Source organism: Melanostigma gelatinosum (assembly GCF_949748355.1).
Source record: "Melanostigma gelatinosum genome assembly, chromosome: 2".
Classification (NCBI taxonomy): Eukaryota; Metazoa; Chordata; class Actinopteri; order Perciformes; family Zoarcidae; genus Melanostigma; species Melanostigma gelatinosum.
This window is the reverse complement of record NC_136635.1, coordinates 21,061,042-21,167,682: the sequence shown is the minus strand read 5'-3', so window position 1 is coordinate 21,167,682 and position 106,641 is coordinate 21,061,042. Positions and strand designations below refer to the sequence as shown.

At 43.6% G+C, this 106,641-nt stretch overlaps 2 protein-coding genes across 2 annotated transcripts; both read right to left on the bottom strand.

The window, feature by feature from the left end:
• Positions 1 to 7,286: 7,286 nt before the first annotated feature.
• LOC306793791 (ATP-binding cassette sub-family C member 12-like) lies at positions 7,287 to 67,215 on the bottom strand (the record flags this gene model as incomplete). The annotated part of the gene is made up of 31 exons (XM_079291560.1): positions 7,287 to 7,469; positions 7,551 to 7,715; positions 8,294 to 8,407; positions 16,869 to 16,947; positions 17,070 to 17,229; positions 17,693 to 17,882; positions 18,094 to 18,183; positions 18,288 to 18,477; positions 19,539 to 19,676; positions 19,846 to 20,072; positions 32,716 to 32,898; positions 33,463 to 33,566; positions 33,669 to 33,761; positions 34,126 to 34,176; positions 35,493 to 35,583; positions 36,527 to 36,661; positions 37,033 to 37,236; positions 37,957 to 38,029; positions 38,604 to 38,728; positions 38,961 to 39,032; positions 39,121 to 39,354; positions 40,710 to 40,817; positions 40,949 to 41,097; positions 42,005 to 42,152; positions 42,838 to 43,011; positions 44,564 to 44,800; positions 45,204 to 45,351; positions 45,603 to 45,749; positions 45,877 to 46,028; positions 46,401 to 46,457; positions 66,643 to 67,215. The coding sequence occupies 31 exons, from the start codon at positions 67,213 to 67,215 to the stop codon at positions 7,377 to 7,379; spliced, it is 4,704 nt and encodes a 1,567-aa protein (XP_079147686.1). The 3' UTR covers positions 7,287 to 7,376.
• An 8,130-nt stretch (positions 67,216 to 75,345) lies between these two features.
• LOC306793782 (ATP-binding cassette sub-family C member 12-like) lies at positions 75,346 to 102,423 on the bottom strand (the record flags this gene model as incomplete). The annotated part of the gene is made up of 29 exons (XM_079291548.1): positions 75,346 to 75,580; positions 75,662 to 75,826; positions 76,405 to 76,518; positions 81,723 to 81,801; positions 81,924 to 82,083; positions 84,379 to 84,568; positions 85,303 to 85,392; positions 85,497 to 85,686; positions 89,786 to 89,923; positions 90,154 to 90,380; positions 91,107 to 91,289; positions 91,831 to 91,934; positions 92,047 to 92,139; positions 92,827 to 92,917; positions 93,206 to 93,340; positions 93,689 to 93,892; positions 94,500 to 94,572; positions 94,867 to 94,991; positions 95,224 to 95,295; positions 95,384 to 95,617; positions 96,085 to 96,192; positions 96,324 to 96,472; positions 97,374 to 97,521; positions 98,207 to 98,380; positions 100,531 to 100,767; positions 101,171 to 101,318; positions 101,569 to 101,715; positions 101,843 to 101,994; positions 102,373 to 102,423. The coding sequence occupies 29 exons, from the start codon at positions 102,421 to 102,423 to the stop codon at positions 75,488 to 75,490; spliced, it is 4,074 nt and encodes a 1,357-aa protein (XP_079147674.1). The 3' UTR covers positions 75,346 to 75,487.
• Positions 102,424 to 106,641: the final 4,218 nt, after the last annotated feature.

Sequence of the window (106,641 nt, the reverse complement as noted above, 5' to 3'; positions counted from 1 at the left end):
AATACAGACTGGGCCAAAATTTAAAACTGAACAAAGCCGTGGGCCAAGGTTGAACAAATTAACCTTTTAATAGGGACCCAAACAAGTTTTGCATTGAATATTGAACAAGCAAGGCTTATATAACTTTATAGTGACATGCAAAATCGAGTTTCAAATAATAATAATAATAATAATAATTAAAAAATATCAATGGCATATCAAATAAAATTTAAATAAAAATTGAATGCCTCTTTTCTATTTGCAACCTTCTGAGGTAAATATCAAAATTAACTTTTTCCACAGGCTAATAATACATTTGAAAATAAAATAACAATAATGAATGAATCAAACATTCAAGCCTTGAAGTAGCAAGAGAAAGTGCATGAATAAAACGTTAATTATTGCTCAGTTTGCTACACTGATTTGCTTTAACACTAAATATGGAACAAGCAACGCTTATATAACTTAATAGTGCAAAATCAACTTTCAAAAAACAAACGAAAAAACATCAATGGTATATTAAATAAAATTTAAATAAAAAATGGAATGCCTCTTTTCTATTTGCAGCCTTCTGATGTAAATATCAACATTAACGTTTTACACAGGCTAATACATTTGAAAACAAAATAACAATGAATAAATCAACCATTCAGGCCTTTTTACTGCTCAGTTTGCGACACACTGATCTAATCTGATGTGCCCAAGCCAGATACCTGGCATCTTTTCTTGGATACTAGTTCATTAATGTCGGGGTTCAGGCTTTGAGCTGAGGCAACCTTCATTATCGAACGAAGGTGTTCATCAGTCAGACGTATCCTGTGAGACGTTTTCGTCATCTTCATTGAGGAGAAAAGTTGCTCACATAGATAAGTGCTGCCGAACATGGAGAGCAATTGAGCAGCTTGGGTGCGGAGCTGAGGCATTGTGTCAGGGATGAATTGTGGAAACTGTGCGGCGCCAACAGCATCATACTTTGACTTCAGCGTGTCATCACACTGGAGTTCAATCAGCTCCATTTGGAGGTTAGTTGGTGCTTTTTCCACATCAACTGCGAAGGGATTACTAAGCAGTTCAAATCTACATTTCTGACCATCAAAGTCGCCAAATCGCCGGATAAACTCAGCGCCGAGTACACTGAGTTTTTCAGAAAACTGTGCGCACACGGCGGTAGAGATCTGCGTTTTTATGGTTTGGCAGCAGGGGAAATGGCCAAGGTTTCCTTGCAGCAGCTGATTCTCCCACAGGCAGAGTTTAGTTTTAAAAGCTCTCACTGACCAGTACATATCTGTGATGATGCGGCCCCGCCCCTGTAGCTGCAGGTTCAGCGCATCAAGATGGCTTGAGATGTCACACAGAAAGGCCAGCTCACACAGAAACTTTTGCTCCCAGAGCTCTGCTGTGTCCTTCCCTTTGCTTTGCAGAAACTGACATATTTCTTCACGCAGCTCGAAAAATCTGTTCAGTACTTTTCCGCGGCTTAACCATCTCACCTCTGTGTGATACGGTACGTCTGTGTGTTCCGAACCAAACTCGTCCAGAAAAGACTTAAACTGGCGGTGATTCAGACCTTTGGCTCTTATAAAGTTAACAACGTGTGTTACTGTGGTCATAACATGTTCCATCTTTAGGGCTTTAGCACACAGTGACTCTTGATGTATCCCAGTGAGCACTAACCCGGATTTCAACGTTGATTTCTGGTTTAAAAAGCGTTGATATGGGGTCTGAACGTCTAAGACGTATTTTAACCGTCTTTTGAACCGGCTAAATTACGGTTACAATATCAACGTGTCACAAAACACCAATTTGTTTTAAAATATTGATGGTTTGTTCAGTTGTAGGTTGAAAGAGACGCGATTTTGGTTACTTTAAACGTATTTCTCCAAAATCATATTCCGCTGTCCGTTCATATGTGGTCTACACGAAGACGTTATTTCAACGCATTCAATGTCTCATATAAAACGTCGTAAATATGGAACTATAGACTGTGTGCTGTCAACAAGAAGCTCACAGGACATCATAATGAGAGCAGAGCACATCATGTCTGCATATGTTCACTAAAATCCAACTCAGTGTTTACTGCTGGAATACGCATGCGCACGGACTCTGCATTGTTCTAAATTAGAGGCTGGAAACACGACAAGGTTTGAGCAAGCTAGCTCTTACTGAGTAATGAGGAAGTGAACGAGCAGACGGAATAAACGAGGATAAACGAGGAATAAACGAGGCTTCACGCTAACGACGTACTCTGTAAGTACTTGAACTACTTTATTCCAGTATTGCAAACCGAAATATTATTACCATACCATTAATATCATGTTATGATCATCATGCGGGCGAGGCTGCTAGCTTGTTAGCATGTAGCGTTAGCAGTTTACGAACAGTAAACAGCAGACATGTGTGTTAGTTAATGTACTGTACTAACGTTAATAGATCATGGTCAAAACATTGTTGTTTGGGTTATGGCAATATATAAACAATATTGTGTAATATCCAGGTCAGCATTGTTCCGTTGAAGACACGTCTATGGTCTCCGGTGTAGAGACGTTCAAAACTGGTCTAAGTCAATATGTTTTTCTAATACTTGTTTTATTTACAGATGTCCAGCTTGAAAATATGGCAGATCTCCTGAAACAGGCTCCTGTGTGGCTTTGAAAACGACATTTAAAGAAGGAAAAGGAGATTATGTTTTTATATAAAGAACATTGTTATATTTATATTGTGCTTTAATAAATACAAATGAACTGTTGCTGTGTCACTTGGACCGACTTACAGTGACCTCACAACTCCGCAATATAAGCTTACAAGTATAGCGCATATTATTTAACATTGAATGAATATATTTTTTATTTACACATGCCCCTAATTACAAGATTGAAGTCATGATACGAATGAAAGAAAACATCTTTAAAATATCAGCTTAACCAGCTTCATTAATGAGTTGTTGCTGGTGGACCAGCTTCATTAATGAGTTGTTGCTGGTGGACCAGCTTCATTAATGAGTTGTTGCTGGTGAACCAGCTTCATTGGTTTACCAGCACCGAACCAGCATAGACCAGCATAGAAAGTATGCTGGTCTATGCTGGTTTTTTTAGCAGTTACAGCAGTTTTTTAGAAGGTTTTTTTAAGTTATTAATGAACTACATGAGCTGTATAGCTTACCCTTCAGGAGCAATATCTGATCCTTGAAGAATTCCTCCTCCAGTAAATCTTCTTAATATCGTAATGGCCTACGTTACCGTCACAATCCTTGATATTGGAAGAGCGTACAATCTCCTTACATCATTCATATAAAAATAATTTATATTTTATGTTTTGGCATCTCAAACCATGAAAATGTCAGGCGGTGCACCTGTCCTAGCAGATGAACAGACTAAGAAAACTATTAAAAAATGTATTGAAATGATAATAAATTCTAAATGAAATACTATGGCATGCTTTTATTGTTGTATCGATTCAAATGAACCAAATTTTTACAAATACCAATAGTTTTAAGCTGTTGCGATAATTTAAAAATGTTTGTCCAGCAATTTGAATGTTCTCAAATGTCAGGGTGGCACAGCTGTAAAGATGGGACTTTTATGATCAAATTAAAGTGGAAAACAGGAAACAGGTTATTGTATCATCAAGAGGACCTCAACTGACCTTTATAGCAGAGTGAAATGTTTTTATATCTCTTTTGAATATTGATAAAAACAGCTACTTTCAACTTATAGGTAGAGTGGTTCACTTTCCATGTCAGGGCGGTACAACCAATGTAAAACTAGAAAAATGTTATTTTATCATAAATGTCTTTATTCTATTTGAAATGTATATGTATGAAGTTGTTAGCAAGAACAAAAGTTAATGCTAGTGCCCTAGTAGATGCCTGTTTAATTTGAAATCAGTTGCAAATGTCAGGTGGTGCAACTGCAGAGAATGTTACTCTGATGTTATATTTAAAGCTCTAACATTATTATTTTTTTAAATTCTAAAGTTTAACAGTGTTAAGTTAATGATGTTATACACTTTCAAACTATTTTTTATGGTATTAATGAATATTGTTTAACAATTAATTAAGGATGCCACGCGGAAGCGACTGTGATTTTGCCTATTCCAGTTATGTGCTAAACATGATTACTATGAAATATATACTTTATATATTTATTTTACTTAAAAAGAGTTGTAAAAGGAGTTGACTAAAAGCATGTTTTATTTGAAAAAAAAATGCAAATTTTCTGCATTTTTCCTGTGATTACTAATATTGTCAGGTGGCACAACTGATAAATGTCATGGTGGTGCGACCAGGTAAAATGTTAATTTAAAGCAATAAATAACAGGTTAAAGTGAATTTTTTTTTTGCTTGATATGATGTGAAGAACTATTGTATTGAATGTATTCATTTTTCATCAAGAATTGTGATTTGAATTCACTATTTTGTTATTTATTTTTTCTCTCTTTACAGCATTAATAAAAGAGAGAAAATATAAATAACAAAATAGTGAATTCAAATCACAATTAATTTACTGTCTGAGCCACTTAAAACCACTAAATATACACTTGATTTATAACTATAATATTCTATTTATAACAATTTAGTTAGTTAACTAGCTGTTTGGCAACTAAATGCTTGGATCACAGTATATAGTGTGACATAAAATCAGAACACAATATATAACAATGTTCTTTATAAAGAACATTGTTTATATTTACATTGTGCTGAATAAATACGAATTAACTGTTGCCTGTGTCACTTGGTCTTTTGTCCTGTAAGTGGAAACCGATGATGTGTTACTATGACTTAAGTATTTAGTTGCTAAATATTGATCTGAGAGCATTCAGACGTTGAAAACACGTTTAAAATACTGTGACGTTGAAAACACGTTTAAAGTGGTTCAAAAGTGAAAGTTTTTTCGCCGACTATTTATAGACGTTGATTAAACATTCACGGTTAGACCAGATTTCAACGGGATGTGCAATACTGGCTTTCAACTGATAAATGTGGATGTGGTTTCTTAGTAAGACTAAAATGCTGATATATTATTATTAGCACAATGTAGAGGACGAAACATTTTAGTATTGCAAATCCGGTTGAAATCTGGTCTAAGCGTGAACATTCAATCAACGTCTATAAATAGTCGGCGAAAAAAGGGATGTGTGCTCTCCCAACTGCACTTCTCCCTCTACACCAGGGGTGTCCAAACTTTTTTCAAAGAGGGCCAGATTTGATAATGTGAAATAGATGGATAGATAGATAGATATAGATATCTATAGATAGATAGATATAGATAGATAGATAGATATAGATATCTATAGATAGATATATATAGATATCTATATATATATAGATATATATATATATATATAGATAGATATAGATAGATAGATATAGATATCTATAGATATATATATCTATATATATCTATAGATATATATAGATATATCTATAGATATATATATCTATAGATATCTATAGATATATATAGATATATATATAGATCTATAGATATATATCTATCTATAGATATCTATAGATATATATATAGATATATATATATATCTATAGATATAGATATATATAGATATATATATCTATAGATATCTATAGATATCTATATATATATATATATCTATAGATATCTATAGATATCTATATATATATCTATAGATATCTATAGATATATATAGATATATATATATCTATAGATAGATATAGATATATATAGATATATATATATCTATAGATAGATATAGATATATATATATATCTATAGATAGATATAGATATATATAGATATATATAGATAGATATATATATATATATCTATAGATGCACCAGCTGGAGCTGGTGGATGGGGTCAAGACTGTCCCATTGTCTTTCAAAGTGATAGTAAGACATGTTCAGCTCATTTGCCAGGCGGAGGTCATTCATGGACATACATTCATACGTACATACAGATGTCTATTTACTGTATGTACCGTGTGTAGGATGTATATTGACAGTGACAGGTGATATGTACATTAAAAAAAAACTAATTCTGCATTAAAATTGTAAAAATCGAATCTATAATGGTAGCATTACATATGTTGGTGTTAGAGGGATATTGAGTGTATGACTGATGTTAGTGTTCATCAGAGGTAATGCCTGCAGGAAGAAACTGTTTTCGAGTCTGGCTGTTTTAGCGTACAGTGATCTGCAGCGCCACCCACAGAGGAGAAGCTGTAACAGGTTGTGTCCAGGGTGTGAAGGCAGTGATGTTTCCTGCCCATTTCCTGACTCTGGAGGTGTATAACTCTTGAACAGAGGGCCGGCTGGCATCAATGATTTTCTCTGCAGTCCTCAGCTGTGCGTTTTCGTCTGTTCCTGTCTTGCTCGGTTGTTGATCCAAAGGTCTCTCAAGGCTACCAAACGGAAGAAGTAAAACGAAGCAGCGTGTCTTCTCATTAGAGTCTAAAAGCAACGAGGCAATAACTGTTGTTGCTCGTAGCTCTGAACAGCTGTTGTGCTACGCAGCAACTGACCAAGCCAGTTAGACTCGTAAGTGGAACATTGTAGGTGTGTGGAAACAAACGAGGAGTCGAGTATTCCCTTTGGCTGCACCATGTGGCCGTTTATTTCCATCCATACAAACATTTCACACATTCACTTCCTGTCACCCTTTAACCCCCTCTGTCACCAGGGTTACGCCCCTTTCCTTAAAGGGGCCCCGTGAATTCGGTCGTCCCCTACAACATGACAATATTTATGTTAAATGTGTTGGCGGCGCAAAGCTACGGAAAAATCCGAATATAAGCCGCACCGGTGTATAAGCCGCAGTCTCAAAGCGTGGGGGAAAAAGTAGCGGCTTATAGTCCGGAAAGTACGGTTGTTCAAATTGGGCCAAAAAAGCTTTCCAGTCAGACCTACCGGAGTATTTGGGTTTTCACCGTTGAGACTGGGTGCCGGGCGCCACCATTGTTATTTACGTTCTACCGAAAAACGGCGGGAACGTTGATGACGGAATCATACTGGCATATCTCCAAATTCTTGTTGTGTTTGTCCATCAGTGCCACTGTGCTATTGCATAGTGCATATTCACCCAGCAGATTGAAACTTCACACAGAAGCTTTGCAAAGTGGCAACAAACAAAGTCAAAGAAAATCAATAAATAATATCTTTTAAATATATATTCAAACCTCTCCTATAAAAACATTGTCCATGCATTTGCTTCAGCAGACAGTGGAGATAATTACATCCATATTTACACAGTGTGTAAGGTGAAATACAAAAATTGTGTCTTTCTCCATGAATGTTGGACTCAGTCACACCGGATAAAACCAGACTGGTCCAGATTACATGTGACAGGACTGATGAAAGTGGGAAATGAATATTATTATGTTACAGTTTTTAGTGTGTCGTGGTACCACAGGGCCTCTGTGGTTCAGGTGTTCACAGTGTTAGCAGCTGCTAGGAGTGAGGAGAACAGAGAGTCTGGTCTTTGCTTCAGCACATCTGGATGGTCAAACTCAGCCACCTGTCAGACAAATCGCTGACTGTTAGTCTAGGATTGGAAGCACATGAACTTTATCTTTATCTTTTTTTTAATCTCTCAAACCTTTCCGTTGTCCATGACCAGAATACGATCTGCATGCATCACAGTGTTGATACGATGGGCGATGGTGAGCATGGTGCAGTCCTGAAAGGCTTCTTTGATGGTGGTCTGGATCAAGGCGTCTGTCTCTGCATCGATGGATGCTGTTGCCTCATCCAAAAGAATGATCTGTTGGAGCAGGGGAAGGACCCAAACGCAGTCACAGATCGCTTCAAGATCAGAATATCAATACAGACTCAAATAATTAGTAAATATACAAATACATTCTGCCTGTAGAAAAATACAGAACGCGGTTCATTAAACAGGCTACAGAGAGGAAACACTGCTGCTCTGGCAGTTATGATAGCTGCGTGTCTTAATTATGCCTCTAGTCCAAGAGGGTTGTTGGAGTTTGATTTATCATAATAGCACCATCAACTATATCCATTTGTTTCAATATATCTAAATGTTTGAAACTCATTATGTGACATCTGCATATTGAGAACTAGTGTGAATATAGTGTGGTCTGAATAGGTCAACATACATAAAAAAACAACATAGGTTTGCCTTCGCACAGTGATCCTGTGCAGACACAAACTCCATCAGACGTCTCTACAGCTGTTAAAGCCCACTGACAGCTGATCAGCTAATCAGGACGAAATCATGACATATATGTGGCAGTAGTAATCCAGTGGCTGTTCAGCGGCTGAAAAGTTGGGAAGTGTGTAAATAGCAAGAAAACAGAAGACAGAAATTCATGGACAAACCTTGGAGTTGCGTAGTAGTGCTCTAGCCATACATATGAGTTGTCTCTCTCCTACAGAGAAGTTCTCTCCATTCTCCAGCACTGTTGCCTGTAGTTTCCCCTCCAGTCTGGAGATCTAAGGAAACAAAACAATACTCATAGAACCACTTATAAGTCTGCTACTACCACCTCTAAGAGTAACCTATACTGACGATGATCAAATAATGATATAAAAACCCCAAGTTTGTAAAATAGTCAAAGCTACCAACTGAAACATAAAATTGCTACTTACACTTTACTGCATTGGCAATAATAATCTAATGGTATTGTGTAAAACTCACAGGGTATATTTTTCTACTCTGTGTACTTTTACTTTTACACATTAAGTACACAAAGCTCATAACACTTCAGTACTTAAACTCAAGTAAGGTCTTTCTGTTTGCTGCTGCCTTTAATTGAACCACATTCAATTAATATATTAATCCATTTCCTGCATTTCTGCATTTTACTGCTGAATTTAATTTCTTACACTGTTTCTTGAATTGTTTTTAAATCGAAAGTTACGAATGTAACTACGGTTCTATGAATCCTGGATGACCGCCAGAGGCAGTGCTTCACACTGGATATCTTCCGTCTCGCGCATGCGCAGGTCGAATATTTATATTAACAAAGTCACGTGTGACCTCGGATGACCCCCGTCGTCTATAAGTTCCGGTGTCATCCTTAGCTCAGTCCTATGGAATCTTCTCGCGAATTCACGGGATTCCGAGTGACCAAGAACTCTGGCGGTCATCCAGGATTCATAGAACCGTGGTTACATTCGTAACTTTCGTTCTATTTCATCCTTACTGACCGCCAGAGGCAGTGCTTCACACTGGATGACTTATACCAAAAGAGTCACGAGGAAGCACAGTAACTACCTCTTATAGCTCCGGCAGAGAAAATTGGCCAAAGAACCCTCCCCAGTGGGTGAGGGTTGGCAACGTTAACTCTGTAGTGTTTGGTGAATGTGCTCGGTGATGCCCATGAGGCCGCCGCACATATATCCCCCACGGGCACACCACTCAGGCTTGCCCTCGGTGTGGAGACACTCTTGGTAGTGACCCTTCACCCCGGACGGCCGAGCGCAGCCGCTCGCCTTGTATGTATAGGCAATGGCCTCCACTATCCAGTGGGACAGGTGCTGTTTTTTTAGTTTTTTTTTTAAAAGGAGCACAGCCCTTCTTAGGCTCACCATAACTGACTATGCAGGCGGTGGCTTCCACATAAGCTCTGATGGCCCACACTGGGCACAGCAGCCTTGACCTCTCCTCTCCCAATGGGGAGGGGGGGGGGGTCAACTTTGCCAGCTGGATAGGCCGGTTTATATGTGAACGTATCCACACCCTTGGGAGAAACACTGCATTAGGCCAGAAAGTGACACCCAAGCCATCTGAGTTCCACCTCAGACATGATTCTTCCACTGATAGGGCATGCAGCTCGCCCCCACATTGAGGTGAATTGACGGCAAGGAGAAAACAGTCTTGCCGATAGCCATCTCGGCTCCGCCTGTGCCAGGGGTTCAAAAGGAGACAAGCATAAGGTGTCCAGTACCAAGGGTAGGTCCCATGCCGGGGAGACCGGCCCTTATCCAGGAGGGACTGTAGAAACTCAGTACAGCAGGCACGGGGCGCTGTACTGGGACCTTGTTCTGAGCTGCCCACCAGTCGGAGAACAGCTTCCACCCGTTTCTTGTACTGCAGGCAGGTAGACCGCGCACTGGCATTCAGAATAGTCAGTCAGACTGGTTCTATGCAGCCACTCAGCATCCGGTCGGGCCCTCCCGTGACCCATAGTTGAAGGCGGCAGGGATTGGAATGCCAAATCCGACCCTCTAGTTGAGACAGGAGATCCCTCCTGTCGGGGAAGAACTCTGACAAGCTTATAGCAAAATCAGAGGGAATGGTGGAAAGGCATAAAGAAGATCCTCTGGCCACGTGTGAGCCAGGGCATCTTGACCCAGAGGGCTGGTCCTCTCCGTCAGGGAGACCCAGTGGGGGCAGTGGGTCGACACGTTCTGGATGCAGCCGCCACTCTCACGGTGGAGGCTTGTGACGGAACAGGAAAACCACAACCTGGTTCCGTTCTCCTGGTGGGTGCATTGCACACAGGCTGGTCAGGCGAGGGGCCTCCCAAGTCAGAAGGCCACGGTGATCCCCGTAGCAACTTCTGCAGATCTGGTGCCCCATTGATAGTTCATGGGAAATCACAGCAGAGGTGCTGTCCACCGGACAAGCACATGCTTTCCCTTCAAACATGGAAGGAAGTGCTCGAGCGCTAGCTCTAGAGCCTGGACCTGCGGTCTTTCAGCAGACAACTGCCCCCAGGCTGTCCTGTTCTGTCACACTGCACCCCGCCTTGAGAGGCAGGTATCTGTTGTGACAATCTCCTGGTGGAATGGGACACTGTTCGCCAGATATGCACTCCCTCCATGGGGATAGTGAATAGGCACTGTTTCGATAATATTACTGCCCTGTATCTGTGCCACTTGGCATCCAAGTGAAGGCTGTTCAGCCATCCGCAAACCCAAGGGAACGACAGTTGAGGCAGCTGTCAGTTTACCCAATAGTCGGTTGTTGGCCACATGCTGGGGCGACAGACAGGCCCTCATAGGGCCACACTAATGAAGGTTATGCTCTGAGAAGGGCTCAGGTAGCTCCTCTCCATGTTCACCTTGAGGCCCACCGGCCCACGTGAGAGAAGGCGAGCAGTGTCCTGTGGCGCCCGAAGCCGGGATGGCGCCTAGGTCAGCCAGTCGTCTAAGTACGGCAGTATGTTCACGCCCTGCGATTGCAGGGGCAAAGGACAGCAGTAAAACACTGTGAACACCCATGGGGAGATGGGAGAGTCCGAATGGAAGCACCCAGGACTGAAAGTTGTGGTGATGCACCATGGGAACATGGGAATAGGCGTCGATAGACGTGAACCACTCTCCCTTGGAAATCCGCTGCTGGGAGAAAGAACCCCGACAGCCGGCCTGGAGACATCTCCTGGCACCCCTGCCGGGGGGACGGGGACGTAAGTAGGGTTGTATAGGTAGCGGTCCGGCCTCTCAGCAGGACGCCGAGGCCTGTTGCGGCTACTAGGGTAAGCTGGAGGCTGAGAAAACGGCCTTGTGGGGCCAAAGTGGGACCCCTAGGTCTGGGGGTGCAGGCATGTCCCTGCAAAGACCAGAGAACTGCTGCCTGGTCTGGCTAGCTCTAATGCTGCGTTCACACCGGTCGCGTTGATTTTTTGACGCGCGTCGAGATTACATACAAAGTCTATGCACAGACGCGATGAGACTGGCGCGCCTCGATTTTGCGATCCCGCGGCGCGTTGGACGCGTTATTGCAGTGCGGTGGACGCGGTGGACGCGTTGGACGCCGCAAAATCGCCAACGCGCGAGTTGAAATTTTTCAACTTCAGCGACATAATCGGGTGACGCTGTGGCGCGATAGCCTATCAGCGTTGAGTTGCTGCCCCCGTCATCAGTGCCGTAGCTCCTGCCGGTGCTGAATCGCAGACAACAATGGAGGACAAATTAATAGTGGCGGTTTGTGGCTTCCCCGAGCTCTACGATACGTCGTCATATCACTACCGCGACCGAACTATGAAAGATATGGCATGGAGGAAAGTAGGTGAGGACGTCGGACAACCTGGTAAGTTATTATGTCTTTGTTACTTGATTCTAGCTATCGGTTGTAATTTACTAACTAGCTATATGAACCATGTTAGCATGAAAGCTAGCCCAACCACCGGCTTTCACACTAAATACGTTATGCGTTCCTTGTCAGATGAGATTTGCCGACGGAAGTGGAAGACTCTCAGGGACACCTATTTGAGAAAGAGGAGAGAGGAGACAGAGAGAAAGAGTGGCTCAGGAGCAGGGCCATCAAAGAAGTGGAAGTACTCTGCGGTTATGTCTTTCCTCAACCCCTTCGTGACTCCCAGGAAGAGTAGCGGTAACATGGGGAGGGTCGAGGGAGACAGTACCGCAGAGTACTTCACAGATGCAGGACCAGACCAGGACGACATGTCAGAGGCAGCAGCAGGGCCATCTGAGATTGACAGGAGAGGTTTGTTGAAGTGAAGACACAAAAGCACAGCATAGTTAAGTCATACAGAAAATATTACTACAGCTGAAGTAGTAACGACAGGCCAAAGCAGTGCAAGAGGTTTGTTTTTTTCATTTGGCAAAGCCTGGGTCTGTATAGTCTTCATACTTATTAAAAAAAATGTTTCATGAGCAAAAATAAGTTATAATAAAGGAGCTTTGAACCCTGGGCTCCGGATCTTAAACCACTATACTGTCATAGCTTTGAAGGCAAATTACTATTTAATTAAAGCAGCACTTTTGAGTAATAAAATTGTTTTATTGTTCATGTTCAAAGATGAAACAGGTTGGTCATCAGAGGACGGTGAGGAAGAACCTCAAGGTGCTGCTGCTCCTCCTCCTCCTGCTGCTCCTCCCGCTCCTGCTCCACCCATGGGTATGTACATCACAAAAGTTGGATTGCATTTTTTTGTATGAATACAATTTATGCATTCATGGTATGTTTTTCACAATTACAAATATTTACTTTACAAGCTATTGTAGTGATGGGATGCAATAGTTTCACGAAATATGTTGTTTCCATGTCATACAGGAAAAAGAAGGGCCCCAAAAAGGCCAACAGGGATCGAGAAGCAGCAGGAGATAGAGGAGCGCCTTCTGCAGGCATTGGAGAGAGACACCCCTGCTCCACCAGCTCCACCAGCTCCACAATCTGAGGATGAACTCTTCATGAGGAGCCTGGTTCCTTCCCTGGAAAGATTGCCACGCCAGCAAAAGGAATACATAAAATTGCAATTTCACAAAATACTTTATGATGCCAGCACTGTGGTGCTGAATTTGGAACATTTGGAACAGTTGGATTAGACATCTGGGGGACAATCTTTCCAGGGAACGAACCAGGAATTTAAAAAAAAACAATTAGTTTGTATTTTGTAAAAATTAGTTTGTTTTTTGTATATGTTTTTTGTATACGTTTTCTATACATTTGCAATAAATAAATGCACTTCATTTCATGTTACTTTGTCCATGTTCTTTATTGTAGTTTTACAAGAAATAAAGAAAGGATACAACTTTTATATATATAGATAGATATAGATATATATATATAGATATATATATATATATATAGATATAGATATATAGATATAGATATATAGATATAGATATATATGTGTATATCAGTGGAAAGGCCTCGTCAGCAACAAAGACGTGCGGCTGAAGTCCTTGGTGGTCAGCTCCTGGTAGTGGCAGGTCAGCAGGCAGTTGGAGGGTGCCAGATTTAAGAGCTTGACCAAAAGCTGAGTTGGCCAGACTCCCACCATCGCTGGTTCTTCCGTAGCCTCCGACATCAATCAGCCGGATACAACATTTCGCATCCACAACTGCCAGGAGAACTAATGAGAATGTTCCCTTGTAGTTGTAGAACTGAGATCCGGAATTAGCAGGGGCTTTGAGGACAACATGCTTTCCATCGAGTGCTCCACAGCAGAGAGGGAAATTCCACCGCTCCTCAAACTGCACAGCAATTGATCTCCACTCCTCTGTGGTGGGCACAGCCATGAACTCCTCCACAAGGCAGTCCCAAATAGCTGTGGCAACATCTGGGACAATACCGGCGACAGTGGAGACCCCGACACGGAAGCTGTTTGCGATGGTCCTAAAGGAGTCACCAGTAGCAAGATATCTGCAGCACAGAAGAACATTCAATTTAACAGAGTTATTGAACATACTGTAGCTGCTAATATAAGTCGTTTTTTATTGATATGACTGCACAGCTGCTGTCATGAATAATAAACATCTTAAATGCTGGTGATTTTCGTAAGATTACGTTATTTTGAGTATTGTCGGACTTCGGATCCATCATGGATCCAAACTCCATTCAGAAAAACTATGTTAAAGTGGCTTCCTTGCCCTGTTGTGGACCGACAAAGCCTGAACTTATTTCATTCTTTCATTAATTCATTTTATGGAACTGCCACTCACCGGAGACAGACGGACAGGCGCTCCGCAGCTGAGATGGAACGCCTGTAGTAGGTGTCCAGTCGACAAATCCTGGGACCGACCCGAGCCAACAGGTCATCAAACTGGCTAATGGTTAGCCGCATGTAGCGCTGGAAGCGGTAGTCATCCAGACGTAGTTCCTGGAGAAGTCTGTGAAATTCACCGAGCTGTGTTCGTCTACGGATGCTGTTATGGACCCAGAGACGACTGCGTTTGGCATTCCGACGTTTGAGGGACTTCCACAACACGTACAGAGCAGCAATTGTCCTTATTCCTGTCATGGTTGACGGCGGAAAACAATGGCGGCCAGATGGAGGCTTCCAGGACGATAAACCACGCCCCCTCTCCGGCGCTACGAGATTTTGCGGCGACCGGTGTGAACACAACCGGCGGCGCGTTGGACGCTTTTTTGCAGTGCGTTGGACGCTTTTTTGCAGTGCGTCAAAAAATCAACGCGACCGGTGTGAACGCAGCATAACAGTCCGCTGAAGCGCCTGTATAGCAGCTGACTCGAACAGCTCACCAGGTTCCACTGGGACAGTACGGAGGGTCCTCCTACATGTCTCAGATAGGGGTGACTGCGCCAGCCAAACCTGGCAGCGAGTCTGAACCAGGGTGGACATCATACATCCACGTTCCCTCGATATGAGCGCAAACGCCTGCAATGAAGCATCACTGAGCAGAAGCGTCGAAGTAGCCCGCTGCAGAGAATCTGCGAGGGAAAGCATGAGGTGGGAGAGGGAGTTGTCGATACGGTGCACAGCGCTGCTGTGTCATAAGCCCTGGATAGCAAGTCATCTTTGACCCAACATTGGGTCGAGGGCACCTGGCATCGGGCCTCAGAGTCTCCTCAGGGGAAACTGATGGACGCAATAGTCATCTAACTGGCTGGCATACGTGCAAGGCCAGATTTGCCGCCTCCTGCATGGTCTGATGTAAGGCGGGAGAGAGCCCTGGTGTCTCCAGCATGCATGCAACTCCCTCAGATATTCCTCGGAGAGAGGAACAGAAAAGGTGGTGAGGGCGAGAAGGCGCCTGAAGAAGGCACTCACAGGTGGATGTTCCAGCTGCTGTGTATGCCAGGCGTGCAAGCGTTTCCCACTGAGTTAACCTGAGCGGGGACGCTCTGTTAACTGTGACAGCCGTAAGGCTACAAAGTTTATGGCTACAGCCCCAGTATCAGCTTTGTTTAGCTAGTTTCCCACTGAGTTAACCTGAGCGGGGACGCTCTGTTAACTGTGACAGCCGTAAGGATACAAAGTTGATGGACACAGCCCCAGTATCAGCTCTGTTTAGCCATCTTCCCACTGAGTTAACCTGAGCGGGGACGCTCTGTTAACTGTGACGGCCATAAGGTTTACAAAGTTGATGGACGCAGTCCCAGCTAGCATCTCACCAAGTTAGCCTGAGTGAAGACACTGCTAACTGCAAATTACGTCAGATGTAAAGATTAAATCTCAATGGACACAACGCCAATGCCGATCTAGTGTCTCACCAAGTTTGCCTGAGCAGGAACACTCTGCTAACTGTGATAGCCGTAACACTGTGAAGGGCGGGCCGACAGCGTAATTCTACGCTCTCGTTAGCGCGCCACTCGATTAACTAGAGCGGAAGCGCTCTGCCAACCGTGGAACAAACAACTGTTATAGAAAACAATGTTAATCGATCTTACCGATTGCTGTCATCACGACTTAGCTGGCCCTTATCAGACTGGTGACGACCGATGATAGGGGCGTCCACCAGTCCGGGGCTCGATGTCCGAACGGCGAACACACCGTTCCCTCCGAAGAGGGACAGCTCGTCGCAGCCTTTGGAGGGCGAGAGAACCGCAACTCCGACCGGTGGTCACAAGGCTACAGCGACGAGCTCTAATATGTCTTGATCGTAGACACATCCTTGTGTATGCTACCATGGTAGCTAACCTGCGTCGCGAGAAGATGAAAAAGGACTGAGCTCAGGATGACACCGGAACTTATAGACGACGGGGGTCATCCGAGGTCACACCTGACTTTGTTGATATAAATATTCGACCTGCGCATGCGCGAGACGGAAGATATCCAGTGTGAAGCATTGCCTCTGGCGGTCAGTAAGGATGAAATAGAACTCCTTTTCTTTTGCCTTATGTTTTGATGATTTTAATGTGTTTTAATGTGTTTTATGTGAAGCACTTTGAATTACCTTGTTGTTGAAATGTGCTATACAAATAAACTTGCCTTGCCTTGCCTTACATACAGTGACTTTACTTGTGAGTATTTTCAGTGTGGTATTGCTACTTTTACTAAAGTAAAGAATGTAATACTTCTTCCACCAATGCTATGGTTCATAATACATTGGAAAATAAGGGTTCAATAACATCAATACACCACTAAGACAGCTACTATCTGGTCAGATAACATTTCACTTCAAGATATGTGAAAAGAAATCGCTGCACGCTAGCTAAAAAGATTGAGTCTGGATAATTGATTAGACTCTCTAATGAAACTGTTAATGTACTGTGCTTCATATTGTCCAGCGAACATACCGAGTCCTTAATGTAGGTCTTCTCCAGCGCCGCCCAGATCTCCTCATCATTGAAGTTATTGAAGGGGTCTAAGTTGTACCTGGAGGAAAGGACATGCACTATCACAGTTGGCGAGCCAGAGACTAACCCACCACAGTGGGAGCAGTGTGTACCTGAGTGTAAACATAAAGCTCTATGGAGTTAGGGGTTAGCTTAGGTTACCTGACCGTTCCAATGAATAGCACAGGATCCTGGGGAATGATGGACAATTTGCTGCGCAGATCCTGCAGACCAATGGCTGTAATGTCCACGCCATCTATCAGGATGGTCCCTGATGCTGGCTCCACCAGCCTGAACAGAGCCACGCCTAGAGAGGACTTCCCTACAGAAACAAAGGACAGTAACCCTAATGGTTCACAGAGGCAGGTCCCCTTAGCACCCTACAGCCATGTCTCTACAAGTCAACACTCTCATCCAAGTAAGTTCTTTCATTTACACATTTAAATCCAAAAAGATGCTGTTAAACTGGGCGATCAACATTTGCATTGCAGAAGATATATTATGATCAATATAGACTATAGGCTTTGTGATTTATTGTAATGCATATACCGGTATGTTGCTTATTACGGTATATGATATGACGTATTGAAATAAGTAAAATTGTGTGCGTATTTAGGACTGTTCAAGATTCAACTCTGATAATTCGTGATAGTTACCTTCAATCAATCAAATCATTTTAATATGTCTGAGTCATCGTGACAGTTTCTGAATTGCCCATTTACACCAAACTCAACCTGCATGAAAAACAAAGTTATGAGTAAAAACTGCTGGAGTCAAGGTCTTACCAGAGCCTGTCCTTCCCACAATGCCCAGCTTCTCTCCAGCTCGGATGAAGAAATCGAGTCCGTTCAGGACAATAGGTGTATTTTCTCGGTACCTCATCTTATAGTCCTGGAAGGTGATGGTTCCGCTCTTCGGCCAATCCTCTGGGACTTGGGCCTCCTTTATTTGCCTGGGGGCCTCAGACGTACAACCCTGTACACAATAAACAACAACTACTTTGAGGGAGGGGAAAGGTAGTGTGTCAGAGAAAAATGTAACTATTAGCTTTAGAAACTGTTGTCCTTGAGTCGTTTAATGGACAGTAAAAGACCAGTAAAAAATGGTTGGATTGTTGGTAGTTGTCACGCAGCCTGTGTACATGTGTATCATTATTTTTCAGAGGCAGAGATGTTTAGAGTCTGACCGTGATGTATTCCTGCAGCCGCTCCACTGAGTTGAATCTAGCCTCGACCGCCGTCGCCATCCTCACTGTATACTGAAGGATGCCTGTCAGCTGGACAACACACCAACATCTTTAAATACACACGTTGCAGTTGCTTTCACTGTATCTTTACAAAAATAAACGAAAGGTTCATTAATTTTCTGTTCCAAACTCACCTGTAAGGTGTAGGACAAGGCCAAGCCTTTCAAAGACGGACTGATGAAGTCATTACTGCTGAGCACAACGAACAGAGACACCAACCAGGTCATGGTTGAAGCCATGGAGTCCAGGCAGAAGGAGAGCCAACGTGCTCCAGAGTGAAACAATAAATAGTGGTTGGAGTTGATGTCATTCAGTGACTTGAACCTGCAATGTGATAAAGAACATGCAGGTTTGTGAACATACATACTGTACCGCCTCACCCAAATGATCCGTAATGCAGCATTTAAAACGCAGACCAGGTTTAGAGACACTGACTGAAACATCACCTGCTACTTTTGCACTGCATCTAACGATAAAGCAAGGAAACTCTATGAGTGAGTGTCCTTTGCTTATCTCTAGAACTGTTGATTTGATCTACTTCAAACTTGGCAGTTGTATTGCTGGGGACCCAAGGGAATGCAGTGTGAAATGTGGTGCGATTTGATCAGTTGGTGGCACTACAACAAACTTTGCATTTTGGCCCGAAACGTCAGAGCTGTAAGTGACGAAATTCCCAACATTTTGTTTGTTGTTCTGTCAAAGATTTAATGATATTTTTTTCACTTCACTGAAAGCCAACAATTGTCACAGCTCTGCCCCTTCTCGCCTGTCTCTTTATTTCTCACCCACCTCACTCTACTATCAGCTCATTCAGTGCACCTGTCAGCCTCCCTCATTCACCTGCCTCTGTTCACTAATCAAGCACTCCCTCCTCATCAGTACAACTACCCTCCCCTGCCTCTCAGTCACTCCTTGCCAGATCATTGCCATGTCTACCCTCCCGTTTGGCTCGTCCTTTTCCCGGTTTCCCTGTCTGCCTGCCCTGTTTCATCCTGCTGGAATTCCCCCCTCGTCTCGTCCGTGGATTCCCTGTTGTGTTCCTGGAAGTTTCCTGTTCTGATTTCATTATTCATTAAATACCTGCTTCACTCTACTTCTGGTCTTGTCTGCATTTGAGTCCTCCACCACACCCCGTGTCAACAATTACCTCTTAGGGTAACTTTAAATCAGGTTATAATGCATTATATTAGTTATTACAATACATTACTCTAACTCTAATGTATTAGAACTATGGGAATTATAATACCCTGATTTTAAAAATGTGCGTCATGATCAATTGTCTGCCATTTTAAACTGTGTCCATATTGTCACCCCGACAACGCTGCAAACAGCAATATAAGGAGCCACACAGTTGAGAGTCATGTCGAGGAACGTTGCTATCTTACAGTTGTATGTGTCTGTCTCTTATGTTGTAGGCATGGATGGTGCTGAGGCCGTGCAGGGTAGAGGTGGTGAGAGAGATGCAGGGAGAACGACTGACGTTCTCCATCCTCTTCATCTGTCGGATACTCCTCTGGAAGATACTGCAGATGAATCACAACTGATATATTTAGTTTGCCTTTGAAGAACTCTTGTACTGAACCTGCTTTTAAGACGTGCAACAATTTAAATGATTGTGAATTGCTACAATCCTATTTTACAAAAGTACCCATACAAATAATTTTTTTCATGTTTAAACTGGTATCAACTCACAAGAGAATGAGGCCGAACAAAGCTCCCATGAAAACCACAGCTGCCAGCATCGGAGGGAAGACTGCCGAGATGGTGATGATGGTGAAGGTGACCAGCAGAGTAAATTCAAAGAAAGTGTCCATGTGGAAGGGAAGCACCGTGTCCACCTCCTCTTGGTCTTTGGAGAAGCGGTTGAGAATGCGTCCTGTTGGCGTCGTGTCAAAGAAACTCATGGGACTGGAGAAAATCTGAGAAAGGAAAACAAAACAAAAGTCATCATAAACGTATATTTATAGGGAGTAGTTCATTTGAGGGTGATGAGGGGGGATGGCATTCCCTTTGTTCATAGAATGACCAAAATGCATCCCCCTTGTTAAGCTCCCATCCCTCCTCTCCATCCCCTAGTAGCAGAGTGAGGGCAGGGCCAGAGGGGTTGTTTAATTGTTGGAATGCTGTTAAGCTCTTTTATCAGAGCTTTTGAAAATGGAGTGGAGGAGAAGACAACTAATTGGAGTGACTGTTTGCACTTTCTCGAAGAATACACCAGGGGGCAGCCAAGAGACTTGGTGTGCAGTTGCCAACATCTACCTTCAGATCAGGGATACCACAGAGCCAAAAGTCTTCTCGCAGAGCACTTTGGAAACGAATACAAAATTGCATCTACGTATATGGAAAAGCTTCTCAGCTGGACGCCTGTTAAAAGTGAAGATCTTAAAGCATTGCAATAATTTTCCCTGTTTCTTCGAGGATGCTCAAATCTAACAGAGCAAATTATGCATATGAAGGAACTGGACCTACCATCTAATATGAGGAGCATCATCTTGAAACTTCCTTATAAGTTAAGGGAACGGTGGAGAAATGTTGCTTGTGATCTGCAAGAGCGAAGTGGCCGGAGAGCACTGTTTGAGGATCTTGTTGCTTTCATTGAAAAACAAGTCAGAATTGCCTCAGATCCACTTTTTGGCAACATTCAGTCACTCACAACCTACCAACTTGAAGGTCCCCAACGTTAGTTACTTGAAGCAAAGGAAAAAAGGAAGCAGCTTTGCCACCAACGTTACTGCAGTGAAAGAAGGAGTCATCACTCAGTACACAGGAAACAAGAACAAATCTTCCTCTCTTCACAACTGTCTGTTTTGTAAACAAAGTTGTCACTCGTTGGATAAATGCTGTTAGATCCTGGGGTACTTCTGGCCCGATACGGGGCTACTTACTGACTCAGCTCTCTATTAAAAGATTGTCGAGCTGGTGTTCTTGCGAGGGAACTCGCCTGGCTCCGCTAACTGCCGTTACTCCCGACGTCTACCCTGCTTCCTCCGGTCTGAGCGCGCTCGGCCGAGAGACCAGTCCTGGCCCCGGGCCCTCCCACCAGTCGCGTCGGTTATGGCAGCTTCCCTCTTATGGATCCGTGCTCTTGGTAAATGCCAGGTTAGGTTTTAACGGCTAGGATTACTTCTTTCTAAAACCGTAAGGGGTTGTTAAGTGGATTCGGTCTCTAGGATAACCTTTCAGAACTCAGTTGTTAAGACATACAATGGCTTTAACTTTTTACTGCCACGAGGAACTTTTTACTACTTGAGCAAATAAATGCACTTGAGAAATTTACTTTAAATGCAGATTAGATATTTATTGCAGGTTATATTTAGTTAGTTTGCAAGGGTTAAGCTACAGCTCACATAAAAAGTTACTACACTTGATTCGTTACTTTAATTTTCTTCTTCGATTACACTCATTAGTTTTAGATGCCGAGACGGCTCGGTTGGAGCTGGATGTTCAATGGTGCGATGAAAAGGTTCTTTTGGAGTTGTTAGGAGCGAAGGTCCGGCCGGACCCTCAGTCCTCCTGCTCTCGCAGCGAAGTCCGTTCAACAGTCCTCAAAACTCAGTACAAAGTCTTTCTAGGGCTGCTGCGTCTTCTCCGTTGTCCAGTTGTTAAGAATCGAGCAGTGGGGAGAGGAAATCTCCGTCTTTAAATCTTATTGTCCACGAACAGCGGTCTTCTTTCCGTGAACAGAGACGAAGTCCTCAATACATCAGTTGCGATCGTCCGTATCTCCTCATCGGCGCACTTGGACGGCGCCCGTGTCGAAATCCCAGTGTGTTGCCTGCAAACGTCTTCTTTTATCCATCATTTGGGCTCTGTCGGCCCCCCCCTGTTCAATACATGATCTCATCTCCCCACCCACTGGAGAGGGCGTTGGGTCCTGAACATGTCCGGACAAGTCCAGGCTTCATCCTGTATTATGCCTCTATGACTCATCTTTTGCGACAGTCTTTTCCTAACCCCACCCATAACATCTGTTACTACTTTTTGCCAACTCATCCTGACCAAACACTTCTATCGCAGCTCCGGTCACACAGAACATTTGTTAATCAGTTTTTACATTTGTTAAATCACTCTATGCATTAAACATTTGTTACATATTGATTACATATCCTGACTCTCCCTTGAATGTGCCAGCATGTTACCGAGGCAGCTCTGTGGGCTCAACTCTTCTTGACAATGCTCACAGTTTAAAGTGAAAGGACATCGTGATAAAATTAACTTTATCAAAGAACAGGGTATTTGTTTTGGTTGCCTGAAAGTAGGCCACACAAGCAAAGACTGCAGGAGTCTCTTGGATTGCAATGTGTGTCACCAAAAGCACCTTGGAGTCCTTCACATAGAGTGGCAAGACAAAAGAACAACCTTTCAACAAGCCCAACAGTCTGTGAGCCCTCCAAGTGTCTCAACCACCATGTCTCAAACCTGCGGCCATATTGGGGCTGGTTATGAAGATAATTCCATCTTTTCTATTGTCTCAGTCAAAGTCAAGAGCCAGAGAGGTAACAAAACGGTGCAGACATATGCCTTCTTGGATCCAGGGAGTTCCGGCACATTCTGTACAGAGGACTTGGCAAGAAAACTGAACTTGAAGGGTAAAAGGACTAGTATTCTGCTGAGAACAATGAATCAAAAGAAGATCGTAAATGCACATATTCTGTCAGGCCTTGAAGTGTCTGGTATGAGCACAAACTATTTCATTGAGTTACCTGATGTTTTAACTCAAAGGAGCATGCCTGTTTCTGCACTCAACGTCCCACGAGAGGAGGGTCTTGATCAATGGTCTTACCTCAAGGATGTTAAGCTCCACGACATTGACGCAGGTGTTGAGCTACTAATTGGAACTGATGCTCCAAAAGTGATGGTGTCACGGGAGTTCACAGATAGGACCCAAAAGCAAGACCACAGGAGACAGAAGTGAATGTTCAACAGGTTTTATTTATAGACAGGTGGGTGCAGGTGTGGAGCCCGTGGTCCGACACCCGAGTGGCAGATCGACGGTGTGAGTCCCGTGGCTCGACACCGGAGGCCTGGCAGCTTGACGGCGATTGTAGTCCGTTTAACCCCAGGCGGGTAGAGCGACAGATCGACGGTGTGAGTCCCGTGGCTCGACACTGGAGGGCTGGTGAGTTGACGGCGTGAAGTCCCGTGGCTCGATACTGGAGTCGACAGAGTGTAATCCGTAGACCACAACGAGAGCAGAGCGGCGGAGCGCATCCACAAACACAAGGAGGGCAGAGCGGCGGAGTGTAATCCACAGACACAAGGAGGGCAGAGCGGCAGAGTGTAATCCACCGACACAAGGAGGGCAGAGGATGCCACGGGGTTTCAGCCGGTTAAAGACGGTACGACCTGACACTCCCAGACTGCAGGGCCAGAGCTTATATAGTGGCAGGATACTCATTAAGGGGCCCTGAGTCTGGTGTGTCAGGCTGCAGGAGGTGATCAGCTTGAGTGTCCTCAGCCGTGCACGATTAAGGGTGCGGCCCTGGGAGGTGTCGGGTCAGACAGGGATCCTGGATCCTGACAGATGGAGCCTTGGGAGCTGATAAACAGCCAGGATGAAGGGCCTTATGCGGTCAGAACCAGAGTTGGTTGGGTCATTAATGGTCCACTTCGCGGCGGGAGCAGTAGGAGTAAGAGTGGCTGCCCTGCTGTAACAGCCAACTGAATCTCTGTGGAACATCTGCAAGGAATGCTGGTTAAACAGTATAACCATGACTTTAATGAGAGATCATCAGAGGAGCAGATTGAAATGTCCAGAGAAGACATCAAGTTCATGAATGTTATGAGCAGCACAACAGTCCTTAAGTATATCTCCAGTGAAACCAGACGATTCTACACTTTTGTGGCAAACAGACCCTCTTTCATCAGAGAAGCAGCAGATGTAGATCAGTGGAGATATGTGGGTTCCAAGGATAATCCAGCAGATGACGCATCAAGAGGAATGAGAGCTGAGGATTTCCTGAAAGGCAGGAGATGGATAAGTGGACCTGAGTTTCTCTATCAGTCAAAGAAGGAGTGGCTTAAACTTGATGGGAATCTTGATGTGATTTCTGCAGATGACCCAGAGGTCAAAAGGGACTTAATGGTAAATGCTATCATCAAGGATTTTAAAAATGCCACCAACCACCTGATCTACTATTTTTCATCTTTGACTAGACTAAAAACATCTGTGGCTTGGTTTCTGAAGGTCAAGGAACGTCTCTTGTTGTTGGGACAGAAGAGAAAGGAGTTTTGTGCTTCTGCAGGCCTCAGAAAGGACGATCTGAAGAATCAGGAGCATGAAGTGGAAAGAAAAGTTCAAAGCTTTAAAGCCTCACTCAAAGGACAAAGAATAACACCTGAAGATCTTGCTAAGGCAGAGCAGTCAATCATTCAATATGTACAACGACACAAGTTCAAAGCTGAAATTCCCTTAAGGAACGGATTCCAGACGTAACACAAGACACCACACAGGGCGGGTGGAGGGGGTCCGGAGGAGGGATGTCCCCACAGCTACAAGGCCGACTAGGGTGGGCGGCGGGGGTCCGGAGGAGGGGTGACAGGATCTGACCCGCCACGGGGCCGCCGAAGAGCGTCGGCCACCGGTGCTCCGGCGGACGGCCGGGAGGGCAGAAGGGCTCCGGACACGGGTGCTCCGGCGGACGGCCGGGCGGGCGGAAGGGCTCCGGACACGGGTGCTCCGGCGGACGGCCGGGCGGGCGGAAGGGCTCCGGACACGGGTGCTCCGGCGGACGGCCGGGCGGGCGGAAGGGCTCCGGACACGGGTGCTCCGGCGGACGGCCGGGCGGGCGGAAGGGCTCTGGAGAATAGGATGCTGGTGCCGCAGTGGCAGGTACTGGAGGTCTCTGCTGCTCCGCGACGGCAGCGGGCACTGGAGGTCGCTGCTGCTCAGAGACGGCAGCGGGCACTGGAGGTCGCTGCTGCTCAGAGACGGCAGCGGGCACTGGAGGTCGCTGCCGCTCAGAGACGGCAACTGGAGGTCGTTGCGCCTCTGGGACGGCGGCCGGGTGTGGGAGAGGCTGCGGCACGGAGGCGGCGACAGGAACTGGAGCGGACTGCGCCGCTGAGGCGGCAGGAACTGGAGCGGGCTGCGGCGCTGAGGCGGCAGGAACTGAAGCGGGCTGCGGCGTAGAGGCGGCAGCGGCAGGAACTGGCGTAGAGGTGGCAGCGGCAGGAACTGGAGCTGGCGCTGCGGCGGCAGGAACTGGAGCGGGCTGCGGCGTAGAGGCGGCAGCAACTGGAGCTGGCGCTGCGGCGGCAGGAACTGGCGTAGAGGCGGCCGCGGCAGGAACTGGAGCTGGCGCTGCGGCGGGAACTGGGACTGCGGCGGCAGGAACTGGAGCTGCGGCGGCAGGAACTGGAGCTGCGGCGGTAGGAACTGGAGCTGCGGCGGCAAGAACTGGCGCTGCGGCGGCAGGAACTGGAGCTGGCCCTGCGGCGGCAGGAACTGGAGCTGCGGCGGCAGGAACTGGAGCTGCGGCGGCAGGAACTGGAGCTGCGGCGGCAGGAACTGGAGCTGGCCCTGCGGCGGCAGGAACTGGAGCTGCGGCGGCAGGAACTGGAGCTGCGGCGGCAGGAACTGGCGCTGGCCCTGCGGCGGCAGGAACTGGAGCTGCGGCGGCAGGAACTGGAGCTGCGGCGGCAGGAACTGGAGCTGCGGCGGCAGGAACTGGAGCTGCGGCGGCAGGAACTGGCGCTGGCCCTGCGGCGGCAGGAACTGGAGCTGGCCCTGCGGCGGCAGGACCAGAGAGCGGCTCTGGCTCCGCGGCCGCGAGGTCCGGGGATAGCTGCGGCTCCGAGACCACAGCTGGGACTGGAGGTCGCTGCTGCTCCGGGACGGCAGCGGCAGGACCTGGAGGTCGCTGCTGCTCCGGGACGGCAGCGGCGGGACCTGGAGGTCGCTGCTGCTCCGGGACGACAGCGGCGGGAACTGGAGGTTGCTGCTGCTCCGGGACGACAGCGGCGGGAACTGGAGGTCGCTGCTGCTCCGGGATGACAGCGGCGGGAACTGGAGGTCGCTGCTGCTCCGGGACGGCAGCGGCGGGAACTGGCGGTCGCTGCTCTGGGACGGCAGCGGCGGGAGCTGGAGGTCGCTGCTGATCTGGGACGGCAGCGGCGGGAACTGGAGGTCGCTGCTGCTCCGGGATGACAGCGGCGGGAACTGGAGGTCGCTGCTGCTCCGGGACGGCAGCGGCGGGAACTGGCGGTCGCTGCTCTGGGACGGCAGCGGCGGGAACTGGCGGTCGCTGCTCTGGGACGGCAGCGGCGGGAGCTGGAGGTCGCTGCTGATCTGGGACGGCAGCGGCGGGAACTGGAGGTCGCTGCTGCTCTGGGACGGCAGCCGCGGGAGCTGGAGGTCGCTGCTGCACTGCGACGGCAGCGGCGGGACCTGGAGGTTGCTGCTGCTCCGGGACGGCAGCGGCGGGAACTGGAGGTCGCTGCTGCACTGCGACTGCGGCGGCCGGGACTGGAGGTCGCCACGGTATGGAGACAGCGGCGGCCGGGACTGGAGGTCGCCGCGGTACGGAGACGGCGGCGGCCGGGACTGGCGAAAGCTGTGCCGCAGAGGCGGTAGGAACCGGAGCTAGCTGCGGCGAAGAGGTGACAGGAACAGGAGCCGGCTGCAATGCAGTCTGACTACGGGGAGCCGGAGTCGACCGGGCCACTGAGTGTTCCGCTACCCTTGCATGGCTCAGTCTCCGGCTGAGAAGGCGCTTGACCATATACTCAGAGTTCCCCAGAGGGTCAAAAACTCTCATCAGAGCAGTCACAAAGTCCACATACCCCACAGTATTAGGCTGGTCGCTGCTCACTGTGTACATGGCCCAGTCCAAAGCCCTTCCCCGCAGTAAGCAGACCACGTAAGACACCTTGGACCTGTCTGAGGCGAAAGTCAGGGGCTGTCGGTCAAACACCCGTTGGCATAGCAACAGGAAGCCTTGACACTTCCCCAGTGTTCTATCATAGGGACTCGGAGCCGGCACGGGGGATTCCCAGACCGGCGGAGCGAGGACAGGCGGGAATAGTGCGGGTGCTGGAACTGGTGGAGACTTGACTGTCCGGGCTAGTTCCGGACAGTCAATGCATCAATGTTAAAAGAGGAAGAAGTCTTCTGAAGAGATATGGAGTGCTTTTCACCTGTCTAACCAGTCGTGCTGTGCATTTGGAAGTGGCATATACACTAGACACAGACTCCTGTATAAATGCAGTACGAAGGTTCATCTGTAGACGAGGTGCAGTCTCCACTATCAGGTCGGATAATAGCACAAACTTTGTTGGAGCCAACCGGGAGCTGAAGGAAAGTCTGGCTGTTCTGAATCATGACAAAATTCAAAGGGCTTTGGTCCAGGATGGCATAAAATGGAACTTTAACACCCCAGCAGCTTCCCATCAAGGCGGCATCTGGGAGCGCCTGATTCGTTCAGTGAAAGGTGTTCTCACCTCAGTTCTGCAACAGCAAATTCTGGACGATGAAGGGCTCCAGACTATTTTCTGTGAGGTTGAAGCAATTCTAAATGACAGACCCATCACAAAAGTCTCAGATGACCCAGATGACCTTGAAGCTCTCACACCAAACCACATTCTAATGTTAAAGGGCAAACCAATCATGCCACCAGGACTATTCATTCAAAGTGATCTATACATCAAGAAAAGGTGGAAGCAAGTACAGTACATGGCTGAACTCTTCTGGAAAAGATGGATCTCTAAGTACCTGCCTATGATGCAAGAGAGACAAAAGTGGACAAGGCCAAGAAGAAGCCTCACTACTGGAGACATTGTCCTTGTTGCGGACTCCACAGCTCCAAGAGGATCTTGGATGATGGGAAAGTTTTGGAGGCAAGACCAGATACAAAGGGGCTGGTGCGGTCTGTGCGACTTCAAACCAGGACCAGCATTCTGGAGAGGCCGGTGACGAAGCTCTGTCTGCTTTTGGAAGTGGCAGACTAAACATCATGGACTGATGTTTTCTCTACCTCTATTTTCTCTCTCTAATCTTTCTTTTTTGTTGTAGCTGTCAAGAAGAAGAGTAACTTTAGGTCATGTTTATTGTAGGAATAGCTCGTTTGAGAATAATAATTGTGATATTATGCACAATTAGGGGCCGGAATGTTGGAGCTATTTATTTGATATTGTATTTTGTTATTTCATTTATAAGTAGTATTGTTTAATTATTGTAGATGTTTCATATGTTAAAATTTATTTTTCTCTTTAATAGTAATTTGTTTAGTTCTATTATGTTTTGGGTAATTACTGTGGGCACCTGTTGCTATTTAAACGAGGAGAAAGGTAGGACCAGCATGCACCGGGGTGGGCGTATAGTTTTTACCAGCTGCACAGCAGCATTGCACTGCACAGGACAGGAGAGACAGCACGACAGGAGTTTTGTGAATTAGTTTGTTTGCTTGTTTTATTTGCTCTATTTAATAAATACACAAAAATGGAATCCTGCTTGGACATTTTACTCTCTTCTGGCTGCGTAAAGATACCGACCACGGTGCATCAGTGGCGTTTGATTATTATTTGTTTAAGTTTGATTTAGCCGACAAATGGCCACTACAGCTACCATCAATGTTATTACTACCACTACTGCTATTAATACCACGACTACTATTACTTATACGACAACTGCCACTACTACTGCTATTCATGCTACTAAAAGTAGTAATACTACTACAGCTATTAGTACGACTGCTACTAGTACTACTACTGTTACTTATTCTACTGCCATTACTATTCCTACTACTACTACTACTGTTATATTAAATACTACGACCAATACTACAGCTATTACTATGACTACTGATACTACGTCTTCTACTACTTCTTCTAATTACTAATACTTCTACTACTAATTATACTTCTACTACAACTACAAATATCACTACTGCTACTATTAGTACTTATTCTAATGCTACTAATACTTATACTAATAATTGTCAGGATCCAGGATCCCTGTCTGACCTGTTCGGTGTTACCTCTGTTTCCCCTGATCTCCTCTCCTCATGTGTTCTGTCATTCCCCCATTTGTTATTGTGTGCCATGTGCTCTCTGTTTGTCCTCTGCCTCCAGCCGCCTCCCATGGCCACACCCTTGAGTGTGCACAGCTGAGGACACTCCAGCCGATCACCTCCTGCTGCCTGACACACCAGACTCAGGGCCCACTAATGAGTCTCCTGTCACTACATAAGCTCTGGCCCTGCAGTCTGGGGTTGTCAGGTCGTACCGTCTTTCACCCGCGTCAACCCCGTGGCGTCCTCTGCCCTCCTTGTGTGTACGGATTACACTCCGCCGCTCTGCCCTCCTTGTGTGACACGGACTACTCTCGCCGTCAAGCTGCCAGCCCTCCGGTGTCGAGCCACGGGCCTCACACCGTCGCCCTGCCACTCTGGTGTCGGACCACGGGCTCCACACCTTCACACATTCGAAATAAAACCTGTTCATAGTAACTTCTGTCTCCTGTGGTCTTGCGTTTGGGTCCTACCTGCGAACTCCCACATAACAGAACGACCTGACCATAATGGACCCAGCAACCACAGGAGCAGCTACACTGTACGGCCCTAACAGCCTGCTGGAGGAGGTGAGAAGTGTCACTGCTGAAATTTCTCGGATTGGCTGTTTCGTGCAGGAACTAGCCCGGACAGTCAGGTCTCCACCAGTTCCAGCACTATTCCCTCCAGTCCTTGCTCCGCCGGTCTGGGAATCCCCTGTGCCGGCTCCAATTCCATATGACGGAACACTGGGGAAGTGCCAGGGCTTCCTGTTGCTTTGCCGACGAGTGTTTGACCGTCGGCCTCAGACGTTTGCCTCGGACGGGTCCAAGGTCGCCTACGTGGTTTGATTACTGCGGGGAAGGGCTTTGGACTGGGCTGCAAGAACATTAAGTTTTGATCGGCCTAATACTGTGGGTTATGTGGACTTTGTGGCGGCTCTGATGAGAGTTTTTGACCCTCTGGGGAACTCGGATTATATGGCCAAGCACCTTCTCAGCCGGAGAGGGAGCCAAGCAAGTGTAGCGGAACACTCGGTGGCCCGGTCGACTCCGGCTCCCCGTATTCGGATGGCATTGCAGCCAGCTCCTGTTCCTGCCACCTCTTCGCCGCAGCCAGCTCCGGTTCCTACCGCCTCTGCGGCACAGCTTTCCCCAGTCCCAGCCGCCGCCGTCTCCGTACCGCAGCGACCTCCAGTCCCGGCCGCTGCCGTCGCAGTGCAGCAGCGACCTCCAGTCCCGGCCGCTGCCATCCCAGAGCAGCAGCGACCTCCAGTCCCGGCCGCTGCCATCTCCGTACCGCGGCGACCTCTAGTCCCGGCCGCCGCCGTCTCCGTACCGCGGCGACCTCCCGTCCCGGCCGCTGCCGTCCCAGAGCAGCAGCGACCTCCAGTTCCCGCAGCTGCCGTCTCAGAGCAGCAGCGACCTCCAGTTCCCGCCGCTGCCGTCCCAGAGCAGCAGCGACCTCCAGTTCCCGCCGCTGCCGTCCCGGAGCAGCAGCGACCTCCAGGTCCCGCCGCTGCCGTCCCGGAGCAGCTGCGACCTCCAGGTCCCGCCGCTGCCGTCCCGGAGCAGCTGCGACCTCCAGGTCCCACCGCTGCCGTCCCGGAGCAGCAGCGACCTCCAGGTCCCGCCGCTGCCGTCCCGGAGCAGCAGCGACCTCCAGTCCCGGCTGTCGTCTCTGAGCCGCAGCTATCCCCGGACCTCGCGGTCTCAGAGCCAGAGCCGCTCCCAGTCCCGGCCGCTGCCGCCTCTACGCCAGCTCCAGTTCCTGCCGCTGCCGCCTCTACGCCGCAGCCCGCTCCAGTTCCTGCACCTCAGCGCCGCAGCCAGCTCCAGTTCCTGCCGCCTCAGCGCCGCAGCCAGCTCCAGTTCCTGCCGCCTCAGCGCCAGCTCCAGTTCCTGCCGCCGCAGCCCGCTCCAGTTCCTGCCGCCGCAGCCCGCTCCAGTTCCTGCCGCCGCAGCCCGCTCCAGTTCCTGCCGCCGCAGTGCCCGCTGCCGTCTCTGAGCAGCAGCGACCTCCCGTGCCCGCTGCCGTTGCGGGGCAGCAGAGACCTCCCGTGCCCGCTGCCGTCGCGGGGCAGCAGAGACCTCCAGTACCTGCCACTGCTGCACCAGCATCCTATTCTCCAGAGCCCTTCCGCCCGCCCGGCCGTCCGCCGGAGCACCCGTGTCCGGAGCCCTTCCACCCGCCCGGCCGTCCGCCGGAGCACCCGTGTCCGGAGCCCTTCCGCCCGCCCGGCCGGCCGCCGGAGCACCTGTGGCCGAGGCTCTTCTGCAGCCCCGTGGCCGGTCAGCACCAGTCAACCCTCCTCCGGACCCCCTCCGCCCACCCTGGCCGGCCTTCTAGCTGTGGGGCCATCCATCCTCCGGACCCCCTCCGGCCGCCCTTTTTTGTGTCTGGTTGTACGTCTGGAATCCGTACCTTAAGGGGGGGGTACTGTCAGGATCCAGGATCCCTGTCTGACCTGTTCGGTGTTACCTCTGTTTCCCCTGATCTCCTCTCCTCATGTGTTCTGTCATTCCCCCATTTGTTATTGTGTGCCATGTGCTCTCTGTTTGTCCTCTGCCTCCATCCGCCTCCCATGGCCACACCCTTGAGTGTGCACAGCTGAGGACACTCCAGCCGATCACCTCCTGCTGCCTGACACACCAGACTCAGGGCCCACTAATGAGTCTCCTGTCACTACATAAGCTCTGACCCTGCAGTCTGGGGTTGTCAGGTCGTACCGTCTTTCACCCGCGTCAACCCCGTGGCGTCCTCTGCCCTCCTTGTGTGTACGGATTACACTCCGCCGCTCTGCCCTCCTTGTGTGACACTGACTACTCTCGCCGTCAAGCTGCCAGCCCTCCGGTGTCGAGCCACGGGCCTCACACCGTCGCTCTGCCACTCTGGTGTCGGACCACGGGCTCCACACCTTCACACATTCGAAATAAAACCTGTTCATAGTAACTTCTGTCTCCTGTGGTCTTGCGTTTGGGTCCTACCTGCGAACTCCCACATAACAATAATACTTCTACTACAACTTCTACTACTACAAATATCACCACTGATGACATTTTTTAAGCCACAGAAACCATTAGAATATCAAAATGTTCAGCTCTTTCAGGAGAGGTGTGATATGACTTTTCATAGTTGGAATCTTTAAACTTTTAGAATTATTAAGCTTTTTGCAATTTTTTAAAAATTGGATATCTATTTTCAGCAATGTTTTTGCAATTCATTTCAAATTTCAGCATTCCAATGCATTTTCAGCAGGAAATGCATTTTCTAGTTGAATATGTTAGTCTAGTCTGTCTCACTAATTGATATGACTGAGGTTTTGGGAAAGTCAGGGAATGAATCCGTGGCTCCGACCATGGCTATGAAATATGTATCCATCGTGAAGATGTAGACGCATTTATAATTGTGACTTTTTCTCTAGGTCCCTCCCTTCTGTCTGTAATACCTTGTCCTTACATTATATTTTCAGTAAAATTCTTTTTTTTTTTTTAAACGATCGTATATTAAATTCAGTAAACATGGTTATGTTTGATGGTATATAGATGGCTGGGGGTCAGCCATCCAACAGTACCTTCTTGAACATGGTGTTGTGGAGGTTGGTGGCCGCATTCAAGGTCACCCAAGTGTAGGAGAAGCATTTGATGATGGCAAGTGTCACCATGACGACCACCATCACGCCATAAATCATTTGGTAGAAGCTCAGGTGAGGGTTTTGTGAGATGTCTCCTTGGTTTGAGGTTGTGTTATTGGATGACTTAAAAAAACAGAAAATATATGATTTTAGTGGAAACCAGGTCCAGAGAGACAATTTATCAACGCAACATGTTTTTTTGAATATTTTTCATACTATTGTGAATACAATCGTCAACAATTGGTGCAGACTTGTGGAAATAACACATATTGTATCACATATTTAGCACAGTTTACTACAGTTATACAGTTAAGTTCTATCTGTTCAACATAAGCACACCACCTCTATCACTGCCAATATAGACAAAACCAGTTTGGTTCAGCCGTAAACACAGACAGTGAAGTTATGTGAGGTAAAAGAATTTGCAGAGCACATGCAGCAATACCAACATCTGTGCACATCTGACCAACGATGAGAAAAAAGTGTGTGGCTGTTGGAAGGTTGGGTAAAACAGACACTCTTTGAAGAGAGCTATTCACAACCCTCAGACTTTCCATAAAACATGCCCATTGGAGCATGAAAAAGTCTTTCCAGCTGTGGGAAGTCACACACTTACTGAAAACACATTGAAATGAAACCAGGGGTGTGTGTATGTATGTATGTGAGGGAGAGAGAGATGGTTCTCACCCCATCACCCTGCCCCAGCCAGAAGCTGAGCCACCAGTTGCTGAAGGCTGTGGATCCAATCATCAGGACCAAGTTCAGGATGGTAAGGAAGCTTACTGTGTAGCCTGCAGCACAGTCACATCAAACATCATCCCATGTGTGAATTGTGTATCATTGCATATAATCACGACAATGCATTTGTGTGGGTTTGCTGTCAGTGTTCAAACCTCCAGCTGCCTTGCAGTATTGCTGGTAGACTCTCCAAGAGACGGCACCTTCTGTGGCGGACTCTTGACTGACAAGCTGATCATCGACGGGTGCTTAAGAAGAAGAAAAGTGAAAACCATTGTAGAAAGGGGAGCAATAATTGTTGAAATGCGGGAATAACGGTGCACATATTCTTTCCTGGAAGGCATTCGTAATGTTGCGCTCGTTTGTTGTGAACAGAAAAAGTGAGAGGAAAAAGTGAAAAACTAAGAAAGAGATCTTGAGAGAGATGCTGTTCAACCATCCAGCCAGCACTTCTGGCCACTTGACGCACGGACCCTTTGTCTTTAATGTGTCTTTAATGTTCCCACATTAAAATGGAACCAAATGAGTCTGACATCCCTGCAGAGACTGGATGTGTTAGATCTGAACTTCACCGACATCAGAGTTAAAATTTAATAAGTTTTCCAGACTCACATCTTTGGTTAGTTGTCATTCCATCGTCCTTTTCATCCGACATGTCAAATGCTGAAAGAGAACACAGATGTGGAAGGGAGACATCAATAAAATGACAGAAGAAATATCTGTCATCTTTATGCTGTAGACCGTAATAAGGACACACATGCCCAAATAAATCAATGATAGTATATTAACAGTCAGGATTGTAGATGTGTTGCCCTGTCTTCTATTGTTTTACAAAGTACATTGTGTCACGGCTCCGCTGTGACCTCAGCTCGTGTCGATGTGTGTGTGTGTGCGTGTGTGTGTGTATGGCATGGGCGCGGCTTCAATCATCTGGCACCTGGGCTCATCTCCACACCTGCCAACAATCAGACCATCATCACAGACAACTCAAATACCCCAGCTTCCTTCAGTCTCATCGCCAGATTGTTTCTTCAGCTCAGTGGTAGCTACAGCCTCGCTGAGGTTTACCTCGTCTCACCAGTTAGTTTGCGTTGTTTTCCCGATTTGCAACTAACTTGTGTTTTTCTTGTGCTCCAAGATTCCTGTGCCACGTCGCCGCCCAGTTGCCGCCACTCACACCGCCTCACCTTCCTACCTGCATGCTCCACGAACAAACTAAATAAAACCTTGTATTTCACCTACCCTGTTGTCCCGGTGTCTGCGCATGGGTCCAGAACAACTGACCGTAACAGAACAATCTGGCCGCCATGGACCCAGCGGACCCAAACTTCCTCCGACAGACGCTAGCCTCACAGGGCAATCTGATCGGCCTGCACGAGACACTTCTCCGGGAAGTAGTAGAGACTCTACGCACCCTTTCCCCCAGTGTGTCTCAACTCAGCGGCAAAATGGATCAAGTCACCTCTCTGCCTCCTCTGCCCCGGGCGCTTCCGCTGCTCCCACGGGGATCCACCTGCGCCATCCACAGCCCCCCCGGCATCCGCCACTCTAGCTCCGCGTGCCCGTGAGCCGTACATCCCGACACCAGAACGTTACGCCGGAGACCTGGGAGCAGGTGGGCGGTTCCTCACATTGTCCTTTATTTTGTCGACCAAGGTCCCCTTGTTACCTCGATGGACAGCTGACTACCTTTTACCTCCTCCTTGTTATGTATTGACACGAATGGCACTTTAGTCCAAAGATAATTGTGCCAAAAGTAAAGCAGAATTGTATAGAATATCCCCCTTTGACTGCTTCTGCTCTCTAAATTGCTTTCAGGCAATAATGTGCCACACTCCCAGTGTGTCTTTGTACTAAACTCTATAATAATCTCCAGCCTTGTTTTCGTTAATTATTAAATGATGTATTGCGGCATCTAAAATCATCCCATTACTGTTTTAGATGATTACACAAACAGTCATGTTTTCTTGATTCCATACCTGGGTTCACTAACCCACTGTCGGTGCTTTCTCTTAGCTCAATGTCCCTCAGCTGGGCAGCGTCTTGGGGAGACACTTCCTCATTCGGAGTCTGAATGACAAAGCAAAAACGCAGTGATACTGCGGAGTGTGGACAAGTTGACGACAACTCACTTTCACCCTGAAGTAAATGATGAATCGTTAACTTGTGGCCTAGTACAAGACATGTTTCTGCCTCCTATAAACCTCTGACACATTTGGTTTACAGCTTACGTGCGTCGGTTTATTGTTTTTAAGCTAAAAACCAATGAAGAACCGGTGAAAGGTGTAAGCAATTTGAGCATAGAACTGTGTTTAGTAGCTATAATAAAAGTGTTCAATGATTCATATTTAAGAATTCATAATTAATCATAAGGGTGTTGGAAATGCATAATTAAGATAAGCATAAAGTGTTTTAGGATTAGTAGCTAGAAGTAGAATTTGAGACATGAAGCTTTTGCCAAAGTTGCAGAAGTTTAACGTTTATACTGAAGGATTATCATAGAAGGGATTAAACCGTAACCGACGGTCATTGAATGTGTTAGTAAACTCAGGGACAGAAAGGCAGACAGGTGAATACACTCCTGGAAGTTAGCCAATAGGAATTGGGATAAACGGAAGAGGAGGCGTTTCGAACGGATGTGGGTGGTTTAATTTCAAGTCTTTTTCTCTCTCACGTGATGGCTCTCAGAGGACGGACGGGGTTTATACCTGAGGAGCTGAGTTGAGTTTTTTGCAAACGGGGTTTTATTGATTTAATATTTCATGAAATAGTGTACTTCACTGTAAATACTGTACTTGCATCAGTGGATTAAATTCCTTTTAATTGTAAACCAGTTTTGGTAGATTTATTGTTGCAGCGTGTCGACTGCTCAAAGCAGCCGGACACGTGCTCTGGCCTCCTCGCTGTGGAACAGACTCAAACTTCCACAAAGGTTTTGCAGCTATTAAAACATGGAGATAAGACACAAAGGTTATCGTACATTAGAGTATTGTACTGTAGATTTCTTTTTTACCTCGGGCTCTTCCAAGTGGTAGTTGCTGATGAGCTGAGCAAAGCGTGCATTGGCTTTCATTAGGTCCTGGTGGTTTCCAGCCTCCTGCACCTCGCCGTCATCCAAAAGCATAATGTCATCACAGAACTCCAGATACTGACAGACACAAGTGAGGACAACCATGTCAACAAACTATCTCAGCTCTGTGGCCGGAGTTCTACCTAACGTAGTCTAAACAGCACGTCTTTACATATATGACACTTGGCAGACGCTCTTATCTTGTGGTTATGGTGACGCTCACAATTCACGATAAAAAAACCTAATGGCTGCAATCAGAAGCCACCTACTGGTGTTTGATTTACTTACTTAAATTGTTACTTGTTACTTTGGGGGTTACACAATAGGATGGATCTTCAAATCATTTTTTATGTGTTTTAAACAAGTATGTAAATTTAATTGAGAAATGTAATTCTTAATTTTAAGCTATTTAGGATTCACTATCTGCTAAAGAACAATGCTGTGTCTACCTGGAGCTGGTGTGTAATCAGTATGATGGATTTTCCATGGAGCTCTTTCTTAATGCATTCCTCAAAGATGTGTTTCCCCACATGGGCATCGACAGCAGATAGTGGATCGTCAAGGAGGAAGATGTCCTTATTGGAGTAGACCGCTCTGGCCAGACTGATCCTCTGCTTCTGCCCCCCTGACAGATTCAGCCCTCGCTCTCCGATCTGCCAACAAAACAGCAGGAAGCTGATAAGATCACTGACAACACGTCACGATATGGTACATTACAAAATCTGCTTTTCCCTTTTACTAACTTACAACAATATAGAAGAAATAAAACGAATAACAGCTTAAGAATAAGTAAGAAACATCCGTCAGACTTGGAACTGATCCCAAATTGTGTCGCAAATTTGGATATGCTAAACTCAAACCTAAATAAATAGGTCTAGTATTCAACTTGTAATTATTTAGTTCTGACTCAGACTTGAACATACCATTCATTTGCGTCATGTAATACATTCTTGTAAAATGACTGTACTTTGCACACTAGATGAATTTTCGGTGAACATCTAGTTTTAGTGTCAGTTTCATGAATGAATTGCTATCGGAGACAGTCAAAAAACACATAATTGGCAGAGTTTGAGGTATATTTTTTTGATATTTAAATGCTGTACAAAGCAATTCGAAATAAAATGATGTTACTAACAAAAATACAAGATTAAAATGGGCTTTAAAACAGTTCAAAGAAAGAAAAGCGAACTGGATTATTGATTGTACCAACTAATGTTTACCTTATTCCATCTTTTGTTAATGCTAATGTCCGCAAGGGGTTTCCTACCCCTCATCAGAGAGTGTTAAAAGTTCCACTCAGCTTGTAAGAAATCATTCAAAAGCAAAACAAACATTCAGCTCGGGGAGTTTTGAGTACAGCAGAAGGCCCTCACCTCAGTTTGATCATCATATGGGAGGATATCCAGGTCAGCTCTGAGACTGCAGACATCCACAACTCTGTTGTATCTGTGGAGGAAGACAATGAGTTACCTTAATGTCAAGAGACAGCGACGTATAGTGTATTCAACTGAGCCATTTTAAAGATAAGATTTGAATATTTTGGAAAGACATGTTTTTAAATACGTCAGTCGGGTCTGCTGCATGTTGACTTTCACTCCAGTATGTACTTCATACAAGATTATGATTACAGCACAACTATGGGCCTAACCACCGTCATAAATGCCAGCTGAATGACGTCACACAGCAAATTACTTGACACATCTTTGGCTGCATGGAGTGGTTTCCAAATAACAATCCTGTCAGATAACAGAGATGACCTCTTGTTTGACTACCTTGCCAGATGCGAAGTGACAGTGATAAGAGGAACTTTCTCCATTCATTACATTTGTCACGTGAGATAACCTCAAAAGACAATACCTATTCATGCCTTGTTGTAATGGTCTGTGTAACTGCAATGATGAGGAACATTGGTTAAATATTAACATCATAAACGGTATCCAGTTCACGATACCTCCTTTTGTTTCCATATTCAAAAGCTCTGTGGTTACTTATAATGTTTGTGGGTTAACTGATTATATACTTGGACTGGTCAAGAGGTTCCCCCATCAGGATGTTTTCTTGAACAGTCCCATGAAATATCCAGGCCTGCTGGGAAACGTAGGCAAACGTCCCATCAGCGGTGAGGGAGCCCTGCTGAAGGTGCATCTAAAATATAAAAGTGAGCAGACCACCATGAGGAAACCTGTTCGTTACATGGCATCAGTTAGATCTGGTTTATCAAAATGTAAATAAGGAGCATCATTTTTACATAACTGTGTGACAGAGTGGTCATAAAATAGTGAAAATCAACAGTATTGAAATATCAAACATTATGTCAGGAACTTGCAGGGATTGTAAAAGAGAATAAAGAACAAAAAAGACAAAAGGAGGAGCCAACCTGTTCCAAAATGCTGGAAATCAGTGACGTCTTTCCACTCCCCACGTTTCCACAGATTCCAAGCAGGTTGCCCTTCAGAAGATAACACAGAGAGAGTTTGGGTTTAACCTTTAACCCTCTCTAGATCACCTTATTTATTCTCACCAGTCGTAAAACACACCTTAGGCAGTGTGAAGGAGATGTTTCTGAGGGTTGGCAAGGTTTCAGACTTCCCATTCTGGCACGTGTCCTCCACTTTGTGTCCCTTCTCCACATTAACTGAGATGATGGGTGGAGAGTCTGGCTGGTTGGCTGGTTTGTTCCAGGAAAGTGTCGCATTTTTCATCACGACGGCTGAATCACTGTCTTTTCTCTGGATCAGGTAGGGCTCTGGATTCTGGATCACCAATATTTTCTGAAATAGCCGAAAATTGCTTTGATAAGCTTCTTTTTTTTTAACTGTAAAGATGAGATTTTAAGTGTGAACTTGTTCCACAACAGCAACAAACACAATGAAAGCTGGCAATGAAGTTGTAGCAAAGAAGATAGCTCCAATAACAATGACAATGGAAAAACAATGTGGTAACAATACAAATTTTCATATTTTAGAGATTAAAGAGATTAAAGGCATTAAAGGCAAGTGTGAGGCTAACAGAATGACAACAGAAGCAATAAAGCCAAATTTGCACTGCAGGTTGTGTTATGGGAAAATATGTCATCGTCTTATGCTTTAGGATTGAAGAATGTAAGTCTTTAAAAGTGCAGGCACAAAACCTATTTGAGTAGATGATTCTATCAGTTTTGCATCCAGGTGTCTTGTTATTTGTTATCTGTTATCTTGTTATCTGTTTTCCTGTGCATTGTTTCTGTCTTCAAAGACGGGGACACCCACAGGGGTCATGATTGCGGTATTTCCCTTGATGGGCATCAGCTGAAGGGCATGACCCTCTTTAGGTATTTATGATGTGTGATGATTCACAGGCTTATTCCGTCTCTGCATACTGTGACTTAACTTTTTAACCAGGTCACAGTGACATCAAAGGACGCATCTGACTGGGTGTCTCCATGAATATTGTGGGGCAAACTGATAACAAAGGGATTTGTAAACAGGCCGTAAAAGCGCCTTCAGGGTATCGTAAAGACAGGACACTATGCTTCAAAGAAAAACATCTGCTTTGACTGGTTTCCTTCTTCTGTTTATTCTTGTTTGCGAACCGAAATAACAGCATGCTGGTTGGGTATAAATGTCCATGCATTTAACTATGTTGTCAGAGCACCTCAAACAGATGACGGTGATGTATCTGTGAGACTGTGCTCTCTTTGCTTGCAAGACATGCATTTGACTGTGTTATTCAGGGCACCTCCTGCAGATGACGTGATGTGTCTGTGGGACAGTGTTCTCTTTGCTTGCAAGCAAATAAATTGACTATTACAACTTTGATCGTTCATCCAGACTCTGTTTCATTTGACATTGATTTGATAACACTTTGACACTCTTCTCCCGACTATTCATAGAAATATTCCACAACAGTTGGCGTACATGTTAAAACTCCATACAAGCTATTATTTATGTTTGAAATTAATAAAGATAAAATAAGAACCATATCGTTAGTCTGCAGATTATGAGCTCATCATTATTTATTATCACTAGAAGGTACAACCTTGCAGTTGGTATGGCTGGATGATATCACAACAAGATGACTTTATGTAAGATCAGAGTAATAATGAATGCCGTTGCCAGCTGAGCAGCACAAAAACAGAGGAGTTTACCCTCAGTCGTTTTAGTGAAACAGCAGCCTCAGCCAGGACCTTTGCACACAGGGGCATAGTAGACATGCAGAACCTCAAGCAGTTGAAGATGGCGATGGTGGTGAAGGCCTGTTCATAAAGAAGAAGTACGCTCACACTATACAACACTGACTCTTTTTTATCAGTACACCTCAACCATGTAAATCACACAGTGGGCATGATGGCAAGGGTTGTTGTACTGCATGTGCTGCAGTACTCACATCAGTTGTGTTGAGCTTCAAGCTCAACGAAGTGTGTACAATGAAGGTGAGAATGGTGGCCAGGGTGGGGATGATGCTGGCGATGCTGGTATTGGCGTTCTGGACGTAACTGACCTTCTGCAGTTCTTTCTTCTCATTTTTCCGGAAGCCTAAGAGAGACAGTGTCACATGTTTAGGGAACAGTTTCAGTTTTAACTTTACTTCTACTTCTGTTTCTGACACCAAAAGAGCATGGACTGGTGGAGGCAAGAGAACATGGGAGCTCAACCCTAGATTTTAGTTTTGCATATATAAGCAGCTCGTTCTATATAAGTTGAAGGTGGAGAGTACCGGTATGTGGCAGCCTTATTTCAGCCTGTAGTGCCTCTGGCAGCATGGCTATGTGAATTGTTATCAAAAACTAAAACAAAACAAGATCCAGATTGCTGTAAAAGGTGCACATAATTTCCCTTGAACTTTGACGTTTTGCTCCATGGAAAGTAGCACATGCGACTTTCAAGATTGGGTTTGTGTTCATACAAAGGGACTGTATAAATGATAACCATTAAATTTGTTCTTCAAGGAATGTCTGTTTAGCTAGTTTCCTGTTTTATTTAGAATGTCCCTGCCTCCTGTGTCTTGAGTTCACTTCACTACCTGCATTTGTATGTGTTCCCGCCTGTGTGATTGTCTGCCCCGCCCCTGATTGAATCCTCCTGTGTCTCATCATCTGCACCTCCACAGTGTCTCAGTGTCAGTTCGTCTGTTGTGCTACCTGCTCTGCTCCTTGTTTTGATCTACAATGATTCCTGGGATGATCCCTGCTCTTCTCTGCTGTGTTCCCTGTAAAGTAGTTTTGTTTTCTTAGACTTTTTGTGACACATTGTTTGACTCCCCAGCTCTGCAAGTTTAGTTTTGAACATTTTCTTAACAATTAAAGTCACCGTTATTCATCCCTTTGTTCACCGTGTCTCTCTGTCTTTGGGTCAATCCCCTGCTACCATTTTTGCCTTAAACCCTGACAAGAAAGGTTAAAAACATGTTTGACTGGACAACAAAGTCTGTCTAACTTCATACCTGTGATCGTCTTTTCAAAGGAATCTTCCCAGGCGTACATCTTGATGAGCTTGATGCTGTTGAGAATCTCATTCATTGTGCGAACACGGCTGTCTGTTATCAATATGGTTTTCCATTTGAATTTGTTGATGAGATTAGCCAGGCCAAGCTGAAAGCAGAAAAAACAATATTAATCTTTATGTTGTGGGAGAAAAATGTATTTGTGTCTTGAAATATATTTGTGTAAATTCAATCATATCCATAATTTAAAATGTATCCATGTATATTCACAGAGACTTAGGGTATAAAGTAATGTACAATGCTATTGTGAAGTTAGTTGGCTCCGGACTGCTCGATTTACTTGTATACTTTGTGATGCAAATACATCTGCGTGAACTGAAGAAAATTCAATCTCTCTTGTGTTCTGTGGGTGTTCGTTGCTGAGTTCCTAATAGTGAGATCCTGTGGTGTCTCACCACAAGTCAGATAGATAACAGTTACTGAGTTAGGTGTTGAGTTTTAACATAAGTCAAAGAAGCTGAGCATCATCATCGACGACGAAATAAAACCCACAACAGTGTCAATTGAAAACAAGCCGCAAAGAGGAAAATAAAGATATGTTAGTGTGGTGCACGTTGATGGCTGAATTAGTTGGAATGAATTAATTGGAAAGATTTAATTATTTGCCAACAACTAGATAATTAAAATGCATTTCTGTTTATAACCTTTGATTATTGCAGTACCTCTTTTTAGCTCTGATTGTGATGTGGCTCAATTAAATCTGAATCCATTTATTTTACACTGCTCATGAAAATATGTCTCATATCTGTTTGTGCGATTTCCAACATACAGACCTGTACTGGGATGAAGATGAGGTAGGTGCAGACTCCAGTCAGTGCGGTGTAGCCCAGAATGTAGCAGGCATAGACAATACACACAATAAAGAGCACTGGCATGGACAGCACGAAGCTCCCACACAATACTGCTTCAAATAATTTGTGGCCATCGTTGGTCAAAACACCAATCATCTGGATGGGAGAGGAGGAGAGACTGGAATCTACATTTGCCAAGATTGCTTTGCCAAGGCAAGTTGCATGAACTAATGGTGAGAACAAGTGAATTCCACAGGATGTTTATGACAAAGAAGTGTGGCCTTGTAAAACAGGATCAAAAACAAAGTTGTGCAGGAAACAAGAACAAATATAGCCACAAGAGGCCATTCCAGGGGACTGGGTATTTGGCTTCACAAAGTTGAGCTAAGTCAATTCAACTGGTTTAATCTAGTTTAAGAAAGACAAAGTGAAACCAATCACACACTTGTTTCATCATGACCATCATGATGCAGCCTTTCAGAATTTCACTCTAAAAGCCCCTCCAGCCATATTTGGTTTTTACACACAGCCATGTTTCAACAGCTTAATCACAAATATCCAGCAAGTTTGGTGATGTTTGGACAAGCTGTCATTGATTTATGGCCACATTTAACCTAATGCACATGTTAAGAATTAGTCCGACCCCTATTAAGTTATTTTGAAATAGTTTCACACACGTGGCTTAACATTGTCATGAAACACATCCTAGGAGTTTTGTATTGATTGGATGAAAAGTTTCTGATTTATAGTCCAATTTGGTCTGTGTCCCGCTCATCTATTATATTGGAAGTGTTAACTAGTGGTCAATTCGACTGAAACTTTCAGGGTATGTTTCAGCTACTCTTGTAGATACACCCTGCAAGATGATTGGTCAAACAATTGTTGAGTTAGGTATATTAATGTGCTGAGGCAGGACCCCTGGAAGTTCATTGGTCAATATCTTGAAAACTTTATAATATATCAACAAGGTTTTGATAATTTTGTTTAACTTGGTCCAATAAGTATCCACAGAAGATTTGGTAGCAATCAGATCTACATTTAAGGAGGAGATGATAAAAATGTATGTTTCAAAAATTCCAAATGAAGAAAAATGTAGTGGGCGAACTTTCAAATGTGTCAAATTTCAAGTCAATCTGACTGGGTGGTGAAAGGTTGTGGCCTTCCCAAAATGTTTTTTTTTTGTGTGTGGGTACATTCTAGTGCCATCCTTTGGCCGATTGAAGTCAGATTTCTTGCAAGCACATGCACATCATGTCCAGTTATTGGGCCAAGTTTCTATTTCTTGCTATTTCGAGCTCACACGGAATCCCTTTGGAGCAAAAACCCTAAAAATGCAATAATAACTGACAAAAAGAAATGTATGTATAAATATATATATTGAAGAAGGGCATTATGCAGTTGTCACCTGTAACTCTAACTAGATGTGCACTTGATGTATGTCCACATTAAAAATAACCACACCATAAACATTTTATTCCTGCCTTCACTTCAGCTGCTGAGGAAGACTGCTACCGTTCTTTGACCTGGACTGACCCCAGTTTACATGTTAAACTCCACAAATCTAAAACATCATATTATGTTATATTGAAAATATATTTTCTTTCCACTACTTTCTACAGTTCACCAAGAGTAAGAAGATCTCTCAAACGATGGGCAAAGATATTTTGGTGTATGAGATCTCTTTCCTAGAGAAATGCAGGAACCCTACCTCTCCCATTGAAATGCCGCTGTGAACCCTCAGAGAGATGACTTTCTGAAAGGCCACTGAAGAGAAGGCTCCCTTCAGTCTGACTGCAGTGCGCAGGTTCAACGCCCACAACAAGGATATCAGGAAGGCTTTGGAGAACTCAGTGGCGAACAAAGCGAAGGACAGCCCAACACCGTAGGATACTGTGGACTTCTCTGGGTCCTCATTATATTTCAGGATCTCATAGACCAGAACAGCCTGAGAGGACAGAGAAGTTTGTAACACACAAAAGAGCAGTAAATATTAAACAACCTTTACATTTGTGTCATAAAACCTTTGTGATGTCACCCATAAAGCCTTAAGTTGCATTTCTTGACCATTTTACTGCAAAATGAGAACTTTTACTTTTCAGACTTTAAGTAAATGTAGCTGATATCTGTATATTTTAACTAAGTAAAGTTTTGAATGCAGTTCTTTTACTTGTAGTGGAGTATTTTACAGTGTTGTACTTGCACTTTTACTTAAAAAAAGATCTGAATTCTTCAAGCACATTTACAGTGAATGTGATATTAGGAAAAACATCAGAAAAGACTCCTGGATCTGGTATCCAATAGAGGAAGCACTGGTACTGGTATAGATATTCAGCTTCAAATGTAATTACCGGGCCCAGAAACGCTGCCACCATGGCAAGGACACCAACAGCGACTGAGAGAATCAGCCTGGTTCTTTGAAAGCGAAGGATTACACGGACCAGAGAGGCCTTCTCCAGGCCCACCTTTGCCACCTCTTCCTCCCAAAGTCTGTGGAGTCTGTGCACAACACACCATATTAGCCTTATTCAATTATTACTCAAGTAAAACATTGACACACACACATGACCTCATAATTAATAAATTTCCCAGCATTTTCATGAGTCATTTTCCAGATAAGAATTTCAGCAGCTAGACTTGTCATGTCTATAAATATCTATAAATCTATAAATATACTGTCCTGTATTTCATTGCATGAAATGATAATAGAGAAATATGAGTGCGCCCACGAATCAACAAGAGTGTCAAACCTTTCTCCGCTGGTGTCGGCTACATCCAAAGGAGACAGGTTGAGAGAGCTCATGTCCAGCTTATTCTTGAACAAGGCCCACATCATGGGGATCATCCATACAAAGGTTGCAAAGGACAGGAAACCTGCATTGTCCAGAGGGTGAGACCTAGACATGGAAACATCACCCAATATGCAATGGGGGCCAGTACAGTATCTGTCTGCTGACATGTCACCGTACATTTATTTAGAAAATGGAATATAACAGCATCAAAACAAGACAAATGACAACTGACTGAGATGAGGACCAGCGGAAGGGTTTGAGGGTCTGAAGGCTCTGGCTGTATCTTCCAAACAGGGTAGGGTAGGATTTTTCTCTGTTGTCCAAATCAGTATGTTCTGAACTGGAGGCCAGAAATCCAGTTCTCTGTCGGAAAACATCTTCCTGCTGAAGAGTCATAAACACAAAGAGACAGAGTGAAAGAATCAGACAGAAAGACAGAGTGGGACAGAGTAAGAGATGGTGAGGAGAAGGAGAGACAGAGACACAGAGAGAGAAACAGAGACACAGAGAAAGAGACAGAGAGAGACAGACAGAAAGAGACACATAGAGAGAGACACAGAGAGAGAGCGAGAGCCTTTTGTCAATATTCAAAATAAAAGACTAAAGAGAGCCTCAAAAAGTGGATCAAACAAGTTTGCATTGAAAACACAGGATGCAGGAGAAACAATAGAAGAGGAAAAGATCTCAGGCAGTGAAAGCCACATGTGAAGAGGCCGGAAGTGTACTGGTGGAAGCTGTTGTTTGTTCTAAACTTACAAAAGAGACTCCTCGACTGTCGTTCTTCTCCAGAGAAAGGTCTTTCTTCATTTTGTCCTGTACCGAGGGAAAAAAACATGCAGCGTCACTATTTCACTCGCCAACAAGAGGTTTTAAGTGTGAATATTGCTTTAAGCCTACTAACCAAATACTTTTAACAGCATCAACAGGGAGGGTGTAACCATTTCTCATTCTGCTGTGTAACAGTGTGACGATATTACGGCTGTTGTGTGTTTGAAGCTTACTCATTTCAACACAATCATCAGCAGTCATAAGAAATGCTGTCATTCAGGATGCTTTATGTATTATGTTGTGGAAGATTTCTATGTTAATCGGAAGAGAGTTTTTGTTCACAAATCAATAATAAAGTCTTCAGAAGATTCAATGTTGTGTTTTTCCATTTATTCTCTTGCAAGTAGACTGTGTGAATGCTTCAAAATTTGTAACACACAAGCCCCTTTATTTATACAGCAACAAGTTATTTCTCAAAAGTGCAGCACCCACGAGGGCTTGTCTGCTGCATCCAGCTGACTTTTCACAGCTTCGATACATTCAAGGTAACATGATGTGTTTCAACCACAAGTTCTGATTACTGCTTAGTCTGCACTTTCTTTACTCGATGTAAGGAACAAGTTGTTCTTGCCACTTTGCAAGTAGTTTTGTTACTTTTCCAGTAGCCATTTTCCTTAATAGATGACACGCACGTTTTCGAGTTCACTGCGAGTTCAGATCGAGGACACAAAGTTCAAATGCATATTTTTACCATTACAATTATAACTATGATGACAAGTCACAAGACATTACAACTGTGATCAAAATACTTTATTGGTCAAATATCACAAATGTACCCGCATTGCATGAAAGGTTATAAAATCCAATCAAAAACAAAAAGTAAGATTGTAATGATTTCGATAAGGCTCAGGCAGAGGCATGCAGAATATCAAACTTGTAAATATACATTTGTATACATTTTATATGTATAGCACCAATATTGTGTTCATACATTGTCCTTATATTTAAACTTTGAACTATTTCATTTCTCAGATTCTCATTTTCACTTGCGTGACTTGAAATTTCAATTTCATTCATGCCTCGTACATAACATCTGAAAATACAATGTGTTAATGAATTACAGCAGCGGTTCCCAAACTTTTTAGGCCGCGCACCCCCTTCTACATCCCGACCGGGTTCGCGCACAAAAAAAAAAAAAAAAAAGCAACAGAGCCTTTTAAGCCGACCGGGTTCGTGCACCCCCCCCCCTTTAATAAAAAATAAAAAAAAGCAACAGAGCCTTTTAAGCCTTTATAGCCGCATAAGAATCGGACCAATGAGAGAACAGTTTGCTCGCGCGTGGCATTTGTTTACAAGATGTAGTCCGCTGTTAAATGTTGCAGTGTGAACACAAACCGAACAAAGGAGCAAGTGCAACATTGTATCATATTAATCCCTGAATCAGAACAAAGGAAACGAACTGAAGGTGTGAAAACGCCCTGAAACACTGCAACAAAGTTTCAATAACTTTCAGTTACACAAGGCGTCACTTTTAAAGAGCAATACGGATGCGAGGACACACGCACAGGCTCAGAGGCATCACATTTAATTTACAATTAATGACCGACTAATGTAGCCAGGATGTCTTCGGACAAAGCATCGATGCGGCGCGGCACAGTGTTGTTGGACACAGGGATCATGTCCAACTTTTTTGCTTCTTTCCCCCCAATCATACATTCCACCATCGCTTTGGCAGCTGGCAAGCACACGTCTTCGGCGATTGTGTGCGGTAGCCCCTTTCTTGCTATTCTGTAACCAGATATGAAGCCCGTAGTGCGTCATTTATAGACCCAACATGAATGAGACTGCAGTTGTTTTGGCTGTTTTGTAACTCCTCCAATTTCGATATAAACTATGTAAGGGGCTTTTGACTTGCACTGGCATGCTTGGTGTTCAGGTGGCAACGTAAATAAGAGGGCCTCATACAGCTGTTAGCCAGAACCTCACTGCACACCACGCACTGTGGCTTTGGGGAATCTGCGTTGCCAATCCAAGTGAAGCCCAGACACAGATACTTTTCATAATTTTCCCTCTTTTTTTTCCCAGTCTGATGCTCACCCTCGTTTCCTCTTTTTTCACCTTGACTCCGCGATGGGCCGATGTGCTCCCGATTTGTCTGTGCTATCCCTTCCTCCTTTTCGGTCTCCTCCGTCTCATCTTCCTCTGACTCGATTTCTTCTCCCGGTCTCTCCCCAACGCACCTCTCCGTTCCCCTCGCCTCCGATTCCTCTCTCTCTCTCTCTGTCCCTCTCCTCTTTTATGACTGATAGCTTCAGATGTCCCACCTGACAGTTTCCCCGATTTCAGCCAGTTTAGCATATTTAAATGAATGTTGCTGAATGCATGAAGTTCGCTGTTAGCTGACGTTAGCTGCACAAGCTAGGCTCGCTAGTGTGTACGACTGGCGGCAGGTGCAAGACTGCCGGAAGGAGCTCAAGTGCATTTATTAAATTGTACGTTTTTAATTTTAAATCTTACAAAGGGAATTTTTATAATTCATGTTTTTATTTTGTGAAATCAGACCGCCATTACACTTTTCCTCTCGCGTACCCCCTAGAGGCAGCTCGCGCACCCCCAGGGGTGCGCGCACCACACTTTGGGAATCCCTGAGCTAAGGTAATGTTAGACTTTTAGTTTCAACACTCCTTAGCTTGTTGAAACCGTTATGAGTTAATTTCGCATGTATTTCGTTTTCTAACGGTAACTTGACCGTCAGTTAATTGCCTTTGTTAGTCTGCTAGTTGGCTGAAGCTAACGCTAGTTAGCTAGCTAACGTTAATTCGTTAGCCTAGATAGCGCGCGAAAATATATTTAATGTTAATTTAGCTACGCTGCTATGCTTCTGCCTGTGAAATCTGTTTTGGCTAACGGAGATGTGAGTGAGTGGGCGAGCGAGGGAGAGGGAGTGGCTGCCGTCAGACAGAGCTGTGCTGATCCGCGCAGAGCTCAGTGAGCTGTAAAAACTGAAGGAAGCTGTATACTATGAGCCACATTTTGTGATTATATAAATTATGTGGACCTTAAAGCAATTCCTGAATGTTGTGTAAATACACATTATTGATTGTAGTGACACAAACGATCTTAAATGTATGATTTTTAACCAGCTGTGGAGGATGAAGGAGGACACTGTTTGAATAAGATTGTTTCTCAAGGAGAGCACAGGACATGTAACTTATACAGCAGACACTTGTGTTCCAGCAGGTAAAAATAATGGATTTAATGTTGGTTGACCTTAAAATGTTGGTGCTTGTATAGTCTATGATTTGTCAGTTTGAAGGCAAATAAACATGTTGATGTGCTGTAGTACAAACAAGTGCAAAGAGATCGCTGTCGACAATTTTTGATAATAGTATACTTTTATCACACAGTCACTCATGAATAATGTGAACATATGTAGTCGTTGTGATGGTAAAGAACTCATTCAAGGATGTTCAGCATTAAGCAAGGCAAGAATGTTAATACCGAAACATGGACATGAGCCATGGCAACACATACCGACTTCGAACATGATTTTGGTCCAATAATGTTTCTCTCTGCCATAGATAATGAAGTAGATGGGCCTACACTTCTCCAGATGACTAAAAGAAAGTGAGCGAATCATTCCAAAAATGAAAGACCAAGTGAAGTTCCTGTCTGCTTTAGCGCAGCTGAAAGTGTGAGTTACGTTATACAGTGGAGCCATGTCATTTCAGTTAAAATTCTAAAGATTTACTTGTCTTGTTTTTGGTAGTTTTTTTACTTGTTGGCTTAAATTAAAATCAGATTTTCCTCCCCTTTAGCGGTGAAAGTGAAGCCCCTGTGAGTCAGAGAGCCCGAGCAGCCCAACCAATGATCAACTGCCAAGTCCGGTTTCCTCCAACAGTCTTCACGGCACTGACCAACAAGGATGCAGCTCTGTTTGACCATTTGAGCCAAGACACAATGTCAGTTTGTGCCATAATAGAAGATGGCGACAGACACCAACACGTGTGATGCGTTACATCATGTAAGCCAGGGGTGTCCAAACTACGGCCCGCGGGCCAAGTACGGGCCGCGGTCCATTTTTAATTGGCCCGCAGCAACTTCTAAAAATATAATGTAATATGGCCCACACTTGAAACTTGCGCTTGACTGTATTGTACTTCTTAGTTTCACCACTAGGTGGAGATACTGTGTTGAACAAGGCAGCTTTTTCACAAAATAAGAGCAATCAAAGAAACTTTTAGCCCCGGATGATGACACGTCCTACACTGGTGCCGAGTGAGAACAGAAAGTTAAATGGCAGTTAGCTCAATAAGAGTATTTTTTTCCGTGCAAACAAAACACAAGAAAAAGTCACAATAGCAGCCACGAGGTAGCTCAACTCATTGCCACGGGAAACCTTTCTCAGATGGTGACTTCATAAAACAGTGCCTCACTAAAGTCGCAAGTGCCCGGAATAAATGCAGGAATTCAACAACGTTAGCGTGTCCAGAAACACAGTTGTGCGGCGAATCGAAGACTTGTCAGCTAACCTAAACCATCAAGTGTCAGATAAAGCAAGTGCTTTTGCTTTTTACTCCATTGCATATGATGAGAGCACAGATGCCACAGACACCGCACAGCTGTTAATTTGTTTGCGGCGAGTTGACGATCATTTCTGCATTAGGAGCTGCTTGATTTTAGGAGTCTAAAGAGCACAACAACAGGTAAGGACATGTTTGAAGCTGTGTCAGATGCAATTGACAAGATGGGACAAGCTGTGTGGAGTTATAACAGATAGGGCTCCAGCTATGAAAGGCGAGCGCAAGAGAGCGGAGGTGAGGCTGTTAAAATGCAGCGTATCACCCACCAAGAAGCCCTCTGTGCTCAGACAGTCCAGCGTGGCGATGTGATGAACACGGTTGTGAAAACTGTCAACATAATTCGAGCACAAGGGCACTCTACGCAACTTCAATGTTGCGCACTTCCCCACGCAGTCCGAAGTCAAATGTGCTTTTCCAAAGGCCAACCTTTCTGCTAAAAGGGGGAAATACGTGTCCGTGATAACGTCTCTCATGACAGAACTCAGTCAGTGCTTACGTGGCGGCTGGTCAATAGAGGGCGATAGGGCGCCGCCCCACCTTGAGCCACAACAAATAAAATGAATAATAATAACAATAATAAACGATACAAATTGTCAATATTTGTGTTTTTGAAATATGGAATCACCCAGTAATATGTGTAAAATATGATATCTGCGGTAAATATATGCTTTTCCTGCATGTCCTCTCTGCGTGTGCACGTCTCAGCAGCGCTGGAGAAACTGCCCAAAAGAGCAGTGAAGCAGTTTAGCCAATTGCTGATTAAAGATATAAATGTATGACATACAATTTAGCCAATCAGCGCCCTCAAATAGATTCAGCTTGGGGCAGAATCGATTCGGGGAGTTGACGATCATTTGGGGTTCTGCCCCAAGCTGCGCGTTCCCGTCCGGACGAGTCTCTACAGGCGGGCGCGAGCTCCAGCGCGAGCACTACTCCTCCAAGACCCGTTTGAGAGGAGAACTTTGAGGAGAAACTGCAGTGCTGATATCAGATCAGCCTGACCTCACAATCAGACAGCAGACTAGCAGGAAAGGGAAGCAGTACATGCGAAGCTACCAGCTGTAAATAAGATGTCCTGACGTGTTTGTCAAAGTGTTATTTTCTGCTTTTTTCATGTTGGAATAAATGTTAAATATTTAACTGCAAAGTAGCAATACGTGTTTGATACCTTAATTTATTTAGCATTAAATCATACTGGGATGTTTGCTGAAATTGATTGGATGTGGCACAGCCCTACCTAGAACATGTTCCACCAGCTGCCATGGCTTTCAATATTTTTCTCTCATTGAGAGAGACATCGAGCTGTTCTCAACTCCCTTCTATTTGAATAATGAGTCTGTTAACATACGTGAGCAAACATCTCTGTTAAATCTGAGCAAAAGCACATTGAGAACCAAATTTGATTGATTTTGCTCACTTTAACACACTAGGGGTGAGGCGATCGGACCTGAGTGGCCCAGCCCTTGGTATATTTTTCTGTATGTGGCCCTCAGTGAAAAAAGTTTGGACACCCCTGATGTAAGCAAACCATATACCTATCAACTGTCATGTCCATTGTTCTCAGACTTTTTGTTGAACAGGCCAAAACACTGGCATCTAAAGGTGTGTCCTGAAGACAAAATGGAAACTGTATAAATAGTAAAGTTGTTGGACTATGTTGTTGTGTAGATTCAAAGGCAAGACCAACCATGCAACACAGTTTAATGGGTACTTTGGTTGTGTTTTCTGTTTACATCCTGGTACTCTTGTAGAGAAAACAGTGAAGTATACTGTGACTGCCACTGAATATCCTGACAGAGAAGCAAAAAAAGTGCTGGCAGATATGGAGCAGGCAGTAGCACAAAACAAAAGTGTCAGAGGAGTGAAAGGTCCATCACCACTCATCAACATGCCTTATTTTGATATAGTGTGGGGCTTTGTTCCAGACTACATGCATGCTGTGTTACTTGGTGTCATCAGACAACTCACAGAGCTTCTTCTAAACAACAGTGAGCAACCCTACTACATTGGGAATGGCACCACTATGAGGGTGCTAGAAAACAGAATGAAGGACATAAAGCCACCACACCTGATAACTCGACTACCCAGACCTCTTGCAGAGCTCAGGCACTGGAAAGCCTCAGAGTGGCGAACATGGCTCCTGTTTTACAGCTTGCCTGTCCTGAATGGTGTACTTCAGCCATGCTATCTGAAGCACCTAGGCCTTCTGGTGTCGGCAGTATATCTTCTTTTGAAAGAGAATGAAAGAGAATGTCACCTTCCAAGACATAAACAAAGCAGATCACTAAGTCTGTAGCTCTACAGATTGTGAACAAATTCCTGTTGCACAGAGCAGTACCTCTCTTAACCTCCAGGCATGTAGTAAGGGAGCAAGTCAAGGAGTTCTGTTTGGAGATGACAAATGACAGAAGAGTAAAAGTTTCACAAAATGTCAAGACACAACTGTTCTAGACAACGGGAGAGTGACAGAGACCACTACTGATGAGAAGAGTGCCTTTGTGTCTGCACAAAAACAAGCACCAGATGAATTGGTAGTGCACAAGAGAATGGTGCATAAAGGACTGGTGTATACCGGCAAAAGCTATACCCTCAGTAAGAGACGCAGGGACTGTTTTGCAAAGCTCAGCGATGGTGTTTATGGGGAAATTCAGAATATCATATCCCTTCAGAAGGAGGTACAGAAATTGCTGTATTGTTCAACAAGCTTTATACACATACCTCCTTTCCTTTATCACAAGGTTATGGGTTTGTGTCACATATCCGACTCGTTAGTGGAGGACATTTTTCTCCAGTGTGTCTGATTCCAGTTGACAGGTTAGAGCAGAAATGCATGATGTTAAAAATAAGTGATCAGATGTACATTTGTGACTTTTCAAATTCACATGAGAGAGATGAGTCTGACTAGACTGAATCAAATATGGTAATTCTAGCTTGCATTCATTTTGAGTTGGCTGATTAGACTTTATCTCAGGTAGAGTTTAGGCTTAGCTATGCTGGGATGTACAGATGTGGAGAAATGTGTTTGTACCTGCGCTGTCCTTGTTGTACTGTACTGTACTGTGTATCATTTGACAGCCAGATAAACGCCATCCAAACATCAAAACTCTGAAGACTGTCTGCTTCTTGAAGGGTGAAACTAAAAACATAATCAATTCTCTGCTTTCTTTAACATGTATAGATGCACGCAATGTAGATACATGAACTCAATCTCTAACATGAATTAAGGTTTTACAGGCTTTATGTATTAATTGTGATTTTAACTTTAAACATAACATCAAACTTTTAATATGTATTCAGTCATCTGTTTGTTTATCTATTTGTAACTTTCATGAACTCTCACTGGCCTAAGAACAGTGCGGTCATTAGCAACAGTAATTCAGCAAACTTCTATCATAAACTTCAGAAAACGTAATATTGTCCAAAAATAATGCAGTGTTATATATGGGTATATTTTACGCAGTTATGGATAAGAACAAAACAAGACAATACATACCCATGATGCCACCATGAGGCATATGATGTGTACAGATAGCGCTGGATTAATCTGATACTAAAAATATAACCTCTCAGTGCCATGCTTCCATACTTTCTAATTACTGATCACTACTGACATCCTCTAATTCTTAAAGTGACCACAGCAAACTACAGGAACCCCTTTAGAAAACAGACAAGATTTCTAATGCACTAACTTAACTGTAACAGAACAGTACCGTTCCACAAAAAAATAACAATTCACAATTTCTCTAAAATGACTTGAAAATCAACCAGAATCCATTATTGTTTCTTCCATAAATTTTCAAAATCAGACTTTGCTTTTGATTTTTTATTCGTTTGACTATATTAAATAATGAAGGAAAATGGCAATGACGAAATTGATGATTTGTACAACATGAGTAGAATATTGCCACGATCACCATATTATTTTTATACCATAATAATAGTAACATTTTTGTGAGCTATATGACATGGCATGTGTTGAGAATAAAACTCATGTTGAGGAGAAAACTCAGGTGAACAGACTTAGGTCGAGGCGTTTAGCTCAATTCAAGCAATAAGGTTCAAGCAATAAGGCTTATTTGTAACAGAAGTATTATGTCCAGCAGTTAAATGTGCACGGACCCTAGGAAAAGTTCACTCTGTAGGAGCGAATGAGTTGTTGCTGGTGGACCAGCTTCATTAATGAGTTGTTGCTGGTGGACCAGCTTCATTAATGAGTTGTTACTGGTGGACCAGCTTCATTAATGAGTTGTTGCTGGTGGACCAGCTTCATTAATGAGTTGTTGCTGGTGGACCAGCTTCATTAATGAGTTGTTGCTGGTGGACCAGCTTCATTAATGAGTTGTTGCTGGTGAACCAGCTTCATTGGTTTACCAGCACCGAACCAGCATAAACCAGCATAGACCAGCATAGAAAGTATGCTGGTCTATGCTGGTTTTTTTAGCAGTTACAGCAGTTTTTTAGAAGGTTTTTTTAAGTTATTAATGAACTACATGAGCTGTATAGCTTACCCTTCAGGAGCAATATCTGAGCCTTGATGAATTCCTCCTGCCCGCGCACCCAGTAAATCTTCTTAATATCGTAATGGTTACCGTCACAATCCTTGATGTTGACAGAGGGTATAATCTCCTTACAGCCGTTGTCGATATATTTGACATAGGCAAACATCCTGAAGCCGTGTTTGTTTTAGTCTGTTTAGTAGGCTACGTCCGTAAAACGGTAAAATGCCAAAAAACTACAGTTGCAAAAATGCAAAGAACTACATATACATATCAGTATTACTAGCTTGTACCGTGTACAGCATTTTACGGTTAGCAAACCGTTTAGAGCAGGGGTGTCAAACTCAAATACAGACTGGGCCAAAATTTAAAACTGAACAAAGCCGTGGGCCAAGGTTGAACAAATTAACCTTTTAATAGGGACCCAAACAAGTTTTGCATTGAATATTGAACAAGCAAGGCTTATATAACTTTATAGTGACATGCAAAATCGAGTTTCAAATAATAATAATAATAATAATTAAAAAATATCAATGGCATATCAAATACAATTTTAATAAAAATTGAATGCCTCTTTTCTATTTGCAACCTTCTGAGGTAAATATCAAAATTAACTTTTTCCACAGGCTAATAATACATTTGAAAATAAAATAACAATAATGAATGAATCAAACATTCAAGCCTTGAAGTAGCAAGAGAAAGTGCATGAATAAAACGTTAATTATTGCTCAGTTTGCTACACTGATTTGCTTTAACACTAAATATGGAACAAGCAACGCTTATATAACTTAATAGTGCAAAATCAACTTTCAAAAAACAAACGAAAAAACATCAATGGTATATTAAATAAAATTTAAATGAAAAATGGAATGCCTCTTTTCTATTTGCAGCCTTCTGAGGTAAATATCAACATTAACTTTTTACACAGGCTAATACATTTGAAAACGAAATAACAATGAATAAATCAACCATTCAGGCCTTTTTACTGCTCAGTTTGCGACACACTGATCTAATCTGATGTGCCCAAGCCAGATACCTGGCATCTTTTCTTGGATACTAGTTCATTAATGTCGGGGTTCAGGCTTTGAGCTGAGGCAACCTTCATTATCGAACGAAGGTGTTCATCAGTCAGACGTATCCTGTGAGACGTTTTCGTCATCTTCATTGAGGAGAAAAGTTGCTCACATAGATAAGTGCTGCCGAACATGGAGAGCAATTGAGCAGCTTGGGTGCGGAGCTGAGGCATTGTGTCAGGGATGAATTGTGGAAACTGTGCGGCGCCAACAGCATCATACTTTGACTTCAGCGTGTCATCACACTGGAGTTCAATCAGCTCCATTTGGAGGTTAGTTGGTGCTTTTTCCACATCAACTGCGAAGGGATTACTACGCAGTTCAAATCTACATTTCTGACCATCAAAGTCGCCAAATCGCCGGATAAACTCAGCGCCGAGTACACTGAGTTTTTCAGCAAACTGTGCGCACACGGCAGTAGAGATCTGCGTTTTTATGGTTTGGCAGCAGGGGAAATGGCCAAGGTTTCCTTGCAGCAGCTGATTCTCCCACAGGCAGAGTTTAGTTTTAAAAGCTCTCACTGACCAGTACATATCTGTGATGATGCGGCCCCGCCCCTGTAGCTGCAGGTTCAGCGCATCAAGATGGCTTGAGATGTCACACAGAAAGGCCAGCTCACACAGAAACGTTTGCTCCCAGAGCTCTGCTGTGTCCTTCCCTTTGCTTTGCAGAAACTGACATATTTCTTCACGCAGCTCGAAAAATCTGTTCAGTACTTTTCCGCGGCTTAACCATCTCACCTCTGTGTGATACGGCACGTCTGTGTGTTCCGAACCAAACTCGTCCAGAAAAGACTTAAACTGGCGGTGATTCAGACCTTTGGCTCTTATAAAGTTAACAATGTGTGTTACTGTGGTCATAACATGTTCCATCTTTAGGGCTTTAGCACACAGTGACTCTTGATGTATCCCAGTGAGCACTAACCCGGATTTCAACGTTGATTTCTGGTTTAAAAAGCGTTGATATGGGGTCTGAACGTCTAAGACGTATTGTAACCGTCTTTTGAACCGGCTAAATTACGGTTACAATATCAACGTGTCACAAAACACCAATTTGTTTTAAAATATTGATGGTTTGTTCAGTTGTAGGTTGAAAGAGACGCGATTTTGGTTACTTTAAACGTATTTCTCCAAAATCATATTCCGCTGTCCGTTCATATGTGGTCTACACGAAGACGTTATTTCAACGCATTCAATGTCTCATATAAAACGTAGCAAATATGGAACTATAGACTGTGTGCTGTCAACAAGAAGCTCACAGGACATCATAATGAGAGCAGAGCACATCATGTCTGCATATGTTCACTAAAATGCAACTCAGTGTTTACTGCTGGAATACGCATGCGCACGGACTCTGCATTGTTCTAAATTAGAGGCTGGAAACACGACAAGGTTTGAGCAAGCTAGCTCTTACTGAGTAATGAGGAAGTGAACGAGCTGACGGAATAAACGAGGATAAACGAGGAATAAACGAGGCTTCACGCTAACGACGTACTCTGTAAGTACTTGAACTACTTTATTCCAGTATTGCAAACCGAAATATTATTACCATACCATTAATATCATGTTATGATCATAATGCGGGCGAGGCTGCTAGCTTGTTAGCATGTAGCGTTAGCAGTTTACGAACAGTAAACAGCAGACATGTGTGTTAGTTAATGTACTGTACTAACGTTAATAGATCATGGTCAAAACATTGTTGTTTGGGTTATGGCAATATATAAACAATATTGTGTAATATCCAGGTCAGCATTGTTCCGTTGAAGACACGTCTATGGTCTCCGGTGTAGAGACGTTCAAAACTGGTCTAAGTCAATATGTTTTTCTAATACTTGTTTTATTTACAGATGTCCAGCTTGAAAATATGGCAGATCTCCTGAAACAGGCTCCTGTAACGGCTTTGAAAACGACATTTAAAGAAGGAAAAGGAGATTATGTTTTTATATAAAGAACATTGTTATATTTATATTGTGCTTTAATAAATACAAATTAACTGTTGCTGTGTCACTTGGACCGACTTACAGTGACCTCACAACTCCGCAATATAAGCTTACAAGTATAGCGCATATTATTTAACATTGAATGAATATATTTTTTATTTACACATGCCCCTAATTACAAGATTGAAGTCATGATACGAATGAAAGAAAACATCTTTAAAATATCAGCTTAACCAGCTTCATTAATGAGTTGTTGCTGGTGGACCAGCTTCATTAATGAGTTGTTGCTGGTGGACCAGCTTCATTAATGAGTTGTTGCTGGTGGACCAGCTTCATTAATGAGTTGTTGCTGGTGGACCAGCTTCATTAATGAGTTGTTGCTGGTGAACCAGCTTCATTGGTTTACCAGCACCGAACCAGCATAAACCAGCATAGACCAGCATAGAAAGTATGCTGGTCTATGCTGGTTTTTTTAGCAGTTACAGCAGTTTTTTAGAAGGTTTTTTTAAGTTATTAATGAACTACATGAGCTGTATAGCTTACCCTTCAGGAGCAATATCTGAGCCTTGATGAATTCCTCCTGCCCGCGCACCCAGTAAATCTTCTTAATATCGTAATGGTTACCGTCACAAACGTTACCGTCATAATCCTTGATGTTGACAGAGGGTATAATCTCCTTACAGCCGTTGTCGATATATTTGACATAGGCAAACATCCTGAAGCCGTGTTTGTTTTAGTCTGTTTAGTAGGCTACGTCCGTAAAACGGTAAAATGCCAAAAAACTACAGTTGCAAAAATGCAAAGAACTACATATACATATCAGTATTACTAGCTTGTACCGTGTACAGCATTTTACGGTTAGGAAACCGTTTAGAGCAGGGGTGTCAAACTCAAATACAGACTGGGCCAAAATTTAAAACTGAACAAAGCCGTGGGCCAAGGTTGAACAAATTAACCTTTTAATAGGGACCCAAACAAGTTTTGCATTGAATATTGAACAAGCAAGGCTTATATAACTTTATAGTGACATGCAAAATCGAGTTTCAAATAATAATAATAATTAAAAAATATCAATGGCATATCAAATACAATTTTAATAAAAATTGAATGCCTCTTTTCTATTTGCAACCTTCTGAGGTAAATATCAAAATTAACTTTTTCCACAGGCTAATAATACATTTGAAAATAAAATAACAATAATGAATGAATCAAACATTCAAGCCTTGAAGTAGCAAGAGAAAGTGCATGAATACAACGTTAATTATTGCTCAGTTTGCTACACTGATTTGCTTTAACACTAAATATGGAACAAGCAACGCTTATATAACTTAATAGTGCAAAATCAACTTTCAAAAAACAAACGAAAAAACATCAATGGTATATTAAATAAAATTTAAATAAAAAATGGAATGCCTCTTTTCTATTTGCAGCCTTCTGAGGTAAATATCAACATTAACTTTTTACACAGGCTAATACATTTGAAAACGAAATAACAATGAATAAATCAACCATTCAGGCCTTTTTACTGCTCAGTTTGCGACACACTGATCTAATCTGATGTGCCCAAGCCAGATACCTGGCATCTTTTCTTGGATACTAGTTCATTAATGTCGGGGTTCAGGCTTTGAGCTGAGGCAACCTTCATTATCGAACGAAGGTGTTCATCAGTCAGACGTATCCTGTGAGACGTTTTCATCATCTTCATTGAGGAAAAAAGTTGCTCACATAGATAAGTGCTGCCGAACATGGAGAGCAATTGAGCAGCTTGGGTACGGAGCTGAGGCATTGTGTCAGGGATGAATTGTGGAAACTGTGCGGCGCCAACAGCATCATACTTTGACTTCAGCGTGTCATCACACTGGAGTTCAATCAGCTCCATTTGGAGGTTAGTTGGTGCTTTTTCCACATCAACTGCGAAGGGATTACTAAGCAGTTCAAATCTACATTTCTGACCATCAAAGTCGCCAAATCGCCGGATAAACTCAGCGCCGAGTACACTGAGTTTTTCAGCAAACTGTGCGCACACGGCAGTAGAGATCTGCGTTTTTATGGTTTGGCAGCAGGGGAAATGGCCAAGGTTTCCTTGCAGCAGCTGATTCTCCCACAGGCAGAGTTTAGTTTTAAAAGCTCTCACTGACCAGTACATATCTGTGATGATGCGGCCCCGCCCCTGTAGCTGCAGGTTCAGCGCATCAAGATGGCTTGAGATGTCACACAAAAAGGCCAGCTCACACAGAAACGTTTGCTCCCAGAACTCTGCTGTGTCCTTCCCTTTGCTTTGCAGAAACTGACATATTTCTTCACGCAGCTCGAAAAATCTGTTCAGTACTTTTCCGCGGCTTAACCATCTCACCTCTGTGTGATACGGCACGTCTATGTGTTCCGAACCAAACTCGTCCAGAAAAGACTTAAACTGGCGGTGATTCAGACCTTTGGCTCTTATAAAGTTGTTGGGAACTAAAGGAGCGTGTTTGGGTTATCAGCATTTAAGAAACTGAATTCTTGACATCAATAGAATTATTGATGTATGTAACAATTATTAATGATTATTAATATAAACGGGGCACCACCCTGCGAACAGGGACCAATAACCAAACGATAAAACTAAGTCTCATAATTAGTAGTCACTCATAATGTCAATAGTCTGCGTATGACTATACATTAAGTGACAGTGAAGGTTTTTAAGTTCGAGCACAGGCTACTACATACAGTCTTATCAAATACATATGCACAAGTAATCACAGACGACTGCTCCTTAAAGTATAACAGAGTTTATTAAATCAAAATAATAAATGATCAGATCAATTAATATTGCAACCAACAAACGTTATCATACAATTGTATATGCCTAAACTAAAGAATGAATAAAATGGATGAGGGTGTATGTCTGTGTGTGTATGTGTATGTGTGTGTGTGGGTCTGTGGGTGAACAGGAAGGAGAGTCTTACAGCTACCGCTAAAAACTACAAAGATGGCGGCGTCGAGTGACGCTGGCCGAAAGGGGAGGGGCCTTAAGAACTACAGCTAGAAACTACAAAGATGGCGGAGTCGAGTGACTCGGACAAAATGGCGGTGAGACTGCTGTATGTAATCACGTGTGCCTGGGCAGCACGTGATGTGAGGCGCTCGTTTGAACGGGGTTTCTCCCGGGGCAGAGAGAAGAAAGAGAGAGCAAAGGTGGGGGTCATGAATCAAGCTTCTGCGTGCGGTCCGCGTTGTAGTGATAATGGGGGTCGCTGGCGTATCGTACACAACGTGCCGTTGTCGGTAGAACTGCCAGCAGTTATGTACGATAGCCGAGATTCCACACTTCACTCACAGAGCTGATTTAATGAGCAGAGAATACTACACGAAGTGTAGTAAAACAAATGAAAAGAAATCAAATAAATCCAAGCAAACAGTCACAGTTAATACACGAATACAGCGGAGCTTCTCTCGTCCGCGAGGAGTTGCGCCATATCTCGAATTTCACGCGACAGTAACTTAAACACACAAAAACACGGGAATATCAACATATAAATGAATGGCCTGAATTAAACTTAAGTTAATTTAAGCTAAACTATGCCCAGACGCCATGAACTCTTACTTTGAGATGCTTCGGAGCAAGGGAAGAGTGTTCGTGGAAGAGTTGGCCCTTTTTCCTCGTCGGAAAAGGGGGGGGGGGGGGCAGGCTGCTTGCAGCGCGGCTGGTAGCGGGCGCTGTGTCTCGCACGGCTTTTGCTGGTGCGGCTTCGGTCCGTTGGCGTGGCTCTGGAGCAAACGCAGGTCCGGTCTGTACTCGCTGCAGGGAGAACAGTTAACTTCGGATGAGACGACGTGTCTGCGCGTCTTGCCGGGAATCCTCGGTCACGAGAGGAGCGAGGCTTCGTCGGGCTCCTCTGTGCCGGTTTGTGCACAAAATAAAAAGAAACAAAAAGCAGAGAACGGATCGCTGATGCGGATTCGTCTCGCGGGCTGAGTGGAGCCGTACTCAAAGTGGAACACTGTCGTTTCGTCCAGCAAAACGGCTCGTGACCTGACAGGGTTTGATGAGGGTTTGAGGGGCTTCCTCGTGGTCTCCGTCGTGCTGGAGGGGGGAGGAGAGGCCGATGTATCTTCATGCGTCCAGGACGAAGGTCCGGGTGAAGAGCGGTTGCGTGCTCCCTAACTCAACCGAGGTCGAAGGGAAAAAGCGGAGAAGTGTGAAACTGCAGACAGTTTTGTAGAACAGGGGTTGAACCACAGGGGTCCTGGGTTCTCTTGGCCTTCGGCCAATGAGATTGCTGCGGTTACCATGGTTATTTGGGGGGGGGGGGAATTCACACCTGAGTGTGAAATTCCTTTGCTCTCCTCAACTACAAATCAGGATGAAACCTTTGCTTGAAACAGTGAAGGCCTGATTCTCTTTGTCCACAGCACATATTGAAGCCATATGGTCAGCCCCCAACAAAGTTAACAACGTGTGTTACTGTGGTCATAACATGTTCCATCTTTAGGGCTTTAGCACACAGTGACTCTTGATGTATCCCAGTGAGCACTAACCCGGATTTCAACGTTGATTTCTGGTTTTAAAAGCGTTGATATGGGGTCTGAACGTCTAAGACGTATTTTAACCGTCTTTTGAACCGGCTAAATTACGGTTACAATATCAACGTGTCACAAAACACCAATTTGTTTTAAAATATTGATGGTTTGTTCAGTTGTAGGTTGAAAGAGACGCGATTTTGGTTATTTTAAACGTATTTCTCCAAAATCATATTCCGCTGTCCGTTCATATGTGGTCTACACGAAGACGTTATTTCAACGCATTCAATGTCTCATATAAAACGTCGTAAATATGGAACTATAGACTGTGTGCTGTCAACAAGAAGCTCACAGGACATCATAATGAGAGCAGAGCACATCATGTCTGCATATGTTCACTAAAATGCAACTCAGTGTTTACTACTGGAATACGCATGCGCACGGACTCTGCATTGTTCTAAATTAGAGGCTGGAAACACGACAAGGTTTGAGCAAGCTAGCTCTTACTGAGTAATGAGGAAGTGAACGAGCTGACGGAATAAACGAGGATAAACGAGGAATAAACGAGGCTTCACGCTAACGACGTACTCTGTAAGTACTTGAACTACTTTATTTCAGTATTGCAAACCGAAATATTATTACCATACCATTAATATCATGTTATGATCATCATGCGGGCGAGGCTGCTAGCTTGTTAGCATGTAGCGTTAGCAGTTTACGAACAGTAAACAGCAGACATGTGTTGTGAGAAAAACTTATCTCCCACACTCAGAGCGGATTTAAGAGGACAACGAAAGCTCTCAAGAGGCGTTTAGTTATATCAAAAGCAATAGGTTTATTATCAACAGAGTTATGCAGCCCAGCAATTCAACATGCATGGGTTTTCTAATAGCTTCACTCTCAATCGAGATCTGCCATAAGAACAACGCTTGAACACAACAGCGCAGTAATTGATATAGGTCCCTCTTATGGAAGCCCATTGGTCAAAATCAAAGAAGCAGGCGGAGCTTGTTTGTACAAGTAAGCCACCTGGTAGGAGCCTGGACAAATCCGTCCACACTGGCCCGTCCCAGAAGGCGTGGTCATCTGTCAGTGTGTATGAAATGTTGTAGACTGCGGGGGGGGGGACTGGTTTAATACAGCCCGAGGCTGTTGGGCCTACCCTAAGATGGCGGCACTGCCCTTGTGACGCAGTTAAGCCAGTAATCTTCCACTGCTGTTTCTCCCTCGCCCTACCGTCTCATATGAGTATTGCCTGAGTAACTATTAAAGCTAAAACTATTAAAGCTGCTATAAAGCATATAAAGTATATTTTATCCATACTAACTGCGAGATAGTAGAAGGTGTAAAATATTACACCTTAGAAGAAATAAGATTGCCTAGCATTTTATCAATAATTCCCTCTCTTGACGTCTGAAGGACGTCACTTTCTTTACCTTTCTGTCCTGTTATACGCATGTGTCTGGCTCTGCCTCATCTGACCCTAACAGGCTGATCTGCTACTCCCATACGGGGTAGGCTCCATAGGGAGGGGGTGGTGGTGGTTCCTTGGAGAGGGCAGTGGTGATGAGACGGCTAACCAAAGAACGAATACAGGGTATTATACAACATCCACAAACAAATTACCCTGCATTTTGCGTCAGATCACCTCGGACCTCTGCTAGAGGTCTGGACGGCTCAGGTGCTGGGGCACAGTGTGTCAGGTGGTGCCAAGGGGCTCCTGCTTTACCTATGACTTGGACCGAGTGTGAAGTAACCTCCTTCACTTCGTACGGCCCTGTCCACCTGGGGTCAGTCCACTTTCTTTTATGAACTTTGACCCTGACCCAGTCACCCACTCGGATGAGATTTTTTACCTCTTCCTGGTCAGCTGCACTGGTTCGCTGGACCTGTTTGGAGAGAGCCTCCGTGAGAGTGATTAATGCAGTCATATATGCCTTCATTTCTACTTGCTGCACATCTAGGGCAGGAATATGACTACCATCTCTTGGAGGACCTGGCATTTGCCTCCCTGTCATTAATTCATGTGGTGAAAGATGCGTCTCATTTCCTTGTGCGCTCCTCATTGCCATTAGAGCTAATGGTAAGGCTTCAACCCATGTCAGCTTTGATGCTGCACATGTTATATTTTTGATTTTAGCGTCTGATTTGCCCTCTCTACCAGTCCTTGTGACTGTGGATGATACACTGATCCATACCTATGTCTGATTCCTAGTCTGGCTTCTACTTCCTGCAAATGCTTATTGCTGAAATGTGAACCATTATCGGACCTTATGCATCTAGGAACCCCATAGCGAGGTATCAGTTCTGTTTGCAGCCACTTTATTACGGTCTGTGCGTCTTCTCTTTTAGTTGGGATTGCCTCCACCCACTTTGAGAATCTGTCCACCATTACCAAGATGTACCTTTTTCCTTGTACTCTGTTCTCAGGTCCCATGTCCGTGAAGTCTATGCTGATGTCCTGGAAGCAGGCTGATGGTACAGGATAAGAGCCCATAGGTGCTTTGTATGGTTTCTTCACATTGTGCTCCCCACAGGTGGTGCATTCGTCGCAGAAGAGGGACACCATGCTCTCCATGTGTGGATGCCACCACAATACTTGCATTCTTTGCAATGTTCTTTTCTTTCCTTCATACGTTGGTCCATGTGCCTCTGATATCAGTGAGACACACAATTCTGCTGATGCTACCACTCTGCCGTCATGGGATCTCCAAAGTCCACTTTCTCCTCTTGTTGCTCCTTTCCTTTGCCATTCGGACCATTCGTATGATCCAGCCTTCTTCTGTATGTCAATCAGTGTTTTCTCAGTGAGTGCTGGCTCTTGTATGGCTGCCTTCAAAAACATCTGTTTTGGTCTGTATCCTCCCACTGTGTTTGTGGTGCTTGGTTGACATGTTCTCCAGAGCGAGGGTCACTTGGCGTCCATGGCTCAGTGCCTCCTAGTGGTGGCTGGTATGGCTGGTATGGCTGTCCAGCTTGATCCTGACTTCTCGGATCCTGATTGCCTCTCCCTCTCTGGTAACTTCCTCTTCTTCCACGTGGTGGGCCTTGTTGTTGTGGCTGACCACGCGAGCGGCAGTCACGTGCGTAGTGACCTGGCTTTCCACAGTTGTAGCAGTAGAAAGTTCCTCCTTGGCCATCCCCTTGCCATGGTTGTTGCATCATCATCACCGGGAACACTTGTTCTGCTTGTGCTTCCTGTTGAGCCATCTGTTTCTTTTCATCTTTAGCAATCTTTTGAGCCGCGTCAAGCTCTGCCAGCTGTCTCTTCATTAGCGACACTTGCAGTGCTTTTAGCTCCACATCCGATCCTTCCACTGCTGCCCTGTGTTTATCATAGTGATGCAGTACATGTTCTCTCCATGCAGGTTGAGTGAAGGAGGCAATACCCACGGTATTTTCAATCGCCTCTTTTACTTTTCCGGGCAAGCCTTTGGTCACCATGCTCCTCCAGAGTGCTAATGATGTCGGCGATGTATCTGGGGATTCTCTGAAGGTTGTTCTCCACACTTGCTCAGCACGAGCTAGGAGATCGGCAGCAGCCTCCCCAGGCTTGGCCACGAAGGTGGACATTTGGCTGTGGTCTGTTGGAGTAGGGTACTCTCTTCTTAGGAACTGATGTAGTGCCGGCCTGACACTGCCTATCGGTGTGGAATCTGGCATCTGCTGCGTTCCAGCTCCATTTTCAATTTTGTTCAGCGTGTGCTGGTCAGTAGCTCGGGCCAATAGGCCTCTGTAGTCACCCAGTGCTAGGTTGTGTGTTGACGTGAATTTTCCCAACTCACTGATCCATGGCTCTGCTCCTGAAGTTAGCGAAGGCAGTGCGGCCAGCAGTGTCGTCATATCCATGAAGGAGAAGGGAGTGAATGCCATTCGACGAGGTGCGGCGGCTGTTGGAGCCGGCCTGAGGGGCATCATGCCCCTCATGGGAGTGCCGCGGAATGGTCGCCCACTTCGTGTTCGTCCCGCCTCCTCGGCCGTGCCTGTGAAGTGTCCGTCGAGTTTCAGTGACTTTAGTGTCTCTACCGGTGTCTTTCGCTGGTAGGTAACCTGTTCTCCCTCATCCTCTTCTTCTCCACCCTCTTCTTCTTCACTTGGGTCGTGAAAAACCAGGTCGTGTTGGACGCTAAGCCCTGCAGCTGGCCCGCCATGCGGAGGCGATTTTGGTAGCAGCCCTCCACCATCCTCCTCTAGGGTGAGATCTGTCATCTTTGACTGTAGCTCAGGGAGGTCTACAAAGTCGAACGCGCTTAATATACGTGACTCTCTTCTTTCTTCTACTCCCTGTCTGCGATTCATTTCTTTGGTGAGGCGCTCAATGTGTGCTGCTGCTTCTGCTTCCAGTTCTTCATCATAAGCGTATGCACACGCTCCGTTCCTTTGTCTAGGTATGTTTGGTGTTTGGAGTACACGGAGGCGTTCTTCTAGTATCCTTACTGTTCTTTCAACTTCCTTTGCTTTTCTTCTATTCTTCTCTTGGGGGGAAATCGGTATTTCTAGACTTCCTTCCTCCACTGTGAAGAATCCTTTTAGTTGTCCTTTTTTCACCTCCCTCTGTGGGGCCTGTATGAAGGGGTTGGAGGGCACCTCCTCGGGAGGTGGAGGTGGCAGGTCTGGATACAGATTGCTTTGTTCCTGCTCATGCTTATTTTTGTTGTTAGGAGCGAACGGGTTGTTGTCATATGAGGGAGGGGCTGAGGGTGTTAAGGACGGAGATATGCGTCTGCTATATCTGGCGGCCTCTAGTGGTGAGCTTACTGCTCCAGCTGCCAGCTTCATCTCGTCCTTCTGTTCTCCAATGGGCATCGGCTTCCTGTCCATCCTCTTTGTGTCATAGTCAAAGCACCTCTTGATGTAGGGCCAAACTCCTTTCTCTTCATCTACGTGGGCTGACGCCTTTCTTTTTCCCATGTTCAAACTTTTAGGATTTCTGTCCTCCCAGTATTTCTTCTTCTCTTCGTAGTGTTTCACTACTTCTTTGTTTATCTGTTGCAGCTCCTCTTCCGTTGGGGGACTCCCACGTTCTCCATCCCAAATGTCTTTATCCTTCCATCTCTTTATCATTCTCTTAAACGCTTCTTGCTCCACTGGCCAATGCTTCCTTCGACCCTGCATCCTACTCTGATCATGCACATCATTCTCCAAATTGCACAGATAAGTGCGCTGTTTGCCTGCCATGTCTGCCTCCTCTTCACTGTCTCCACTAATATGCAATATAAAATGTTTGGATGCAGTATTCCTAAATGTCCACCAGATGGAGCCAAAGCTCCTGTCAACTGTTCCTGTTGCCCCTAGTAACTATTTCCCAGGGCTGCAGCTGCAGCTGGGCCTTATCTACACTTTTCACAGAGCCTCTGTGCCCTTGCTGTGTCTTCGCTCCTAACTTTGTTGACGGTCCCTAGGGAACCAAATTTCCATCCTCTGTAATCTTCCTAACTCTACCAGTAAAACTGACACGTATATTAACCCTCAGCTGTCTCTCTCACACATGTACGCTTCACGCAATCCATCCAATCTCTCATCCATACCAAATTGAAACCATACACTGCCGTCCCTGAAATACGCACAAATCACATATAGGTCTGTTTTTATATCCACTTTCTCAAACTCAGCAACCCGACTGCAGTGCAGCTGGCTTCTTAGCCACCACACAAATGACAAACTGCTTTTCAGCAAACAAATACAGTCAAATAATAAACACTTCTTTCCCTAACCTAAAACAACAAATGCAGTACATCAACAAAACAATTTAACACACGTAACCTAGGGCTCTGCTCTGGCCCTGTCCGTTTCTGGTTACTTTCCCTTTAAACTTCGTCCGTTATCAACGACACATCGGTTAACTTAAGTTCTGTGCTCTCGTGCAGAAACTACGTCTAGGCTACTCTAAGCAGAGATAACATGATTTTCCACTACACGCTACACACGAACATAGTATCCGGAGACTTGATGGCCCTGATAAGGTATTTATTCACGGTCTATTTTCTCTATTCAGTTTTCAATGACCTTTAACACATATCCCCGTCATGTTATGCAGTTTCTTCGTAGTCCAAAACGTCTTATAAATTACGGTAAAGATTACGCTATCTGTGGCATGAATTCGAATGCTTCGTGCTCCACGCGTGTCCGCGTTTCACTCTACTTCACTCTACAATACCACAGGTGCGTTATCTTTCGCCTTTTATCTTACGTTTTCTGTTGGACTCATTCACTCATGTGTACAAACCCCCCAAATGGCTGTATAACAACTCTGTTGCAGTGTGATTATTCTTTACAAGTACTCTATGACTATGTCATACTCACAGTTCGGTTAGTCTGATCAAAATTTAGTGTATATCTATAATACAATATGCAGAATTCAGTTAAATAGGCTTCTGCTTACCTTGCTTAGATGTACCGGTACGATCAGACTTTCCCCGAGCTGCGCGTACGGCTCCGATGGCAATTACACCCAGCCTCACGGGAAAAACGCCTGTTCTGAAATCACAGAGAGAGGTCCGTTATTTCTCCAATCCGAGCTCTGTATCGAATTCTGCCCGCATCCTCCACCAACTTTGTTGTGAGAAAAACTTATCTCCCACACTCAGAGCGGATTTAAGAGGACAACGAAAGCTCTCAAGAGGCGTTTAGTTATATCAAAAGCAATAGGTTCATTATCAACAGAGTTATGCAGCCCAGCAATTCAACATGCATGGGTTTTCTAATAGCTTCACTCTCAATCGAGATCTGCCATAAGAACAACGCTTGAACACAACAGCGCAGTAATTGATATAGGTCCCTCTTATGGAAGCCCATTGGTCAAACTCAAAGAAGCAGGCGGAGCTTGTTTGTACAAGTAAGCCACCTGGTAGGAGCCTGGACAAATCCGTCCACACTGGCCCGTCCCAGAAGGCGTGGTCATCTGTCAGTGTGTATGAAATGTTGTAGACTGCGGGGGGGGGGACTGGTTTAATACAGCCCGAGGCTGTTGGGCCTACCCTAAGATGGCGGCACTGCCCTTGTGATGCAGTTAAGCCAGTAATCTTCCACTGCTGTTTCTCCCTCGCCCTACCGTCTCATATGAGTATTGCCTGAGTAACTATTAAAGCTAAAACTATTAAAGCTGCTATAAAGCATATAAAGTATATTTTATCCATACTAACTGCGAGACAGTAGAAGGTGTAAAATATTACACCTTAGAAGAAATAAGATTGCCTAGCATTTTATCATGTGTTAGTTAATGTACTGTACTAACGTTAATAGATCATGGTCAAAACATTGTTGTTTGGGTTATGGCAATATATAAACAAAATTGTGTAATATCCAGGTCAGCATTGTTCCGTTGAAGACACGTCTATGGTCTCCGGTGTAGAGATGTTCAAAACTGGTCTAAGTCAATATGTTTTTCTAATACTTGTTTTATTTACAGATGTCCAGCTTGAAAATATGGCAGATCTCCTGAAACAGGCTCCTGTGTGGCTTTGAAAACGACATTTAAAGAAGGAAAAGGAGATTATGTTTTTATATAAAGAACATTGTTATATTTATATTGTGCTTTAATAAATACAAATGAACTGTTGCTGTGTCACTTGGACCGACTTACAGTGACCTCACAACTCCGCAATATAAGCTTACAAGTATAGCGCATATTATTTAACATTGAATGAATATATTTTTTATTTACACATGCCCCTAATTACAAGATTGAAGTCATGATACGAATGAAAGAAAACATCTTTACAATATCAGCTTAACCAGCTTCATTAATGAGTTGTTGCTGGTGGACCAGCTTCATTAATGAGTTGTTGCTGGTGGACCAGCTTCATTAATGAGTTGTTGCTGGTGGACCAGCTTCATTGGTTTACCAGCACCGAACCAGCATAGACCAGCATAGAAAGTATGCTGGTCTATGCTGGTTTTTTTAGCAGTTACAGCAGTTTTTTAGAAGGTTTTTTTAAGTTATTAATGAACTACATGAGCTGTATAGCTTACCCTTCAGGAGCAATATCTGATCCTTGAAGAATTCCTCCTCCAGTAAATCTTCTTAATATCGTCATGGCCTACGTTACCGTCACAATCCTTGATATTGGAAGAGCGTACAATCTCCTTACATCATTCATATAAAAATAATTTATATTTTATGTTTTGGCATCTCAAACCATGAAAATGTCAGGCGGTGCACCTGTCCTAGCAGATGAACAGACTAAGAAAACTATTAAAAAATGTATTGAAATGATAATAAATTCTAAATGAAATACTATGGCATGCTTTTATTGTTGTAACGATTCAAATGAACCAAATTTTTACAAATACCAATAGTTTTAAGCTGTTGCGATAATTTAAAAACGTTTGTCCAGCAATTTGAATGTTCTCAAATGTCAGGGTGGCACAGCTGTAAAGATGGGACTTTTATGATAAAATTAAAGTGGAAAACAGGAAACAGGTTATTGTATCATCAAGAGGACCTCAACTGACCTTTATAGCAGAGTGAAAATGTTTTTATATCTCTTTTGAATATTGATAAAAACAGCTACTTTCAACTTATAGGTAGAGTGGTTCACTTTCCATGTCAGGGCGGTACAACCAATGTAAAACTAGAAAAATGTTATTTTATCATAAATGTCTTTATTCTATTTGAAATGTATATGTATGAAGTTGTTAGCAAGAACAAAAGTTAATGCTAGTGCCCTAGTAGATGCCTGTTTAATTTGAAATCAGTTGCAAATGTCAGGTGGTGCAACTGCAGAGAATGTTACTCTATGATGTTATATTTAAAGCTCTAACATTATTATTTTTTTAAATTCTAAAGTTTAACAGTGTTAAGTTAATGATGTTATACACTTTCAAACTATTTTTTATGGTATTAATGAATATTGTTTAACAATTAATTAAGGATGCCACGCGGAAGCGACTGTGATTTTGCCTATTCCAGTTATGTGCTAAACATGATTACTATGAAATATATACTTTATATATTTATTTTACTTAAAAAGAGTCGTAAAAGGAGTTGACTAAAAGCATGTTTTATTTGAAATAAAATGCAAATTTTCTGCATTATTCCTGTGATTACTAATATTGTCAGGTGGCACAACTGATAAATGTCATGGTGGTGCGACCAGGTAAAATGTTAATTTAAAGCAATAAATAACAGGTTAAAGTGAATTTGTTTTTGCTTGATATGATGTGAAGAACTATTGTATTGAATGTATTCATTTTTCATCAAGAATTGTGATTTGAATTCACTATTTTGTTATTTATTTTTTCTCTCTTTACAGCATTAATAAAAGAGAGAAAATATAAATAACAAAATAGTGAATTCAAATCACAATTAATTTACTGTCTGAGCCACTTAAAACCACTAAATATACACTTAATTTATAACTATAATATTCTATTTATAACAATTTAGTTAGTTAACTAGCTGTTTGGCAACTAAATGCTTGGATCACAGTATATAGTGTGACATAAAATCAGAACACAATATATAACAATGTTCTTTATAAAGAACATTGTTTATATTTACATTGTGCTGAATAAATACGAATTAACTGTTGCCTGTGTCACTTGGTCTTTTGTCCTGTAAGTGGAAACCGATGATGTGTTACTATGACTTAAGTATTTAGTTGCTAAATATTGATCTGAGAGCATTCAGACGTTGAAAACACGTTTAAAATACGGTGACGTTGAAAACACGTTTAAAGTGGTTCAAAAGTGAAAGTTTTTTCGCCGACTATTTATAGACGTTGATTAAACATTCACGGTTAGACCAGATTTCAACGGGATGTGCAATACTGGCTTTCAACTGATAAATGTGGATGTGGTTTCTTAGTAAGACTAAAATGATGATATATTATTATTAGCACAATGTAGAGGACGAAACATTTTAGTATTGCAAATCCGGTTGAAATCTGGTCTAAGCGTGAACATTCAATCAACGTCTATAAATAGTCGGCGAAAAAAGGGATGTGTGCTCTCCCAACTGCACTTCTCCCTCTAAACCAGGGGTGTCCAAACTTTTTTCAAAGAGGGCCAGATTTGATAATGTGAAATAGATAGATAGATAGATATAGATATCTATAGATAGATAGATAGATATAGATATCTATATATATATATAGATATATATATATATATACACACTTTTGGATATATATTTACATTTATATTGTACAAAGTAGGTAAATGTTTAAATGTTTATGCTTACCTCTGTTCTACTTTGTTGTCTTTAATATCCTTGTTTTTATTTTTTATATTTTTCTTGTTTGTATATTCTATGTATGTACCTTGAGAGCATACATGGATAATAAAGCTGATTGATATTCTGATTCTGAAAATAATGCACATCCATTAAGGATAAGGATTAAGGATAGTATATCGTTCCACAGTAATGTTAGGCAAATCTAATGTATTAATCTAATCTAATGTGTGAAACAGCATAGGGAACCATGAGTGCGAGCTCACCATAACCCACAATATCACGTGCAACAGCTCGCAGACATAGAGGAAGGCAGGTTCTAGTTTAGTAGAGAAACAACAACAGGGATTTGTTTTCCTGCATGAGTCCAAACTGATGTCATGTAACTGTCCAAATGTCAACAGTCATGTTTGCAGCCAAAAATGTAGGTTAACTAATTGTAAATTACTCTAATTTGCATGCTTCTTCTGTGGGGCTACAAATAATGATGTCATCAACATATTATAACAAAGCAGAATCATTTGGTGTAAATTATTCAGATTATCTCTGAAGGCACTGTGAAATACACCAGGGCTTTCTGAATACCGTTGGGGTCATTTTCAAACTCCTCCGTTTTCGGTGCTGAAAAACGCAGACGTAGCAAAACATGCATTTTCAAATGGAAACAGTAGTGTGGACATGGCCTGAGAGGCTTGGGCCCCTGCTGAGCTGGGGGAGGGGGACCTGGTGAGCTGGTGGATGGGGTCAAGACTGTCCCATTGTCTTTCAAAGTGATAGTAAGACATGTTCAGCTCATTTGCCAGGCGGAGGTCATTCATGGACATACATTCATACGTACATACAGATGTCTATTTACTGTATGTACCGTGTGTAGGATGTATATTGACAGTGACAGGTGATATGTACATTAAAAAAAAACTAATTCTGCATTAAAATTGTAAAAATCGAATCTATAATGGTAGCATTACATATGTTGGTGTTAGAGGGATATTGAGTGTATGACTGATGTTAGTGTTCATCAGAGGTAATGCCTGCAGGAAGAAACTGTTTTCGAGTCTGGCTGTTTTAGCGTACAGTGATCTGCAGCGCCACCCACAGAGGAGAAGCTGTAACAGGTTGTGTCCAGGGTGTGAAGGCAGTGATGTTTCCTGCCCATTTCCTGACTCTGGAGGTGTATAACTCTTGAACAGAGGGCCGGCTGGCATCAATGATTTTCTCTGCAGTCCTCAGCTGTGCGTTTTCGTCTGTTCCTGTCTTGCTCGGTTGTTGATCCAAAGGTCTCTCAAGGCTACCATACGGAAGAAGTAAAACGAAGCAGCGTGTCTTCTCATTAGAGTCTAAAAGCAACGAGGCAATAACTGTTGTTGCTCGTAGCTCTGAACAGCTGTTGTGCTACGCAGCAACTGACCAAGCCAGTTAGACTCGTAAGTGGAACATTGTAGGTGTGTGGAAACAAACGAGGAGTCGAGTATTCCCTTTGGCTGCACCATGTGGCCGTTTATTTCCATCCATACAAACATTTCACACATTCACTTCCTGTCACCCTTTAACCCCCTCTGTCACCAGGGTTACGCCCCTTTCCTTAAAGGGGCCCCGTGAATTCGGTCGTCCCCTACAACATGACAATATTTATGTTAAATGTGTTGGCGGCGCAAAGCTACGGAAAAATCCGTATATAAGCCGCACCGGCGTATAAGCCGCAGTCTCAAAGCGTGGGGAAAAAAGTAGCGGCTTATAGTCCGGAAAGTACGGTTGTTCAAATTGGGCCAAAAAAGCTTTCCAGTCAGACCTACCGGAGTATTTGGGTTTTCACCGTTGAGACTGGGTGCCGGGCGCCACCATTGTTATTTACGTTCTACCGAAAAACGGCGGGAACGTTGATGACGGAATCATACTGGCATATCTCCAAATTCTTGTTGTGTTTGTCCATCAGTGCCACTGTGCTATTGCATAGTGCATATTCACCCAGCAGATTGAAACTTCACACAGAAGCTTTGCAAAGTGGCAACAAACAAAGTCAAAGAAAATCAATAAATAATATCTTTTAAATATATATTCAAACCTCTCCTATAAAAACATTGTCCATGCATTTGCTTCAGCAGACAGTGGAGATAATTACATCCATATTTACACAGTGTGTAAGGTGAAAAACAAAAATTGTGTCTTTCTCCATGAATGTTGGACTCAGTCACACCGGATAAAACCAGACTGGTCCAGATTACATGTGACAGGACTGATGAAAGTGGGAAATGAATATTATTATGTTACAGTTTTTAGTGTGTCGTGGTACCACAGGGCCTCTGTGGTTCAGGTGTTCACAGTGTTAGCAGCTGCTAGGAGTGAGGAGAACAGAGAGTCTGGTCTTTGCTTCAGCACATCTGGATGGTCAAACTCAGCCACCTGTCGGACAAATCGCTGACTGTTAGTCTAGGATTAGAAGCACATGAACTTTATCTTTATCTTTTTTTTAATCTCTCAAACCTTTCCGTTGTCCATGACCAGAATACGATCTGCATGCATCACAGTGTTGATACGATGGGCGATGGTGAGCATGGTGCAGTCCTGAAAGGCTTCTTTGATGGTGGTCTGGATCAAGGCGTCTGTCTCTGCATCGATGGATGCTGTTGCCTCATCCAAAAGAATGATCTGTTGGAGCAGGGGAAGGACCCAAACGCAGTCACAGATCGCTTCAAGATCAGAATATCAATACAGACTCAAATAATTAGTAAATATACAAATACATTCTGCCTGTAGAAAAATACAGAACGCGGTTCATTAAACAGGCTACAGAGAGGAAACACTGCTGCTCTGGCAGTTATGATAGCTGCGTGTCTTAATTATGCCTCTAGTCCAAGAGGGTTGTTGGAGTTTGATTTATCATAATAGCACCATCAACTATATCCATTTGTTTCAATATATCTAAATGTTTGAAACTCATTACGTGACATCTGCATATTGAGAACTAGTGTGAATATAGTGTGGTCTGAATAGGTCAACATACATGAAAAAACAACATAGGTTTGCCTTCGCACAGTGATCCTGTGCAGACACAAACTCCATCAGAAGTCTCTACAGCTGTTAAAGCCCACTGACAGCTGATCAGCTAATCAGGACGAAACCATGACATATATGTGGCAGTAGTAATCCAGTGGCTGTTCAGCGGCTGAAAAGTTGGGAAGTGTGTAAATAGCAAGAAAACAGAAGACAGAAATTCATGGACAAACCTTGGAGTTGCGTAGTAGTGCTCTAGCCATACATATGAGTTGTCTCTCTCCTACAGAGAAGTTCTCTCCATTCTCCAGCACTGTTGCCTGTAGTTTCCCCTCCAGTCTGGAGATCTAAGGAAACAAAACAATACTCATAGAACCACTTATAAGTCTGCTACTACCACCTCTAAGAGTAACCTATACTGACGATGATCAAATAATGATATAAAAACCCCAAGTTTGTAAAATAGTCAAAGCTACCAACTGAAACATAAAATTGCTACTTACACTTTACTGCATTGGCAATAATAATCTAATGGTATTGTGTAAAACTCACAGGGTATATTTTTCTACTCTGTGTACTTTTACTTTGACACATTAAGTACACAAAGCTCATAACACTTCAGTACTTAAACTCAAGTAAGGTCTTTCTGTTTGCTGCTGCCTTTAATTGAACCACATTCAATTAATATATTAATCCATTTCCTGCATTTCTGCATTTTACTGCTGAATTTTATTTCTTACACTGTTTCTTGAATTGTTTTTAAATCGAAAGTTACGAATGTAACTACGGTTCTATGAATCCTGGATGACCGCCAGAGGCAGTGCTTCACACTGGATATCTTCCGTCTCGCGCATGCGCAGGTCGAATATTTATATTAACAAAGTCACGTGTGACCTCGGATGACCCCCGTCGTCTATAAGTTCCGGTGTCATCCTTAGCTCAGTCCTATGGAATCTTCTCGCGAGTTCACGGGATTCCGAGTGACCAAGAACTCTGGCGGTCATCCAGGATTCATAGAACCGTGGTTACATTCGTAACTTTCGTTCTATTTCATCCTTACTGACCGCCAGAGGCAGTGCTTCACACTGGATGACTTATACCAAAAGAGTCACGAGGAAGCACAGTAACTACCTCTTATAGCTCCGGCAGAGAAAATTGGCCAAAGAACCCTCCCCAGTGGGTGAGGGTTGGCAACGTTAACTCTGTAGTGTTTGGTGAATGTGCTCGGTGATGCCCATGAGGCCGCCGCACATATATCCCCCACAGGCACACCACTCAGGCTTGCCCTCGGTGTGGAGACACTCTTGGTAGTGACCCTTCACCCCGGACGGCCGAGCGCAGCCGCTCGCCTTGTATGTATAGGCAATGGCCTCCACTATCCAGTGGGACAGGTGCTGTTTTTTTTGTTTTTTTTAAAAAGGAGCACAGCCCTTCTTAGGCTCACCATAACTGACTATGCAGGCGGTGGCTTCCACATAAGCTCTGATGGCCCACACTGGGCACAGCAGCCTTGACCTCTCCTCTCCCAATGGGGAGGGGGGGGGGTCAACTTTGCCAGCTGGATAGGCCGGTTTATATGTGAACGTATCCACACCCTTGGGAGAAACACTGCATTAGGCCAGAAAGTGACACCCAAGCCATCTGAGTTCCACCTCAGACATGATTCTTCCACTGATAGGGCATGCAGCTCGCCCCCACATTGAGGTGAATTGACGGCAAGGAGAAAACAGTCTTGCCGATAGCCATCTCGGCTCCGCCTGTGCCAGGGGTTCAAAAGGAGACAAGCATAAGGTGTCCAGTACCAAGGGTAGGTCCCATGCCGGGGAGACCGGCCCTTATCCAGGAGGGACTGTAGAAACTCAGTACAGCAGGCACGGGGCGCTGTACTGGGACCTTGTTCTGAGCTGCCCACCAGTCGGAGAACAGCTTCCACCCGTTTCTTGTACTGCAGGCAGGTAGACCGCGCACTGGCATTCAGAATAGTCAGTCAGACTGGTTCTATGCAGCCTCTCAGCATCCGGTCGGGCCCTCCCGTGACCCATAGTTGAAGGCGGCAGGGATTGGAATGCCAAATCCGACCCTCTAGTTGAGACAGGAGATCCCTCCTGTCGGGGAAGAACTCTGACAAGCTTATAGCAAAATCAGAGGGAATGGTGGAAAGGCATAAAGAAGATCCTCTGGCCACGTGTGAGCCAGGGCATCTTGATCCAGAGGGCTGGTCCTCTCCGTCAGGGAGACCCAGTGGGGGCAGTGGGTCGACACGTTCTGGATGCAGCCGCCACTCTCACGGTGGAGGCTTGTGACGGAACAGGAAAACCACAACCTGGTTCCGTTCTCCTGGTGGGTGCATTGCACACAGGCTGGTCAGGCGAGGGGCCTCCCAAGTCAGAAGGCCACGGTGATCCCCGTAGCAACTTCTGCAAATCTGGTGCCCCATTGATAGTTCATGGGAAATCACAGCAGAGGTGCTGTCCACCGGACAAGCACATGCTTTCCCTTCAAACATGGAAGGAAGTGCTCGAGCGCTAGCTCTAGAGCCTGGACCTGCGGTCTTTTAGCAGACAACTGCCCCCAGGCTGTCCTGTTCTGTCACACTGCACCCCGCCTTGAGAGGCAGGTATCTGTTGTGACAATCTCCTGGTGGAATGGGACACTGTTCGCCAGATATGCACTCCCTCCATGGGGATAGTGAATAGGCACTGTTTCGATAATATTACTGCCCTGTATCTGTGCCACTTGGCATCCAAGTGAAGGCTGTTCAGCCATCCGCAAACCCAAGGGAACGACAGTTGAGGCAGCTGTCAGTTTACCCAATAGTCGGAGAAAAGGATGTAGGGCAACCGTCTGCCCCCTCGGAAGAGGGAGAGGTTGTGGGGGTTGTTGGCCACATGCTGGGGCGACAGACAGGCCCTCATAGGGCCACACTAATGAAGGTTATGCTCTGAGAAGGGCTCAGGTAGCTCCTCTCCATGTTCACCTTGAGGCCCACCGGCCCACGTGAGAGAAGGCGAGCAGTGTCCTGTGGCGCCCGAAGCCGGGATGGCGCCTAGGTCAGCCAGTCGTCTAAGTACGGCAGTATGTTCACGCCCTGCGATTGCAGGGGCAAAGGACAGCAGTAACACACTGTGAACACCCATGGGGAGATGGGAGAGTCCGAATGGAAGCACCCAGGACTGAAAGTTGTGGTGATGCACCATGGGAACATGGGAATAGGCGTCGATAGACGTGAACCACTCCCCCTTGGAAATCCGCTGCTGGGAGAAAGAACCCAGACAGCCGGCCTGGAGACATCTCCTGGCACCCCTGCCGGGGGGACGGGGACGTAAGTAGGGTTGTATAGGTAGCGGTCCGGCCTCTCAGCAGGACGCCGAGGCCTGTTGCGGCTACTAGGGTAAGCTGGAGGCTGAGAAAACGGCCTTGTGGGGCCAAAGTGGGACCCCTAGGTCTGGGGGTGCAGGCATGTCCCTGCAAAGACCAGAGAACTGCTGCCTGGTCTGGCTAGCTCTAACAGTCCGCTGAAGCGCCTGTATAGCAGCTGACTCAAACAGCTCACCAGGTTCCAATGGGACAGTACAGAGGGTCCTCCTACATGTCTCAGATAGGGGTGACTGCGCCAGCCAAACCTGGCGGCAAGTCTGAACCAGGGTGGACATCATACATCCACGTTCCCTCGATATGAGCGCAAACGCCTGCAATGAAGCATCACTGAGCAGAAGCGTCGAAGTAGCCCGCTGCAGAGAATCTGCGAGGGAAAGCATGAGGTGGGAGAGGGAGTTGTCGATACGGTGCACAGCGCTGCTGTGTCATAAGCCCTGGATAGCAAGTCATCTTTGACCCAACATTGGGTCGAGGGCACCTGGCATCGGGCCTCAGAGTCTCCTCAGCGGAAACTGATGGACGCAATAGTCATCTAACTGGCTGGCATACGTGCAAGGCCAGATTTGCCGCCTCCTGCATGGTCTGATGTAAGGCGGGAGAGAGCCCTGGTGTCTCCAGCATGCATGCAACTCCCTCAGATATTCCTCGGAGAGAGGAACAGAAAAGGTGGTGAGGGCGAGAAGGCGCCTGAAGAAGGCACTCACAGGTGGATGTTCCAGCTGCTGTGTATGCCAGGCGTGCAAGCGTTTCCCACTGAGTTAACCTGAGCGGGGACGCTCTGTTAACTGTGACAGCCGTAAGGCTACAAAGTTTATGGCTACAGCCCCAGTATCAGCTTTGTTTAGCTAGTTTCCCACTGAGTTAACCTGAGCGGGGACGCTCTGTTAACTGTGACAGCCGTAAGGATACAAAGTTGATGGACACAGCCCCAGTATCAGCTCTGTTTAGCCATCTTCCCACTGAGTTAACCTGAGCGGGGACGCTCTGTTAACTGTGACGGCCGTAAGGTTTACAAAGTTGATGGACGCAGTCCCAGCTAGCATCTCACCAAGTTAGCCTGAGTGAAGACACTGCTAACTGCAAATTACGTCAGATGTAAAGATTAAATCTCAATGGACACAACGCCAATGCCGATCTAGTGTCTCACCAAGTTTGCCTGAGCAGGAACACTCTGCTAACTGTGATAGCCGTAACACTGTGAAGGGCGGGCCGACAGCGTAATTCTACGCTCTCGTTAGCGCGCCATTCGATTAACTAGAGCGGAAGCGCTCTGCCAACCGTGGAACAAACAACTGTTATAGAAAACAATGTTAATCGATCTTACCGATTGCTGTCATCACGACTTAGCTGGCCCTTATCAGACTGGTGACGACCGATGATAGGGGCGTCCACCAGTCCGGGGCTCGATGTCCGAACGGCGAACACACCGTTCCCTCCGAAGAGGGACAGCTCGTCGCAGCCTTTGGAGGGAGAGAGAACCGCAACTCCGACCGGTGGTCACAAGGCTACAGCGACGAGCTCTAATATGTCTTGATCGTAGACACATCCTTGTGTATGCTACCATGGTAGCTAACCTGCGTCGCGAGAAGATGAAAAAGGACTGAGCTCAGGATGACACCGGAACTTATAGACGACGGGGGTCATCCGAGGTCACACGTGACTTTGTTGATATAAATATTCGACCTGCGCATGCGCGAGACGGAAGATATCCAGTGTGAAGCACTGCCTCTGGCGGTCAGTAAGGATGAAATAGAACTCCTTTTCTTTTGCCTTATGTTTTGATGCTTTTAATGTGTTTTAATGTGTTTTATGTGAAGCACTTTGAATTACCTTGTTGTTGAAATGTGCTATACAAATAAACTTGCCTTGCCTTGCCTTACATACAGTGACTTTACTTGTGAGTATTTTCAGTGTGGTATTGCTACTTTTACTAAAGTAAAGAATTTAATACTTCTTCCACCAATGCTATGGTTCATAATACATTGGAAAATAAGGGTTCAATAACATCAATACACCACTAAGACAGCTACTATCTGGTCAGATAACATTTCACTTCAAGATATGTGAAAAGAAATCGCTGCACGCTAGCTAAAAAGATTGAGTCTGGATAATTGATTAGACTCTCTAATGAAACTGTTAATGTACTGTGCTTCATATTGTCCAGCGAACATACCGAGTCCTTAATGTAGGTCTTCTCCAGCGCCGCCCAGATCTCCTCATCATTGAAGTTATTGAAGGGGTCTAAGTTGTACCTGGAGGAAAGGACATGCACTATCACAGTTGGCGAGCCAGAGACTAACCCACCACAGTGGGAGCAGTGTGTACCTGAGTGTAAACATAAAGCTCTATGGAGTTAGGGGTTAGCTTAGGTTACCTGACCGTTCCAATGAATAGCACAGGATCCTGGGGAATGATGGACAATTTGCTGCGCAGATCCTGCAGACCAATGGCTGTAATGTCCACGCCATCTATCAGGATGGTCCCTGATGCTGGCTCCACCAGCCTGAACAGAGCCACGCCTAGAGAGGACTTCCCTACAGAAACAAAGGACAGTAACCCTAATGGTTCACAGAGGCAGGTCCCCTTAGCACCCTACAGCCAAGTCAACACTCTAATCCAAGTAAGTTCTTTCATTTACACATTTAAATCCAAAGATGCTGTTAAACTGGGCTATCAACATTTGCATTGTAGAAGATACATTATGACAGTGGTGGTCTGTCAGGGCCAGCAAAGCCTTCTCTGCTGGCCTAAACAGAATTACAAAGTTACAGCTATTTAATACTTTTTCATAAATACACTTCATGTATTCTAATTATTTTTCCCATTTGCTTAATTTCTCATTGCACAGCTACTGTCTTCAGCTGCTCTGCTTCCAGCACAGCTTGTTTTAAGGAGAGCTTTTATCCAATCAGATTTTGCCCCTATTTCTTTAGGTAAGAAGAGAGGCCCGATGCCCTCTAGGTAGACTTTGCAGTTTAAGTAAATGGGGACGATATTGTTGATTGTCATAGTGTTCAACCAATCAGATCTTTAATTTGACATCTTGGGCGTATTCTTTGACATGTCAGAGCTGTCTAGGTGGCCTACAAGTACGTCAGCATTAATGTGCAGTGTGATTGGTCAGTGGGCTAGCGTGACTGTTTTGAAGCTGAAGCTAGCTAGCAGAACTTAGTAATAGTAGTAGTAACAGTTCAAGCTGAAAGATATGTAAGAAGTTATGACATTGACATGACATTTTTCGTGTTTTGCTTGGTTTAGCTTTGTTTTTTTAACACTCAATGGATGGAGGAAGAGGAGAAACGGATTTAGGAGTTACTGGCAATGCCTTTCTGGAGAAGGACGTTTCCAGAATAGCTGGACATTGTAAGAAAGGGTCGGCCAACCCCACAGCTAGCAACCCTGACCTAGCAAGGAAAAGGATTTGTACGAACGGTATTCCTGGCTAACAGCGTCGGATCAGCGTTGCACATTTTATGGCTTGGAATGCGTTTTATTTGCAACTGAGCGTCTTCGTGTTTGGAGCCACGCTACGCTAAGCTGAGGTGGCTAAGCAAAGCAGCAACAAGGCACCATAGCACGACAGGACACTTACGGAACTTTTGAAAACTTTTGCTGAGACACGAGTGGATCTACAACTCAACGAACACGTTCGCAGGAGGACCTCTTACTGGAACTGAACCGCACTGATGTACTGTACAACAGCGTCATTAAACTCTTTGGAAACAAAGAAAGGAGGATATACTTTGTCTTTAAGTTAACAGCAGCTTTGGTAAGTGAACTGCGTTTGTTTTACATCTGCAGTAGCGTTACTACTGTGTTAATTTGTCTATGGTGTTGTTTTTATGATATGGTTAATACTGTTTCCTCTGATGTGAATAATATTTGAATGGCCCGTGCGCTTTAGCATGTGCCGGAATACGTGTTTTAGCGCCGCAGTGTTGCTAGATTGATTCGTCATGCTTTGTTGTCACATAAATATATATGACTGGTTCTTGTGAGTTTGTTCTTGGCATTGTGTTAATTACATTGATTTTAACTATATGCATTGTCCGTTAATGACGAAGCATCCCATCATGTGTGTATTCATGTATCTGTTTTCTTTTACAAAGCAAGAATTTTGGTCTGGAGAAATGGGGATTGTGTGGCGATGCTTTAGCCCTGTTTGAATCGGTAAGGAACAGCTAAACGCTGACGGGAGAGTTTTCAGCGTGTCTGCTGATGTTGGTTTTCCTGCTAAGCTAATTTAGCATAGCCTCCCAGAACACACGCGCCTCAAAAGAGTAGTTTTTCTTCTGTGGTGGCAGCACTACGTTTGGTGGGTTGCCAGGTTGAGCGCAGTGGCTCCACCAAAAGAACATTATGTTTCCCACAATTTAAGCTTCTGCATTTTCCAAATGCACGAGTATTATTTAAACGTATGGTTCGGTTCGTAAGCCTCGTACCGAACGGTTTAATGCGAACACGTGTATTGTTACACCCCTAGAAACAAATAATAACCGGTAGCTGTGGCGTCATACTGAGGTTATTAGGAGGTGGTTCAACTGTAGTAGGACAGCACTGAAGGCCCAGGTATAAAATGCATGGCCTGACACTGCATTGTGATCAATATAGACTACAGGTTTCGTGATTCATTGTAATGCATATATGTTGCTTATTATATGATATGATGTATTGAAATAGGTAAAATTGTGTGTATTTAGGACTGTTCAAGATTCAACTCTGATAATTAGTGATAGTTTCCCTCAATCAATCAATCATTTTAATATGTCTCCCACCAAACTCAACCTGCATGAAAAACAAAGTAAAAACTGCTGGAGTCAAGGTCTTACCAGAGCCTGTCCTTCCCACAATGCCCAGCTTCTCTCCAGCTCGGATGAAGAAATCTAGTCCGTTCAGGACAATGGGTGTATTTTCTCTGTACCTCATCTTATAGTCCTGGAAGGTGATGGTTCCGCTCTTCGGCCAATCCTCTGGGACTTGGGCCTCCTTTATTTGCCTGGGGGCCTCAGACGTACAACCCTGTACACAATAAGCAACAATTACTTTGAAGGAGGGGAAAGGAAGTGTGTCAGAGAAAAATGTACTTCATAGAAGAGAAACTATTAGCTTTAGAATCTGTTATCCTTGAGTAGTTTAATGGACAGTTTCAAGAAGATATAAAAATATTTTTTCCATTATCTTATTCTCACTGCACAGCTAGTCTTCCTCAGTTGCTCTGCTTCCAGTGCAGCTTGTTCTAAGTAGAGCTTTTATCCAATCAGATTTCACCTCTGTGTCTCTAGGTAAGAAGAGAGGCAGAGGCCTGCAGACTCACAAGTGCATCCATGTGCAGTTTAAGTGAATTGGGACGATATTGTTGATTGTCATAGTCTTCAACCAATCAGATCTTTAGTTTGACATGTTGGGTGTATTATTTGTCGTGCCAGAGCCTGCTAGCTGGCCTACAAGTACGTCATTGACAAATTTCCCCTTGGGGATGAATAAAGTATATTTCTATTCTATTCTATCATTACGTGCAGCTCAGTTTTCAGGTGCAGCTTTGCAGTGAGGTCACACAGCCAGTTGTCTCCTACGTGAGCGCAGAAAACATTATATTTTCAACAATTTAAGCTGTGGCGCCATCATGAGTTTATTAGGAGATGTTTCAGCTGCAGGACAGCAGTGAAGGCCCAGATATAAAATGCACGGCCCGTCACTGGTATACAGGTATGTGTATCATTATTTTTCAGAGGCAGAGGTGTTTAGAGTCTGACCGTGATGTATTCCTGCAGCCGCTCCACGGAGTTGAATCTAGCCTCGACCTCCGTCGCCACCCTCACTGTATACTGAAGGATGCCTGTCAGCTGGACAACACATCAACATCTTTAAATACACACGTTGCAGTTGCTTTCACTGTATCTTTACAAAAATAAACCAAAGGTTCATTCATTTTCTGTTCCAAACTCACCTGTATGGTGTAGGACAAGGCCAAGCCTTTCAAAGACGGACTGATGAAGTCATTACTGCTGAGCACAACGAACAGAGACACCAACAAGGTCATGGTTGAAGCCATGGAGTCCAGGCAGAAGGAGAGCAAACGTGTTCCAGAGTGAAACAATAAATAGTGGTTGGAGTTGATGTCATTCAGTGACTTGAACCTAGAACGTGATAAAGAACATGCAGGTTTGTGAACATACATACTGTACCGCTAACGATAAAGCAAGGAAACTCTATGAGTGAGTGTCCTTTGCGTATCTTGATAACTGTTGATTTGATCTACTTCAAACTTGGCGGTTGTATTGCTGGGGACCCAAGGGCATGCAGTGTCAAATGTGGTGCGATTTGATCAGTTGGTGGCACTACAACAACAAACTTTGCATTTTGGCACGAAACTTTGGAGCTGTAAGTGACAAAATTCCCAACATTTAGTTTGTTGTTCTGTCATAGATTTAATGATATTTTACTGAAAGCCAACAATTTCTGCTTAGTACGTGTTGTGGAAGTCACAGATATCCCGGGAAACTAAAGCCGTCATGTCTGGTTCATAACATAGTATCGAGGTGTATTCACTGTGTCTAGCAAGCCACACGTCGCTGTTTAATACCGCTGTATGAACACTGAATAAACTGATTTGGCTGTGATTTAACGGCAATAAACCGACAAAAAGGGACACCGAAATAACTACATAATGATGCCGATTTGTACCGTACTTTTTGGACTATAAGCCGCTACTTTTTACCCCACGCTTTGAGGCGTCTGCTTATAGTCCGGTGCGATTTATATACGGATTTTTCGTAGCTTTTCTCCGCCACAACAACCGCAACTTCCGGTTCCGGTCTAACACAACATTTACTAGCTCCCGACACAGAACAGTTGCTACCAGCAACCCCTCTGCTACCAGCTGTTACTGACAGGGTCACTACAATATGGATGAAGTACCTTTGACCTACCTCTCACCAGGACTGTTAACAAAAAAGGTTGAACGGCAAGATGCTTTTAACAGTACATGTCCGACTCGCTAGCTTCTAAGCTAATTATAACATTACCGCCAATGGGGAAATGCTAACCGCGATTAGCATTAGCGAATATATAATATATCTTTGTACATCTTTTCATGCAGACATACTTGCATTACAGACTAAGGTCTCTCACGGCTACCAAACGAAAAGCAATGAGGCAATAACTGTTGTTGCTCATAGCTCTGAATAGCTGTTGTGCTAGCAGCAACTGGCAAGCCAGTTGGCCGTAAATGCTATTCAGAGCTATGAGCAACGTAGACACGCTGCATGAGGAGAGCAACTTTTTCTCAAGTCTGCCAGTGGATCCTAACAGCGTGGAGCAGTGTGAAAGAATCCACCATCACCAACGGGTTCCGAAAGGCTGGACTGCTGCGAGATGAGGAGGACAGCGCAATGAGGAGGACAGCGCAAGCTCAAGGGCGGATTTGCCTCGGGAGCAAAGTGACACTGAGGGTGCAGACGAAACACGGACTGCAAGCACGAACGAAGCAATTCTGAGGCTGTTTAATTCCGACACTGAAGAAGAGGACTTCAATGGTTTTAGTGCACAGGAGGACGAAGGCGATAGCGATCAATAGCGATCCTGCGTGTTTTTGAGTGAGAGAAATAAATCATCTTGGTTTGCAATATAACTCTGCTGTCCTGAGTCTGCATTTGGGTCCTTTAACACACCACATCATGAACCGGTAGGTACATGTCCGACTCGCTAGCTTCTAAGCTAATTTTAACATTACGCCAATGGGGAAATGCTAACCGCGATTAGCATTAGCGAATATAATATATCTTCGTACATCTTTTCATGCAGACATACACAGACTAATGCTGCGTTCACACCGGTCGCGTTGATTTTTTGACGCGAGTCGAGATTACATACAAAGTCTATGCACAGACGCGATGAGACTGGCGCGCCGCGATTTTGCGATGGCGCGGCGGACGCGTTATTGCAGTGCGGTGGACGCGTTGGACGCCGCAAAATCGGCAACTCGCGAAATTTTTCAACTTCAGCGGCATAATCGCGTGACGCTGTGGCGTGACAGCCTATCAGCGTTGAGTTGCTCCCCCTGTCATCATTGGCTTCCTGCCGTTGTTGAATCAGGAAATAAATCCTGTAGCCGTCTGTGTTCACCCAGAGCTCTACGATACCTCATATCAATAGAGACCGGACCAAACTATGTGTATACATGTGTGTGTGTAAACCATACGGTACAAACAATGAATAGACGCTGCCGTATTTACGTCTACGTGACGTTTTTGTCGGAGAAGACAAGTACAAATCGGCATCATTATGTAGTTATTTCGGAGTCCCTTTTTGTCGGTTTATTGCCATTGAATCACAGCCAAATCAGTTTATTTTGTGTTCCTACAGCTGTAGTAAACAGCGACCGGTGGCTTGCTAGACAGTGAATACAGCTCGATACAATCCACGGAGCTCATCTGAACAATATTATGAACCAGACATGACGGCGTTTGGCATTCCGATGTTTGAGGGACTTCCACAACACGTACAAAGCAGCAATTGTCCTTATTCCTTTCACGGTTGACAGCGGAAAGAAATGGCGGCCAGGTGAACGGCTTCCAGGATGATAAACCACGCCCCCTCTCCGGCGCTACGAGATTTTGCGGCGTTTGGTGTGAACACGACCGGCTGCGCGTTGGACGCGATTGTGCAGTGCGTTGGACGCGATTTTTGCAGTGCGTCAAAAAATCAACGCGACCGGTGTGAATGCAGCATAAGGTCTCTCAAGGCTACCAAACGGAAGAAGTAAAACGAAGCAGCGTGTCTTCTCATTAGAATCTAAAAGCAACGAGGCAATAACTGTTGTTGCTCGTAGCTTCGGAATACCGTAGCTGTTGTGCTAGCAGCTAGCAGAGCTACGAGCAACAACAGTTATTGCGTGTTTTTGTGTGCGTGTTTTTGAGTGAGAGAAATAAATCATCTTGGTTTGCAATATAACTGCTGTCCTGAGTCCTGTTGTTGCTCGTAGCTCGTAGCTCTGCTAGCTGCTAGCACAACAGCTACGGTATTCCGAAGCTACGAGCAACAACAGTTATTGCGTGTTTTTGTGTGCGTGTTTTTGAGTGAGAGAAATAAATCATCTTGGTTTGCAATATAACTCTGCTGTCCTGAGTCCTGTTGTTGCTCGTAGCTCGTAGCTCTGCTAGCTGCTAGCACAACAGCTACGGTATTCCGAAGCTACGAGCAACAACAGTTATTGCGTGTTTTTGGGTGCGTGTTTTTGAGTGAGAGAAATAAATCATCTTGGTTTGCAATATAACTCTGCTGTCCTGAGTCCTGTTGTTGCTCGTAGCTCTGCTAGCTGCTAGCACAACAGCTACGGTATTCCGAAGCTACGAGCAACAACAGTTATTGCGTGTTTTTGGGTGCGTGTTTTTGAGTGAGAGAAATAAATCATCTTGGTTTGCAATATAACTCTGCTGTCCTGAGTCCTGTTGTTGCTCGTAGCTCTGCTAGCTGCTAGCACAACAGCTACGGTATTCAGAAGCTACGAGCAACAGTTTTCCTTTGGGGACATAATTTGAAGTTGAAAAACGTAATAAATCGCAATATAGGCCTATGTTATCGCAATACTCAGAATATCGCAGTATCGTGATAATATCGTATCGCGGGATCTCTGGTGATTCCCACCCCTAGGCTACATCCAGTTATATAAATGTAAAAATATATTTAAGCACATTTATTATAACTTAAATCCTTTTAATTTAGGGTGAAGAAACCCACATTACTCTATCAAATATCAAACTGTTAAAGAAAATAGCAAAGACATATCAAACACAAGTTATTACATTAACTTTGTTCAATGCGTAAAATCCTTTCAAGAGTGCGTTTGCACAATCCCACATGAAGTATTTCATCTGTTGTAAAGCCATGTTTAAAGTAGTCTTCAATGTACTCCCAATACATTTCCATTTCAAGTGTACCAGCCAAAGAGCTGCTTCTATGACTGTGTTTAAGTATCTCATAATTATGACTTTCTATCTCATAACTTCGACTTTCGAGCTCATAATTTCGAATATGGGGATATTTTAATTATCAAATCTAACTTTAATTTTTGTATGTATTAGAACTATGGGAATTATAATACACTATGATTTAAATGTACATCAAGATAAATTTTCTGCCATTTTAAACTGTCCAAATTGTCACCCAGACAACGCTGCAAACAGCAATATGAGGAGCCACACAGTTTAGTCATGTTGAGGAACTTTGCTATCTTACAGTTGTATGTGTCTGTCTCTTATGTTGTAGGCATGGATGGTGCTGAGGCCCTGCAGGGTAGAGGTGGTGAGAGAGATGCAGGGAGAACGACTGACATTCTCCATCCTCTTCATCTGTCGGATACTCCTCTGGAAGATACTGCAGATGAATCACAACTGATATATTTAGTTTGCCGTTAAAGAACTCTTGTACTACACCTGCTTTTAAGACGTGCAACAATTTAAATAACAATCTGAATCTAAATAAATGTCATAAAATGAACTGAACGTGTAATCAGCATGTACCAGATTGTGAATTGCTACGATCGTATTTTCCAAAAGTACCCATACAAATAATTTCTTTTCATGTTTAAACTGGTATCCACTCACAAGAGAATGAGGCCGAACAAAGCTCCCATGAAAACCACAGCTGCCAGCATCGGAGGGAAGACTGCCGAGATGGTGATGATGGTGAAGGTGATCAGCAGAGTAAACTGCAAGAAAGGGTCCATGTGGAGGGGAAGCACCGTGTCCACCTCCTCTTGATCTTTGGAGAAGCGGTTGAGAATGCGTCCTGTTGGCGTCGTGTCAAAGAAACTCATGGGACTGGAGAAAATCTGAGAAAGGAAAACAAAACAAAAGTAATCATAAATGTATATTTATAGGGAGTAGTTAATTTGAGGGTGATGAGGGGGGATGGCATTCCCTTTGTTCATAGAATGACCAAAATGCATCCCCCTTGTTAAGCTCCCATCCCTCCTCTCCATCCCCTAGTAGCAGAGTGAGGGCAGGGCCAGAGGGGTTGTTTAATTAAATATGTTAGTCTAGTCTGTCTCACTAATTGATATGACTGAGGTTTTGGGAAAGTCAGGGAAAGAATCCGTGGCTCCGACCATGGCTATGAAATATGTATCCATCGTGAAGACGTAGACGCATTTATAATTGTGAATTTTTCTCTTGGTCCCTCCCTTCTGTCTGTAATACCTTGTCCTTACGTTATATTTTCCTTTATTTTGACATTTCATTATTTCCTGTTCTATTTTGTGTTACTCACCTCTCTCGTTTCAGATGCTTCACTTTCTGCCCTTGTGTGTTTTGCCTGATTACCTGACAGATCTCCTGTGTTTCCGAACCTTTTTCTGACAAGCAAAGATGTTTTTTTCTGCATCTTATCCTGCTCTCTGGATCGTGTATTTGAGTCCTTACCCTGTGGTTCCATCAGTCGCAACAGTAAACGATATGGAAAATTCTTAACAGATTTAACGGGATCGTATATCATATTCAGTAAACATGGTTATGTTTGATGGTATATAGATGGCTGGGGGTCAGCCATCCAACAGTACCTTCTTGAACATGGTGTCATGGAGTTTGGTGGCCGCATTCAAGGTCACCCAAGTGTAGGAGAAGCATTTGATGATGGCAAGTGTCACCATGACGACCACCATCACGCCATAAATCATTTGGTAGAAGCTCAGGTGAGGGTTTTGTGAGATGTCTCCTTGGTTTGAGGTTGTGTTATTGGATGACTTAAAAAAACAGAAAATATATGATGTTAGTGGAAACGTAAAAAATGGATCAACACATTTGTTTGAACATTTTTCATACTATAACAATTGGTGCAGATATGTGGAAATAACACATATTGCATCACATATTCAGCACAGTTTACAACAGTTATACAGTTATGTTCCATCTGTTCAACATAAGCACACCACCTCTATCACTGCCAATATAGACAAAACCAGTTTGGTTCAGCCGTAAACACAGACAGTGAAGTTATGTGAGGTAAAAGAATTTGCAGAGCACATGCAGCAATACCAACATCTGTGCACATCTGACCAACGATGTGAAAAAAAGTGTGTGGCTGTTGAAAGGTTGGGTAAAACAGACACTCTTTGAAGAGAGCTATTCACAACCCTCAGACTTTTTATAAAACATGCCTGTTGGACCATGAAATTATCTTTCCAGCTGTGAGAAGTCACACACTTACTGAAAACACATTGAAATGCTACCAAGGGTGTGTGTAAGAGAGAGAGAGAAACAAAGAAAAAGAGAGATGGTTCTCACCCCATCACCCTGCCCCAGCCAGAAGCTGAGCCACCAGTTGCTGAAGGCTGTGGATCCAATCATCAGGACCAGGTTCAGGATGGTAAGGAAGCTTACTGTGTAGCCTGCAGCACAGTCACATCAAACATCATCAACCAGGTTGTCCATGTGTGAATTGTGTATTATTGCATAGATCATGACGATGCATTTGTGTGTGTGTGTTGTCGGTGTTCAAACCTCCAGCTGCCTTGCAGTATTGCTGGTAGACTCTCCAGGAGACGGCACCTTCTGTGGCGGACTCCTGACTGACCAGCTGATCATCGACGGGTGCTTAAGAGGAAGAAAAATGAAAACCATTGTAGAAAGGGGAGCAATAATTGTTGAAATGCGGGAATAACGGTGCACATATTCTTTCCTGGAAGGCATTCGTAATGTTGCGCTCGTTTGTTGTGAACAGAAAAAGTGAGAGGAAAAAGTGAAAAACTAAGAAAGAGATCTTGAGAGAGATGCTGTTCAACCATCCAGCCAGCACTTCTGGTTATAGTTATAATTTAATAAGTTTTCCAGACTTACATCTTTGGTTTGTTGTCATTCCATCGTCCTTTTCATCCGACATGTCAAATGCTGAAAGAGAACATGTGGAAGGGAGATATCAATAAAATAAAATATCTGTCATCTTTATGCTGTAGACCGTAATAAGGACACACATGCCCAAATAAATCAATGATAGTATATTAACAGTCAGGATTGTAGATGTGTTGCCCTGTCTTCTATTGTTTTACAAAGCTTTTACAAAGTACATTGTCCTTTATTTTGTCGACCAAGGTCCCTTTGTTACCTCGATGGACAGCTGACTACCTTTTACCTCCTCCTTGTTATGCATTGACACGAATGGCACTTTAGTCCAAAGAGAATTGTGCCAAAAGTAAAGCAGAATTGTATAGAATATCCCCCTTTCATCCCATGTCAACTATTTTAGATGATTCCACAAACAGTCATGTTTTCTTGATTCCATACCTGGGTTCACTAACCCACTGTCGGTGCTTTCTCTTAGCTCAATGTCCCTCAGCTGGGCAGCGTCTTGGGGAGACACTTCCTCATTCGGAGTCTGAATGACAAAGCGAAAACGCAGTGATACTGCGGAGTGTGGACAAGTTGACGACTTTCACCCCAAAGTAAATGATGAATCGTTAACTTGTGGCCTAGTACAAGACATCTTTCTGCTTCCTATAAACCTCTGACACATTTGGTTTACAGCTTACGTGCATCGGTTTATTGTTTTTAAGCTAAAAACCAACAAAGAACCGGTGTAAGGTTTCGCAGCTCTTAAAACATGGAGATAAGACACAAAGGTTATCGTACATTAGAGTATTGTACTGTAGATTTCTTTTTTTACCTCGGGCTCTTCCATGTGGTAGTTGCTGATGAGCTGAGCAAAGCGTGCATTGGCTTTCATTAGGTCCTGGTGGTTTCCAGCCTCCTGCACCTCGCCGTCATCCAAAAGCATAATGTCATCACAGAACTCCAGATACTGACAGACACAAGTGAGGACAACAATGTCAACAAACTATCTCAGCTCTGTGGCCGGAGTTCTACCTAACGTAGTCTAAACAGCACGTCTTTACATATATGACACTTGGCAGACGCTCTTATCTTGTGGTTATAGTGACGCTCACAATTCACGATAAAAAAACCTAATGGCTGCAATCAGAAACCAGTTTGATTTACTGTTACTTTAGGGTGGGGTATTGTTTACCACAATAGGTAGCACAATAGATGGATTTTCAAATCATTTTATGTAAATTTAATTGAGAAATGTAATTCTTAATTTTAAGCGATTTAGGATTCACTATCTGCTAAAGAACAATGCTGTGTCTACCTGGAGCTGGTGTGTAATCAGTATGATGGATTTTCCATGGAGCTCTTTCTTAATGCATTCCTCAAAGATGTGTTTCCCCACATGGGCATCGACAGCAGATAGTGGATCGTCAAGGAGGAAGATGTCCTTATTGGAGTAGACCGCTCTGGCCAGACTGATCCTCTGCTTCTGCCCCCCTGACAGATTCAGCCCTCGCTCTCCGATCTGCCAACAAAACAGCAGGAAGCTGATAAGATCACTGACAACACGTCACGATATGGTACATTACAAAATCTGCTTTTCCCTTTTACTAACTTACAACAATATAGAAGAAATAAAACTAATAACAGCTTAAGATTAAGTAAGAAACATCCGTCATACTTGGAACTGATCCCAAATTGTGTCGCAACCATTCATACCAACACTTTGTTTTTGTAAAATGACTGTACTTTGCACACTAGATGAATTTTCGGTGAACATCTAGTTTTAGTGTCAGTTTCATGAATGAATTGCTATCGGAGACAGTCAAAAAACACATAATTGGCAGAGTTTGAGGTATATTTTTTTGATATTTAAATGCTTTACAAAGCAATTCGAAATAAAATGATGTTACTAACAAAAATACAAGATTAAAATGGGCTTTAAAACAGTTCAAAGAAAGAAAAACAAACTGGATTATTGATTGTACCAACTAATGTTTACCTTATTCCATCTTTTGTTAATGCCTACCCCTCATCAGAGGGTGTTGGTGTTAAAAGTTCCACTCAGCTTGAAATAAATCAATCAAAAACATTCAGCTCGGGGAGTTTTGAGTACAGCAGAAGGCCCTCACCTCAGTTTGATCACCATATGGGAGGATATCCAGGTCAGCTCTGAGACTGCAGACATCCACAACTCTGTTGTATCTGTGGAGGAAGACAATGAGTTACCTTAATGTCAAGAGACAGCGACGTATAGTGTATTCAACTGAGCCATTTTAAAGATAAGATTTGAATATTTTGGAAAAACATGTTTTAAATACGTCAGTCGGGTCTGCTGCATGTTGACTTTCACTCCAGTATGTACTTCATACAAGATAATGATTACAGCAGAACTATGGGCCTAACCACCGTCATGAATGCCAGCTGAATGATGTGACATATTCATATTCAAAAGCTCTGTGGTTATTTATAATGTTTGTGGGTTAACTGATTATATACTTGGACTGGTCAAGAGGTTCTCCCATCAGGATGTTTTCTTGAACAGTCCCATGAAATATCCAGGCCTGCTGGGAAACGTAGGCAAACGTCCCATCAGCGGTGAGGGAGCCCTGCTGAAGGTGCATCTAAAATATAAAAGTGAGCAGACCACCATGAGGAAACCTGTTCGTTACATGGCATCAGTTAGATCTGGTTTATCAAAATGTAAATAAGGAGCATAATTTTTACATAACTGTGTGACAGAGTGGTCATAAAATAGTGAAAATCAACAGCATTGAAATATCAAACATTATGTCAGGAACTTGCAGGGATTGTAAAAGAGAATACAGAACAAAAAAGACAAAAGGAGGAGCCAACCTGTTCCAAAATGCTGGAAATCAGTGACGTCTTTCCACTCCCCACGTTTCCACAGATTCCAAGCAGGTTGCCCTTCAGAAGATAACACAGAGAGAGTTTGGGTTTAACCTTTAACCCTCTCTAGATCACCTTATTTATTCTCACCAGTCGTAGAACACACCTTAGGCAGTGTGAAGGAGATGTTTCTCAGGGTTGGCAAGGTTTCAGACTTCCCATTCTGGCACGTGTCCTCCACTTTGTGTCCCTTCTCCACATTAACTGAGATGATGGGTGGAGAGTCTGGCTGGTTGGCTGGTTTGTTCCAGGAAAGTGTCGCATTTTTCATCACGACGGCTGAATCACTGTCTTTTCTCGGGATCAGGTAGGGCTCTGGATTCTGGATCACCAATATTTTCTGAAATAGCCGAACATTGCATTCATAAGATTTTTTTTTAACTGTAAAAATTAGATTTTAAGTGTGAACTTGTTCCACAACAGCAACAAACACAATGAAAGCTGGCAATTACAACAACAATGACATAATAAAACAAATTTTCATATTTTAGAGATTAAAGTCATTAAAGGCAAGTGTGAGGCTAAGAGAATGACAACAGAAGCATTAAAGCCAAGTTTGCACTGCAGTTTGGCGTACATGTTAAAACTCCATACAAGCTATTATTTATGTTTGAAATTAATAAAGATAAAATAAGAACCATATCGTTAGTCTGCAGATTATGAGCTCATCATTATTTATTATCACTAGAAGGCACAACCTTGCAGTTCGTATGGCTGGATGATATCACAACAAGATGACTTTATGTAAGATCAGAGTAATAATGAATGTCGTTGCCAGCTGAGCAGCACAAAAAGAGAGGAGTTTACCCTCAGTCGTTTTAGTGAAACAGCAGCCTCAGCCAGGACCTTTGCAAACAGGGGCATAATAGCCAAGTAGAACCTCAAGCAGTTGAAGATGGCGATGGTGGTGAAGGCCTGTTCATAAAGAAGAAGTACGCTCACACTATACAACACTGACTCTTTTTTATCAGTACACCTCAACCATGTAAATCACACAGTGGGCATGATGGCAAGGGTTGTTGTACTGCATGTGCTGCAGTACTCACATCAGTTGTGTTGAGCTTCAAGCTCAACGAAGTGTGTACAATGAAGGTGAGAATGGTGGCCAGGGTGGGGATGATGCTGGTGATGCTGGTATTGGCGTTCTGGACGTAACTGACCTTCTGCAGTTCTTTCTTCTCATTTTTCCGGAAGCCTAAGAGAGACAGCGTCACATGTTTAGGCAACAGTTTCAGTTTTACTTCTACTTCTGTTTCTGACACCAAAAGAGCATGGACTGGCGGAGGCAAGAGAACATGGGAGCTCAACCCTAGATTTTAGTTTTGCATATATAAGCAGCTCGTTCTATATGAGTTGAAGGTGGAGAGTACCGGTATGTGGCAGCCTTATTTCAGCCTGTAGTGCCTCTGGCAGCATGGCTATGTGAATTGTTATCAAAAACTAAAACAAAACAAGATCCAGATTGCTGTAAAAGGTGCACATAATTTCCCTTGAACTTTGACGTTTTGCTCTATGGAAAGTAGCACATGCGACTTTCAAGATTGGGTTTGTGTTCATACAAAGGGACTGTATAAATGATAACCATTAAATTTGTTCTTCAAGGAATGTCTGTTTAGCTAGTTTCCTGTTTTATTTAGAATGTCCCTGCCTCCTGTGTCTTGAGTTCACTTCACTACCTGCATTTGTATGTGTTCCCGCCTGTGTGATTGTCTGCCCCGCCCCTGATTGAATCCTCCTGTGTCTCATCATCTGCACCTCCACAGTGTCTCAGTGTCAGTTCGTCTGTTGTGCTACCTGCTCTGCTCCTTGTTTTGATCTACAATGATTCCTGGGATGATCCCTGCTCTTCTCTGCTGTGTTCCCTGTAAAGTAGTTTTGTTTTCTTAGACTTTTTGTGACACATTGTTTGACTCCCCAGCTCTGCAAGTTTAGTTTTGAACATTTTCTTAACAATTAAAGTCACCGTTATTCATCCCTTTGTTCACCGTGTCTCTCTGTCTTTGGGTCAATCCCCTGCTACCATTTTTGCCTTAAACCCTGACAAGAAAGGTTAAAAACATGTTTGACTGGACAACAAAGTCTGTCTAACTTCATACCTGTGATCGTCTTTTCAAAGGAATCTTCCCAGGCGTACATCTTGATGAGCTTGATGCTGTTGAGAATCTCATTCATTGTGCGAACACGGCTGTCTGTTATCAATATGGTTTTCCATTTGAATTTGTTGATGAGATTAGCCAGGCCAAGCTGAAAGCAGAAAAAACAATATTAATCTTTATGTTGTGGGAGAAAAATGTATTTGTGTCTTGAAATATATTTGTGTAAATTCAATCATATCCATAATTTAAAATGTATCCATGTATATTCACAGAGACTTAGGGTATAAAGTAATGTACAATGCTATTGTGAAGTTAGTTGGCTCCGGACTGCTCGATTTACTTGTATACTTTGTGATGCAAATACATCTGCGTGAACTGAAGAAAATTCAATCTCTCTTGTGTTCTGTGGGTGTTCGTTGCTGAGTTCCTAATAGTGAGATCCTGTGGTGTCTCACCACAAGTCAGATAGATAACAGTTACTGAGTTAGGTGTTGAGTTTTAACATAAGTCAAAGAAGCTGAGCATCATCATCGACGACGAAATAAAACCCACAACAGTGTCAATTGAAAACAAGCCGCAAAGAGGAAAATAAAGATATGTTAGTGTGGTGCACGTTGATGGCTGAATTAGTTGGAATGAATTAATTGGAAAGCTTTAATTATTTGCCAACAACTAGATAATTAAAATGCATTTCTGTTTATAACCTTTGATTATTGCAGTACCTCTTTTTAGCTCTGATTGTGATGTGGCTCAATTAAATCTGAATCCATTTATTTTACACTGCTCATGAAAATATGTCTCATATCTGTTTGTGCGATTTCCAACATACAGACCTGTACTGGGATGAAGATGAGGTAGGTGCAGACTCCAGTCAGTGCGGTGTAGCCCAGAATGTAGCAGGCATAGACAATACACACAATAAAGAGCACTGGGGTGGACAGCACGAAGCTCCCAAACAATACTGCTTCAAATAATTTGTGGCCATCGTTGGTCAAAACACCAATCATCTGGATGGGAGAGGAGGAGAGAGAGACTGGAATCTACATTTGCCAAGATTGCTTTGCCAAGGCAAGTTGCATGAACTAATGGTGAGAACAAGTGAATTCCACAGGATGTTTATGACAAAGATGTGTGGCCTTGTAAAACAGGATCAAAAACAAAGTTGTGCAGGAAACAAGAACAAATATAGCCACAAGAGGCCATTCCAGGTTGCAGGGGACTGGGTATTTGGCTTCAAAGTCAATTCAACTGGTTTAATCTTGTTTAAAGACAAAGTGAAACCAATCACACACTTTTATCATGATCATGTATGCAGCCTTTCAGAAGTGCAAACTCAAAGTCCCACCAGTCTTTTTTTTTTTTTTACATTTGACCATGTTTCAAAAGCTTAATAAAAAATATCCAGCAAGTTTGGTGATGTTTGGACAAACTGTCATTGATTTATGGCCAAATTTGCCCCATGCACATGTTAAGAACTAGTCCCGACCCCTATTGAGTGATTTTGAAATAGTTTCACACACGTGGTTTAACATTGTCATGAAACACATCCTAGGAGTTTTGTATTGATTGGACAAAAAGTTTCTGATTTAAAGACCGATTTGGATTGTGCCACACTCAGCTATTGTATTCGAAGCTACCTAGTGGTCGATTCGACTGGAACTTTCAGGGTATGTTTCAGCTACTCTTGTAGATACACCCTGCAAGATGATTGGTCAAACAATTGTTGAGTTAGGTATATTAATGTGCTGAGGCAGGACCCCTGGAAGTTCATTGGTCAATATCTCGAAAGCTTTATAATATATTAACAAGGTTTTGATCATTTTGTTTAACTTGGTCCAATATTGATTCAAGGAAAAATTTGGTAGCAATCAGATCTAGGAGGAGATGACAAAAATTTATGTTTCAAAAATTCCAAATGGAGATAAATGAACTTCCAAATGTGTCAAATTTCAAGTCAATCTGACTGGGTGGTGAAAGGTTGTGGCCTTCCCAAAATGTTTTTTTTTGTGTGTGGGTACATTCTAGTGCCATCCTTTGGCCGATTGAAGTCAGATTTCTTGCAAGCACATGCACATCATGTCCAGTTATTGGGCCAAGTTTCTATTTCTTGCTATTTCCAGCTCACAGGGAATCCCTTTGGAGCTAGAATCCTACAAATGCAATAATAACGACAAAAAGTATATTAGTGCTGGGCAAGTTAACGCGTTATAAGAATAGAATTTATACTATCTTTATCCCTTTCAGGGGGAAATATTTTTCTCTGCATTTGACCCATCCCTGTATATAGGGAGCAGTGGGCTGCCAATGACAGGCGCCCGGGGAGCCGGGGGTTCAGTGTATTGCTCAGGTACACTTCGACACGTGACACGTGAGAAATAAAGAGAGAAGCTGCACCAGCTGTTGCTCTCCCTGCAGACTACTGGACATCGCTGCAGTAAAGTCAGCAGACACTCAGATCTCCGTGGTCAACTCAGCAGACACTTACATGTTAGCGCACCAATATGCTGAAATTCAGGGTGAACGCATTTAAACGGCACAGATCGGGAGCGAGCGAAGGACTTTGAAAGTTAGCGGAAACATTAACGCGAGACAACATCCGGTTTCTGCAGACGAACATCCGGTTTTCAGAATAAGATGCCAACAAAGTATGAATTATATTCACATTAAGTATAAAACATGTTACCTGCATCTCGTGAACCAAATGTTATTGCCCTTTTGTTCATATAGCAGTACTTTTAAAATAAAAGTGCGCAATACACTACTTTTGAATTCATGATTGAACTTTGCCATAACAATGCGATCAATCGCGATTAATCGCAAAAAATCCATGCGATTAATCGCGAATAAATATTTTCATTGTTGCCCAGCACCAATATATATTCAAGAAGGGCACTATGCAGTTGTCCCCTGTCACTCAGATGTGCACTTAATGTAAGTCTACATTAAAAATACATATTTAAAAAAACCTTTTGACCTGGACTGACCCCAGTTTACATGTTAGACTCCACAAATCTAAAACAGACATGAGGTATATTGAAAATATATTTTCTTTCCACTACTTTCTACAGTTCACCAAGAGTAAGAAGATCTCTCAAACGATGGGCAAAGAGATTTTGGTGTATGAGATCTCTTTCCTAGAGAAATGCAGGAACCCTACCTCTCCCATTGAAATGCCGCTGTGAACCCTCAGAGAGATGACTTTCTGAAAGGCCACTGAAGAGAAGGCTCCCTTCAGTCTGACTGCAGTGCGCAGGTTCAACGCCCACAACAAGGATATCAGGAAGGCTTTGGAGAACTCAGTGGCGAACAAAGCGAAGGACAGACCAACACCGTAGGATACTGTGGACTTCTCTGGGTCCTCATTATATTTCAGGATCTCATAGACCAGAACAGCCTGAGAGGACAGAGAAGTTTGTAACACACAAAAGAGCAGTAAATATTAAACAACCTTTACATTTGTGTCATAAAACCTTTGTGATGTCACCCATAAAGCCTTAAGTTGCATTTCTTGACCATTTTACTGCAAAATGAGAACTTTTACTTTTCAGGCTTTAAGTAAATGTAGCTGATATCTGTATATTTTAACTAAGTAAAGTTTTGAATGCAGTTCTTTTACTTGTAGTGGAGTATTTTACAGTGTTGTACTTGCACTTTTACTTAAAAAAAGATCTGAATTCTTCAAGCACATTTACAGTGAATGTGATATTAGGAAAAACATCAGAAAAGACTCCTGGATCTGGTATCCAATAGAGGAAGCACTGGTACTGGTATAGATATTCAGCTTCAAATGTAATTACCGGGCCCAGAAACGCTGCCACCATGGCAAGGACACCAACAGCGACTGAGAGAATCAGCCTGGTTCTTTGAAAGCGAAGGATTACACGGACCAGAGAGGCCTTCTCCAGGCCCACCTTTGCCACCTCTTCCTCCCAAAGTCTGTGGAGTCTGTGCACAACACACCATATTAGCCTTATTCAATTATTACTCAAGTAAAACATTGACACACACACATGACCTCATAATTAATAATTTCCCAGCATTTTCATGAGTCATTTTCCAGATAAGAATTTCAGCAGCTAGACTTGTCATGTCTATAAATATCTATAAATCTATAAATATACTGTCCTGTATTTCATTGCATGAAATGATAATAGAGAAATGTGAGTGCGCCCACGAATCAACAAGAGTGTCAAACCTTTCTCCGCTGGTGTCGGCTACATCCAAAGGAGACAGGTTGAGAGAGCTCATGTCCAGCTTATTCTTGAACAAGGCCCACATCATGGGGATCATCCATACAAAGGTTGCAAAGGACAGGAAACCTGCATTGTCCAGAGGGTGAGACCTAGACATGGAAACATCACCCAATATGCAATGGGGGCCAGTACAGTATCTGTCTGCTGACATGTCACCGTACATTTATTTATCAAATGGAATATAACAGCATCAAAACAAGACAAATGACAACTGACTGAGATGAGGACCAGCGGAAGGGTTTGAGGGTCTGAAGGCTCTGGCTGTATCTTCCAAACAGGGTAGGGTAGGATTTTTCTCTGTTGTCCAAATCAGTATGTTCTGAACTGGAGGCCAGAAATCCAGTTCTCTGTCGGAAAACATCTTCCTGCTGAAGAGTCATAAACACAAAGAGACAGAGTGAAAGAATCAGACAGAAAGACAGAAAGAGTGGGACAGAGTAAGAGATGGTGAGGAGAAGGAGAGACAGAGACACAGAGAGAGAAACAGAGACACAGAGAAAGAGACAGAGAGAGAGACAGACAGAAAGAGACACATAGAGAGAGACACAGAGAGAGAGCGAGAGACTTTTGTCAATATTCAAAATAAAATACTAAAGAGAGCCTCAAAAAGTGGATCAAACAAGTTTGCATTGAAAACACAGGATGCAGGAGAAACAATAGAAGAGGAAAAGATCTCAGGCAGTGAAAGCCACATGTGAAGAGGCCGGAAGTGTACTGGTGGAAGCTGTTGTTTGTTCTAAACTTACAAAAGAGACTCCTCGACTGTCGTTCTTCTCCAGAGAAAGGTCTTTCTTCATTTTGTCCTGTACCGAGGGAAAAAAACATGCAGCGTCACTATTTCACTCGCCAACAAGAGATTTTAAGTGTGAATATTGCTTTAAGCCTACTAACCAAATACTTTTAACAGCATCAACAGGGAGGGTGTAACCATTTCTCATTCTGCTGTGTAACAGTGTGACGATATTACGGCTGTTGTGTGTTTGAAGCTTACTCATTTCAACACAATCATCAGCAGTCATAAGAAATGCTGTCATTCAGGATGCTTTATGTATTATGTTGTGGAAGATTTCTATGTTAATCGGAAGAGAGTTTTTGTTCACAAATCAATAATTGAGTCTTCAGAAGATTCAATGTTGTGTTTTTCCATTTATTCTCTTGCAAGTAGACTGTGTGAATGCTTCAAAATTTGTAACACACAAGCCCCTTTATTTATACAGCAACAAGTTATTTCTCAAAAGTGCAGCACCCACGAGGGCTTGTCTGCTGCATCCAGCTGACTTTTCACAGCTTCGATACATTCAAGGTAACATGATGTGTTTCAACCACAAGTTCTGATTACTGCTTAGTCTGCACTTTCTTTACTCGATGTAAGGAACAAGTTGTTCTTGCCACTTTGCAAGTAGTTTTGTTACTTTTCCAGTAGCCATTTTCCTTAATAGATGACACGCACGTTTTCGAGTTCACTGCGAGTTCAGATCGAGGACACAAAGTTCAAATGCATATTTTTACCATTACAATTATAACTATGACAAGTCACAAGGCATTACAAGTGTGATCAAAATACTTTATTGGTCAAATATCACAAATGTACCCGCATTGCATGAAAGGTTATAAAATCCAATCAAAAACAAAAAGTAAGATTGTAATGATTTCGATAAGGCTCAGGCAGAGGCATGCAGAATATCAAACTTGTAAATATACATTTGTATACATTTTATATGTATAGCACCAATATTGTGTTCATACATTGTCCTTATATTTAAACTTTGAACTATTTCATTTCTTAGATTCTCATTTTCACTTGCGTGACTTGAAATTTCAATTTCATTCATGCCTCGTACGTAACATCTGAAAATACAATGTGTTAATGAATTACAGCAGCGGTTCCCAAACCTTTTAGGCCGCGCACCCCCTTCTACATCCCGACCAGGTTCGCGCACCCCCCCCCCCTTTAATAAAAAATAAAAAAGCAACAGAACCCTTTAAGCCTTTATAGCCGCATAAGAATCGGACCAATGAGAGAAGAGTTTGCTCGCGCGTGGCATTTGTTTACAAGATGTAGTCCGCTGTTAAATGTTGCAGTGTGAACACAAACCGAACAAAGGAGCAAGTGCAACATTGTATCATATTAATCCCCGAATCAGAACAAAGGAAACGAACTGAAGGTGTGAAAACGCCCTGAAACACTGCAACAAAGTTTCAATAACTTTCAGTGACACAAGGCGTCACTTTTAAAGAGCAATACGGATGCGAGGACACACGCACAGGCTCAGAGGCAGATTGCATCACATTTAATTGTTGGAATGCTGTTAAGCATTCCAACTATTGTTATCCTGTTTCTTTATTCCACTATTTCTTCCGTCCCCCGTTTCGTCGCAACGCTTCTTCTTCATTTTTTAAGCTACAGAAACCGTTCAACTATCAAAATGTTCAGCTCCTTCAGCTCATGTCTGCTATGACTTTTTCTATTTCTAACCTTTAAACTTTTTGAATTATTAAGCTTTTATCAACTTTTTTTGAATGGGTTTCTATGGAGAAGATTTTCAAATCCTCTTAAAGTTCTTCAACTTTCAAATCCTTCAACTTCCTCATACTTTCAGCTACAGACACCATTTCAACTTTCAAATGTTGAGAAAACCCTCAACTATTGCCAACATGATTCAACTTTTTGATATCTTTTAAACTTTTTGAACTGCAGCAATTTAACTTTTATGATTTTTAAGCCCTTTTCTGACTTTATAATGGGTGTGTATTGCACAGCTTAGAGTGCGTGATGTCACCGCTAGAGTGAAGGGCAGCTTGAGATTCTTGTGAAAAAAACATTTTGCCACTGTGTCCACAATCTTCACTCTTCATGCATAATTTCTGGATGTAGAAGTAGCTAATATTGTCCTTGTCGTAGAAAAATGACTGTGGAATTCCACAGATTTCCACATTTGACAAGGAAGCCGTTAATTGAGAGGAAAACCAACTTTCTGCTCCATAGAGACCAATGTTAAATTTTGCTTCAAAAACATCTTCCACAGAACACGGTACCCCATTTCTAGATCGCCAGTTAAGCCACATTTTTTACACTACAGACACAATTTTTACAGGATCTGTTCTTCAACTCATCCTTCCCCTCAATTATTAATATCGGAGCAATAGGAGCTACGGTTATGGGAGTTTTGAGGATTTGTTTGAGAGGTGTTTCCCTGTTTTATCTCCATGAAATGGCTTCAGGCACACAGGTGTTTGCGATTGAGCCAATTAGTGATGTTGATAAACACACAGACTCAAACGCACATACACTCCTCTCCCTCTCTCTCTGTGTCTCTCATACAGTCATTCAGGTCTTAGGGATCTTTCCCCGCTCCTCCACCCCCCCCCCCACACACACCCCATTTTTAAATAAAAGCCGCACACACATGATTTGTTGCAGCTGTTACGTGTTGCATCTCGGCCAATCAGACATGAGTATTCTGATAAGTTTCCTGATTCAAGTGACATTTACACACACCGCGACACAAGAGGGAGAGACGAGGAAAGACATGGCAGAGCAGGACAACAGTCATGTAAGCTGTAAAAGATAAAACATTGGACAATCTCCAAATGAGAAAGTTTGCCAGAGATATCAGAGCCTCTCTCTCGCTCGCTCTCTCTCTCTCTCACAAATTCTTTCTTCTCTCTCGCTCTCTCTCACACTAATTCTTTCTTCACTCTCTGTCTATGTCTCTCTCTCATACAGTCATTCAGGTCTTAGATACTTTTAGAGGACCCCCCCCCCCCACACACACACACCCCATTTCAAAATAAAAGCCCCAAAGAGTGAATTCTAATTAAAATGCTTGTGATGAAGCCAGGCATTTAATAACCTCTGTTTGTGTGTCAAACATGATGATTATGTCTCCTCTCCCCCTCTTCCCCCCACCCAGCACCACCCTTTCAAAATAAAAGCCCCATGGATTAACTGTATTGAAACAAGCTCAAAATTTGGCTTTTTTGTTGAAATGACTTTTCACTCCTCTCCCTCTATCTCTCTGTGTCTCTCATACAGTCATTCAGGTCTTAGGGATCTTTAGAGGTCTTTCCCACCTCCTCCTCCCCCCCCCACACACACGCCATTTTAAAATAAAAGCCCCACAGAATGAATCCTAACTGAAATGCTTGTGATGAGCCTGTCATTTAATAACCGGTTTGTGTTTATCTAACATTATGATTCTGTCTCCTCTCCCCTTCTCCCCCACACCCCACACCCCATTTCAAAATAAAAGCCCCAGAGAGTGAATTCTAACTGAACTGCTTGTGATGAAGCCTGTCATTTAATAACCTCTGTTTATGTGTCAAACATGATGATTATGTCTCCTCTCCCCTCCCTCCCCCACCCAGTCCCACCCTTTCAAAATAAAAGCCTCATGGATTAACTGTATTTAAACGTTTCGCTCAAAATTAGGCTTTTTTTGTTGAAATAATGAATGCTCTTACTAATACTGCGACAACTACTACTACTGCTAATATTTCTAGTATTACCACTACTACTACAACTTTTGCTGTTGCTACTATTACTACTACTGCTACTGCTATTACTGCTACCATAAATATTATTACTACCACTACTGCTATTACTACCACTACCACTACTATTATTACTGATACCACAACTGCTGATACTGCTATTCCTGCTACTACCAGTACTAATAACCAGTACTAATACTACTACAGCTATTAGTACGACTGCTGATACAACTACTTCTACTACTTCTTCTAATTCCAAATACTTCGACGACAACTTCTACTACTACTGCTACTACAAATATCACTACTGCTACAACTAGTACTTATTCAAATGCTACTCATAATTATACTGCGAATAATACTTCTACTACTACTACAACAAATATCACTACTGCTGGAATTCTTTTAAGCTACAGAAACCGTTCGAATATCAAAATGTTCAGCTCTTTCAGGAGAGGGGTGATATAACTTCATATTTGTAATCTTTCAACTTTTTGAATTATTCAGCTTTTTGCAATTTT